Below are 144,179 nucleotides of genomic sequence, written 5' to 3' on the forward strand. Positions count from 1 at the left end.
CCCCCCCCCCCCGAATGGAGATGGTTGTGATGAAACATAGAAGCTGGACGACAATGTAATGGGGCACGCACCGGGAAGAGGGGTCTGGACAGGGTGAAAAGGCAATGTTTACAAGTTAGCGGGATGGGGGTGGGTTACACATCAAAGGGAGTTTAGATGTTCTGGTTTAACTATGTCATATATGATGATGCATACTTTTATGCATACGATGTAAGTGACACTGCTAATAAAAATTGTTTTATTTCAAAAAAGAGGCTGTGATTGAACAATCCTTTTATTTTGGACTGCTTTACTGTGTTGTTTGGGTCACTTCTTGGTCACATTCGCATCCATCTTAAGATCTTACGCTGCCCTCGCCCACATTACCACAAAAGGCGAAGGAGGTATATCTCCTAACTGTCCTTGTTTTACCTTTATGATTGCGTTTGGTTTTTGGTTTGTAGAAGTGTGAAGGCTGAGTGGGCCATTTTACCCCCTACTCATGCTTGCAGGGGTAAAATCCAATTAGTCACAGCTATACAAATGGCAGTTATTGCTATTATGGCACTGGCACTGACAAATGTGTACATTACGTGTTATGTTATAGTAACTGCCATTTGACTTCAGTGCGATGTTAGTACCTAGCAAATGACAGAAGACGTTGGACGGGCATATTGTGTTATAGGTAGCAAGTGGTGTAAGTTTACGGTGATATGAGGCCACTTTAGCACCCTGACCAATGATTACAATATCTTCCTACACAGAGAGCATATTCAGTATGCAAAAGCTGAAACTAATGGCTTTGCCAGACCGTGTTTACTACTCGGTTTTGCCGCTGCTGCTTTTTCACTGCAGCACATGCAGAAACCAGTGTCTGCGAGATCAGTAAAAGGCATCCAGAGAAAGCCTGTCGAATATAAATGTGCACCTGGGAAGCAAACGGCGTGATTTATACCGGAGGATAATATTTAAGAAATGTAAAAGGTAGGTATTGAGAGATAAAGCGGCAGGTGGATGCATCGTCGCTTGAATTCAAGTGCCTTTTGACTCAAGACATCCTGTTACCAATGGGAGGAGCGAAAGGCTTCCGCAGCATGTCGCCACGTGATATTATCAGGAGAATTCATTTGAATTCAAGCTAAAAGCCATCATCATAATGGCAGACCAATATTTTAAAATATGAAATTAACGATTTCCATTATTTGTCGATCCACGCATTAACAAACTGATTTGTTACAGTTCTATAGCGACCTCTACTGGATGCATAATATTGCATTTATAACTAACCAAAAAGGGATGCTTGTCTCATACCTGCATCCGCTCCACATAAAGACGAATCATTCAGAAAAAATTATTTTGTATAATAGAGTATGGTTGAGTATTTGCATAGTTCCATTTCAAAAGTGGCTACAACGGAAACATATGTGCTTACCAGCTTAATTTACATATAATATTGCATATAACGAATACAATAGAAAATCTTATTGCTGTATTTTATTTTAGCGACATTTTTAAGGTGCCTATACAACAAATGGTGTTTCAAGGCGCCACAAGACAAAAAGGTGGGTGGGCGGTACAAGGGAGAAAGATAACAACATCGGTCCTACTAGGCATTGTGACATTCGGATTGTGCAAGTGTAGTAACAAGAATTGTGAGAGTGAGGGGGTATGGGGAAGTGCCGGTCTATGCCCCTGAAAGCCTTGTGGAGGATGCAGAGGGTTTTGAACTTGATCCTAGCAGCAACAGGGAGCCAGTGAAGAGATTTTAGGGCTGGTGAGTTATATTCCCTGGACATGAGGCCAAGGATAAGTCTCGCAGTACAATTCTGGATTAGTTGAAAGGGGCAAAGGGAGGATAAAGGGAGATTGGGGAAGAGGCTGTTGCAGTAGTCCAGTCTAGAGAGAGCCAGAGCTCTGGAGCCATTGAGTTTCTGGGAAAGGTGAGGAAAGGGAGATTGCCTCTGAGACAGGTGCAGCTGATAGTGGGCCTTCTTGGCAAGGTCCGAGATGTGAGGAGAGAAGGAGAGAGAGGAGTCAAAGATGACACCAAGGTTTTTTGTCTCACAAGAGGGTGGGGGGAGGGAACCCATAGAAGGGGGCCAGAGGGTAGGAGGGAAGGAGGGAGCAGGGGTCCCAATGAGAAGTATCTCAGTCTTACTGGCATTAAGGCAGCAATCATTGGCAGCAAACCATGCCTGAATGGCAGACAGTCAGGGATGAGAGAGGAGAAAGAGGAAGCAGTAGAGGGAAGCTTGAATGAGAGCTGCATATCATCTGCATAACACTGGAAGTGAGGAGAGAACAAAGAGATCAGGCGTGCCAGAGGGGCAAGGTAGATGTTGAAGAGCCACGGCGAGAGGATAGAGCCTTGAGGGACGCCGCAGGTGAAGAGTGTGATAGAGGACAGAAAAGGGCCCAGTTGGGCCAGGGAAGGACGCTCGGGGAGGAATGAGGTCAACCATTCCAGTGCCAGGCCCGTGATTCCAACAGTGTCACAGAGCCGATTTATCAGGGTGGCATGATTGACTGTGACAAAGGCAGAGGAAAGATCCAGGAGGATAAGTATGGAAAGTTGGGATCGAGATTTGAGAGCAAGTCATCACAAGTGTTCAATAGATCAGTTTTTGTGCCTCTGGCTACTCGGAAGCCAGACTGGTGGTCGTAGAGACAACCAACAGATTCAGTGTGTTGGATCAGTTGGGAGATGACCAGCTTCTCCAGGGGTTTGCCTGGGAATGGGGTAGTGGAGATAGGGCGGTAGTTAGCTCGGCAGGAAGGGTTGGCAGAGGGCTTTTTAAGGAGAGGATGCCCAAGGGAGTGCTTGAGACGTAGCGGGAAGGAGTCAGTGGAGAAGGAGTGATTACAGAAATCAGCCACAGCTGGTGCAAGAGAGGCAATATTGTCCTTGATAGTTCTGGTGGAGCAGGGGAGCACCTGTTTGGAGGAGACTTTCATAGAGTGGACTTGTGTAGAGACCTCCTCCTGTACTATGGGCGAGAAAGAGGAGAGAATGAGGAAGAGGGAAGAGGGAGGAGGGCCAGAGGATGCCTCAGATCTGGGGAGGGAGGATAGAGTGGAGTAGAGGAGAGTGAGGACAGGAGTTTTGGTTAAGCAGTGGGAGGCCAGTGAAGTACAAAGGGTCAGGGATGGCAGGGGAGAATTGGAAACTGCAGTAGGATTGGTGAGTTTCTACAGATTTTAAACAGTTTTCCCATGTTGTTAGTGGCCCCAGAGATGCAGGCTTGGATATGAGCCCACTTATTTGAGCGGATGGAGGGTGTAGAGGAGCAGTCACATGCCTCTGCAGGAAATCCCGCCCCCCTACCTTCTATATGTTGGAAGCCTTAGATTGTTCCATGTTTGCCACCAGCAGTTGTGCCAATACCGCAGTGAATATTCGAAAGAAGGTACCCTCTGAGATAACCCTATCCAATGTATTCCCGAAGAGATGACAATCTGAGTGAGGAACTCCCTGAAGGAATATGAAAAGGAGCAAAAAGAGAAAATAGTGACATCACAAGAGACATGTGTGATGCCCCGAAGAATACTGGCTGAAGAGAATGCATGGATCTTACAGGAACTGATGACAAAGTTAGGAATCAAGTAAACTTTCATATGCGAGAAGACGTTTGCACGTGTGCGAAGTGCTGCAGAAAATCAACTGTTCAATAATTGTACAGATGCTGAAATGCAAGGTAGCTTAAGTCATTATAGAAGCTGGCTATATGTATTAAATAGATGGCAGGCACAGCCGCCATTATATAAGAGCAGGACAATGGTGTCATGAATTTAGTAAGCCAGGACCCATGGAAAGAAACGCAAGAATTGTGTTGCAGCAAGAATAAGCTGAGATTGTGGAAGTGCCTGGCATATCAAAACTGAAGCAGCCAAGGTTGGTTATCTATTCTTGAAAGCAGTGAATGTGCAAAGAATGGATCATCCCTTGTTAAGGTGCAAAGAAAGAACACCCAGGGTGCCAAGTTGTATTCATTTAAGACATTTAACTGCTGCAAATTGGACCAAATTGTGGCCAAGAATGGAAATAGAGTTGAGCTTGGAGTCCTAGAACAACAATAGTGACAGCCTGCACTCCCATATATTCCCAGAGACAAGCATACTTTGCAAGGCCACATTCAAAGACAATCTTCATGGCAGAAGGCATGGGTGATGAGAGCTGTTGGGCTAATTGGGTGAGGTAAAGTCAAGTCCACCTCCTGGCACCTGGGTCTGAGCTTACATGCTGCTAAGTGAACTGAATGTTCCAGTCATGACACAAGTGTGCCAATCAATTCTAGAGTGCCATATAATGAAGGGCCTTATAGTTTGAAGATCAATGATAAACTGTGTACTTAATAGTTTTGAAGAGGCCCTTTTTTTGGAGGTAGGCATAAGTTGGCCACTTGACAGTGGGCAGCCAATTAAAATTCTAGTCCCTGTAGAAGTATATTTAGATGTCTCCCTTAACCAATCCCAACACTTGATAGGTTTTATATTATTTGCCACATAGTATGAAGTCACCTCTGACATATCTTTTGCATATGAGGATGTTTTGATGAGAAAATCATTGAGAGGCTGAGCAAACGTCCGTTGATGTCCATGGTAACTCCTTGTTTTAGATCATTGTTAATAAAACAGTATATTTGGCATCTTCCTGAGTCGGTTCGGTTATTTGGACTCAGAGTTATCCTGCAACCCCATCCATTGCATGCACGTTTCTTAAGGGCCATAAGCTCAAGAGTCTGTATTGCCTTTGGAGAAAATGGCAGGCCAGTCCATCAGAGGATGTGCTTGATGCCCGCCACTTCCTCTCAGCCACTCTGCATTTACACTTCAGAGAGGTAAGGTCAGAATAATACCAGGTGTTGCGCTTGGAGGCAGGCTTCATATGAATCCTCGTGACAGGGACAAGGCTGTCAAGGGTGTTGGTGATAGAGAGGTGAAGAGTGGCAAGGGCAGAGTCAGTGTGGGAGTCTGTGCTGGAGTGGGCGGGTGAGTGAAAGTGGCGACAAAGGTTAGCAACTGACACTCGCTTCATTGGTCGAATGATGGAGAAGGATACTGGCAGTGCAAGCAGACGCTTAGCCGGGGGACCTAAGACATACAGGTGAGAGGACAAGATGGCATGGTCAGACCATGAGAGGGATGTAGTGAGAGGGTTGGAGATAGGGATGTCTTCCGAGGTGAGAGCATCCAAGGTATGTTCGGATTAGTGCGTCGGATGAATGGTGAGGGAAAAAAGTCACATATGCTGTGGAAGAGACCAGTGGCCGAATCAGGAGAGTCAAAGTGAATATTGAAGTCTCAGAGGAGGAGAAGCTTGGCGGTGGAGGAAAGAAGAGAAGAAGTAAGGTCAGACCACTCCAAGAGGAAAAGGAATATCGGACTAGGGGTCCTGTAGATGGTGGCGAGAATCAAAGAGAGGGTTGGAGAGACACCAAGCTTGCAGGCGAGGCATTCAAAAGAAGTGGGAATCAAAGTAGCAGGAACCCATTCAGGGAAGATCAAGGCCACTCCGCCTCCAGACCGGTTAGGCTTGGGCTTAGAGAGGATCTTGTAGCCATCAGGGAGGAGGGTGTCAAAAGCAGTGACAGAGCTGGCAGTGAACCACGTCTCAGTGAGAGTGAGAATGTCATGGTCAAAGTCTTCAAGAAGGAGACCGATATCAGAGGAGTGTTTAACAGCAGAGCGCGAGTTGAAGATAGCTACGGGAAGCTGGTTGCCGCATTTGATATTGATATGATATTGATATGACAATCCAATTTCCGATAATTTCAGAGAAATGTACATGATATTTTTTGAAAATATTTACTAACAATTCCTAGAACCTCTGCCACATTCTTCCACGAAATTGCATCTTCCACTGCTCTGGTGTGAGCGCAAACATTTCACAAAGATCATCAATTGTTTTGTATCAAAGTCTGTTTTCGAAGATTATACCAAGCCTTTAAGTGAGGTGAAAAAAGTGTGCCTCGCTATAATGTCACAAAAGGGACCTAATTACAAATATTAACTATACATTAAACCCAGGTCTTGGGGGCAGATATGACTGTTAATGGCCCACTGGCTGTAGCCTAGCATTGAGCAAGACAGAGCACAGTGAAAGCTCAGTCATTACCAGTCGTCTCAGCCTCAAACCCAAGAATGAATGTGATTAGCAAGCCTAGTAAACATCTGTGATGCTAATGGCATGTTTTAAATGGGAAATCGGCTTAGTGTGAGTCTCACGTGCATATATTTTCCTTTTAAAAATAACACATACGATGGCCTGTGCTGTAAATAGTAAAGGAAGTAAGTAATTTCACTGTTTATATGGCTGTGCTGAGAGTGAGCTGCTGGGCGAACAAGAGACTGGAGCAGCGAGAGGTAAGCAGATAAGTAGAGGCTGGTGGAGATTGGTGGTGCAGGAGCCTGGGGGCAAAGGAGTGGGAGAGAAGGGTGTATGGGGCCCTGGGCACTGACTGAGAAACTACATGGCAGACCTGCAAGAGAGGCACAGATGTCGGGGATGGGACACGGATGGTAATTGCCAGATTGGGTCTGCATTCCTGGCTGTGTTGTTCAGGTCACGTGAGCTGGGCACCGGGGAACTTCCGAGGTGAACAGAGAGCCGGGGGCACACACGGAACACGTCATGCCGCTTAGGGCATGGCGTGGTGTATGCAGGGAAATGAGAGGCCCCGCCTGCCAAAACAGGGCCAGAGGCTGAGAGCCATAATCATAGTGTGACCTCCATATTTATGCTACACGGCCGTATCCCCACGCCTCCTCCACACCTCACATTGGCAACGAGGCAGGTCGTACTACACGCAGACCCCACACAATAGCTAATCCCCCACACTAACGTGAGATGGGGGTTTAGATTCTATTAAAGACAAGGAGGCGATTATTATGCATTACAATCTTTACTCTGAAACCACAGCAGCAAAGAAAAAAACTTTTACAAACAAAAAAAGTTGAAAAGAACAGAACTAAATAGAGTTCAGTGTCAATGTAAGGGGAGCTTCCCAATCCATCATGGCGGACAGGTCATGCCCTGCAGGGGACCAATGAGCAGGGACCCTTCCTTATATAAGTCCATTACTCAGATCCCAACCCCTCTTTCTGTAGCTGACTTGAACCAGACGTCCACTGCACCGATCAGATGATAAACGATGAAGGCAAATCCAGCGAAGCTCTCGTACTACGCACTCCACAACTTGTAACTGTGAGCAACACTCCTGATCAGAACCTCAACCCGTAGCTGTAAAAAACAAGCAAGAAGGGTGGGTGGATGGGAAAAACAACAAACCAAAGAATGTTCTCTCTTGAACCATCTGTGCACATACGTGTCAAAACTGTCATATCATATTATATCCAGGGTGGGTGGGTGGGATAATAATCGCCTCCTTGTCTTTAATAGAATCTAAACCCCCATCTCACGTTAGTGTGGGGGATTAGCTATTCTATGACAAGACAGGAGGCTCATATTATGCAAGTTCAAAGCCCTTGCATCCCATTAGCACAACATAATCAATACAATAGACAATGTGATAAAATAATAGGAAAGAAATGTTTTAAATGCTTTCATTAAAGCAATCAGCTGACTGCAAGCGAATTGCCCAAGACTAGGCTGCCCCAATAACCAACTTAAAAGGCATAGCCAAATCCACTGTAAGAAAAACAGGAAGATGTGCTAATTCCAGCGACCCTACCAGCCACCAAACCAACTGGTTAAAAAGAAGGGGAAAACATTGAACAAAGCTATCCTATACTTAACAGGTTAGAAAAAACCCCTTCTGAAATAAGACGCATCCGTTGTCCAATCAAACCTTAAAACAGTCAAGCTCACACCCTCTTTGGGAACCTGGATAGCAAACCAAAGAAAAGAAGCACCCAGCTCTCCTGGAGATAAAGAAAGTACCCCATAGGGGTGAAAGTTTTGTAGGGCTCCCTCCCATGCGTTAAAGGAAGATATTGTAGTAGCAACAGAGCATGTCCCATAACTACACTGGGAAAACTAAGTGGGAGTAAAAGGTAATTTAATAATTTGTAAGAGGATGACCCATCCTGAGCGGAACAGAAAACAACATACTAACCCCCAATGTCTTAAGACATATGTGTATACTAAGGAAGGATGACTTCTGGAGACAGAAGCAGAATTGAAGAGAGAGAGGGGCCACACCTGAGAAGCTGAACCTGTCAACCGTCAACACGGAGACCCACAGACCTCCCGCGTTCGCTAAAAGGACACTGCTACCATGACAAAAGGCAGATATTTACCCACCTGACCCCTAAGAGGCCAAACAATGCAAGGAGAAAAATGTATTTTACAACCAATCGTTCCCATTATATTGATATGTAAACTCCTTTGTATATATGCCCGGTGCTTGAACCTTGTTTTCTCCTCTCCGGGTGATAAAACCCTAGAGGATCAAAAACTAACCGAAGGAGAACTCCTAAATTCCAAAGTCTTAGCAAGACTGAACTGCAAAGAACCGATCGCTAAGCAGTTAAACTGAAGTTGCATACCAGAAGAGGTCTAACCTCTATTTCATCCAATTTGAAGATCCCTGAAGCTCACAGCACCCTGAGCTGGCATCACATTGCAAAACAAACTCTTGTGAAAACCCAAAGGTCCACCTGCCCTGCAGGTGACCAGGAGAAACAAGCCATTAACTAAATATATATCCCAGCCCACTGGGAATCGCACTGACAGACACCTTCTGATAGTTAATGTAGAGACGCTGGAACGCATCGTGATAGAGGGTCATAATAATCAGATGGGAGATTAGTATCACTCCCAGACCCCACTATCCCACCGAGGGATATTGAGATTTCCCCAAAGGAGGGGGACCCTCCCCCCATATCCAAGGGAAACAACCTTGCAACCCCAGAAGAAGGCTACCCTGAGGACCATATTAAAGCTCTGCTGTACACCGCTAAGAGAAAACTAAATACACGCTTGTACTTTAACCAACCCTTGACCGTGGACGGGTCCCCCTTAGTTTATTGAAATATCAGGAATTAGCGCAAAGGAAAGTAACTGACAGGAGGGAAAAGCTCAGCGCGAGTATCATGATGCAATCTCCCCCAGGGATGGCAAAAAAAAGGAATGAGGGGGGAAAGAACTCTGGGATAATTATCAATGCCCCGTAAATGACAGGTTGTGCAATAAACCTGGGACCACAGACCCCTCAAACCCTGAGGTCCGAGTCTCTGAATCCGTGAGAGGCTGACTGGCCACTAAGGGAATCAGGGGAAGGAAAAACAAGCACTACAACGAACAGAGTGTGGTGTGAGGTGTTCACTTATCGATCTCAGCAGGATAAAAGACTGATTTAGACACTTCCCAATTAGGGACCTGTATCCATACGGTCAGCACGGATGTGAAAACCCCATATCCTCTGCACTGTAGAAAATAAAATATGTCTATATATATATAAATATATATATACCCAATGAAAGAGGTTAATCAACGCTCTAGAGGGTACCGAAGCCTGCTTGAACTCCACGAGCAGAGGAGAAATTGCAACACCTGTTAGACGGTTAGCTGAACCACAGGCCAAGCCTTGGGAGGAAATCCCTGGGCAGGCGCCCTAAAATCATTATTAGGCAACTCGTCTGTTAGATAGCATCAAGTGTTTCCAAACACCTCCTCCAAGTAGAACCTGGTTGCTGAACTTGCCATGCCACACAACGGAACAGTTCCTCTCGAGCTGACCCTGTCTCCACCAATAGTACCAATAGAATAATGAATGTCCAAAGGGACCAATAGTAAGGGAAACACATCCCCATAAAGAGAGCTTCAAGCCCTGCAGACCTCAATAGAGGCATAACGCAACCTGTTTTCTTCCTCATGTTAGGAGAAAATACTGCAGCTTAATAAGCACAGGTATAGGGTGGAGCAATTGATATCGGGAAAAACAAACCTAAGGAAAGGACTGAGTTGTCCTGAAACTAACCAAGGTAAAGGGCAACAGAATTTTAACTAAAAAGGCGAGGTGAACACCAGCGGCTAGAGAGGAAGTTACAACCTCCCACATGGGTCTGTATACAACAACCTCCACACACTCTTTTCTTTAAAGGACTTAATACATAAATAAATATATAAATAAATATATAACATGTCCAAGAAGAGGGGTACTCCCTCACAGGGTCTGGACCCCCAGCCCTTATAGAAGCTGATACTTACCGAGCTAGGCGGGCTACTGAGCATTCTAAAAATGCAAATGTGATCCAGTCATCACTTAAATCTAGTGGTTATCCAAAGTACACTGAGTAAGTGCGTCTCAACTGCTCACCCTAGCAGGGTGTGGCAACCAGCAGTACACGAGGGAGTTCCTCGCATTAGAAACCAGGCAAAGCCTGAAAACCAAGCAGGTTATGGCGTGCTTACAGAAAGACAATGACCTCTGCCATATGCAGCACTTAAACAAAGTTGCCAACCTTAAGGGAGGAAAATACTGAGCAAGTGCACCTCCAACTGCTCGCCCGAGCAGGGCGTGATAACCAGCAGTACACGAGGGGGTAACCTCGCATTACCACTCAGGCAGAACCGGAACCCGAGCCGGTTATGGCACAGCAACAGCCATATGCAGCACGCAACAAAGGTGCCTACTTTGAGCGAGGAATACACTGAGCACGTGTACCTCAAACTGACCACCACAGCAGGGTGTGGAACCAGCAGTATACGAGGGGCCACCTCGCAGCAAAAACACAGGTAAAACCTGCCACCGAGCAGGTGACGGTACCCCTCCAGGGAGAATAATGACATCTGCCCCCAGCCGCACGTAAACAAAAACTGCCAAGTTTAAGGGAGGAATACACTGAGCCAATATACCTGAAACCGCTCACCCCAGCAGGGTGTGGAAACCAGCAGTAGACAAGGGGTTAACCTCGCAATAGAACTCAGGCAGAATCTGAAACCGGAATAGGGTATCGCCCCTACAGTGAAGGCAAATCACCCAAGCCCTGAGTAGCACTGAAATAAATAAATAAAAAGCAGCAGAATGGCAGCGTATGAGGCTCTTCAATAGGCGAACTGGTGCAAATATAGGCTGAAAGTATCAATTAAAACACCACATAAAATAACTATTTTTAAATATATAAATATATAAATACACACATGTCAATACAAATAAATAAAGGTATAAATGCACATCCATATGTGTACACTGCCAATGGCGGCAGCGAACCCAGGTCCCTCTGCATGGAAACCTTTAACCTTCCCCTTTGAGCTATGACACCCATGCGCTGCAACAGAAGCCTTTCTGAACCATAAACACATAATATATATATATATACTAAAGAATAATAGCTCAAAACCAAGAAAACATGGCGTGTCAATGCAAGAGAGGGAACAGCAGCACGTAGTGGAAATGCTCATGAAAGAGCTCCAATAACGAAATGAGGGCCTAGGGAACTGCCTCCCAGCCTGGTCCTAGCATGCAAGCATCTCAATCCAAACGCGAGCCGCATCTAAAAGAAAAACACACGCGATGCGTTTTAATTTGACATTTATATACAGCGCTACGAACCCTCAGGTATCTTAGCGCCGGTGTGCGTGCTCATTTATCGAGCTTGGAAGGAGGGAAGGGTGAGTTTGGCCCCCGCCGGGATTCGAACCTGCGTCAGCAGGCTCTGCACCCAAGTCAAAGCGAGCGCTCTACTCGCTGCCATTACCATCCCTGTGAAACCCTGTGAAGGGAAAACGAATGTATTAGGAGCCGCATTAGAGACGTGACGTGACACCAAGCACGTGTGCAATGCGCTGCCTCCGGGGACTGGAGGCAGCCGTACACGGAAACCCAGCCTTCCCTAAAGGGGAAGAATGTCAATGAACACGTGGGCAATGCGCGGCGGCTCGAGGCCGCACCAAAATAAACAAACTTTCCTTTAGGGGAAGGAATGTTAAGCATTTTATAGGGACACGTGGTCCATGCGCGCTGGTTCCGGGGACAGGAGGCAGCCGCCTCAAGATAAACAAACTTCCCCTGAGGGGAAAAAATCCACGTGTCGCTGCCTGAGGTTTATGAGCAGGCGAAGCGACTGTAATTACCAGCGCTATAAATCAAATTCAATACATAAAGCAACAGAAAATAACATTCTAAACTCCATAAATTCCACACAAAGGTAAGAACTAGGAGGAGTAACTTAGCTGTGGATTTCAGCAGCAAAGAAAGAGGGGTTGGGATCTGAGTAATGGACTTATATAAGGAAGGGTCCCTGCTCATTGGTCCCCTGCAGGGCATGACCTGTCCGCCATGATGGATTGGGGAGCTCCCCTTACATTGACACTGAACTCTATTTAGTTCTGTTCTTTTCAACTTTTTTTGTTTGTAAAAGTTTTTTTCTTTGCTGCTGTGGTTTCAGAGTAAAGATTGTAATGCATAATATGAGCCTCCTGTCTTGTCATAGAATCAATACCTTGCCCCTCCACTTCGGCAGCTCCGCCGCAAGGCAGTGTCAGATGGCAGTTTGACAGGCCAGCGTTGCCAGTCACCCTCCATCAGCCGGCAGCGCCAGGGCTGAGAAGTGCTTGCTGATGGAGAAGCGGAGCTCAGAAAAGCGGTATAGAGCGGCTTCCCGCACCTGACATCAGTAACGCAGCACCTGATGACAGGCAAGGCTGCACAGGGCGCACGGAGGACAAACACACACAGAGAGCAGGCGACGGTGCGCACCGTAGCTGCCAACTCCACAGCAGTGAAGCCAGAGGCCAGCCCAAGCAGCCAGCAGGAACAACTTGGAACTGGCAACAAGTCAGGTGGCCGCACATAAAGGAAGGGGGAGAAAGGCACCTCTACACAGAAATAGCACATGAAATGCGTGTCCAAGCAGCAAAGAGAAAAAGAACACAGTGCAAGCAGACTATGGGCTTCGTGGATTTCCCTGCACTTCATGAAGGAATGGAAAATGGTCGCTGCAGATGCAAGTGTCTAGAAGAAGACTGCGAGGCATGTTTGTGTGGGGTCCATTATAGACTGGATGAGTCTGAGTGCACCCATGGAATGGGAGGCACCAGACTATCCTCCACCCATGAAATTGGCTTGGCACTGGTGGTTGTATCTGGTGTTTTCACAGAGCTGGCATCTGCAAAAGGACGGATGGAATCACCAGCTACGGCCTGAATGTCAACATTCATGTTGTGTGATTTTGCCAAGCGCACAGCCAGATATTCATCAACTCTAAGTTTCAACTCCTCCAACGCAACTTGAGAAAGGGAAGTGTCTGAGGACACGGTTAAGGGGGCATGGAGACAAAAGGAGACCGCCTTTTTCGCCATTAGGTCCTCACTAGACAATGGTGTAGAACTCTCTGCCCGCTGATTAGACTGGCCTACATGACTGTGAGGCAACTTGTCTGAGAAGGTGAAAGAGGTGACAAGGAGGGAAGAAAAAGTATCTTTCTTGTTCATAGGTGCCTGACTGGCCACTAGTTCGACGTCCTTTGATTGCTGGATGGAGTGCACAAGGTGACTAAGAGGTGAGAGGGGAGCACATGGCTGTACTGGGTCAAGCGACAGCAAAGCAGAAGGAGCAGGCCATTGGTGACACATAGGAGCCGTAGAGGGGGCTACTTGAGTGTGCATAGAGACATTTGGAGTGGCAGTAACTGAGTGATATGGAAGACTTTCCGAGGGCCTGAAAGAATGCATTGAGTGTACTTTTTGTGTGTTTAGCACCTGCCATGTTCTTTGTATTTTTTATGAAAGATTGTGGCAGGGCCGGTCTTTGCGTCAGGCAGCCCAAGCGGCTGCTTGACATCAGTCAGCCTCTAAGGGGTGCTGCACCAGCAGTCCACAGTGCCAGTGCTAGAATACACGTGTAACACGTTCGTTTCCTAATATTATAAAAATGAATGTGCCTGTTAATTTTTATAATGTTAGGAAACGAACGTGTTACACTTGTATTCTACTACTGGCACTGCTGCAGGCCTCAGCCATGGCAGTTTCTAGTCCATTTGTTGCCCAGGGCAAAACACTAGGGATGCGCCCCCCCGCACCCCATCCCAGGCGCTACTCCCACCGCACTCCGCACTTCACTCCCGCCGCACCCCGCGCTCCACTTCCGCCGCACCCCGCGCTCCACTCCCACCGCACCCTGCACGCCATTCCCAAACTACACTGTTAAGGAACTCCTACCCAAAGTCAAACAGTCCGTCACACAAGGAATGAATTGTCATTTGCAACAGTGGGCCACTTTTTCACTGGTGCCCAAGACAATTTTATGCCCCAGTCCAACTTAGGCTACAGATAATGAGTACTGGGCACACCAACCAAGAGACCATGAATATGGCACAGGATGCAGTATATACAACCAACAAAGAACACAAGATGCTGAAGGGGGTTTGGAGGCAACCTAAACCAAAAGGGCAATGACAAGGAGACACCTGAACCCAATAAACAATCACTTTAAGATTCTTTGAATGGGAATCAAGTGTATGCTTTGATACAGTAAAGACTTGACTGTTGTAAGGATACATGGACCAGGATTATTTATTTATTCATGCAATGTTTGTCAGGTACCTGTATATTTATTTATTTATGCAATGTGTGTCAGATACAGGTATCCGACAAACATTGCATAAATAAATAAATTATCCGTCTCCATGTACCCGACAAACATTGCATAAATAAATAAATAAACCGGTTTGTAGCTTAAAGAATATTTACTCAGCAACACTGGTCAAAACTATTATCCGCATAGTGAAGTAACTCATCACCAGTGCCATGTAAGTGGTTTAAAGTGTAATTGATATATAGTTTGGAAAAGAAGCAGCATGAAAGAAATAGCAGTGCTTTAAACTATTATTTTGGCCATTTTCTGGCCTTGCAGGGACGCACCATGGGCTCAAACGGGTCTCTGTTTGTACCGTATCGGGGCCCACGGTGCGTCCCTACAAGGCACGCCCACTCCCCACAGCCCACTGCACCTCCCCTCCCATCTCAATGCCAGCACGAAACCATTTAGTGACTAATGGGCCACAATTAGCAGTTTCCTGCCGGCATTGTGATGGAAGGGGCTGGTCTTAGCTGCAGGGGGACCTAAAGTGTTTTTATTGGTGTGCTTATGCCCCCACCCCAAGTGGTGCAAAAGTGGTCAGAGAGAGTGTTAGGGAGAATTCTCTCTTTAGGCTGAATTTCCTAACCTAGTGAGTCCCCGAGCAGCTTTGCTGGATTTCTGGAGTTTGTTATTTTCCTCCTGCCAAGAGTGAGACTCTTTTCCTCCTACTCTTGGACATGATTTATGGTATTCCTTTGACTGGTAATGTGTTTTATGGGCTATGGGGTCCTTTACTCCATAGGCTCTCATGCGTTTTTCCTATGTGTGTTACACAGCACCCTCCGTGCAGTAACACAGGGGTGTCACAATGACACCCCACCATAGACTCCACACCCTGGGACTGACTACTGTCTTCCAGGGCATGTAAAGTCACCATTGGCTTTACTAGTCCCAAATTATTAACAGAAACCAGTGCAAACCATCATATTGTGGACGTACTGGTCGGGGCAATTCGATTGCCCCGGGGTCTGTTAGTCGAGGGGGCACGTCTCCGTCCCCCCTGATCGAGTTTTGGCTGGTGGCAGTGGAAACTACTTTTTATATTCGATCGCAAATATTTTCCTATGGGATTTTCCCATTGTTCGAGGCTAGCAGCTTTCATTATTGAATTCTCATAGCCTCGAACATACCGCCGGTTTATTTAATTAATTAATATTAATTCTCCGGTTGGTATTTTTTGCCAAGACTCGATTCTAAAATGGCATTTGTGTTCTCTTCTGTGACTCCAACCCAAGTCGAGCCCTTTGTTCCACTTTTTGGCGGGCTTCTCCACAGAAGCCTCCAAAAGTGGTGCCACTCTGTCTGGGTAGCACAGAGGGTGTGGGAGGGGGTTTAGGCACCCTGGACTGAGTTACCATGGTAACTCAAGTGGCACTCTTGTGTGATTGGCCCAAGTGGTGAGCCGGCCGGCTCACCACGTGGCATGTTTGAGTGACAGCTAGGCTGAGTGAATGGGGGTTTTCTGCATAAAAGCAGGGCTTTGGGGACTGGAACTTCAGAAGTTGCCACAGGACCTGAGAATCCAACGAGGGAGAAGCCGACCTACCACGATGACACCACTGGTGGAGCCCTGCGGAACCTACTCACCACTTTCCGACGACAGAGAAGATCTCCGGGCTGGAGAGGCTTCTTCCCCTGACTGGTGGGCACAACCAGTTTACCTTTCTTTCTTCGCACCCCAGCCCGGTTTGTGGTCGAACTGCCCGTGCCAAGCACCCCGGCGGCTGGATAGCCACTCACCACTGAACCGCGAATCAACGGACCGCTCCTTGTACCTGAGAAACTCTGCGGATGGTTTCTTCCCTGGCAGTGCAACGGGCCCCTGTCTTCCTCCACGACGAGATCCTCTCTTCCCCCAGACGAAACACCGACTTGCACCCGCTGCCAGAAACAACTGCCCCCGCTAGAGCGTTCTCACCACTTTAAGGTACCGTGTCCGCCAGGCCTCCCTTTCTAAAGATTGCAACAAGGTAAAAATAACTCCTTAACCTTCTGGACTGGGCTGGCCGCCTTGACCCTCTAACTGGTCCCTTTTCTTTGATCCAACTTCTTTTTGAACCATTACAAGACTTTTGTGCACTGCAACCGTGTGACCTTGGACACATTTCGTTTGGATCCTCTGAAAGCGGATCCGGCCTACTAACTCTGAATTCACAGTTTTACTTTGCCTTCCTCTCTTGCTATGTTCTTGTAAAAGTGTTGGGATCTGTTTCAATTTGTTCTCTGCTTTTCTCTCCCTTTTTAAAAACGAACTATTAGAGTGCCATCTACGTTAAGCGCTCACTGCTGTCTGAAAATAAGTGGGGCTTTACTTAAGACTTGTCTAATATTCTTTTAAGGGAGTGTATATCTTTTAGTGACCGTGTTTTTGAATTGCTTACTATTAGTGCCTGTGCGTTTTTCTAGATGTGGTTTTAAATAAATAATTATATCTCTTTTACACCAAGCCCTGGTCAGTGTTTACTTGTTCTATTGTGTGCTCTTGACCTATTGTGAATACTCTGTATTCTTGAGGGAAGTCTAACTGCTCAGCCACAACTACCAAGTGAATCTGTGTGGTACAGACTGCTACCAAGTGGGTTTACTGCCAAACACCTGTAGTCCTAAATCTTTTGCAGTGGTCCCAGAGGGAACTGCACAGGTTTCTGCCTAACAGGGAGCCTCTGACTTCTGTAATGTCACGTAGTACTTTTCAACTATGTGACATTACAGTCGGAAGGGGCAGCGCCAGCACCTGACCTGCGGAACTTTCCCCATGTCAATGCGCCGTCCCACAAACTGGGGAATTCCATCCCCTCCACGGACTGGGGCAATTGCGTCCCCTGGGGCTACTGCACCCCAGGCAGTTGCCCACCTCACCCGGCCCAAGAAACGGGCCTGGCCTCGGCCCTCAGGCAGGGCAGGGCAATTGGCAAATAAATTAGCAACATTTGTTGCTTTATTACCTTCCCCCGGCCCCGGGTGGTGCCGGCGCTGCTGGTGCCGGCCAGGCCCATGGGCGCACGTGCGGTGTGCCCTCCTCCAGGCTATGGACGTGCACTGACACTGAAGTGTGGATCGATTGGGGCTGGCTGGTGTTGTCGGCCCCGGCCATTACAGAAAAGAGGAGCGAGTGGGTCACTAAATCCTAAAGTTGTTCCCATCACAAGCACACACTGCCAAGCAGCAGCAAAATCAGCAAATACAAACAGTTGCTGCATCCTGCCCTCGCTGATTGGCCTTGTTTCAAGAAACCCAGCAGTAACAACAGCCTGCTGAGGCAAGCACACTTCTTTCCTCCTGCTCCCGTCCTTGCAGGTGAGGCCTATTGCTGCATAGGCGTTTTATTTATTTTAAAATGGTATTGCGGAGATGACTGGGCCATCCAAGAACAGCCTCTGGAGGCCACAAAGCTAGACACTTTTGTCAAGGCTCAAGTAGTCATGAAAAAGGAAGCGAGCACTGGTGGTGGACTCTCCTCAGGAGATCAAAAGGCCGGTTCTCGGAAGACCTGGGCAGAGTGTCACCGTCAGCAGATCTTAAACAGTTGCAAGTTCCAGTGGGGTTGGATTGGTCGGTCCGTTGGCTGGGCCAAAATCACTTCGAGGGCGAGGCCCTGGGGGCCAGTACCATGCTTGGGGCGGATTGGGGGTTACTATGCCCCCCTAGGTCCCGCTCCCGAGCATATTGTTCGTCATTCCCTCTTTCCTGGGCATGCAATGCTGACTTTATTTTAGTGCAAGAGTTTCATACATTTCACTGTTCGCTCAGACTTGTCTTATACTCTTCTTTGTCATTGTGCTTCTTTTGTTTGGAATAGCAATCACGCTAGTCTAACGAGATAAACAAACACCTACACGAACGCGCCTTGTGAATGATGGTGTGAAGGATGGATGCAGGCGCTGGACCAAAAGCTGAGCGAAGTCTGCACAGCAGCTGGCTTGGGAAAGCGACTCAGCAACTACAGTAGAAACCGTCTCCGTGGACGGTTGGCCCTTCTTCCATATAATGCAAATACCCAGACTTGCAGGATGCATGCTTCACTTTCTTTGTTCCATTGGGGGCGACATGCTGTAGCATCAATTCATGGACTTTAAAATATCCTGCACGGTGCAGCTTCCGATCTCCTTTAACACAAACACTGGGAAATGGCCATGACTAGCTAACGCCACATTGATCAGAGCCAGGTCTCTAAAGAATGGTTGAAGTGTTGGGGAATCACCTGCTCACACTTTCTGTCGTGTGACCAACCAGTGCACAAAAGATGTTTCAGAGCGTGGGGCTCTTGATGCCACCCATTTCTGCATTTGATACACCAGCAGCTAAACACCCCTGGGGAGGCAGCTCCTTCTGCATAGTCCATTTCTCTCCAAAGCTCGAGACAATGTTCTTTACCACAATGGAGAATGTGAAAGAGCGCAGGGCTGCAAGGCTGGGGGGTAAGGGTGGAGGGCAAAGTGCACTACGCTTGGGGTACACTGGAGATGCTTCCCCTGATACCCGCAGTACTCCAACTCCCTTGAAATGAAATTCGTCTATGCACTGCACAATGTGCAAGGGCCGCTGTAATTTGCAAAAAATAAACTTAGCGAGTCCCAAGAAAAGGTCATCTTCCACCCTTTAAGAATTTGATTTTTGTTTTTATGTTGGGATGGTAGACATTGTTTTTCTTTGCGATCTTACAGCTTCATGGTGCTGTCGGGAGCTAAAATGAGTGATCACGAAGGAAACATTTAAGAATTTTGAGAGTTCACAAGCATGAGCGAAACAAACCCTAATACTCCAACTGCCATTTCTCTGCCACGGTAATGCACTGCAGTGTGTTTCAATGTAAAGTCCACATTGTAATGTCATAATTTTAGAATGCCACCTCTCCTCTCCAACATTAACATTGGGAGCTATGTTGAATTGTACATGCATGTTAACTCTCTGCATATGTTTAAAGTATACTTTACTACTCATATGGAGTAGTGATATTGTTTACGTGCGTCCCTCCTAAATATATTTAACTTCCCATGAATTATTTGATGCAATACATATTGCATAAATGCATGTATTTTAATGCTGAGATAGACGGGCTTGTACAGCTATTGGTGGGTATGTTGCTTGTGCTTGTTCTTGGAGGTTTGAGTAACACTGTTCAAGACCAGTTCATCACCTTTTAAGAGTGGCTAAATGTTTGAGGTCATACGAATGACATTAGTGTAGATCTGAAATTGTCGATTCTCTGACCTGAGTCACAGCAGCAAACTGGTAATTGTTACTAATATGAAGAGCAAAAGCAGACTAACATAACCAGGTTTGTTCAGGTTTGAGCCTCTTATTGCTGTTTTCTGAGGTTCATGAAATTCAGCAGATGCCAGCATTGACAATTTTATTAACTCATGGTCCCCACTCCCGCTGCTCAGCCCATGACACATGCATGAGATCACAGGTCGGGGGAGGGGGCGCCAACAATGCTTCCCGCCTGGGGTGATATCTGTTGAAAGACCGGCCCTGGATTGTGGTCTTTTTCTGGCAAACTTGGGGTTCCAGGCCTTAAGCGGTAACAAATTGCCTCACCCAGTACATAGCAATTCCTTGCATACAATGTCCCCAAAGTCAGAAGCAGCCTCGTTCGGGCCATTGAGAACGGGTTGAATAGCACAAGGCATTAAATTTGCTGAGTCCGACAAGGGAACATGCAGGTCAAATGGGCGAATTACGCCAGGAATTGTTGGTAGATAGCATGGAACATAAAAAAACAACATAGAGACGTGGAGCTATTTAACGATGTGATGACCAAACTCCTTCGAACAAATTCTGGACAGTCCTTCAACAACAGATCAAACACGTCAACTTATTAACCCCTTCCTGTAGTCCCCAGATCAAATACATTTAGTACTTTGAACAAATAGGTACTAAGTCACCACACAATAACCATTGCTCAAAAAAACAGTCACAATTTTATTTAATATAAATCACAAATACATATATGTAAATCTAAAAAGTGTAAAATTGTAAACATTTTCTAAAAACCATTTACAACATTCTTCATAAAATTCAAATATAAAAAAAACCTGTGTTGTGCTCAACCCTGTAACACCCTGCCTATACAAAACTAGATGATGTACAGTACTTTAATGGACATACTAATACCTAAAGAAAACACAATGCTCAGTAGAACATGGGTTCCTTTCAATTTTGGATACCTCATCTCAAACAAACCTTCATCTGAGTACATTTCTTCCCCATTCAATGCTACCCTGGGGTCAATTTCAACTCAATTTGTTATTTTGATGTATTGTTAATAACTCACAATACTCTTAATAGCCCAACATGTTTCGTTCAACAAATTTTAGTTCAACAAAAATGCTTTTGAACTTCATCAGGGGGACCATATGTACCCTTTAACCATATTTCTTATTCCATGGGTGTTTCAACACTATTCATCACACTTTCCGTGTGAGGTTCATTCAGTGCAATCTAATTATACTACAACCAATTCTTGACCTAGGGAAACAAAACAAGGGAAAAAAACAATAAACAACAGTCAGAAATACATATATTGCTGTTGTTCTACCTAACCAGCACCTCTGTTTGCCTAGCTATTGCTTACCGTGTCATTAATCGATATAGTCACTTAACAACGGTTTTGTAGGGGAGAGTCACGACACATATGTCAGACAACTCATAACCTGAAAAACACAAAAGGGGAAGAGAAACTCAAACGGTATCGAATCACAGCTGGAAGTAATCAACAATCCATCTAACTCCTCGTATCTTAGTATAAACTACTACAACCCGACCAATCACGTTTTCAAAACAACCTTCTGTTTATTCTTTTAAAAACCGGTGAATAAACACATGGCTTCGGTATCTGTGCTCACTCGATATCGTCTACCTCCTTGCCTGACTAGTAAAACACCAATGTATCATTATACACTAGATCTAACCACTCTGCCCACTTTGCAGTGCTGTGTACCATAATCTGAATACTAACACTTATCCCAATCTTTACCTCCTCTTTGTAGGAGTTAATTAGTCACTCCTAACCATCACGGACTGTTTGTCCTGCTGCCGTGCTTGGGTTTGACAACCTCCATGTTCCAATTATTTCAATCCAAACATGCCGCCCCTTTCAAGATGTCGACTGAATTCCTATAGTCTAAAAAGACAACCAGAAACACAGTCAATCAACATGGTAGTTGCGGTGTCCTCACCTCTTATACTGCCTCTTCCATGCCACCAGACTGAACGAAAATACACTTACCGATTTAGTGGTGTATGTTCCTCACGTCTCTCCCCTGTTAGCCGTGGCTCTCACTGTGAGTTCTAGTCAGCTGTTACTTACGCCCGTGTGAAATGTCACGTGAGCGCTTCCGTTCTAATGACGTGTGACTGCTCATGTGTTACTCGCGTCATCAGCACTTTTACTGCTTATTGCCTGGGCTTTGCGTGACTGTCACTAGTTAACGGGAACATGGAGAAAACCATCTTACTACCATATATTCTGGTAATTAACTATTTGTTACCTGGAGTTCGCCTCCCTGTTTCATGTTATCAATGACTGGTGTTGGACTGACTTCCTTCTTCTATTCAGGCTTCATATTCCAGTCGTGGATCTCACAAAATCGTGCTGGTTGTTTGAATTACAACAGCGTTTTTTATCTGATCAAGTACGTGGTTTTCAATCTGTCTGTACTCAACGCCTGGATAGACATCCTGTACCACATGGAATCGATCACCATCAGGCCTATAGGTACATATCGCTAGGAGACACTGACATTATCCTGACTGTCACCTAGTGTCTAGTTACACGTCCCAACTGTACTCGTGTACACAATACTCGTGCCACACGTACTTATATCCTATAATTAGTGGATGCACTGTCAGTGTTTCCAATTGACTAGTTCATTCAGTCCTTTAGTTGCAGAGTCAGTTAGAAAAATCAGCCATTGCTCCTTGTACTGTTGTTTCCTTAGATCAGCGTCAGTGTTATTTATTCTTTCCAATTGCCACAGGACAGTCCACTTCAGTTTTTCTAAATCATGACCCATTGTGGAAAAAAGACTTACCATTGGGGCCAGTATATTTTGGTTCTGAATACAACTTCTGTGCTCACCTATCCGTATGGTCACTTTCCGTTCTGTCATGCCTATGTAAATTTTCGGGCACGGGCACCATACTGCATAACATGCATGCATCGAATTGCAATTAGTGAACCTGGTTTGTTGCCACAGTTTGGGAAGTCCCACATCAACTTCTTTAGTTCTGCGGGCATATTTACAGTTCAGACATTTACCACACAGAGCATGCCCTACTGTTGTGGGTAGACCCCATGATTGTGTGATGCTCATTTGTTCTTTCGATTTAAGAGCAATGTCATTCTAAGTTAGCAATTCCTTCAGATTAGGCGCTCTCTTGTAGGCACATAATGGACTTTCCAATGGGCTCTCTCCACCTGTAATTATGTGCCATTTCTTTTTGATGATTTTAACAACTTCATTTGATCTTTCATTAAAAGTGCTCACAAATACTATAACATTCTTGTTTTGATTTTTGGGATGATATTCCAATAATGCTTCACGGTGATTATTACTCAACCTTTTGTATGCTATTTTGACAATTTTCCTGGGGTACTCCCTTGTTATCAGTTTAGTTTTCAAATGTTCAGCTTCTTTGTGAAAAGTGGAGTTCAGTGTACTGTTCCTTTTTAACCAGCGAAACTGCCCAAACGTCAAGTTTTCCCGTATATGCCTCAGATGGAAGCTGTTAAAACTCAACAAAGCGTTCTTATCAGTCATTTTATGAAAAGGTTTCACTTGTAATATTTTCTGAACTCAACCCAGATCGTGATGTCCAGAAAATAAATGTTCTCCGAACTGTGGGTGCATGTAAATTTTAAATATTGGTTCCGTTGGTTGATCCATTTAAAGAACTCCAAAAAGGAGCTCACCGTTTCTTCCCATATTATCAAAATATCATCAATAAATCTACATCATAAGGCTATTTTGGAAAAATATGGGTTCGTGGTTTGATAGATGTGTTGTATCTCAAAGTTTTCAACATAGAGGTTGGCTGCTGTTGGTGTCACTGGGGAGCTGGGGAGCCCATGGCCGTGCCATGAATCTGATGGTATAATTCATTATTGAACACGAAATAGTTTTCCGTAAGTGCCATTTCGACACACCAGAGAATAAAACTATTAGGTGTCATACCTGTGTTCCTCTTGGCAAGTAATACATTCTCAAGCACTTCTAATGTTTCATGTCGTGGTATACAAGTATATAATGCTACTACATCTAGGCTAACTAGCGGGTGAGTTTCAGAATCAAAAATCATGTGCTCAATGCAATTAATTACCTCTGTTGTATCTTGTATGTACGAAAACATATTCAAGACAAACGGTTTGAGAAACTTATCAGCAAATTTTGCTAGTGGTTCCAATAACGATCCTGTCCCAGAGACTATTGGGCATCCTGGGGGATTAAGCAATGACTTATGAATTTTAGGCAAGGTATAAAACTTAGGAACTGAAGGTCTGAGCACAATAAGATATTCGTATTCCTGTTTACAGATCCATTCTCTTCCAAATGCCTTCTCAACTTTATCTCTGATAAGACGGGAAAGTCTTTCAGTCGGGTCATCCTTTAACCTGCGGTAGTAAGAGCTATCGTCAAGTTGTCGTTTGCATTCTACAATATAGGCTTCCCTACTACAATATAGGCTTCCCTATCTTGGATGACCACTGCACCACCTTTGTCCGCCTTGCGTATAATGATACTGTGATTTCTTGCCAACGACGTCATTGCCTCCCTTTCTGCATTACTCAAATTTTGAAATTTGGAAGGAATGTTCGCCTTTTCCAAATTGTAAAGGTCATGCCATACTCTTTTAGCAAACACTATGGCCTCAGGAGTGTAACTCGCTACTGGAGGATCAAAATTGGATTTTTTCTTTAGCCCACTTTCATTCACAGTTTTTTCAAATTCTTTGTCCATAAAGAACTGTTTCAGGCGAATTTTAAGTAGTAATTGTTCAATCTCTATCCTAGTCAGGAATTTATCGTAATGTGTGGTAGGTACGAAACCTAATCCATGGTTCAAAACTGTCTTTTCAACGGGGCTAGGAGTGTAACTCGACAAATTTACTAATAAGGATGGTTGCTCCGAGTTCTGCGCTCTTCCGCTTCCCACTGGTTCCCTATCCCGCGCTCGTCCAAAAAAGATACTGTGGATGCAGAAGGTTGTAGTTGTAGGGGTCGTGGGCCTGAATTATATTGGTATTCCTACCGCCTCTTCTTTGTGGTTGTCTATTAGTATAGTTACCTCTCTGTTGTCAACCCCTGCTTCTTTAAGGTCTCTGGCCTTGTCCGCTTTGGAAGATCCCATCATTTGAACTGCCCGAGCTATATGATGTGTATACTTTTCTATTTTGTTTTTGTTGGCGTACCCTCTTTGTTGTTGGGCTCCTGGAGGTATATAGCCATCTTTTGTGTATTGATAGGCTCCTTCATGTGAAAAATGTATCAAATCCTTTTTCATCCGTGCAACCCTATCCTTAGTGCAGAAGCTTTTAAAATCCATCATTTCACGTGTAATCTCCTCTAGACGTTTTTTGTATGTGTCCAATGGTACCAGCTTTTTAATGGCTTCGTCCATTGTTTTGAGATCCCCTGTGATTTTTAATGTCATTTCTCTTGCCATATCAATTATCAGGATTACCCAATCCCTGCCACATTTTTTTGGCTTTATAGCTCCATCGTATGATGAACTCCTTATTGTCAAGAAATAAACGTGGTTCATTCCGTAAGATTAGTCGAGTAGGTAGGGTGCCTGACCGTAGGTATTCAATCATGATGGATCCATGTAGTTCAGTATGTATTAGTCTCTTTTTTATTTGCACCAGTTCATCCCAATTACTCAAAGTGACTGACAGTGGTCCTTCTCCTTCCTCAGAGAAGAACGATGCTTGAGTCAGTAGCTCCTCCACGTATTTTGCATCATAACTTTTTGTTTTATCCGCCGCCATTTTATTGTTGGTCCTACATGACCACTCAGATCAACAACAGACATTTTTATTGTTGTCCAGAATGTTTCCACCCGATTGTCACCGCTCTCGTTAACTGACTTTTTTTTGAGTTTCTCAATTTTATTGTATAAACCCTACTATTGCTGTCTCACGGGTTAACCCGCGCTTACCATAAAAAAACAACATAGAGACGTGGAGCTATTTAACGACGTGGTGACCAAACTCCTTCGAACTAATTCTGGACAGTCCTTCAACAACAGATCAAACACGTCAACTTGTTAACCCCTTACTGTAGTACCCAGATCAAATACATTTAGTACTTTGAACAAATAGGTACTAAGTCACCACCCAATAACCATTGCTCAAAAAAACAGTCACAATTTTATTTAATATAAATCACAAATACTCATATGTAAATCTAAAAAGTGTAAAATTGTAAAAAAATTCTAAAACCCTTTTACAACATTTTTCATAAAATTCAAATGGGGGGGCGTGGCCAACTGCCATGTAGGACAGACGTGTTCTATGCAGCTCTGTATAATACACTCACTGATCCGCCGCCAACTTCAGCTTTTTCGCATTTAGACCACAGAAAATAAAAACGACCGTGAACGTAAGCCTGGGGAACCCGAGGCCGAAGTCTGATACCGCTTCGATCCACCACGAACCCATCGCGCCGTGGAGAAAGAATAAGAAAATGGCGGCTGCGGAGGGATCCGTCTCTTTGCTGGAGCCTACCCACCAAACAGAGACCACGCAATCCTGCTGGCCCTGAGGCCCCCTCCAATCGAAGTGGAAGCGGGGACCTGGGACCAGGAGACTCGAACCAGGAGGAAGCAGCCCCTCCGAGCGGAGGCCGGACCGTAGGGGAGAGGAGCCGGAACAGAAGCCAACGGCAGTGGCTGCGGACAAGGAGCGCCGAAAGCGGAGAGCAGCCCGTGCTGGTCACCGAAGTGGTGGGGAGAGGAGCCGGAGTCGTCCTGACCCCGCCTTGACCACATAACGAGGCTCCCCTGGGGAGACCGCAACCCCGACCCGGCGCACCACAGAACCCCATGGCGTGGCCGTAGAGGAGGAGTGAGGAGGAGCGGTAGAGGCCCCCACGGACACGAGAGCGGCGTCGCCTCCGAGGGCCCTTTGGAGGAGGGACGCGCACTCCCTGTGACAGTGAGCGGCACTCCACTGGCCCAGAGAGGAGCCGCCGCAGCCTTCAGCACAGCCACCTGGCCTAGCGGGCGTTGGGGAGGACCGGCCCCGGGCGGCAACACCGAGAGAGCCTGCAGGGCGACCCACGGATCTGCGGTGAGGAGCAGGGAGGGGGGGGCCCATGGACACCACTGGCGCAGTGCATAAACACAATGTGCTGACCCCTGTAAGAGGATTCAATTCAACACTACAGCTAAGTCAACGCCTAGTCTATAATACTGAATGAAAACCCTTATTGATATATCTTTATGTCCAGTTCATGCGTTCTGGATGACTACCCCTATATAACACCCCTCTCTCAGAATCCCCCTGACCCCACTGAGCCAAGAAGTAGTTCTGTTTTGCAAGTTAAAAGGTTTATTTGATAATTTAAACAATATATATTATATCACGCTTTATAATAAATTAATAATTGGATATCACACTTAATCTGGTATGATAAAGATTAACAACGGAGAATCTGGCACTAGCACACTTCTTGATAATCACTAAGGAGTTGACATGAAATGGATAAGATAGCAACAATACTTTTATGGTTTCAAATGGATGCAATGTGGAATGAAATGCAGTAAAGAAAATAACTTGATAGGATTTCAGCAAAACAATGTAATCACTTTCTTGGACAATTCACCCCCCCCCTTTATGCAATGCAAGGAAATGGAAGGAAGGCACACAGTTCTCAGAAATGCAATCAAATGTGATTCAGTTCACCCCAGCAGCTTAGACTACAGACGTTGAAAACACAGGCCCAAATGCTTTTAAATGTGCTGGCAATGTAGAAAAAAATATGCTAAAATGCTTTTAATTCCCTCTAGGAGGTTCAGGGTGAGTGAAATCAAGTTAATATTAGTCCAGGCTCACTTTAGCAAGGACCTAGGGTGTAACTAGCAGGTTAAACGAATTTTTGGCAACTGAAAGGCAAGCAGCAGCAGATTTTTACACGTGGAGAAATTTGCAAATCGCGGTAAAATTCGCGAGTGCGTTTTTCACGATTACAGCAAAACTATAGGTTTATACGATTCCCAGCTTTCAGAGGAAAGTTACTGCAAGTCTCTAGCACAAACGGTCACGGAGATATGATCGATTAAATAAAGGTCGTTTTTCAGATTTGAAATTTTAAAGTTCAAAAAGACAAGTGCAGCTTGCAACTAGAAAATGACAAGTGACAGCTTTACAAATGACAGGTGACAGTTAGGAGGCAGTTCTACTTAGATTAAAATAGATTGAATTATATTATTTTAACTAAGAGATTGGTTCTGCACAGTCTTGCTAGGTACTCACACTATATTCTTGAATTAGAATGGGCCTCGCCATGGATCTGGTCAGGTTTTAGACTGGACTCTGGTCTCTGCACTTCACAGTGATCTGGGTCAGCTCTGCTCTGCCTCTGGTCTGGTCTGGGTCTCTGAAGGTGGATAGATTGAAGTCTCTAGGTTGGCTCTCTGAAGGTTGATGGAGGTAAAGTATGGATTTTTCCGGCAGAGCTTCCAGCTGCAAATGGATTTGAAGGTCCCTATCTGTCCTGTCTGTCTGCTTTTATGTGTTTTCAAAATGGGTGTGTGTGCAGCATCACTAGACCCTACCCCTCTCCACTTGTCATTGGCCCAATTCTCCCCTCTCCCATGATTGGGGAAGGAACTGTGAGTCAGAGTGATGCTGAAGGTTTTATGGGTCAGAGGATCCTCTCCTGTCAAATTGCACACAATCTATATTTGATAAAAAAAAAACATATTTGCAGAGGTACATATTGTTTTAAAATCATATGCACCCATCACATATCACAGGAGGTATACCCTGTCCAAATCTGCTCTTCCTGAGAGCTTGCATTCAGAAATGGCAATATTTTGCACTTTTTAACTGGTTTGCAATACCGGACATTACCCCAAATTTACACACATGTGCGCAAGGAGTATGGACATTAGTTGATGAAGTGTCAGATTTTTCACATGCACACATTTTGAGTAATATCCTCTTTTCCGCTAAAACCCCCCTGAACATGCCACCGGTTCTAAAAACCTCTTAAAATGTGGGCAGAAAAATCACAAGAATTATGGTATCATTTATAAAATTTTCACATGTCCGTACTATGAGTTATTCATCTTTTTAGAGTTATGTTCTGGCCCCAAAGGGGTGTGGTTTTCCTCCAGCACAAGGTTGAATTTCTGGTTTTTCCAGTTCTGCCAAGCCAGCTTGCTCTCACAGGCAGTGCCCCTCCTTTGTCCTTCCAGGAGGAAGCTACATTTACGACATCTGCAATAAACCATCTGCCTGGGTCAGGACAGGGCTTTGTTCAGAGCTCCTGTATTCTGTGGGGGCTCCCCTTAATTCAATTATCAGAGAGATGGCATATCCTTAGTGTGGCCAGCAAAAGGCAGATAGGCCTGGGAACACAGCTGTGACTCAAGTTTATCTCCTGATGGGGGGTAGTTGCCAGGCAGAATTCAGTTCCTTAAGCCGGGTTTCAGATAAAATGTCACTTTTTGTTACCCAGTTTAAGTCATGACAATGTGTACATATGCAGCTAGAATGCTGATTCTAAGATTAAAACTATGACATTTAAACAATTGAAACCTATGTGACACTCAAAGTAGGTCACTCAGTCAATTTAAACACTTAGATTTTTAGTGTCTTTCAGTCCAAATTTACTTAAACTGCTGAAATCCACAGCTCAGCCAGTCTTGTAATAAACCTTCAAGTCACTTCATTTACATTGGATCCACCTCTCAGTAAGTCTTTCTTTGGCTTGCTTTGGGTTCATTTATTCAGTTTTCTACAAAATCTGGTGGTTTTGAAACGCAGGCTTTTCGATAGTGGTGAGTACTGGTACTGCACCCCTTTTTGGGATTTAAGAAAATGAATTCCCAACAGTTATGGGTTTGCTTTTGGCAATCAGCATTGCCACTCCCAATGGTTTCAGACTACTGTGTGGGTAGTCCAATGGTGGTTTTAGGCAGTGTCCTTCTGTGCCCATAACATCGGCAAAAATGAGCGGCAGCCTATTTTTCATGCATTTCCCTGTGCATTTTCTGGGAAGCTCTGGCCATCATGATGTTTTCCATGTCAGTACTGCACAGTTTTGAGGTAGGGCTCGGATGCATGGGTAAATACATCCCACACCCCCCGGCCCTACCGCGAGCCCGCCTAGTGACAGCATACTGCGCCCTGCGTCGGCGTTGTGCCGCGGGGCCTGGAGAGCTCAGCGAGGCCGCCACAGAAGGCCTTAAACACCACCAGCCCCAGCCAAGCAGAGGTTGTGGGCCACGGACCTAAGTCCCGCACCCTGACTGGTCGTGAGGTGCGGCGGGGGGCAGAGGCATGGGGGTGAATGGGGCAGGGCCAACGACCATCACGGCCCCCACGCTGCACCAGTAAACCAACATCTCTTACAAAGGCCCCTGTTCATTAACACCTCCAAACTGTGATCGCACTCCGCACCTTGGGCGCAGGAGGCAAAGTGATACCCGGCGGCTTGCGGGATCGCAGCTAGACCGAAAACTGACACAGCGCATAGCCTGTACACTCTGGGTACTCGGATAGGACCGATACTGAAGCCCTCCCCCCCAACCTGAACTTAAGGAGCTCCTCTTGCAAGGTACATACTCCACTGAGGCCTTGTCTACCTCAAGCACCCCACTGCTCCCACCAACCTACACCTCGCCTGTCATAGGTGGAAGCGCAGGACGTAGACTGGCCCTAAACAGCCCTGGAAGCTGCGCCTCTGCGGGGCGAGCAGCCGCAACCGCCGCCAAGAAGCTTTTGAAAGACCCTGCGGGCCTGCCCACACCCAAGGCTAAGTCAACCAAAAGTGCCCGAAACCAACACAGACAGACCACAATGGAGTCCTTTACGGACACCGGGTCGCTCAGACCAGATGCTGGCACTGCCAACAAGGAGACATCGAGCGCGGAGACACCCGAACCGGCGAACTCGCAGCTATTAGAGGCCATTATGATGCTCCAAAAAACCATGGAAAATAAAATTGACGCTGTAGCCATTGATCTGAACCTACTGAGGCAGGATGTGCGCTCCACAGCCTGCAAAACAGAAGCTTTAGAAACCCAAGTACGAGACAACACCGAAGCAAAGACCCAACTCCAGAAAGAAGTTGACGCCCTAACACAGAAGGTGAAGAACCTGGAAGACAGAGGCGACGAGGCAGAAGGGAGGGCCCGTAGAAATAACATCAGAATCATTGGCCTGCCCGAGGGTATTGAAGGAAATGACCCCACGAACTATGTCGAAGACATCCTCATACATGAAATTGGAGCAGGGAAACTATCACAAGGCTTCACCATAGAGAGAGCCCACCGATCCCTCGCCAACGGCCACCCCCGGGAAACCCACCTAGACCCATCATAGCCAAAGTGCTTAACTACAAGGATAGAGAAATCATTTTAGCCTTCTCAAGACAGGGCGGCACCATACAACGTGATTCTGCGAAGATCGCCATTTATCCAGATTACACCTTACAAGTCCAAAGGAGCAGGGCCCAATTCAATCACATCAAAGCCAGACTGAAGAACGCAGGCCTGCGTTATATGCTACTATACCCGGCCAGACGGAAAATCCTGCACAACAACAGAGCCTACTTATTCGAAACCCCCGTGGAGGTCAGCGAATGGATGGACAGGGAGCAGGTCCCTGACCTTGAGCCGAAGCAGCGCAAACCTCAACAACCTAAATCATGAAGAACCCCCCCCCGTTCGCCTTCCCCAGGCAAAGCTCACTAGAGTAGTAGTACCACACTAGGAAAGCGGCGACAACGATGTAACAAGAGCCAATCCAGACACGAAACTCTGCATAGTTGTACCACCAGAAGTTGAACCACTCTTGCCCCCAGGAACCGTTTGGGTAGTTTACCCGCCCGTAGGGCACCAAGGGGCCTAGGCCTAATGGAGCATCAACGGGGAAGTCAGAACAGGGGAAACCTCGCTAGACGCGTTTTGTTAGCAGAAAAGTTAAAAGTTTACGTTTATAGGGAAGGGAACCCCATGCAGGGAACCCAGTTGAAGTTACACAGGGAACAGACCAAGACCACTAGCAGCAGAATCGATATAGGACGGCCCGGGACCCCCTGGGGACTAGATCATACCACTGGGCTGCCTTGCGAATCATCCATAGAGCCGCACTCGCTCTTAGACCATGGCTGACGACGTCAAAATAATGTCCTGGAATGTAAGGGGCCTAAACAGTTATGTGAAACGGCACAGAATCCACTCCTTCTTGAAACGCCATAAGGTAGGAGTCGCCCTGTTGCAAGAGACCCACCTGAACGCACCTAAACTAGCAGCGCTAGCGAAAGTCTGGAGAGGAACCTTGATAGGCTCCACGTACTCCACCTATGCACGGGGAGTCTTGATATGGATCGCACCTTCCATCCCCATCACCCTGACCCACACCAAAACTTACAATGAAGGGAGAATGGCCCTGATACAAGGCACCATAGAAGGAAGAGACCTCTGTCTGACCAGCACCTACGCTCCCAACCACGACGCCACCGTCTTCTTTCGCTCACTATACACCCGCCTGAGCCCGAATAGTGAAACCATAATAATATGGGGAGACGACCACAATTGCACCTTAGACCCCCACATGGACAGATCGGACAACAAGCATACCAACCCCTCCCCACCCGCCAAAATACTAAACTCCCTCACATACCAATTCGCCTTGAAAGACCTATGGAGAGTTCAACACCCCAATACCAGAGCCTATTCCTTCTATTCGCCTCCACATAAAGTCCACACCAGAATTGATCACCTATTCGTGAGCGAGGAACAGACGGCTCTGTTCAATGACATGCAATACTTTGCCAGGGTGCTGTCAGACCACTCTCCCTTGATTACCACATGGACACTAACAGCCCCCAGGCCCACAATCCCGACTTGGAAACTCAGAAGCGAGGCACTGCTAGACAACGCCTTCAATGAGCAAATCAGGCAAGGCACAACAGACTACTGGAAAACTAACACAGACAGCGTTCAACACATACGCACAGCATGGGAGGCGTACAAGGTCGTAATAAGGGGAGAAATGATTGCTGCTGCTAGGGAAGCCCAGAGACACACCACTGCCCTGCTTGCGCGTACTGAAACAGAGTTGAAAGTCCTGGAAGCAACGCTATCCCCTGACCCGGCCCATATGCACAAAATAATAGAGCTTAAACAATCTTGCCTAACACATTGGGAGACGCTAGGGAAACTGAGCTACGCATGTTCCACCCCAAGGAACCACGCCCTGGGGGATAAACCTGGGAAACTGCTTGCGTGGTTATACAAGCGCGAGACCCCCAGATCACCTATCTGCCAAATCAAGAGCAATGACGGCTCCAATGCCCACACTCAAACTGGGATTAACCTAGCGTTCAAAGAGTACTATCAGGCCCTATACTCAGACCCTACTCCTCCCACTGACACTGACATTGAAGATGTCCTCGACATCATTGAGTTGCCTCACTTAGACGAACACATGGCAGAGACACTGGATGGCCCCATTACCCCAGATGAGGTTATGGCAACTATCAGGTCTCTACCCTCAGGGAAGACACCAGGGCCTGACGGGCTTCCCGGGGAATTTTATAAAACTTACAAAGACATACTAGCACCATTACTATCCCAGGTATACAATGAGGCGTACGAGGAGGGCCGCCTCCCTGACTCCATGCGCGAGGCCACCATCATCCCCCTGCTAAAACCCAACAAAGACAGCACAGACTGCGGCTCATACAGGCCCTTGTCCATGCTAAACGTGGACTATAAAATACTAACGGCACTAATGGCATGGAGACTACAGGTCGTCATCCCACACCTGATCCACCTAGATCAAACCGGGTACATGCAAGGTCGATCCATCATGGAAAACCTGCGCAAACTGCATCACGTCATATATAGCACAGAGGGCGGGCCGGATATATGCGCCGTGGCGTCCATGGACGCCTCCAAAGCTTTCGACTCGGTCCGGTAGAAATTGCTCCACGCCACACTGGCCAAGATGGGAACCGGGCCAGCCTTCTTAAAGTGGGTCAAACTCACCAACACAGACCCCATGGCCAGGGTGCAAACTAATTACACATTCTCTGACAAATGGAACCTTTCCAGAGGGACCCGACAGGGTTGCCACCTTTCCCCCTTACTCTACATTTTAGCCATCGAGCCAATGGCAGCATACCTCAGGCAGGAGTACGGTGACGGGGGCATAACAATAAACGGGGTGACCCACCTAGTTTCCATGTACGCAGACGACATGCTTCTTTATCTTAAAGACCCCGAACACATAGTACCCTACATACTGGAGACATTGAGGGGGTTTCACAGATGCACAGGGATCCAAATCAACCACGACAAGTCTTGCCTGTACCCTTTAGCCGCCCTAAGCAACAGTAAGGTAGAACACCTCCCCGCACTAACCCTCAAATGGGAGCTCACCTTGTTTAAATACCTAGGCATCAAGATCCATCGTGAGCCCAGAACTGAACATGCGCTGAACACAGAGAACGCCAAAGTTGGCTTGATTAAATCGATGGACTTTTGGAGCAAATTGCCCCTTTCGGTGGCCGGCAGAGCGGGGCTCCTCAAAATGGTAGCATTGCCGAGACTACTGTATTTCTTCACCAATGTCCCGTACAACATCCCCCGGTAATACTTCAATGAGCTAAACAAACTCTGCAGAAAATTTCTATGGCACGAAGGAAGACATAGAGTCGCCTTAGATATAACGCAAAGACCGTACGACAAAGGAGGCCTCAAAATCCCCAATTTCAAATTCTATTATCTAGCAGGCCAGCTGAAACATGTGATCCAATGGATGGCCAATGACCCCACCTCGGACACACGCCTATTACGACCCACAGACCCCCAGACACTGCTTAGGGACTTACTCTTGATCAAGCCGGACGTAAAACAACAAAACCCATACCTAATCATGCTAGGCACCAGGATCTGGAGAAGAGCCTGCATGTCCGCCAAATTGGCCGACCGCTTCTCCCCCCAGATCCTGATAGCCGCTACTATGTCGACCAGACCAGAGGGCCAGAAGGCGATCAGGAACTTATGGGAACCCCTCGGCATCGCCACCCTGGGAGACCTAGTAGACGACCAAGGCATCCTATCGTTTATGGAACTGCAAGAGACTGCAGGAATGCCACCAGGCCAATTATTCCTGCATGGAGTGACAGTGAAAAACCTTATGAAACGTTGGCCCGAGATAGAGACCCTCAACACAGGGCATGAGGCCATTGAGAACCTGCTGAGCACAGCAGAAGGCGGTCATGAAACCTCGCGGCTCTATGAGATCATGCTCAACTGCGCCGCGCAACACGAACTTAAAAGCAAGGCAAAATGGGAAGAAGAACTCGGCACTTCGTTCGGAGACAAAGAGTGGGAGGCCATAACATATTACCACAAAAAGGTATCCAGGAAGGCCCGCTTCCAGCTCATTCAGTTCTACATCATCCACAGGGTTTACCTCACCCCGGACGTCATCTCCAGATTCAGTAGCACGGGCGCTGTGACTTGCCCTAAATGCCGCGAACCCTCAGCTGGAACGTCTCACATGTTCTGAGGTTGCCCGGCCATACATGCTTTCGGGACCCTAATCAACGAGAAAGTAGCCGAAGCAAACATTTTATTGGACGTGCAATCACCCAAGGCGTGTATTTTGGGCTCATACCCTAGGAGCAAGAAGAACACGCCCCTGAACAGGCTAAAGGACCTAATGTACATTTTGGCTAAAAGACGGATCGCGATGGCCTGGAAGAGCCCCGCAGCCCCCAACATTACGATGTGGTGGGCGGACCTACAAAGATGGTCTGCAGCTGAAACACGAGCATGGGAACTGGCGCAGCGACAACAAAGCATGGACACCTCTGATGACCTATTACAATGGGTGGCCCTCACAACGTCACTGTTCTATAGCACTGAAGACAGCTCCTCCAGAGAGGACCCGGACAGCCAGCATTGAACCCCGTCGTATTTGAACTGCAGCCCACCTGTATAGTTTTGGTCTAAAGGGGAGGGAGGGAAAGGGAGAGTTAATATAATCATGCAACTGCTTTGAAAATGATACTGTGTTTGTATTGTTTAATTGGAAAATTAAAAAAAAAAAAAATTAAAAAAAAGATGATGTACAGCACTTAAATGGACATACTAATACCTAAAGAAAACACAATGGTCAGTAGCTCATGGGTTCCTTTCTATTTCATCTCAAACATACCTTCATCTGAGTACATTTCCTCCCCATTCAATGCTACCCTGGGGTCAATTTCAACTCAATTTGTTACTTTGATGTATTGTTAATAACTCACAATACTCTTAATAGCCCAACATGTTTCATTCAACAAATTTTAGTTCAACAAAAATGCTTTTGAACTTCATCAGGGGGACCATATGTACTCTTTAACCATATTTCTTATTCCATGGGCGTTTCAAGACTATTCATCACACTCTCCATGTGAGGTTCATTCAGTACAATCTAATTATACTACAACCAATTCTTGACCTAGGGAAACAAAACAAGGGAAAAAAACAAGAAACAACAGTCAGAAATACATATATTGCTGTTGTTCTACCTAACCAGCACCTCTGTTTGCCTAGCTAAGACTTACCGTGTCATTAATCCATATAGTCACTTAACAACGGTTTTGTAGCGGAGAGTCACGACACATATATCAGACAACTCATAACTTGAAAAACACAAAAGGGGAAGAGAAACTCAAACAGTATCGAATCACAGCTGGAAGTAATCAACAATCCATCTCAATCCTCGTATCTTAGTATAAACTACTACAACCTGGCCGATCATGTTTTCAAAACAACATTCTTTTTATTCTTTTAAAAACCGGTGAATAAAAACATGGCTTCGTTATCTGTGCTCACTCAATATCGTCTACCTCCTTGCCTGACTAGTAAAACACCAATGTATCATTATGCACTAGATCTAACCACTCTGCCCACTTTGCAGTGCTGTGTACCATGATCTGAATACTAACACTTAGCCCAATCTTTACCTCCTCTTTGTAGGAGTTAATTAGTCACTCGTAACCATCACAGGCTATTTGTCTGGCCTCCGTGCTCGGGTTTGACAACCTCCATTTTCCAATTATTTCAAATAGCATGGAACGTCATCAGTGGCACATTCCTCAGCAATTGCCAGTGGTGGAATATCTTGGACATTTTGGTCATCAATACACAGAACCGATTGGAGCAAAAGATTGGATTGGGAGGTGTCATGCCTCCTGTAGCTCATTAAAGGCGAACTTTTGGAATGCAGCCATTTGACTAACTCAACAAACTGGGTGGTTTGATGGGTTAGTTTGGAATCAAGTAGTTCGAATAATTTGCACAAGCTAATGATAGTGGTATTAATGGCTGTTAAAGCAGGTTGGATCATTGATAAATGATGTAAGGAATTATCAGGCAGAGGTAATTTATGAGGTCTGGGAGTTGGAAGAACAAAAGACTGTAGCATTGGATTGGATTGCACTGAAGAAGAGTGGAAATAAACTGTCTGCAGGCCCTGGGAACACTCCTCCTCCATCAAAGAGATGGGCTACTCACACTGGCTAGCGTAGATGGATAAGCCAGAGGAGTCATGATTCAAGGAAGGTAAATTAATTGGAGAAAGGGGAACTCCTGACTCGGGTATCATGGTTCTTAGTGGATTCTAAAATGGTGGTGTCAGGGAGAGAGGCTGTGGGTTTACATGACCTAACGGCGTGCGAAATGAAGCATGAGAGCTACCGTTGACTAAGGGAGAGGGTGTGCGTCCACTGGGCATAGTGGACGGCGACCGTGATGGATCCAGCTGAACGGCCTCATTATGTTGTCAATTGAACGGGAATTTTGAGCCAAATCGATGCGAAGGACAGGTAGGTATGATTGTGATGGCTGAGTAAAATGTTGGAGAGGGAATTACAACACTGCCATTACTCAGGATTGAAAGCATGTTGGGAGCATTAACAGGCATATTTGAAGTGAATTTGTATGCCATGAACACCATTCAGGAACCAGAAAAAACAACCAGAAATACCTTGGGCCCAGAAGGGGGTGGCCAGCCACAAAAGCAAAGCAAAAGGGGAGAATGCGGCAAAGCCAAGCTCCACGGCTGCGCGGCTAAGCGGCAAAGCGGTACTCAACCGGTACTCCCACGAGTGCGCGTGCGCGCTTGTAATAAGGAAGTGAGCCGGCACCGTGAGAATTAGGGGCTGGTCCACAGCGGCCCCTGCAATGAAACAAAGCAAACAATCAGAATGTCAAGTGGGGCTGAGGGGGCTCTGGGGCTGTGACACACTTGTCGCTGGCTGGCTGTGACAGCAGGAGGGTTCTGAGTTGCAATGCACAATCTCCTTGAATGCAAAGTTAGAGGTCACAAAGTCCACAAAAGTCCAAAAATCCAGCAAAGCAGGAGTAGGAATCAGCAAAGGATCTCGCAGCAAAGCGGTACTCAACCGGTACTCCCACGAGTATGCTCACCTTTACATAAGGGAGAACCAAATATGTTGGGTACAATAGGTTCAATAGAACATTATTCACTAAGGTGTGCCCAACACTTTACCTCATTGGTCGTGATTTCCAAATAACTTAGATTTTAATAAATGAACAATAAAGGTTAGTGGAACTCTGTATCGTTTTACCGATTTACCTCATTTATTGGTAAGTATTGACTTGTTTCATATTTTTATATGCTCATCATTTAGCATTGCCACTTTCCTGGCATCCTTTTATCAACCAACATGTTTTACATGCATTATACGTGTAATTTTAAACAGATTCGATTTCTTTTGGTTGTAAACAAATTGAAAATGTACTAGTTCAGCACAAAATATCACGGAAACATTAATTATAACAAACTTAACACTAGCAGAGATACTGTTCCTCCACTATCACCACGTGTTGTGACTCCCACTAATCACCCAAGTGCACACGTATTACTGTTTTATTTCCTAATATAGGGTCCTAATTTTCGCCATCCCTAGTACAGAAAACTCTATAGTGTAAACACCTTTACATTAGGCAGATCCCAATAGGTTCAATAGAACATGTTTCACAAAGGTGTGCCCGACACTTCACTTCATTGATCGTGATTTCAAAATAACGTATATTTCAACAATAAATGTATCATTTTACCGATTTACCTCATGTGAGAAACTTGAAAGTGTCTCACCCACAAGCCCCCGGAGATCTGTCATGCAGGTGCTCAGGACAGGTCTATCGCTATTGGATCCAGTTCCTGGGAGTGGACCAGTGCGGGAGGATCTCCTGGATGAGGGGTCCTCGGGGAGTGGAAGTGGGACACCAACGGGATGTCGGAATTGAAACAATATTATGCCTCCTATCGCAGCAATTGTATGTGTATTGGCCTACGCCAAGTTGTCTAAAACATCATATGCAAACAAACTCCGCGGCAAGGTCTTGAAAGTAATGTAAGTCGCCATCTTGGATTAAGCCGCCATTTTAGGTTCTCTTGTTATGTGGAAGTCACCCTGAACATCAAAATGGAGGCCGAATGACATTCTGAGTAAGATTCTGGCCGTTGTGACCTCCGTACACACGAATAATTAATATGCCTCCAGGCCACTTGGTGGGGTCGTGAACTGAGACCTTGTCCTATTGCTGACCTATGTGTAAATGTACAACTATATCAGCGAAACTAATCAAAATGCATATATTATAGGATTGACCTGGCCAGGAACCCATAGGCCAGATCCCTAGAATGGTTAACCCGCGAGGGGGTTGGCCAAGGGCTGGACAAACAATATAAAAAGCCCAAGTATTCCATTGTACGGTCTCTCTTACTAATGCATCGAACCTTCGTTGAAGTTCGTTACGTTACTCTGAGAGCCGAATAGCTATCCGTTTGTCAATTGACTTTGGTAACTGTTGTAGCTTTTAAATAAAGCACTTGTATGTTCTTTGTAACCTGTGTTGGTGGTGTGTTTCTTTTGGGCTTCCCGGCCTCATATTATTTTTATGTTTTCACAGTTGGCGCCCGAACAGGGACCCTCAAGATTGATGCCGGACATTGAAGGTTGACGCAGACTATCGAACCGGGATCGGACGGTGTGATACTGTGGGCCCGACCGAACGAGACACGATACCTCGGCAGCGCTGCACGATCCGATCCTTGGACAATAGTCGTGTGGTCTGACACGGCATCTTGACGAGGGTCCATTTTTGAGGCGGGCAGATTTGTCAAAACGACCAAACACAAGGTAAAATTCGTTAGGTAAGTTCTTTGGTAAACCGTACGGTCCTCGTTGGGTTTGGTCAGGTGCAGTCGTGACCCGGCTCTTAATTTAACCCTGACAATTTGAATTTGGCGTATTGTATCTGCAGACACAATTATTGACCAGGTAACACCAATTTTTTGTGAAATGCCTGGGAAATTGTCTAGCTGCTTTAGGGCTCTGTTCCGCAGCGATCGACAATCTTTGGAATTTAGCCGCCCGGCACCACAGGAGGGGTCGCCGGCATGTACTATGTACTGTAAGTATGGCATTGGAAGTATAGTATTTAATGATATTTGGCACAGACAAACCAGACATGCCTCCGAATTTCAGTGGCCAATCAATGGTAGTTTTGAGATCCCCCGTATTGAATACCTAGAATCGGTCTTGCTAAAAAAGAAGGCCAGACCTGCAGCCTTTGATGTTTTGCAGAATTGGAAAAAAGAAGCATTGCAGCAGCTTAAAAGTAGGGATAAACATGCACGCCGTCATAAAACAAATGCCGAAAAGGCGTTGTTATATGATAAGGAAAAACATTCAGAGTCATTTAAAAATATGGATAGGGCTTTTTCACTCGGAATCCAGAAAATGTATCCCTCTAAAGATTTCCATGTTTCTGAAGAATTTATTGAAAAATTGTTAAACGAACGCAGGCCTGGTGCCTCTGCGTCGCCTCCGTATGATCCTCTCCCGGGTGCTCTGCCCATTCCTGCTGTTGTTCCTGCTGTTATTCCTATTCCCCCTGTTCAACCTATTGTTCCTATTCCTCTAGTTGTTGTTCCTCCACCTATCGCACCACCCCTTTCTCCTGCGCCGATAGTTGCACCCTTATTGAATTTGCCTGCACCTCCGCTCCCGAGTGGTTCTGTATTGACTAAAGTTGATCAGGGTGCGGGGTCAAAGATTGACACTCGTAATACTGTTTCTGCAGATAAGAAATGAGAATTATTTGCATGGGCTAAGCACTGTATGGAGAAAGGTGATCAAGTTAATGTTTTTTCCACATTATCAAATTTGAACAGTTTTCCCGAGAAAAATGTTTTTATCGAAGGTTTGGGGACTCATTTATGTGTGATGTGGGGTAGATTACAAAATTCGGATCTCCCACAAGGGGTGAGGGATCTAAATGCTTTAGCACTTTCGAGGGACACAGAGGAGAAAGTACATGGTCATGTTGAAAGATTGTTTGAGTATAGGAGGAACTTTGAGAAATCACGAGATGAGGATGATGAAGACGACAGTATGTATGTGCAGAAACGGTTCCTTCCTTGTCGTAGATCGGCACCTGAGGAAGTACGAATTTGTACCAAAGATGCGATTCGATGGATCTCGGATTCATCGATACCGCCAGATGAAGTATATGACACGTATAGTCAGTATACAGTAGAAATGCAAAGGAAGGTGATTCAGGTAATGGTACAGTACCTGCAGGAAGAATGTGTAAGGAAGAAGGTTAGTTGTCCTGTAGAGTTATTGGGAATTTGTAAAAGGGCTTTTTCGCCCGACACTTCTTCGACTGCCTTAGCGCTCGACCTGGCTCTGTTGCTTAGTAAGCGGTCAGAGTTACCTACATCTCAGTTGCCTATGAGAGAGGTTCCTCCAACATTTGTCCTAAAGGTTGAGATTCCTGCTAACGCTGGGACTGGTGCACCCGCTGTGGATATCCCTGCGCATTATGTATCGCAATTTGTTCACGTCCCGTTTTCACAACAGGAAGTGAACACTATTAGACAATCAATTCCCGATATCAGGAAAAACCCGACAAGGTTTTACAAAGAGATAGAGTCTGTTTTGCAGTCCTCTGTGTTCACCTTAAGTGATATTGACTTGCTATTCCCTGTACTCCTACCCGTAGATTTATGGAAGCAGGTTCGGACAATAGACGATGTGCCAGGGTTGGGAGATACGTGGGCTAACATGACCAGGTTTGATGGGGAAAGACCAGCTGGTGAGAAACCACCTCAAGTAATACTTACTTTGCCTGATAGAATTGTCACAAAATTAAAAACTAAAATTCCAGAGAAAAGAATTATTTGGGACAAGCTTACGGCCTGTGTTCAAGGAAAAACTGAAGGCGCCACCGAATTCTTTAATAGATTCGAACAGGTATTTTCTGACTTCAGTGGACAGGACTTGGGTACAGAGTCTGGGAAAAGGTTGTTTGTGGACAAATTTGTACGTGGATTGTTGCCCGACATCCAGTCACAGATTATGTCCTCTGAGAGCGCTTGGCAGGCGAAATCTCAATCTGAAGTTTTGCACATGGCTCAGTATTATGAGAACCGTGTTAATAATGAAAAGGAGAAAATAGAGAAGAGGAAAGGAGATCTGAAGACTAAAGTATTGTTACAACAAATTGTTAGAAATCCCAGAGGAGGTACGACACAGACCAGAGGTCAGTATGTCCCAAAAGGAAACGCTCCTTTGGGTTCTGTGAATATTAATCAATGTACCTATTGCCGCCAGGAAGGTCATTGGCGAGCACAGTGACCCGTCCTTCGACAAAGGTCAAACAATGCGTTTGGGAGTATGGGTAGACGACCTAGAAGTCGCCCTGGAGCAGGGGGCCCTGATAGAGGTCAGTTTTCACAAGATCCTCAGCAACCTTTTTCACAGGAAAATCAGACTTCGAGTGTGGACGCAAGAAACATATTTGATCACCCTTCTGCTGCCTACCTTTCTGAAGAGCTTCCTTCCGACGACATTTTATTTTGTTAGGACTGCCCGAAGCAGGGTTTGGAACCTTCACCTATTCCCGTTAATCAGAAAGGTCCCTACGTTGAATTATTAGTGGGGAATAGGAAACACCAGTTTTTGATAGACACTGGAGCACAGAAGTGCTCCATTGATCATTACTGGGTTCCAAACATTCCACTGTCAGGGCAAACAAATGTTTCTGTAGGGTTTTCTGGTATACCAATTGTTTGTCCGGTTTCTTCACCGGTGTCTGTTTCTTTGGGTCCCTTTACGGGCCATTGTCCCTTCCTTCTGACTTCGAACTGTGGAGAGAATTTGCTGGGGTTAAATCTGTTGAAGAAATTGAATGCAGTAATTCATTGTTCCTCTGATGGAGTACGACTGACGGTTTCACCACAGCAACTTCCCAATTCTCAGTTTCTGATTCGACCATTGCCTCCTGAGTTTAGCGTTGTTCCGGAATGGTTATGGGCAGTTGACGACAATGATGTCGGGGTACTACAGATTGTGCCCCTTAAAATAGTTTTGAAACATGGAGTTAAATTACCATGCATTCCGCAGTATAAAATATCAGTTGAGGGCGAGCGTGCTTTGAAGTGCATTGTCTCCGATTTTGTGCACCGAGGGGTGATTGAGGAGATTGCAGGTAGTTTATGTAACAGCCCGATTTTACCTGTATACAAGAAAGGCGACAATGCAATCCCATACCGTTTTATAATTGATCTTCGTGCTATTAACAAAGTTGTCGCCCCGCAATTTCCAATTGTGCCTGATGTAACAACGATACTAACAATGATCCCTGCTACAGCTACGTATTTTAGTGTTGTGGACCTAAAGAATGCTTTCTTTAGTATTCCTATACACAAGGAGAGTAGATATTTGTTTGCGTTCACCTTGGGGGGACGTTCATTCACATTTACTCGGGCACCTCAAGGGTATACTGAAAGTCCAAGCATTTATAGTAGAGCTTTGAAAGAGCAGCTTGACATCCTTGAATTGCCACCTACTTGTACACTACTTCAGTATGTCGATGATTTGCTTTTGGCTGCAGATTCTGAAAGTGCTTGTAAAGATGGCACCGTATTGTTACTTATTCATCTGGCCGAAAACGGTCATAAAGCTTCGCTCAAGAAATTTCAATATTGTTGCCAGGAGGTCGCCTATTTAGGTTACCTCCTGTCAAAGGAGGGGAGAAGATTGACACCTGAAAGAATAAAACACATTTCTGGCATGTCTGTTCCAAATACGCAGAAGGAAGTCAGAGCCTTAATAGGTATGGCTTCTTACTGTAGGTTGTGGATCCCAAACTTTTCACTAGTGATAAAACCGATGTTGGCTTTGACGAAGAAGGGCATTTCTCTGCCACTGCCATGGAAATCGGAACATCAACGATCATTTGAGCTTCTCAAAACCGCGTTATGCTGTGCACCGGTTCTGGGTACTCCAAATTATGATAAGGCCTTTGTGTTGTTTGTGCATGAATGTGATGGATGTGCTTTGGCTGTGTTAACACAGGAACACGGAGGGAAGAATAGGCCGTGCGGCTACTACTCCTCCGCCCTTGATCCTGTCGCATGCGCTTTGCCAAGATGTTTGCGAGCTGTCGCTGCTGCTGCCGCGTCTGTAAAACAGAGTGAGGGAATGGTCCTAGGCCATGATTTAATTTTGATGGTACCTCACTTTGTAGATGTCCTATTGAATAAAACCCAAACACAACACCTCACCTCTGCACGCCTAACAAGGTATGAATTAATTCTGTTTGCCCCTCACATTCAAATTAAGAGGTGTTGTGTTCTTAATCCGGCTGAACTTCTACCTTTCCCGCAAAATACTGTTTGCGGTGACGAAGAATTACATGACTGCCTGTGTACCACTGAACAGGAAACAAAGGGCAAGATAGATCTTATAGATACTCCTTTGGACAATCCAGAAGGGGAGCTGTTTTGTGATGGCTCCTGCTTCAAACTTCCAGATGGTACATCTACAGCTGCTTACGCACTTACTACGTTGAGTATGGTTGTTGAAACTAAGAGAATTTTGTATAACTCTGCGCAGGCCGCAGAGATTATAGCGTTGACCCGAGCTTGTGAACCCTCCGGAGGGCGTATAGTAAACATATATACTGATAGCCAGTACGCCTTTGGGGTGACTCACAACTTTGGGAGGCTCTGGTCGGAAAGAGGGTTCCTAACCTCACATGGGACCAAGATTCAGCATGGTCCCTTGATAGTGCAATTGCACTCGGCACTCTCACTCCCTAGGCAGTTAGCGATCATGAAATGTGCAGCACATCGTAAGGTCATAGATGATGTGGGAAAAGGGAATGCTTTCACTGACCAGATAGCCAGGCAAACGGCCACAGACCTTAGCACAGACATGTATACTCTAAGGGAAATAAAAGATGCCTATGTAATGGATGAGGGTATTGGGTCTGTGCGAGATATTCAAACTGATGCCACAATAGAAGAGTCTAAAAGGTGGGCCGAAGGAATGGGGAAACTGGATGATGATGGGTGTTGGGTGGATACATCTGAAGGAAAATGGTTGCTCCCTGATTCATATGTGCTGGCAATGTTTACGATGGCACACAGTCCTACGCATGTGTGTGCTCAGCAGATCACGAAAATGTTAGAACAAGTCTGGGTGAATGATAAAATTTTGAAGACTGCACAGCGACATGTTCAGAATTGTATTATTTGCTTACAGCACAATGTGGGGAAGGGGACAGTAACTCCAAGGGGAAGCTTTGGGCCCCCTTCTGTTCCCTTCGAGGTCATCCACTTTGATTTTATTGAGATGGAACGGTGTAACAATCTAAAATATGTTCTTGTGATTATTTGTGCTTTTAGTAAATGGGTCGAGGCTTTCCCCGTTAAAGATGCTACTGCCATGACCACTGCAAAGACTATGGTAAAATAATTCTTTCCACGATTTGGGCTTCCAAGGGTAATTTGGTCGGACAATGGTCCCCATTTTGTTGCAGCAGTAATTTTGCAGATATGCACAGCGTTACACATTGAAAAACGATTTCACTCATCTAGACATCCTCAAAGTGCTGGGTTGGTAGAGAGACATAACGGTATCTTAAAGAATAAGCTTGCAAAAACATGTGCCGACACCAAATTGAAATGGCCAGATGCCTTTACCTATTGTATTATTAGCCATGCGTACCACACCTCAAACTAAGACCGGGCTTTCTCCATTTGAGGTAGTGATGGGGAGACCTGCTAACATTTGGGGTCTTCCGAAGCCTAAAGCCCTGAGGGAGGTAGAAAATGTATTGCTTGTAGACTACTGCAACCAGTTGAGTAAAAACCTGTATTTCATTTATCATCAGGTCCAATCAGGCCCAGGACACGATATTCAGCCTGGAAGTTGGGTCCTAGTGAAGGCCTACAAAAGGTCTTCCTGTCTCGCTCCTCACTGGAGGGGACCCTACCAGGTGCTGTTGGTCACTCGGACAGCAGTGCGGGTGGCTGGGAAAAAACACTGGATCCACGCAACGCATGTCAAGAAACTTCCTCACCCGATGCCACACGTTACAGAAGAAGCAGAACCCCTCGCTGATGCTACAATCTCTGATCTTGGAGTAGCAAACAGCGCTGCAAGTGCGTCGGAGAATTTCTCTGAGCCCGTGGAGCTTGGGGAACAGTCCATTTCGTCTCCGCACTCTTTGGAAAAGTCACTTCCAGAAAACACTGTTTCAAGTTCTGCGACTTCCGTCGCCTCCGATACGTCGCTTCCCTCAGGAAGTGACAACGCCTTGTTTCCGGATCAAACAGTTTTGGGTACCACCAGGTACGAACTTCGACGAAGAAAATAGAACTACGGCACGGGTCTTTCCGTGCATTTGAAAAGAAGAAGTGATTGAAAGTTTTCTCTTGTAAAAGAAAGTTCCTTTTGAACAAAAGGAAAAAAAAAGGGATTCTGCTGGCTAGGGTTGGGAAGGACTAAGAAGTCGCGCAAGTACAAATTCCTAGCCAGGTCAATCCTATAATATATGCATTTTGATTAGTTTCGCTGATATAGTTGTACATTTACGTAGTGTCGCCAGCAACGAACATTGGGGTCGTCGATTGAGAAACTGCAATGCCTGCCACCTCCACCGCTGCTCCCCGCACTGGACTTGTAAATAAGGGGGTGACCAACTCGGACAACGAACAATGTGCCTGGTCAGCAATAGGACAAGGTCTCAGTTCGCGACCCCAACAAGTGGCCTGCAGGCATATTAATTATTCGTGTGTACGGAGGTCACAACGGCCAGAATCTTACTCAGAATGTCATTCGGCCTCCATTTTGATGTTCAGGGTGACTTCCACATAACAAGAGAACCTAAAATGGCGGCTTAATCCCAAGATGGCGACTTACATTACTTTCTCTAAGGTCGAGACCTTGCTGCGGAGTTTCTTCGCATATGATGTTTTAGACAACTTGGCGTAGGCCAATACACATACAATTGCCGCGATAGGAGGCATAATATTGTTTCAATTCCGACAGACCCTCCTTTTGGCCTATGCCAAGTGCTAATATCATTTCTAATACTTTTACAAATAACTCCATGCATTGTCGTCTATACATCCTGAATCATTATCTGTAATGTCTATAGCCATTAGGTCATTCATCAGAACCTCTTGTAACAAAACTCTTTAGATGCTGTATCTGGGGCATACATTTTGTGCCCTACTGTGCCCACCGCTTGAGCACAACACCCCCCTAGCATTGCACATATACTAGGTAGACATTGGAAACAGCAACAAAGGAATAGCAGGATTCCCAAAATAACCAGGATAACAGAAAGCACCTTCCACCCCCAGGATCGTAGAGAATCCCAGAGCCAGGCGCTAATATTCCAATCTCCCACAGGAACATGCACTTCAGAACTAAGGATGTGCAAGTTCTGTATTGCTTTGAAAATTGTCGGCGAGGAATCTGGTACGAAAACACAACAAGCGGACCCCACTAATTTGCATACTCCACCACGTTCTGCCAGAATGACATCTAATGCCATCCGATTTTGGAGTGCTACCAATCTTATTGCCTTTTGTTCTAGTGTCATATTGTAGAGTATATCCGTGGTCCGGTTGATGGTTCTCTCCAGTACTCTTGCTAGTCCCCTAATGTTTTCAGAGTTTGCTATCTGACCCCAGAAGGGCACAACTGATTTTGCTATATCTCCCAATACTTGCCCAGGGGTATCTCCGTTCTCGTCCCGCCGTGGGCGAGCCTTAGAAACCTCCAATGTACTAGCTACAAATACCCCAGTTAACAGGATTCCTAAATAACAGGTTCCCTGCCAATCCTTGGGCAACCAGGGAAATGCTGAACTACCACAAACGAAATAAACAGGCCCCCCTACATACAGAGGCCTGTTCTCTCCAGTCAAATTTACAATGTTTATACAACCTTCAAAATCTGCCATTTCTTCATACACAAAAGGGGACTGAATCAGGGCTATGATTAATTGAGTAGGAAGGAGGCACGGCGTCCTTATTGCCTATCGGAGCCATTTTAAAGGAAATTAGAGTTTGAAAAGGAAGAGATAGTTTATCAGACGGCCTAATAGAAGCAACATTAGGTTTACTTCTATTTGCAAAAGGCGAGCATCCCAGGGGAGTCAATTCACGTTTCTCAAAATCATTTAAATTAGTTCCATCAAAGTTCCCTGAGAAACTATCATTCCAACGTCCAAAGAATAGTGCTCTAAGAGAGGCATAGCAAGCAGTCGTTAAAGGTAAAGGGTGAATATACCATCCTAGCCCCTTGTTCCCATGTTGCGGTAAATGAGTGCAAATCCAACAATTACTCTTATTAAAAATGGAGTGTGTTGCATTCATTACTATCATTAAGGTGTTATTATGATACTTTCGTCTATGCTGGGAGTCTCTAGGTGACAGAGTGTGAAGGTGTACAGAGGGAGTCAAAGCAGTAGGTACAATCTCAATTGGCAGTAGAGGTTTTAGAGGGTACGTTTCTTTGAAGTACCAAAGTCCCACAGCAGTAATTACACAAATTCCAATTATTATTAACACAAGGCAGCAATACGTTTTCGGGGCCCAGGCACATTGTTCGTTATCCGAGTTGGTCACCCCCTTATTTACAAGTCCAGTGCGGGGAGCAGCGGTGGAGGTGGCAGGCATTGCAGTTTCTCATTCGACGACCCCAATGTTCGTTGCTGGCGACACTACGTAAATGTACAACTATATCAGCGAAACTAATCAAAATGCATATATTATAGGATTGACCTAGCTAGGAACCCATAGGCCCGATCCCTAGAATGGTTAACCCGCGAGGGGGTTGGCCAAGGGCTGGACAAACAATATAAAAAGCCCAAGTATTCCAATGTACGGTCTCTCTTACTAATGCATCGAACCTTCGTTGAAGTTCGTTACATTACTCTGAGAGCCGAATAGCTATCCGTTTGTCAATTGACTTTGGTAACTGTTGTAGCTTTTAAATAAAGCACTTGTATGTTCTTTGTAACCTGTGTTGGTGTGTTTCTTTTGGGCTTCCCGGCCTCATATTATTTTTATGTTTTCACAGGGAGAGACGCGGTACCCCCTCGCCTATAACTCCTTTTCCCCATCCTACACCATACGATGCTCAGATGTTCTACCCCACCCCCACCCTTTTCACAGGAGGAGGCACAGAGGAGGAAAGGTGCCAGAGAATAAGGAGAGGATTTGGAGGTCAGAGTGTCTGGGAGGAGCAAAGAGACCAGCGTTCTCGAAGGTCTCTGATACTACCCCATGAAAGAACTGTACAGTGAAAGGTACACCCTGACAAGAGGGGGAACTGTTTGTTTGAGACCAAAGGGGCCTAGGGAAGGGATCCCTAAGAGGCCCACAAGACTGTGCCAGTCTGGTAACAACAGTGTTGGTAAACCTACTGCTGTTACCGGACTGGCACAGTACGACTCTGTGGTCGGGTGCTGTCCAGTCCCCCAGGGTCAGACGTGGCGAGCGGAACAGCACCGGCCCGCAGAGTTTCAACTGTGCCAGTGTTTCCGTGGTCCCCAGGGACTCAATAGGAATGGGGATTTACAATTTACTGGCGCCCGAGTTCCCGGAACGCTGGGGTTGTAATCCCCTAGTGTTACCGGCAAGCGAGGTGCCAGTAAATATTGCAAGTCCGACGGCAATCCACCGGTAGCACCGGCAGGGTTACTGCTGGACTTGTAATGAGGCCCATTGTTTAACTTTGTGAAGCGAGGGCTAGACTTGTGGAAGGGAACCCTGAGAGGCCTAACAGGAACTGTGTCTTTTGGTTTGCAACTGGAAGGATCGAAGCTTGGGGAAGGGAACCCCAAGACACCCAGAGACATTGTGAACTCTATTGACTTACTGCAAGAGCCCTATGTGGCAGGTTCCAAGGGCAACCCTTTTGAGTTGAACACTTTTGAACTGGCAGAACTACACCTATTGGTAAAACTACCTGAAACCAGCTGTGGTTTACATTTCCTTTTTGAGTCACCATTTTTCTTTTAAGAAGATCCTCTATCACATTTGGTTTAAGAGTGAGGGCAAGCATAGGTTTGGACACAGACAAACTTTGTTTTTGGATTTACAGATATCGACATCCCTTAGAAGCCTCAGTTGAGGGACCAATCCCCTTAGAGTTGGGGCCAGCTAGGCATTACACCAACCCCACAAAGTTTGATACCATGCCTATCTCACACTAGCTAGTCATATGTCAAGCCTCACACAGCAAGCAGTGTATCGTCTGCCGTAGCAGCAGACTTCTTGCCGCACCACTCGTTTCAAACCGGGACTGTCACCACCTGTGGGTGCATAATGGTATGGCGTCCACCGTAGGTTACAACGTGTCACACGCGTCCGTCATCTCGTGGCATCCGCCATATTGATAATGTGTGTAAATAGCACCATCTTGGAAGGGAGCCTATAGTAATGTGCTCAAAGGAATTTAGCCTCAAACACCTCTGAAACACCATTCCAGCGCTCGTCTCATGGGTACAATTCAACAAGTGGATTTGGGGCATAACGTTAGGCAGACTTGAAGGAAGGATCTGACGGACAAATCAACTAATAACAGTTGTCCAATGCAGATCCTCATTTAGGCCAAACGCATGATTTCTCAATCTGAAAATCTAGGCCTGCTCCAATTTATAGAGACGGGCAGTCGTGGAGAAATTAAACCTATTAGGTTTGGCCTGATCCAAGACCAAGATGAACCAGCTAAAGTCATCGACCCCATGGTTCATCATTTGAAAATGCTGTACCAATAGGGCAGACATTGTCCCATTGCGGAACCTACTCCTATGCTCATTTATCCCGGTAGATACTTTCCTTGTAGTGATCCCAACGTATAACATAGCTCAGCTGCACTTTATCACATAAATTACATTGGCAGAATTGCAATAAGTAAAGTTCTTAATTATCCACCTAAAATCGCCCTGACAGAATTCTGTAGTTTTTTAAGTAAGGCAACAGACATTACAATTCCCACAGGGGTGATGTCCACTGATAGGATTTCTCTCTGACTCCCAAGATGCCTCAATGGTATTCTGAGCTATGTTAGTCTACTCAGATACAAATTGAGAGTGAACCAATCATTTTGTCTCCCAAGATGCCTCAATGGTATTCTGAGCTAAGTTAGTCTACTCAGATACAAATTGAGAGTGAACCAATCATTTTGTCTTTCCTTAATGCAAACAAGGACAGTCTGTTAGTGCAGCCGGTGGCTGTCACCAAGCCCCAGAATTTCTACACAAACTTTTTATTTGTATTTGTGTGTCTCCAAAATGTAGTAACACATACTAGCTGATCAGAGTTCTTATTGTCTCTTCTCTGAGTTAGTAGGACCTCTCTACTGGTGAACCTTGCTCGTCTGGCTGCACGTTTCACAATCTTATGAGGATAGCCCCTCTCTGAAAGTCTATTGGCTAATATTAGTGCTTGGCTCTCAAAATCTTCTTTGAACGTGCAATTCCTCGGTAAACGTAGGAATTGCCCATAGGGTAGATTGCGACATGAGCACCTTAGGGTGTTGACCAGAGTACAATAAAAGTGTATTACAATCAGTACTCTTCCTATAAAAATGTGTATACAAATTGCCATCATAATGGGTAATGACCAGATCCAAAAGGAAATAGACTCCTGATCTGCATGACATGTAAATTACAAATTAGTATTGCGAAGATTCAACCTAAGTAAGAGTTCATCTAATTAGTCATTAGTCCCTGTCCATACAAAGAAAATGTTGTGATTTATGAATTAGTCCTGTGTATGGATGCAAATGCGTGCGAGTGGGTAGCCATGCCTGCGGCTTGTGTGCACTGAAGTGCTGCTTGACTACATACCTTAAGGCTCAGATTAGCGCTTAGCCTTTGGTGTGGCTGAGTGTTCTGAGTCGTCCAGTCTGCTCCAAGAATAGTACTTAACCTCTGTAGAATATACTGTGGAGGCACAGACTCTAACCAGACCTAGGAGCCTTGAGGTACGTGAGAGAGAGGGAAGTTCTTCAAGTTGCTGTAGGGGAATAACCAGGTTTTGAGGGCCTTTCTGAAGAAGAGGTAATCCTAATTTCAGCAGATGTGTACTGTTAAGGAGTTCCAGATAGAGGGAGCTTTGATGGAGAAACGGATCCTCCCGTTCTGGTGGAGTTCTAAGGGGGGATCACAGGGAGGAGTATAGAACCAGATCTGAGGTTTCTGGAGTGTTGGTGGCGTGGGAGCTTGTCCTGGAGGAATTCTGGGCCAGTATTATGGAGGGTGTGGTGTGTGTGAGATGCACATGCCTTAAAAGTCACCCGTCAACTGGTAGGAAGCCATTGTAGTACTCTAAGGGCAGGGGTGATGTGTAAATTGGGTGAGAGAGCAAGGAGGTGTCTGGCTGCACAGTTTTTGGATTTGTTGGAGTTTCCTGAGCTGATACACTGGAGTGCCTAGATAGAGGGAGTTAGCATAGTCTAAGTTGGAGAGGATGATAGCAAGGATTGCAGAGATTCTGTGTGGGTAGGAGAAATTAGGGAATATTCACATGTGGATGCGTAGGTGGAAGTGACAAGTTCTGGACACAGAGTTAATGTGGTGAGAGAGTAATGAGTCTTAGTCCAGTGTGCATCAAAGATTCTTTACAGAGGTGGATGCTGCAGTTGCAGTTCCTAGTGAGTGTTCCCAGGGGGTCAGTTGGGGAAGGAGAGATGTTTTACAGCATATTAGGATTTCTGTTTTTCCAGGGTTGAGGAGGAGGTGGTTAGCTGTGACCATACACCACCCTAGACATGCCACCATCACCACAATCACACTGTTTACTCATTTCTACTAGCAAAATGGTGTCCGGCACGTGATGACGTCCAATACCACTGTGATGCCATCATGCTCACAAATTGCTGGAACCATTTTTTCCATTTAAACCGACTCTCTGGACACAGAGATCTGCAGCAGATCCTCCCTGATAAACAGAGAAGTCGGATAAAGCAGAATAGCAAGGTAAGCACCTTATTTCAAGGAACCAGGCCCAAGTGCAATCAGACTGGGCCAACTTTCATGTGTAACAACTAAAAGTTACCATAGACTAAAAGGGTTTACCACACTTACCCCTCCTTTTGCAGTGTCTATTTAGGACATCAGGAAGTGAGAATATAAAGTGGGAGAAGACCTTGAAAGCAATCACGGTATGTATACCAATTGATGCTGAAAATTGAAAACCTATATTTTCAGATATCCCAGCAAGCATCCAATGACAACACACTTTGCACCACAGGTTATCCAAGACCAACCCAAGCCAGCACCCTTGACCTCGAGGTATACCACCTGTACACAGCCTATTAAAGGTCATGAAGCTTACACAGGAGGCACGCATTTAAAGACAGGTAACATAGACAACTGCACACCTTGTGATGATATTTAGTAAATATCTGCCTATGTTCAACACTTACAGAATGTATATTGTTATTCTTATTGAATTGGGTCCCTGAAGATGGTCCACGAGACCGAAATGCATTGGACACCACTATGATGCTTATGTCTCCAGAATAAATGCTTCTTTTTATGAAAACCAATCGAAGACTAAGAACGAGTCTTTCTACTGTATATTTGTGAAAATCACAGAAATGGAATATCAGCTATGTATATGTAAAACAAATTTACCACTCATTCATGTGAACTATTCACACCAGGTCCTTCCAGATGACAGGGCTTTTTCAAACCATGTTATTTTCAGTCCATCATCCACTGGTCGATTTCAGAGAGGCAAGAGGCAAGGTCAGGGCGGGGGGGAGCGGCCAACGACTTGGGGATCTTGAAAATGATCTGGGTATCATCCACATAGTTATAGCAGGGAAGGTTTTGATGCTTATAATGAGGCCCATAGTATTCATAGAAGCAATTAAATGTTAAGCTGGGAGACAGTGGTCCTCATTACGAATGTGGCGGAAAGGCAACAACGGTGCCGTTGTTACCTCTCCGCCACATTATGAGTTCTGCTTGCCGGTGCCGGACTGCACATGTGATCTGACCAGGCATACAGACCGGCACCCGCAAGCAGAACTCGTGATTGCACCGGCACCGTTATTAACGGTGCCGGTGCAACCATGCTCCCGGCCCCCATTCTGCCTATGGGTCAGAATGGGGATCAGGAGGCCGGCCATACCAGCACCAGCGAATGGATAATTACCAACCCATTCATCTCGTAATGGGCCGGTAATGACCCATTCGCGGGTGCCGGGCCGGTAGCGAGTTTGGCGGTAGTGGCTACCGCCAAACTCGTAATGAGTCCCAGTGCCTAAGACCATCGCTCTCCTTGCTAATGAGGGCAGCTTACCTAAATTAATAACTAGCCATCCACTCTGACCTACCCAACTAGTCAGAATTTTAACCCTCCTCAAAACCCTCTTAATATAAAACCATATTCTGCAGTCAACTACAAGGGGCGTAATTGTGATCTACCCTGATCCTCACTGACCCCCCTTTTAACACAAATGACGTACATCAAATGTGTAACCTATAAACAGTGTTAATTCTTACCAATAGATGTATGGCAACAATATAAGCATATTGCAGCATAAAAGAGCTGCAAAAGCACCAGGGTCTGATAGAATACCACCAGACTTGTTTTTAAATATGACCCTTGTTTTCGGCATGTTATTTTCTTTATTATTTTTAACAGAATGCCAGAAATTAATATTTTCTCAAATACGTGGAAGGGTGTGTTATGTGCCCGGATATATGTTCCTCCTGTCTGGTACTTAATGGATTTGCACGTTACAAATTAAATTCAAAATTCTTCTCAATCCTGTTCCCACCAGCCACCTCCCGCAGTACAAGACAAAATTTGTTGTCTATGGTATTATTTGCGTATGTAAGAAAATGTATATAGGGAGCACTAAAAGAGATTTGAGAATCAGAATACGCGAGCATCTGGCAAAAATTGGCAGCCAGGACCCATCGATCCAAATAGCCGAACGTTGGCAGAAGGTGCACCAACTGCACAATAAATCGGAGATCAGATTTATTGGTCTACAACAAGTAACTCTGAAAAAAAGAGGTGGGGATAGGTTAAAAGTACCGAGGCATGCTGAAGCACGAGCAATTTGTTATTTCAATTCGACAATCACAGGTCTTAACAGTGACAGTGAAATGGTGTCATTCCTGTAGTGTCAGCCCATTGTAACATAGCGTTTTAGTCTCTGATCACCTTTAGCACCTAATAGGTTAATAGGTATCATTACCTTGCCTGAAGTTTCACATAACAGGTGCACTGTTAGTACTCTTATTGTAATGTACCTATACACAGATATTTCCGCAATTATTTCCAGATCTAGGTTCAACACTCTTTAATAATACTGTATGTCCTGTTTGGGTGTGAGCAAGTGTTAGGATATCAATTTAATGTGGATTTTTATTATTATTTTTGTCTCTTAGAATGAACTTTATATTTTGCTCAAGAAATTACATTTTTGAATTTGCACCAATTGGTTTGTAAAATCATAGCATTTGAAATATTCAACTCAGGGTAGCTACTTCAGCAAACCCGGCCGGTAATGCATTTATTGTCGGCTCTAGGGACCATTTAATAATGGCGGCGTCCATTTCCAAGATGGATGATAGTTAATGACGCTCGAAATGCGGTGGACGTTACTGCAACGTGCCGCTCAATGCGGATCACCATGGCGGCGTTACTCACGTTTCCATGGTCACCGTGTGCAACACAGCTATCAAGATGGCGTACGCAGACGCCAATGTACCTTTGCCGACGCGTGTGATTTTCTGCTTGCAGGAATCGGGTAAGCTTAGGAGGCTCCAGATTCAGATTACTCGTATTTTACCGGTTTATGCTGCTTAGTATCCAAACGCTGTTGTTATGTATTCAAAAGTAGGGCCACACGGGCTCAGGATTCGTTATGTGTAAAGACACTTCATTAGCTTGGTTGTTGTCTTTGACTACTTTTAACACGCTTAAAGAGGGATGCATGTCACAGTGCACGGACGCATTTGGAATTGGGCCACTCTAAACATGATATTGGTTTTTTAGACCACGGCATGATGGTATCCAAGACTATGTTCAAATTATCTATGGTATGCCCTGCACACCCAAGTCCACGGATAGTGTTACACAATTGTTACTTACTTTACCCAGAGACAATACAATACTTAACACGCATTCATATATGGAAAGAACTTTTTGTTGTGTATTTTTACTTTAAGAATGAGTATCTAGTTTATATTCATACCACTACAAACCTGATTTCACCTTTACTTAATTTCAGACTTTATTTTGGGGATTTTACCCCGTTACTACTACAGGGACATCAGTCCTATGGATTTATTACATGAAACTACGGGTAAGGATACCTGATTGATTATGTTTTGGGATAACATACGGGTCAGTTGATCAGTATGGACTAGTCACTACCACCCATAAAATAATGATTCATTTTTCGACTTTTTCTCTTTTGTTTTCTCTCTTTATGTTTTGATTTTTTGAAACAATATACATTTATGATGTGTGTCTTTTTCTACACCCTTGAATCCTCCCTTTCACCAATCTTTGTTTCTCTGTCTACTTGTTACACTTTTATCACCATGACGTATATATTCGTATTGCGGCATGATGGAATAATGCCCGCGCAATATGATTTCAAAATTATTTGCATGCTGATGTTATGTTTTTTGTGTTAATTATACGCAATTATGATAATACTATAAAATATACTTGTGGTGACTTGCTGTGGAATATTATGTAGCCCAGATTTGGAAAAGGCTCAGCAGAGCCGAAACATGTTATCGTACATGGGCTTCTCATTCAATGTGTGAGTATGCAATATTATTAAATATACGCACATCTTGATGGCGCTGAGTCCTGCATTCTCTTCTGTTGTACACTGTTTATGGTGACGGTTAGGCTTTTTTACCATCTGGATACAGTGACCCGCGACATCCCTGAACTTACCTTATGACTTCAAAGATACGGCATTATATTGCCAACCAAAATCGATATTAATTCAAGGGATTGCAAGATGTCGCCCTTCAGAGCAACTTGTACTAAAGCCACTCTCTTCAGAATTATGTATAGTCTGTTTGTGACTGCACCCTGCTCACTGATGGGGCAAAGTTGGGATTTCTCTTGTCCCTCCTTCAGGCCAAGAAACACATGGTGGGTGGTGGTACCCGGCCACCAAGACCTCTGTATTCCACAACCACAGGCACAGGTAGGGGGCTTTGTCATAGTGCACATTCTTTCTTACCTGCAACCCTGTTTTTCTGACTGCAACCTCTGAGTCGACATTCTAGTTATTTCTGAGGCTGCATCCCCGCCCCCTTTTTCTGAGCTTAATCTTCTGCTCTTGTGGAGCACTGAATACAACCCCCAGCTGTGGGGTGAGTACTTGAACATTTCATGTCAATCTCTGGTAAGGCTATGGGCATTTGGTAACAATACTGACAGGAATGTAAAAAAAAGTCATGATACCCTGCTAAGTAACACAGTACATGACTGCCAACGGTCATAGGTTTTTTCTGCTATTTTACATTATACATTTTACTCAAATTGATGATTATTCAAGCGATAACGTTATAGGGATATTGCAAGTCTTCTTCTTCGTCTTCTAAATTATCGAAAGCGTGGGCGGACCCACGCAGGCGCTTCCCCATCCTAAAGGATGATGCGCACCTAATATTGCAAGTCATGGAGGTGGTCAGTGACCAAGCAGAGGAACTAGGCCGAAGGCCGCCTCTTTCCTAAGGTCCCGGACCTCCTAGGTGATTTACATTACGTTTACGTACACTGGGTGATATTTTGTTACTTATATAACACATGGTCACACACTGTCATCCCCTTTAATACCTGGATCCTCCAGCTGCGGATGCATATAATCTATGTTGAATCTGTTTGGGTTAAAAAAAAATAAATAAAAATAATGTGCATATTCTAATGTGGTGCAGAAAAATATTTTCAGAAGTTTAATAATATGCATCTAAAAAAGGTTTTCTTTTTGTACTTGGAAATAAGCAAAAAACATGCAGATTCTTGCTCTTGTGTGTTAAACCCCAGCAGCTCGCAAAATAAACATACCACCATAAACAGTTCCTTTTGAGTTAATGGCTATAAAGTGTCACAGAAAACTATTTTACAAGAAAGGAATTTGTAAAGCTTGTCAGGCTTTAGTTAAGTGCTGCAGTGGCAGCTGGGGGTCTGCGCTGTGCTGGATCAGGCAGCAGGCATTGTGAAGTCACAACTGAAGCGTAATAGTTGAGTACAGAGCACTGCCAGAAGTGATGTCATTTCTTTATTACAGGTCAATGGTGATGTCATAACTAGCCTGTAATAAGAACATTATTTACAGGCCTTTACACTGGTATTGTAGAACACCATGAATTATACATGTATAATTGATATTAAACCAAGTATTACCTTGTGCTGTATCAATTGGATACTAAGAATTGTTTCTAAAAAAAAAAAAAGCGAAAATATATATTCATTGCTGCTACTGTACTAGTGTGACTAAGTTTGATTCTAAAGTATGTGGATAAACAAACAACATACCAAGAATCCTCGAACATACCCAATCGCCCCTCTACTGAATCACCCGTGCCTAATGGACACAACGAAATGATTTTTCTATTGGACACTGAGGCACCATGAATCGCTGTTAGAAGACACTGAGCGCCATCTAGTGGGTATAGGGAGAAAGCGCGTTGAAATATCTGGTTTGGATGCGCTGTGGAAAGCAATATTTTATGGTTCTTCTTCAATGGCAATGCTTCGAAATGTAATTAACTAATTGCATAGTTTTTGTGCAACATGCATTGTTTGTAAAGCTTAGAATAACTCATGAAAAATACACCACAGTAGAAAGAACGAAATTAATGCATTTGCTTAAAACAAAGGTAATGAAAGTTCAAGATGCAGCATTCATGTGGTGTTATTTAATAAAAAATAATGCTGCATTAATGAAGTGAAAAGAGATATATCGAAGTTCATAAATATCCGAATTTTCTATTTGGCACAACAACTTGACAAAGGCAGCAGTTTAAGGTGCCCAAAATATATCTTCGCAAAAGTGAGCAAACGGTGGAAATGGTAACACTAGATTGTTTCATAATGAGTTGGTAAGGCAGAGCTCGAGGGTGTTGGGGGCACCTAGTGTACCCTACATATTATCATGTTCATCTACAATGTATGTTTCCGTTTTTTAAAAGATAGAGCTTTGTAGAAAAAAAATATTTTTTACATTAAAGTTTTGGCGCCAATTTTGATATTTTTGCAGTCTTTATTTTTACTTTCTTTATTATTGATTTCAATACTTTTAATGTAAAACATAGCGTTTGACCTCTTAGTTTTTACCTGTTCATTTTAACGCTAGGGTATTTTTCAAGGGATTCTTTTTAATGTAGTAGTAAGTAGTAGTTTGTCATTTACATAGCACCTTTATCCCATTAGTATGGCCTCAATGTGCTTGTGGGTGTGAATGCCCTCGAGGGACCAGAATCCATTGTATGAAAATTTTAAGAAAGAATAGAAGGCGTGTGTGCATTAGGCCGAGGTAGGGAGTTGGGTGGGCTGGCCATGCCCCAGTAAGCTATGTTGGGTTCAATAGGTTCAATAGAACATTATTCACAAAGGTGTGCCCAACACTTTACCTCATTGGTCGTGATTTCCAAATAACTTATATTGCAATAAATGACAAATAAAGGTTTCTGGAACTCTATCGTTTTACCGATTTACCTCATTTATTGGTAATTTTTCACTTGCTTCATATTTTTATATGCTCTTAATTTAGCATTGCCACTTTCCCGACATCCTTTTTATCAACCAACATGTTTTACATGCATTATGCATTATACATGTAATTTTAAACAGATTCGATTTCTTTTGGTTGTAAACATATTGAACATTTACTAGTTCAGCAGAAAATATCATGGAAACATTCATTAAAACAAACTGAACACTAGCAGAGGAACTGTTCCTCCACTGTCACCACGTGTTGTGACTCCCACTAATCACCCAAGTGCACACGTATCAGTGTTTTATTTCCTAATATAGGGTCCTGATTTTCGCCGTCCCTAGTACAGAAAACTCTGTAGTGTAAACACCTTTACATAAGGCAGATCCCAATAGGTTTAATAGAACATGTTTCACAAAGGTGTGCCCAACACTTTACTTCATTGCTCGTGATTTCAAAATAACTTATATTTCAACAATAAATGAAAAATAAGTTTCAGGATCTCTGTATCATTATACTGATTTACCTCATGTGTGAGAAACTTGAAAGTGTCTCACCCTCTAGCCCCCGGAGATCTGTCATCCACGTGGCCAGGACACGGCCGTTGCAATTGGATCCAGTTCCTGGGGGTGGACCAGTGCGGGAGGATCTCCTGGATGAGGGGTCCTCTGGGAGTGGAAATGGGACACATACAGGTGAGACGCGGTACCCCCTTCCCTATTACTCGTTTTCCCCATCCTACACCATGCGATATTCAGAAGTTCTACCCCCCCCCTTCCCTTTTCACAGGAGGAGGCACAGAGGAGGAAAGGTGCCAGAGAATAAGGAGAGGATTTGGAGGTCAGAGTGTTTGTGTCTGGGAGGAGCAAAGAGCCCAGCGTTCTCGAAGGTCTCTGATACTACCCCCATGAAAGAACTGTACAGTGAAAGGTATACCCTGACAAGAGGAGGAACCGTTTGTTTGAGATCAGAGGGGCCTAGGCTTGGGGAAGGGAACCCTAAGAGGCCCACAAGACTGTGCCGGTCAGGTAACAACGGAGCTGGTAAGCTTACTGTTGTTATCGGACCGGCACAGTACGACTCTGCGGTCAGGTGCTGTCCCGCCCCTGAGGGTCAGACCTGGCGGGTGGAACAGCACCGGCATGCAGAGTTTCACGGAAGCACCAGTACATTATGAACGGTGCCAGTGTTTCCGTGGTCCCCATTCCCATTGAGTCCTATGGGACTCAATGGGAATGGGGATTTACCATTTGCCAGCGCTTGACTTGGTAATCCCCTGGTGTTACCGGCAAGCCAGGTGCCGGTTAATATTGCAAGTGCGGTGGCAACCCACCGGTAGCACTGGCAGGGTTACCACCGGACTTGTAATGAGGCCCATTGTTTAACTTTGTGAAGAGAGGGCTAGACTTGGGGAAGGGAACCCTGAGAGGCCTAACAGGAACTGGGTATTTTTGTTTGCAACCCAAGAGACCCAGAGACATTGTGAACTCTATTGACTTACTGCAAGAGCCCTACGTGGCAGGTTCCAAGGGCAACCCTTTTGAGTTGAACTCTTTTGAACTGGCAGAACTACACCTGTTGGTAAGACTACCTGAAACCAGATGTGGTTTACATTTCCTTTTTGAGTCACCATTTTTCTTTTAAGAAGATCCTCTATCACATTTGGTTTAAGAGTGAGGGCAAGCATAGGTTTGGACACAGATGAACTTTGTTTTTGGGCTTACAAGTCTTTCTACTATATATTTGTGAAAATCACAGAAATTGAATATCACCTATGTATATGTAAAACAAATTTACCACTCATTCATGTGAACTATTCACGCCAGGTCCTTCCAGATGACAGGGCTTTTTCAAACCCTGTTATTTTCAGTTCTAGCCATCATCCACTGGTCGATTTCAGAGAGGCAAGAGGCAACGTAAGGGCGGGGGGACGGGTGGCCGGCCAACGTCTTGGGGATCTTGAAAATGATCTGGGTATCATCCACATCGTTATAGCAGGGAAGGTTTTGAGAGCGGATGAGTTCCAGGTGGGGGCTAAGGTACAGAATGAAGAGGAGAGGGGACAGGAGGCTCCATGTAGGACCCCTTTGGGAAAGGAGTGAGAGGGGGAGGAGAAAGGGGGAATGAGCATGATTTGCGAGTGCTTGCAGAGGGGGGAGGTGATCCATTTAAGAGCAGAGTCTCTGATGCCTAGAGAGTGGAGTCTATCTGTGAGTATGGTGTGGTCAATAGTGTCAAAGGCAGCAGATAGGTCAAGGAGTCTGCTGTTCTTTTTAAATCATCCCAAATGGACACAAGAGAGGATTCTGTTCCTCAGTTTGGCAATGAAGTGGGTGTTTGAGATAGGGCGGTGGTTGGAGGGAATGAAGGGGTCGAAAGAGGGTTTTCTGAGAAGGGGCTTGATGTAGGAAGTTTCGAAAGCTTCCAGGAAGGTGCCAGAAGAAAGAGAATGGTTAATTATGGACTGTGTAACATTGCCTGCACAGGTGGTAGATAGAATGTTCTTCAGGTGCAAGAGTAGAAAGGGATCTCCAGGGGAGCTGTAGGGGTGGGTTTGTGCTAGAATTTTCAGGAACTCAGAGTGGGAAATAGAAGTGAAAGAGGAGAGTCACAGCTTCAAAAAGCTCCTGCGAGATCCAACAGTGGTCCAGCTGATATCCGTTAATACTGAACGGATGTAAGAAATAAGCAGTGCAGGTTCTGTGGAACACGCTGCAGCATTGGTGACTGAGACCAGGGGTCATACTTGGCATCCAGCGCCACTGATAAGCCAAAGACCAGCGGATGCGCAGCACCCAAGATGACAGCCGATACCAGTGTGGGGGACTGTTGAGGACGGTCGCCAGTGGCTGTTGTGAGCATCGGGACTCCGAGATGGATCACCCTGCTAGAAAGTCGCTGCAGAGGAGGGTGAGCTGGAGCTTCACACCGAAGCAATCTAGATATTGGGTACGGCAGAAGTTGTCGGCCGGGAGGCAGGTGCTCGCACCTGGAAAAAGGTGACTGCGCCAAGGCGTTAGTAGATTAAAAAGTGGGCGAGGAGGTAAGCGCAGCTGCTGATAATGGGAAGGTTGCAGCCTCACTAAAACGACGCTGGTTATAACGAGAAGCTCCACGCAAAGACACAGCAAATGTCTGACAAGCGCCCACTGCATCGGACAAGGGTGTAAGCGGCCAGTACTGGGGAGTGGGCACATACTTCATATCGGCACAAGATAGTAAACAGGCGGAGGCCTCCAGAAGCGCTGCCCCGACTACAAGATTGGAGTGGTGTGGAGAGGTGAAGATCTCATGCACTAGATACAGTAGTTGGGGAGACTGGGGTGCCCTCCTGACCGAACCTTCGCCACTCTTGGCAGCAAGGGCTGGGTGGTCGAGCCTCCTGGGCATGCACATGAGCTGGCCTCCGAGAGCCGGGTGCAGGGAGGGGAGCTGAGGTGCAACATGTCCGCTTGGTGGAAATACCCTTGTGAACAGCAGCTGGAGGCACACACCGGAGAGAAGACGACCAACCTCTATGTGTGCCATGACACAACAAAGCATGCCCGATGTACGCACCGGCCTCTCAGACAACAGCGCAAAGGATGTCACCCTTGAGAAGATATATCTCTGAGCTGTTTGGGACAACAAGACAGTGACAGCCGGGATATCTGGAGTTCTTGCGGCAGACACGGAAACAGAGGAGGCATCATAGTGAGCAAGTGCACTGGACTGGGTTCTACTTTTAGACCGGCAGCTGGTATTTTTGGTTGGAAGACACTCTTGCTAGCACAGTCCACCATTAGGTTGGAGCCAATCACAGCTGGTGCGACTACCCTTTGCCAGCATATATGCCAGGGAAACTGAATAAGGGGAAGGGTAAACAGATGATGATGGTGGCATATGCGAGGAAAGATGACAAAGCTCCCCATGACATAGGACCGAATATTATCGGGGCACAAATGACCCCCGCTGAAACCCTCCAAGAGGCAGAGCCGATCCTGGCAGCGATTGCTGCATTGAAAGCCCCCCTGGAGTACAAAATTGACTCATTCTTGTAGATGTGAGCCTCTTAAGGCAAGATGTCTGCACATTTGCAGAGAGACTAGGGAGTGCTGAATTGCAAGTGCTTTAGAGTAAAGTGAACATTGAGACTGCCCAGTCTGATGTGGCGCAGCTGTCAGAAAAAGTGAGGCACCTGTAATGCATAGCCGAAGACGCAGAAGGAGAAGTGAGGAGGAATAACCTGCAAATTCTTGGCTTGCCTGATGGGGAGGAAAGATCAGATCCAACTACATATGTTGAGAACCTGTTCGTAGATAGAGGCCGGAAAGCTCACAATGGGCTTCACAGTCGAATGCGCACATCTGTCACTCAGCAAAAGACCACCACCTGGGGCCCCACCACTGCCCATAATAGCCAGAATTATGAATTACAAAGACTGAGAACGTTTATTAGCTTTCTCCCGAGATAGGGGGACCATCCGCAGGGCATCCTCCAAGTTGGCTATTTTCCCAGATTATACGCTGCAAGTGCAAAGAAGTAGGGCACAATTTGGAATCATTAAAGAAAGACTATGCCATGACAACATGAAGTACATATTGATTTACCCTTCCATACCTACTGTCCTCCATAATGGCAAGGCACACTTCTTTGAAGCCAAGATTGAAGCACAAGACTGGATGGATAAAGTGGGAATAGCACCCGTACCAGACAGATGGAATAACTGATCTATTATGGATGAATGAATGCTGTCGAAGCAGTGAAAACTCAGAATGCGCATGAAGACACATATATCCGCAAGAAGTAGGAGCTGAACTCAACTCAACTCACCTGTCCTAAAGTGGGAATAGTCTGTGCTGCTGACTTGAAGCTTGGCTGCATCTACCCCCGCATTGACAGTTTATTAGGAGTGCCAGTTAGAAGGTACTTACTGCTGTACGCCCCTAGCGCAGGGAGGGTGGGGGCGGTGGAAGTGGTTAGGCCTGAACATGCCTGTAGCAATTGGGTCTTCTTTTTGTGGTTCGGGGAAGAACCGGTTGTACTCCCCAGTGGTTCTTACTGTTGTTGGTTGGGTTTGTTTTACGGACTGTCTAGATGACATCCTGGGGAGTGTACCGAGGGCAATTTGGGTGAGGTTCACGGTGTGGAACAGAAGGGTGGGAATGGGACGCGAGCAGAGTGTGCATTTCCTAGGGAATGCTGGGCTTGTTGGGAACTAGTTGGGTCGATAGGTGGGAATTTCGGCTAGCAGAGTTATAATAGTGACTTGGAATGTTAGAAGCCTAAATGGTTACATTAAAAGACTAAGAGTACATGCCTACCTGTGTAGGAAGAAAATTGATATAGCACTATTGAAGGAAACCCACCTTACTTCAGAGAGGCGGAATACACTGGCAAGGAAATGGGGTGGGAAGTTGGTGGGATCAACCTATTCTGCATTCGCAAGAGGGGTCTTGATCTGGATAGCACCCACTGTCCACTTCAGAACGCTAGAGGTGAAACATGATGATGAGGGGAGGATGGTATTAATACAGGGATATTTGGAGAACTGTGCGGTGTGCATTGTTAATATATATGCACCTAATCATGATGCGGGCACCTTCTTAGGCTCACTATACCCACGACTGACACCACACAGGGAGGCCTTCTGGATTTGGGGAGATTTAAATTGCACGTTTAACCTCTCCATTGACAGGTCAGACAGGAAATATAGGAAACTGGCCCCACCAGAAAATACATTATCGTGTCTACTGGGACATCTGTGGCATATAGATATATGGAGGTCTGAGCATGTGAGGGCGTGAGGTTATTCCCACTACTCAGCCCCCCACGCTGTGCATACACGTATTGACTAAATTCACTGGGGCAGAAACAGCTGGGAATTTAGGTCCACCGAGTATCTGCTGAGGGTGCTGTCAGACCACCTCCCCTGGTTACAATGCAGTGGGAAACTAAATACAGACCTCCAATCCTGACCTGGTGATTACGAGCTGAAGCATTACAGGATGATACATTTAGTGAATGTCTAGCTGAGGGGATAGACAGTTTCTTTGAATCAAACACAGGCAGTGTTGATAGTAAGAGTGTATTGTGGGAGGCGTTTAAGATGGTGGTGCTGGCAGAGGTAATAGGGAAAATGTGCGGTATCAGGAAGGATCTGTTGGAGGACGTTGCAGCCGCGGAAACTGACATAGCTGAAACAGAACAGAAGCACATTGAGAAAGGGGGGATGAGAGCCACAGAGAGGAGAAAAAGGAAAGTATCTGCTCCATCAAAGATGAGGGTGGGAAGATGAGTAGAGCGCAAACTGAGATACATGCAGTATTTGCTGATTTCTACAAAGCTCCATATCGCCTAGAGGAGGTAGGAAAGTATAATGAAGTAGATGAGGCCTTGACCCAGATTGAGTTGCCACGCTTAGATTTTGAGGAGGGAGAGCTGCTATATTCCCCGCTTTCTTTGGAAGAAATATGGGCAACCATCAAAGCACTTCCCACTGGTAAGACACTGGGAGCTGATGGGCTGCCTGGTGAGTTCTATAAAGAATACCCAGAAGCGCTAGTGTCTAAACTGCTAGAATTATTCCAGGAGGCTTTCGAGCGCGGTGCATTGCCAAGCAGCTTGCGGGAATCCGTTACCATACTGGTCCTAAAACCAGGGAAACCTCCTACCCAGAGTGGCTATTATAGACCTCTTTCTATGATAAATGTGGATGGTAAATTCCTAACTGCTACTTTGGCTAACCGCCTCCAGAAGGTGATAGGTAAACTGGTACACCAGGATCAGACGGGATATGTCCCAGGTAGAGATACGTCCTGGAACTTGAGGAGGCTACATCACCTTATAGACTACACCAATTCGTTAGATGAAAGTTGCTGCAGTGGCCTCTCTAGACGCCGTCGAAGCATTCGACTCTGTTAAGTGAACTGGCTATATGCAGTGCTGGAATGATTTGTTATAGGACCGAGCTTCCTGTGGTGGGTGCGGCTGATCTATTTGATGCCAACCGCTAGGGTACGGACAGGAAAATGCATCTCTGGCAGTTGGGTACTACGCGGTACTAGACAGAGATGCCCCCTGTGCTCATGTTATTCATGTTGGCCTTGGAACCACTGGACATGTTCCTGGGGGGGAATATGCTGATGCGGGTATCATGGTGGGGGATGCAAAGCATATTATATAGCTATATGCGGATGACATGCTGCTATACCTTAGAGAGCCAGAGGATAACCTCCTTTATGTGTTGGACGTACATGACAGGTATACACGGCTCTCAGTGATACAGATCAGCAGAGAGAAATCCTGCCTGTTTCCGCTGGGCAATTTATGAGACCAGGAAGTGGGACAACTGCCCGTTCTGGGACTCAAATGACGTTACGGTATTAAGGAGTAAATGTCCGGCACAAGCTTGCAGATGCGCACGAAGACAACACGCAGGCGGTAATGGTTGGCCTAAGTAGGACTCTGCAGTTCTGGATGAAACTACCATTATCAATGACGGGCATAACGGCCCTGATAAAAAGGGTGTCTCTTCCCTGCAGATTGCATCATCTAGTGAACATACCATACGATATACCTGACCAGTTCTTCCAGAGGGGGGACAGTGCTATCAGGGAATTCCTATGGGCGGGAAAAAGGAATAGGATTGCACTGCACACACTGCAGCGAGATTATGTTCATAACCTGGAGCTCTATCATATTTCGGGACAGCTGGAGTTCGTTGTGGATTGGTTAGCAGATGACGTCTTGCTGGACATGCAGTTATTACAACTCTGGTAGGTTCCCCTTTATTTGAAAGAGATACTGTGGGTGGAGGAAGCAAGATCAATACAAGAGCTGCATTTACTAACAGACGGCAGGAAGATGTGGAAAAGGGCATGGAAATGTATAGGTACAGAGATACCCTACTCCCAACATATCCCCCTAGCAGCAATGATAGGTGGGAGCTGCAAAATGTTGAGGGCCATTCGGACGCGCTGGGAGGATAAGGGTGTAGCCACGGTTGGGGATTTAATGCAGGAAGGACGGTTGAGGAACTTTGGTACACTGACCCATGCAGGTGGGATTCACAAGGGGCAATTTCTGTTACATATGCATTTACTCCAGAAAACGTTGCAGAGATGGCCAGAAGTGCGGAATGGAATCAAAAACGACACCACATTAGAGGTGTTCTATGACATGTCGGGAGTACTGTGATCTCTAGACTGCATGACTTGCTGCTGTGTCTGTGCGACAACAAAGAATTGAGAGCGTGAGAGGGATGGGAGACGGAGCTAGACCGAATGTTTACCGGCGCGGAATAGACCAGGCTTCTACTTTACACTAGGCAAGTCTCGAGGAATGCGAGGTTTAAGCTTATGCAACTGTATCCAACGCACTGCACGTGCATGACCCCACATAGGATGTCATTGATTCCTGGCGCGGATAGGAAGCATTGTCCTAGATGCAGGGGGCAGGACTGTTGCACATGTTCTGGACAGGTCCAGTGACCCAAACATGTTGGACCTCTATTGTAGATAAGGTGGCTCTTGGCGGTATTAAGATTAAGATGCATGATTGGCTGCCGGGGGCCTGTTTGCTGGGTATGTTTCCTCGAAAAAAGTAGAGGTGATAGAGAGAGCACAAAACACCCAATGAAAATGAAAGATTTGATTTGTATGCTCGCAAAACGTAAGCTCGCCGTGGCTTGTAAGGCAGCAGCAGGTCCTAGTATGAATGCATGGTGTGGGGACCTGAAACGATGGGCTGTTGCAGAGACAGCAGCGTGGTATGGTGCGCAGCACAGAGGTCTGCGAGAAGCTAATGGGGATGTAGAGTCCTGGAACATGCTTACACAGGTCATCTTTAACACAAACCCGGATATGGGAAGCATAGGGCACAACATTTAACTCTAGGGCGGGACCCTGGGCAACGATTGCAGTTATTGCAAATATGGACCTCCCCAGTGGAAGTGACATTATGCTGCAAAGCAGCACCGAAACACACGAGGCATGGGGATATCAGGAAGGTTATGTAAATGTGAATATGGAAAATAGATGTATGGTCTGGACTATTATACGAGGGCCCAACTCTCCCACAAGACTGATCACCCCATATCACTGGGATTCTTATTGGCCCATCTATACCATCCTAAGAACGGACAGCTTGCACATGGCATGAGAGCCCACACACCCATGGCCATCTGTGTGGTTATCAGACTCTATATGAAGTAACGTGAATGTCAACAGGATTGTAAACTCATCGGGATGTGGTGGGAGAGGGGTGGGGGAGGGAAAAGAACTCTGTCTGATTTGTTTCTTGTGTAAAATCAATACAAAGGTCTATTCTTTTTTTTTTTAAAGGGAAAGATGAGAGGCCCGGAAGGCAAAATGGGTAGAGGAGGGGTGGGGCTAGGTAGCGGAGGAGAAGAGGGGGGATGGACAAAGCTAGTTTGGAGATGATGGAACAGTGTCTATCAATAGCGATGGTGTGAAAGTGATCAGAAAGGGCACTACAGAGTGATTGTAAATGAGGGGAGGGAGGAGTTGAACAGCGTGGAGTCTAGAATTCTGCGATGATTCTGTGGAGTTCCCTGCTAAGAATACGGGAGTTGGAGATTCGTTTTTTTTTTTATTTCAGTCCGGTAGGACCTGGTCAGTCTTGCATCAGAGGTTTTGTTTAGAAGCGTATACTTAGGGTGAGTGCCAATGTGGGAATAGACTTGAATTTGCGTATGATTAGACAGAAAATAATAGGCAGGGTGTACTGGACATCGGTTAAAATGTATAAATAGAAACTACAAACAGATGATTTATGCTGGGGGTGTGGAAATGAAAGGGGTACCCTATTGCACCTCCTCTGGAACTGCTCAAGAGTTCAAAGTTTCTGGAATAAGGTAATTGATAGAGTTGAAATTATTTTAAATATAGTTTTACAGAGATCAGCAGAAAATGTAATCTTAGTCCTACACCGGGATAGCTCTATACAATACAATAATTGGATAGACAAGTCTATGTTAATGGCAATGAGATTGATCCTCCGGGTCTGGAAAACTAGGAAGAAGCCTTCAGTGGAAGACTGGTTAGTTGATTTGCAAACTTTATCGAATTATGAAAAACTCTCATTCAAGGCAAAAGAAAAAGAGGAAGAGTACACTCTAATACGGTGGTCATTCAATGCCTTATACAACTAAATATATATGATGTGAATAATAATGAGAAGTGGGCTACTTTCTCCCTTTCGTGTTTTTTGTTTTTTTTTTTTTTGCTCTCTCGCTCTCTCTTCTCTTCTCTTTCTACTTCTTCTTCTTTGTCCTCTTTATTGGGTGGCTTATTTTGGTGTTGTCTGAGAGATGTTCTGTATTTGTGTCTGTGTCCTAAAATAAATTCTGTTTTTATCTTTTGTAATTTACTCTTCTACTGCTTGCATAAATTGAAAGTTTCTTAGTATGCCTAGGGCGGTGGATTTGATTGCAATGTTTATTTATTGATATGCAACTAACAAAATGTTCCTGAATTGTTCATTTATGGTTTTGCTAAACACCTCTGTATTGTACTGTTATGAAATGTGTTTGTTGGCATACTAATAAAAAGATATTTAAAAAATAAAAGTGTTGGGTTGGTCCCCCAAGTCTGCTCCAGGCGATCGTTGAGAGTTTTAAGGGATTTGAGGGGGCATGTACCACTAGAAGCATTGTAACAATGCCTTGCAATGAAATGCATCTTGTAACTAAATTTATAAATGTGTTTATCTGTAATCTTTTGGAAAACCTGATGGCAAATAATGAATTAATGAAAAACATGAGCTGAATTAAATACTACTTTAAAAACGTAATGGCCCATGCTTAATCTTTCCAGAATTAATTGTATAGGCCAAGTCACCAGAAGAGGTTCCTGTGAAATATTTGTCAAGGAAAACACATTTTAAACAAGAACATTGTTACTTTTATAGAGGCATAAGAAATTCTACAAAATATTTGCTCACGTCAACAACTCTCTTACAGCCTGGCCATCCTTGCTAACGGTGTAATTCACCTCTTCATGCTGGTTTAGTTCACTTCATGATGTGTACGCCACAGATGAACTAATGAAGAAATATTGTGTACAAAACAAAATGACATGAAAGTACATTTTCTCAAGGACACAAAAAAATTACATTAAGCTAGAAAATGTACATTTACATAATAAAGGTTATATTAGATCAGCTTTTAAAACAAAGTAGATCAACTAAAGTGTGAATTGTGGCTCAAGAAGGGGCCACCCCAATCCTCGATTGTCCTTTGCATGCATAATCGGGTCACAATTGCCACTGCAGCTCCTCTATACTAAACACAGAGGTATGCAGAGTGACCCAATGGGAAGACCCACTAACTGAAAAAACACCAGGCTAAACATATCTCCATTCCGCAAACATCCCGTGGTCTGCAATTACTGAACTGGCATAACAGAATATATTCAAGCTACCATGGTGTAACAATCATGCAGGTGAAGAAACTGAGGTGGTTGCAATTTGACTTACTCCTAGAAGTCATATCCAACCACACACCTTCTAGTGCCATGATTCACGTTCTGTCACTGAGTTACTGAGCTCCGACGCCGCATTTGCTTTAGGCTCCTTTGAGCTACCACGCACCCAGCCACATGCGCCCCGAGTCTGACCCTGTTAACAGAACCCTCACTTCGTGCCCTGCCAAGCCTGATTCATCCTGACCTGAAGAATACCTTATGACGGCACCTTGCCGCCACATTTGCCCTCCAACTCTGCACCTACGAGCTCCCTTCCAAGTCCCAGGACCCGTACACAAGAGAGACACAATCCACGGCCCGGAAGAAGGCACTACAAATTGGACCCGAAATATCTAAGGACTTTGCCCATCTCCAGCTAGTCCGCAATACACCTAGAGAACCCAACCCCGGCATAGACCTAGGATTCGTCACTATTTGACTGCAGCCAGACCCTAATTAGGGCTTTTTTGAAGAAACACATTTTTGAAAAATCCTTTTTTCATGTTATACTATTTGTTGAAATCTGCATTTGTTTGTGTTCTTAAACTTGTCAAATAATGTTTTGCACTGCTCTCCGTTTGAACGACTATGTCCTCAATTGTGGGGCTGTGAGTTTATGTTTATCTCATATGATGTTTATTGTATAAAAGACGCAAGCTAAATAGCAGTAATTGGTACACACTACCATAATTTTTTACAATTGCCACTCAAAAATAAGGAATAAAGCCAATGGCATAGCCAATGGAATAAGGCTATTTTCCTAATACATGTGTTATAGTCTACTTTACTTCGCCTGTAACTTTGTTTACCTGATCTCAGACTGTGGATGGGTCTGAATGGCGATTTATTTATGCCAAACACTTAAAATATAATTGGGGAAAAAAAGTAATACTTCATACAAAACTAAAAGTATGATCAACTGATTGATGGTGGGACCCCCTTCCCCGCCCTATGTTAAACTCCATGTTCAGCCCTTGGTCCTGCCAATCAGGGCTTTCGCTTTTGTTACATTATTCATGCTGTGTAGGCCACAGATTAACTAATGAAGAAATACTGTGTAAAAAAATGTACATTTACATAGTAAAGGTTATAGTAGATCAGGTTTTAAAACAAAGTAGATCAACTAAAGTGCGGATTGTGGCTCAAGAAGGGGCCTGCCCAATCCTCAATTCTCCTTTGCATGAATAATCGGGTCACAATTGCCACTGCTGCACCTCTATACTAAGCACAGAGGTATGCAGAGTGACCCAATGGGAAGACCTTCTAACTGAAAAAAACACTAGGCTAAAAATACCTCCATTCCGCTGACATCCTGTGGTGTGCAATTACTGAACTGGCACAACAGAGTCTATGCAAGCTACCAGGGCATAGCAATCATGAAGGTGAAGAAACTGAGGTTGTTGCAATTTGACTTACTCCTAGAAGTCATATTCAACCTGCCGTTGAAAACCCAGCCTCCGCAAAACCCAATGCCAAGCAGCGTGAGTCTGCAAATTAGAAGGCTAAAGTTATCTCTGGAACGAGAATGCCATTATTGGCTGCCATGATGAGCCTTACACGTGGCTGGAGAATGGAAGCTATCTTGAAAGAGAACTTACAGGATGTGAAAAAAGAATAGGAGTTTGCAGAATAGTTTTTACAGTAGGGATTTATGACAGAGACGTCATTTGGGGGTCGCCAGAGGTCGCAAGAGCGACCGCTGGCGATTGGCCAGCGACCCCTGTCAATCTCTTGCGACCTCTGGCTGTTGACCAATCAGAGGAGGATGGGGCGTGGCCACAGCGTGCTACGACGCTTGTCCTCCATTTTGATTATTGATGCATGTGCGCTCCGAAAAGCGTGCTTCTCCTCCAGTTTGTTTGTGTCCAGGCAGGCTGCAGGCATCCACCACGATCTGACCACCCACCCCCTAGTGCCCCACTGAAGAAGGCCAGGCAAGCGCGGCAGGCCAGTGACTACTTCAACGAGGCTCAGGCTGCAGGCAGGTGAGTGAGTTGACCTTTGGTCCGTGGTCACCGCCTTCGCCGACGGTCACGGCTACAGCACCAAATTCATTTTTACTAAAGTTACAAATATGTGCCGCCGCCGGCAGCTTAACCACATTGCAAGCCGCCTCTGGCACATATTTGCAACGTTAGTAAAATGAATTCGGTGCTGCAGCTGTCCGTCGGCTTTGGCACCAAATTCATTTTACTAATGTTGCAAATATGTGCCGGCGGCGGCTTGTTAAGCTGCCGGCGGAGGCACATATTTGCAACGTTAGTAAAATGAATTCAGTGTCGCGGCCGACGGCAGCACCAAATTCATTTTACTTACGTTGCAAATTATTTGCAACGTTAGTAAAATGAATTTGGTGCCAAAGCCGACGGCAGCACCAAATTCATTTTACTAACATTGCAAATATGTGCCGGGCTGAGTCACGCAGGACGCAGCACCTGTTTGGTTTACCAACTGTCACAGTTGCCCAAGTCTTGCATCCAGTTAAATAAAAATAAGATGCTGGAATATGTTACTGGATGATTTAAAAACAATTGAAGTGGCTGAAGGCAACAGTGTTTTGCATTTTCCAAAATATTTATTGTCACTTGCTGAATGACTCAGAATTGGTTACGCCAGCTATGCTGTTGGTGGTTTATTCATGCTTTCAAGTTGAAACCATTAAAACGGATAATATTAGAATAAAAATGTTGACTTGGCTTCAGTTTGTTAAAAGTTCTTTTTATTGGCATTTCAACAATACAAAGCAGTTTGCACAACTTTGGCTCTGAAAATATATTGCTGCACGTGCGGATTGCATCATTTAGGCTCGCCGTCTAAGCAGTAAGCCTACTTCACATCCTTGCTGCATGCTGGCACTTCCCTCCAAGTCTATCTTACGCCTTGAAAAACACATTACGCTCAGCTGTGCTGCTCTCCCTTCTCCGCTAAACCCCAATTTATAAACAAATAACAAACTATGCCCGCATCTCCCGTGTCCCACCCACCCTCCATCTATCTGTCTCCCCCTCCACCAACTCTGTTTTCGCCTTCACTTTGTCCTTTTATGGCAGAGGCACAACATACATTACCATAATGTCTTCAGCCTCTGATATGCTTATTACTTCTTGACCTCTGCCCTTGCCTATATAGACTGCTTCTTCTACCCACAATTTCCACTGGGTCGCCCTACACATCTTTCTGCCTGCGAGCATTGACCCCTCTAGCCACACTCAGCCCTCAGCCACAATGAAAAATGGCACGTGACTCCCAATTATTAAGGAGCTGGTTGTCTGCTACATTCTCCTGTTAGTAAATCCCTGTACTCCAGGCCCGCTGAGGATTTATTTAGTAATCTTTGCCTCATCCCTTATGTTATCCTTTATTAAAACATGTTTTGCCTGTGCTAGACAAATCAAGGCCCATTTTATTGTAAGGATTGTGGGTAACCTAATGTCTGAGCTATGGCAAATGCGGATGAGAGCATCCCTTTGTTTTCTTTGTATTTTTGTGCATTTATTTTATTAAGACTTTTTATTTAGTGAAAAACAAATACAGTTAAGTGGAAAATACTGCCAGCACTGATTTACCACCACCAGGACATAGGAAAGCCTAAACATTCCTTTATATGTTCTAACTTTTGACTTTTAATGGAATTTAGATTGTAATCATTGTATTTGTTCATACAGGTTAAATGATGACCATATGATACATGAATGAATAAGTAAATAAATAAACATTCCATTGATCACTATATCTAGAAATACTAAGGGGGGGTCTCATGGTCACTTTCCAGTGTTTCAGAATCTCAATTATTTCCACCATAAAGCTCGGTAGCACCACATCTTGTGTAAATGGGCATTTTCACAGTCAAATGACATCACTTCTCATGGGGGTGTGGTCAAATGACATCACTTCCTGTAGGGGTGTGGTCAAAGGACATCACTTCCTGTGACGTCACCCTTGGCTCTGCTGATTCAGGATGCAAAGAAGAAGACCTTAAAATACTCAACAACAAATTCAAAGTACACAAGTTGTCTTTGATTGAAATATTTTTGAAAACTATTTTATTTAACTTTATTAAGAGTGTCTTCAGAGAGTTTCCAACCTATAAAATCATTCATTTACTAGAACTTCATTTACTAGAACTTTTAAGTTAACTAATTCTACTAAGTAACTAACTAATTCTAGCTAACTAATTAACCAACTAATTAACTTGCGCTCTGAAACACTTGTGTACAAACGCGATAGAAATAAAATATCAATTCAATTCATTCAATTCAACAGACATGCAAAATAAGATGGGGTAAAAGAGTGTCATAGTCTTTAGTCTTGAAAGAATGTATTCAGGGCCTGCCTGACTGAGTTAGTGCAAAGTGAATAATGATAATTCAAAGTAGTAATCAATTGAATTAACGTTGTGCTGTTGTCTTGCCCAAAGTAAATTATTGCATGTTCATTTACTTCAACAAAATTACTTTGATGGGTAAATTATATATGAATTTTAAAGATTATGGGGATAGGTGAAGTGGGGTTTGGGGTGGTATTGTCGAGGAAGTGAGGTTATACGCGGAGGCCATTTAAAAAAAAATCAGAAAAATTAGGTAATTCAAAATCATTTGGTCGAAGTAAATTACCACATAGTAATTTACTTCGGCAAAACAACATAGAGCAGAATTAACATGGGTGAGATTAAGAGGGCCTTATCACCTCCTACTCGTAGGGTGCTGATTTCTTCTCTCTCTCAGCAATGTCCTTACTCCTTCTCTGGTCCTGATCCTCCTTGATGCCAGGCCACGTGCCTGTTCTTTCTCCCACTATTGACTTAGCCCCTTCTAATAGGTTCTATGTCATTATTTTGATTGTGTAGGTTGCCTCACCAAAAGACAGACTTTTCTGGGCCGATTTTAGGCCACCTAAAAAAATCTAAATAATGACATAGTTTCACCTCGCACACCCAACCCCCCCCCGCCACCTCTTACACGATTTAGTTCAAATCAGGGGATTTCACCCACCGAATCCCCGCCCCTGCCATCTCGCTCCCTTCCCAACACCCCCACCACCAAAACGTACACAAACACACACACGAACACCCAACCCACACACAAACAAACGCATATCCACTTACCCGTTCTCCCTCCTGGCCGCTACTAGGACCTAGCGTGCGTCGCAGGGGCTGACAGTTCAATTTAGAAAGACTGCCCTGTGCAGTCACAAAGCAGTTTTTCTAAATCATTTTTTTCTGGTCTTTTTAAAAAGGTCTCTTGACCTACGACCTTCCCTGCTTTGGACTAAGCATGTCCTCATATAGCTTCCTGCTCTTGCTAACAACCACCTCGCTAACCTGCTGCACTTTGCCTACCACCCCCTGATGACTTCCACTAACCATCTCCTGATGACATCACCAACCTTCTAATAACTTTCACCTACCACCTCCTGGGGACTTCAACTAAACTCCTGATAACTTTCACCTCCTGACGGCTCTACTCCCTGTCTTATCTCCAGCTCCTTCACTCTTCCATGGCTCTCTCCAAACTCCTTCCATAGTCTCATTCCTCAATGACCAACTTCCTTGAAACTCCTAGCACACCCTCCTTCTCCAAATATTCATGATTCTCTGCAGGTTGATGGATGAGGTTGGCCTTGGCGGGAAAGGCTAGCCAACTTAATTAGTACTGGTGAAAACCCTAAGGAATTAGAATGTCAGAGTCTGACAATGCCTAAAAGTGACTCTGAGAAAGAGAGAAAGTAGCAGCTAAAGACAGACCCAATTGTGTCTTCCTGACAACAACCCAGACTGAGGGAGAGGGGGAGCAATATGATTTCAGAAGAACCAAATACAGGGCCATGGAAAGGCCTGGATATATAGTGAAAGGTGAAGTAATGGCCAAAGTAGTCATCATCTGAGGGGCTTGGGAGGAGCCAAAGGAGAAAGACTGTGAGACCTAAGAACCTAACAAGGCAAAGGCATCTGTGAAACCAGGAAGTCTAGAGTGGGCGCTAGACTGTGATTGTCCAGTGGAGGGGCCTTTACCAGGAAGAACTGTTTTTTTTTGTTTCAGTACAATATGGACAGACCTTCGAAAACAGAATTCATGGACTTTATGTTGGCCATGCCTTGAAGAGTCTTATATTTAAGCTTAGGGTAGGCAGGAGGCTAAAGACTTAACAAGAAGGGGGTTTGGATTTTTGTATTTGTATTTTGTATTTATTGAGCTTTATAAAGCCAAGTTGTGTGCTCAGTCAACCACAGGTATGTGGCAGTACTCTGTGCAGGTGTTTGTTTTCTTTGTCTTCATTTAATCCAGTTTCAAGGTTCTTTCTACATGCAACTAGCAAGCCTGGAAGCATCGGTTGCTCAGCATTCCATCGCATTTCCCTGGTGACTGGAGCCAACTGGGAGCTAAAAGCTGTGAACCAGCGTGAAGCGGTTTTGGGTGCGACCACAAAAAGTAAGTATTGTTTCCTCCTCCCTTGGTTACTCAGACAGATATGTATTCTCTACGAAGCCTTTCTAAGGTTTCAGATAAAAAAATTGCAGAAGAGATGTTTGAAATGGAAAGGAATCTTCCATAGTCCCCATCTCCATGTGAGAAAGTAAACGTGACTGTTAGGCAGAATCCTGTGCAGTGCCCTTAGGGACCACTACACACGATTAAGACCACAGGTGGTAATACAAGTTTTACTTTTGGTATAAGCCTGTACTACTAAGTTATAGTGGTAGCAGTAGCAGAGCAGCCAGGCTTATCTCAAGAGTATAACCGAAAGTGTGGAGTCACAAACAAAGTACTTGTGCGCTATTTATCACTACTCAATCCGTGAAGAATAGTATCAATCTAAAGGGTGTTAGCAGCAGTCCAATACCCACCAACCCATCCACATAGGCTGGCGTTAGATTAACAGTAGTATATTGAGACGGGTAGGATTGCGCTTCACACCATTATTTAATGGTGTGAAGCGCAATCCTACCCGTCTCAATATACTACTGTTATCTCAAGAGTATATGAGCAGTAGCAGAGATTACACAAAGGGACCACAATTACTGTGACTCAAGCAAACACTGACTCAAGGTTTCAGGAAAAAATGTAAGTACATTTATTTTTAAACCATCAGTTATAAACACAACACTTCTATTAACCTTTAAACAAAACCACACGTTAAATATACTACAACTAACCAATTCACTTTGTACAGTATGTCTCAAGGTAAGTACCCTGTGTTTGAATGAACCGGTGTTATGAACAAAACACGATACCGCGGATACGGTTGCGATCACTTTTTGACAGTTCAGTCTACTAAATAAAAGCATATCCGTGACATGAAATGCTACCGGGGCAAAAACACACTTAGCACCTGAGATACCCAGAGGGAGTTGGAGGCAAAAATCACAGGCAATATTTAGGTTAGGCAGACATTATCGAGAAACACTCAGAAACAGGAGTTCAAAAGTCAAAGGGCCGGAGCCAGGGTTAAGTGACACCGGAGACCTGTTGCCGAAGATCACACCGTTAGACAGTTCACGATTCAGCGTAGCCCAAAAGTACTTTGATATTGTCAATGTTCGGAAGTAAAAGTTATAAGAAGGAGGGAAGGCAAGGACGAGCCTTGAGGATGAAGAAAAGGGATTCACCCAGTTTCCTTGAGCAAAACACAATACCTTATTCCAATGGTGCAACTGGTGCCCTGTGAGTTGTTCCTGTTGGTTTCCCGCAGACCTTCGATTCCTGGAGCTTCGTTGTGAAGGAGGATGTCTGAAGGGGGTCTTCACCACACAGGGATGAAGCCGGCAGCAGCGACAACGAATAAAAGGTGTGCTCCTTAAAAACAGCAGAGGCTCGGCAGGCGGCTCTCCGGACCACTACAGCAGTGTGCAGTGATTTCGACCACGACGGAGACCTCTGTCTGAAGAATATGAGCTGGTTATCCCCACCAGGCTCAAGGGAAGAAAACTCCGGACTGGATCTTCTCTTAGTCGTCGAAGGGTAGATAGCTCAGGACTGCAGCATGGCTTCACCGGGACGGGGTAGTTGCAGCAGCCGTCGTTCTCTCCGCTTCTCTTGGGTTCCTTGTAGTTCCAGAGGCGACTCTGACTTCTAGCCCAAGAGACCTGCCTTTTATGTGCAAAACCCCCATTCACACAGCCTGGCTGTCAATCACGCAGCAGGTGGGTTGTCAAGCCGGGACAACCACCTCAGCCAATCATGGCAAAGTGCGACTTGGGTTTCCTAGGATACCCTGTGCAGGGGGTGACTACACCGCTTCCCCACATTCAGTCTACCTAGACACCCAAGCGCCAAGAGCAGGGTTTCTCTGCAGAAGCCTGCCAAAAGACGCTGAACAAAGAAGCAAACCTAGTTTGCCGCGCAAAGTAAAGCACAAGAAGGACTTTAACAAAAATAAGTGGCGAATAAACCCAACCGGAGCCAAAAGAAAGACGATTTGGTCAAGCTGGTTTATGCTTAAGGCTGTTAAAATAGCCAAAGTATTACCACGTTTATCTAATATAATCGCGGTAGAAAAGTTAGGGTAGAGACCACTGCCACCAACCAAGTCTAAATGTTAAAAGAGCGAAACAATGCTCAGGGAGGTACAGACAGAAAAGGGGTACAGATTAGCCCTTTCCAGTACTCCATGTAAGATGGGGTGTACTGGGTCTGTGGTAAAAGTGACTATGTAAAGTAAATGGCAACTTTACCTTTCTCTGGGGGACAGTAGTCAGCCCCAGCAAAATGGAGTTAGAGGGCAGTCTAAAAGAGAACCCTGGGTTACTGCACTGAGGGTGCTGTGTAACCCATACAAGAACAGGGGCATCTGGAGTGGTGTGCTCCAGTGCCCAAGAGCACACAATGAGTAAAAACACATAGGCCAGAACACATGTAAGAGTGAAAAAGGATGTACACTCTTACCAGGTGGAAAAAATAAACTCCAGAAATCCAGCAAAGCTGCTGGGGGACTCACTAGTTGAGGGAAATTAGCCATAGAAGGAGAATTCTCCCTAACAGTGACTTTGTCCCAGCCAATGGTGCAATGTTTGAAGATGGGGGTGGGTCCTGTACATATCCGCATTCCATTCAATGACAGTTCTGCAAGGGGATTAGACTTGAATTTGAATAACTCACTTAGGATTGATGGGAGCACAGATCTACTGTTGGGTAATAACAGGGACACTTCTGATATGGATGAGGTATGCGCCTCTCAGTATCGGTTATTGTCCTTGGAGAGTGAAGAGGAACTTTTGGAGTCCGATATGTTTCCTCTTTCATGTCTACCCCACCCTAAAAAAAGTAAACATGTATTGAGTAATCTGACCTCGCCAAATCATGACTCATGTTTCGTTGGGAGGGATGCATTGAAACCTGAGAATGCTGAGAAAGCTTTAATAGCTGTGAAGTATGTGTTGTCATCATTCGTCTTGTTGTATGAAGGTATTAAAAGTGAGGTGCAAGCTCAAAATATTGTTCTGGGACAAATTCAGAGGCGTCTGGAAGCAGCTCCTAATGAGGAGATTTTAAAATCTTTATTGTCAATGAAAGTGGGTCCACAAACACAAGAAAGGTCGGACCTGACCCAAGGGGTATTGATGCTTCTAAAATTTGGGTCAAAGTCAATTTTGTTCCCAAAATAGGGACTGTATGACAGACATAACAAATGATAATTTACCCAGACTGAATAAGATTAAGAGGCACTCACTTATAGCGGAAAATATGTCAACCTTGGGAAAAATGCAGGGGTGTTTGCCATCTGAACCTCAAAAGCATGGAACGGATGAGTTGCCTAGTGACATTGGAGTACAGATTCCTACAGGAGGTCATGATCCGTTGATTGAGATAGCAGCCCCATTGGGCAAAGGGTTAAAGGCCCTACAAAAACACAATCATACTGATACATTACAAACTAAAAAATCAAATAATCTGCCTTCATCAAACATGAATAAAAATCATCTAAAGCTTTTTTCTGAATATTTCGATTAAGGAGGTGGTGGCGAATATGGGGGCAGTAGTTAAAAAACCTGTCTCTAAATCCGTACCAGCTCAAGGAATTATGAGCAAGGCAAAAACAGAAATGACAGTCATATATGACAGCTTTTCAAAAGGGGATGGTACAATGGCATTGCTTGTCGTGATCACCAAATCACGGACATAGGGGTGTTTGAGGACTTGGCACTTATGAAAACAAGTTCTGGAAAAAAGAGACGGGAAGTGGAGGCACTACTGTCTATTGATCAGGGAAAATGTGAAAAAGCTACCTACCCACTGATTGTTGGTGTTTTTTCGCATGGCACTACATCCAGGTTTAGCTTGGAGTCCCTTAGAATGGGAATCAGCGACTCCCCCTTTGGTTAAGGAGAAAGGGGAAATTAGATGTGGTATGATTGCTGTGGAAAGTGCTCCTAAACCTGCTTTAGTAAACAGTTTGGTTTCAGCAGCAGGATCTAGACATGCTTCTAGTAGAATGGAGCATGATAGAGCTAGGTCACCATTCGTAATAGCTCCAGTGATTAGTAGGTTTATAAACGGTAGTTCACGTTTAATTTAAGGTACCAATATGAGTGGGAAAGTTAGGGAACTCAATATTTTGGTGGATAAGGACAGGAAAGGGAGTCAGGATAAAGGGGCTTTCGTAAAAGATGTTGAGGTTTTGTATACAAACCTTAACACAAATGTTAGCTTGGCAGATCTTTCGATGAAAAACACTATTGGTAGTAGAAGTACACAAAATCTAAGCTGTCAAATAGAACAAACACCAATGTTAGGTCAGATACAAGGGGAAGAGAGGAAGGTTCTTGGTGGTTTGGAAACAGAATCGACCGGTTTGAGAAACAGAGCATTTTGTGGTTTTAGGGAGGATGCTGAACAAATAAAGGGAAATGTTAGGAACTTGTCCTTTGTGATTTTGGTTCTACACAAAGAAAAGAAGGAGGGTCTCGTTCAGAGCATTTCTCTGATTTGGATAATAGGGCACACTCCTTTTTTGAGATGTTGTGTGTACAATAAAAAAATCAAAAATCCCAAAACACTTTTCAGAGGTCAACAGTTGAATTGCAAGCCTTACCGTCTATTAAGGGGAGCGCAGAGTAATTATATTAGTCTGGGAAATTAGAATTGGGAAAAAGGAACCCAAAAGTGTGGTTTGAAGTTAAGTAATTCACTATCTAGGGCTGTCACAATTCAACACTCAGCAAATCGTAAATTTGAGATCAGGAGTAAATTTGAAGATGAAGGCCAGTTTGCTCTAAATCAGACTACTCTCATGTCCGTCTGCTCAGAAATCCCAAATAAGTCTGGTATAAATAGTAAGGAGATATAGAGCATGGAATTCCATGAATTACCCTGCACAATTTCCATGATGATGCATGTTAGCTCTAATTTGGTGGTAGAGGTGATAAGAATTGAAATTCCTGAATTAAGGAGGTTGGGTTTTGTGGTGAAAGAAATTATATCCAACACTGTTGAAGATTTGGGTCTCATGAAAAGGGACAGCAGGATAAAGGTGTGCTTCCAAAATGAAAAACTGGAAACAAAGGGAGACGAGAGGGGATATTACCACACAGAAGAGAACATGTTGATGATTGGTCTTGGCTGGCGGGTGCTTTAGCTATGGGGGAGACTGCAAATAAGAGGCATAGACATCTCTAGCCCCAAAAGGTTTCACACTTTTGTCATGGAGCTCAAGAGGACATAGTTCCTTTTTTCACAATGAAGAGCTAATCAAATTTGTGTCATGACATAGTTTGTCTTCAGGAACATTGGCTGATGAACCAACCCAGCCTGGATGGTTATACAACTTGTTATCTCCCCGCCAGTAAGGGTATTCGGGGGAGACTGATGGGTGGTGTGTTGTGCCCCTTTGGAATGGGGATTGGTCTCCATGGCATGCAAACTGTTGAGTTAGGTAAATGCTGGCTGGCCACTGAGTTGAGTATACTCAGAGAAAGTGTTATAAATTATTTCCTACTACTCAACATCTATTGGCATGAAGGTTATTTCACTCTTAATTATATGTTAATAAAACTTGAAAAATGTGTTGTCGATTGTTAGGCAGAATACTGTGCAGTTCCCTTAGGGAGCACTACAGAAGATTAAGACTATAGGTATATGCAATAAATCCCCTTTGGTATCAGTCTGTACCACAAAGATTTAGTTGGTAGCTGTGGCTAAGCAGTCAGACTTATCTCAAGAAGGAGATGAGCAGTATTCAGGGTTTACACATTAGGACTACAATACTATGGAACAAGGAATCACTGACCAAAGCTTTGTATCAAAAAGAATATATATTTTTATTTTACACACTCTGATGTTCAGACACAAATCACTATTATAAAAGCAAGTTAAATCAGTCAAGAAAAGTATACACAATTCCCTATTTAAATTGTAGACAGTTTGAGCAAGAGTGAAAACTGAGCAAAACGACACTGTGAAAACCAAGCAGAAATGGCACTCTAACAATTTCTCAAAAGGGAGGGAAAGGACAGGTTATACAGGGTTATACTCTTAAACACACCAGCAACACTTCCCAAGAAAATTGTGAATAAGTTAGGTAAGGAAGTACTTTAACATATGCAATACTTAGGTGAAAACCGAGCAAAATGGCACTTAACAAGTTTAAAAAGAGGGAAGGAAAAGGTGGTTATAAGAGTTAGGTGCACCAACACATTTCTAGTTGAGAATCAATCTAGAGAAGGCAGTTGTAACAGATTTAGCCGGAGTCAATGGGCCTGTGCCAGAGTCAGTGGTACAGGGCAATGTGCCCAGGATCAAAATGTTCTAGTAGCTGCAGTCAAGTCTTTGGTTAATGATTTGAAAAGGCGGTTGCAGAAGGTGAAAGATAGTGTTAGATGAAAGGGCAGCCAACCCAGTAGGTAAGACAAGGATTTAAAACACCTTTAGCAGTAACCAATGAAACGGGAGGCCTGGCGGAACAATGTACCTTAAAAGTAGAAGAGGCTCCGACGTTGGCAGTCATTCCTGGCAGTTCCTGCAGTTCGGTAGGTCCAGCAGAGGAAGAGAGGCTCTCGTGATGGCGGAAGGTTCCAGTTACTGCACTGGCCATGGATGAAACCAGCCGCGGTGCTGCCAAAATGAATAAAAGGTACGCTCCTTTAAATCGCGGTCCGGGTGAACGGTTGCCTGGCTATCCGGTCTCCTAGTGCTTGGCACTGGCGATTCGACCAAGGCAGGTCCGGGAAGGCGATTGGCGAACTGGTTGGTCCCACCAGCTCAAGGGAAGAAGACCCTTTCAGTGGAAGATCTTCTCAAGTTGTTGGAGAAAAGTGGTGAGGATCTGCAGCAGGGCTTCACCGGTGGTTCAGTTGTTGCAGATGTCTTCAGCTTCTCTCCTCTTCGGTTTCCTAGTTCCAGTGGCGACGTCTTGTCCTCCAGTCCTCAGGACCCTGCTTTTATGCAGCAAGACCCCCAGTCATACTGCCTAGCTGTCACTCACACAGTGGGGTGGCTCTCCTGGCGGGAGAACCCCCCAGCCTATCGGGGCAGAGTGCGAATTGCGTTGGGTAGGCACCCCTGTCCAGGGTGCCTATTCCCCCTCCCACACATCCTGTCTACTCCAGACTCAGTGGCGCAGAGAGGAGGGCTTCTGTGCAGAAGCCCGCCAAAAGGATGAACAAAGGATCCCCGAACTGGGTTAGGACTATAGAGAAAGACACGAGAAAGAAATTAAATCAAAGTTCTGGCAATAAAAACCTACCGGAGTAAAGTTAATATTAAAATAAACCGGCGGTATGTTAGAGGCTGTCAGTAAAAGTGGTAGCCTCGAACAATGGGAAATTCCCATAGGAAAATATTTGCGGTTGAATATTTATGGTAGAAACCACTGCCACCAGCCAGGAACTTTTAAGAGAGGGACTTTACGGTACCCATCGAAAATGAACACTAGGGAAAAACTATTAACCCTTTCCAGTACTTCCATATTAAGATGGGTTGTACTGGTTTTGTTCATAAGGATGACTAGTAAAGTCAAAGGGGACTGTACATGCCCTGGGAGACAGTAGTCAGCGCCAGGGTATGGAGTCTATGTTTGGGGGTCACTACGACACCCCTGTGGTACTGCACAGAGGGTGCTGTGTATCACACATGTAAAAAGATTAATCCTATGAGGGTGAGAAAAATCCCATAGACCATAGCACACAAGATAGCCTAAAACACACACTAGCAATCGTTCTAAGAGTGGGAAAAAAGGGTCTCACTCTTAGCAGGAGTAAAAAATAAACCCCTCAAATCCAGCAAAGCTGCTGGGGGACTCTATAGGTAAGGGAAATTAGCCATAGAAGAGAATTCTCCCTAACATTGATTGGTCTGAGAAAAAGGTGTAGGGCGAAGATGATTGTTCTGGGTGACCTGAATTCTAAATGATCCGAACTGGAGAAAGGGCAGATGCTATTTGTGGGTAATGTTAATGTTAAAGGTATTTGTACCATGCACCGTCACCACCGGAGTGGTCCCCAGGGGCACTGGTGGATCTGAAAAAGGTGTGGGTGTGGGGTGGTTAGTAGGGTTTAGTGGGAATAGGAAAGTGAGAGTTGTAATGTCCTGTTGGGCGCTTCCTTCGGTTTGCACCGTTCGCTGAGCTTGAGTGCAGTTTTTGGCATGATTGCGTCTCCCTGTGTGCTGTTGTGTCAGGGTGTGATATTGTTGGTCTGTTGGTGCAGTGTGGTGAAGTGCGTGCAGATTGGTGTGCAGAGATGTGGTTGTGTGAGTTTGTGTGTGGGAAGTGTATGCGGAAATTGAGGTTTTAGAGTTACATTTGCTTGTTGTTCTTACCTCTTTGACTCTGCATCCCTGCAATCAACTTCCACGACCATCCTGTGTGCTTGGCACTGCATTCCATCCGCCTAATTGGCAGGCATGTCTAGGAGTCGCAGCTTTCCTCTGTGTTACTCTAGTGGAATGTCTACCTGGCTGAGGTTGGCATCATCCTGGCCCCGGATTGGCGATGTTACAGTTTGGGGCTCCCGTCATTCCCTGCCTGTCCCTTGGGGTTCCTACCTACCTAACTTTCCTTTGCAGACTAGCTATATGTGGGCATGGGTTGTTGGGATATCCTCCCACTGCCTGGGGTTAGGGGAGATTAAGTTAGGGTCATGGGCTACTCATTTGGATTCTAGTTTCCTGATCGGGTCCATACTTACTAGTCGTTTCCTTCTGGTTCTGGGGCAAAGAGCCAAGATTTGAGTAGTTTTCTGAATTCCAAATAATCCCTTGTGTTGCGTATGAATTTTGATAGTTTGTTCCATGTTATTGCTGCCAGGTGAGAAAATGCTGATACTCAGAGTTTCTTTTTATTGTAAGGTTTTGGTTCTAAGCGAATGACGTTGCTTGATCTCAGTGCTCTTGTCTAATAGTAAGGGGTTATTTTCTCTTTTAGGAACTCTGCTCGTTGGCAGTGGATTGTTCTGTGTGTTATGCATATTGTTTTGAACTTTATTCACTGTTGTATTGGTAGCCAGTGTAGCATTTTCTGCGCTGGGGTAACAGGGTCAGACTGGGACAAGAAATAGGCCCGGACACCCAAAGAAAAGGGGTCCACCCCTCGCCTCAGAAAAGTGGCCCACCCCTCGCCTCACGACCCTTGACCTCTGATGACATCACTGGAAGTGGTGTCATTTGACCCCACCCCAAAGTGACATCCCAGGAAGCGATGAAACACGACCTTTCACACCTTGACAAAACAGCATCAAATAGCATTGTTCCTAAGTACATTGCGAAAAATATGGTTATGATTTCACTAATTTGATACACATTTCATACAAGAATGGATCACCATATGTATCATTAATATCTGTGTGTATAGATCCATATTGTCAAATTACTGTGAAAAAGCAGACGTCCCAGGCCAAATGATAATATGTTATTGTATAGCACTTATGCTTAAGCTCTTTTTTCTAGAACAAATATGCATACAATATCACCCAACCTGTGTTGGTACTCATTTATCGACCTAAGAAGTATGAAAGGCTGAGATGGCCTTGCTGGAATTCGAACCTGCAGATCACACACACATCGCAGCAGTGAGTGCTCAACCCACTGAGCTATAATATAGGCTATAGTAAACTGAGCAATTATTCAGTAGTGGATACCATTAAACAGGTAACTGAGATTTAACAGCAGACCAGTTAAGTTCATCTGCAGGTCTGGTGCAAAGTTGGCCGCATGTCAAGCTTGCATGCAGCTACTTTCAGGCTTCAGAGGTTGGCAAAATAGGGAAATCAGCACACTAACAGGACATCCCATACTCTGAGCACTCTTTACCTCATACATGCAATCAAACATCCTGAACAGTATGCCAGTGAGATGGGAAAGATAGACAAATCACAACAAAGCATTCATTGTGGCACAATGAAGCCAATGGCCACTTGATGTGCTATCGTCAAATATTTGTACACTGTACAGAAGCTTTTAGGCACAAGGATTTTGTCAAGTGACCGAGGACACACACCGAAATGGAATGTCTTGTGATGATCGTAACAGAGACAACGGCAGAAATAAAACATGCTATTACTGCAACTTGCGAAAGGCAAAATACATAATCTGAAATTGGATGCTCCAGGGGGCTGTCACTGTGCCCCCTGGAGTGGCGGCACAGTGACAGCCGGTTTCCTGGCGGCAGCCCCGACCCCTCAACTTTGCATGCTGCAGCAGCATGTGAATGATGTGTTACCTTGCTTTGATGAATTATGCCGTTGCAGGTATTTCTTTTCTCCAAGAATATATATATATTTTTTCAAATTCTTTTTTTTCTTCGCATTTTTTTCTTTTTTTTCCAAACCGGCCCAGGCATGGCCAGACACCAGCCCCCACTTCCCAGGGACGATTTTGGCCCGGCCACGGGCCGAAAGGCAGAGGGGCCAATCCAACCCTGTGGGGTAATGAGTTCTCTACATGGTAGTACGAGCAGATTTCTGGCCACAGCATTTTGGATGCGCTGAAGTTTCTTTAATAGTCGTTCTGGCATTCCTTGGTATAGGCTGTTGGCATAGTCTATTGTGAACATGGTGAGTGTTTTGTGGCTGAAAGAGAGGAATATATGGTCCTTTTTACTGCCTGTAAGTAGAAGAAACATTTATTGATTATGGCGTGTACTTGTGACGTAATCGTTATTTTGTTGTCCATCAGACTCCCAGTTTTTTTTACTATCGTCGATGGAGTCGGTGCTGTTCCTAATTTCGTCGGCCATGGGATGTAGTGATTGTTTTCACTGCTTTTGAATATGATCATTATTTCTGTTTTGCCCGGGTTAGAGTTTGAGGTTGTTAGTGTTCATCCAGCTGTAGAGTTCGTGTAGGCAGTGTTCCAGGAGTGCCATTCCTTCCTGTGTATCTTGTAATTTGTAGACAATGTGTTTGGCATCAGCATAGTTGTAGCATGTGAGGCCGTGTTTTATAATGAGCTTGACTAGTAGCGCCCAGTATATGTTGAAGATCAATGGGGATAAAGAGGATGCTTGCTGGAATCCACAGGTGGATCCTCTAGGAGTTGATTTAAAAGGGTGTATTAATACCATTTCTGTTCTGTTTGGTAGGAAGGATATAATCCATAGTAGGGCTAGATTGGTAAGTCCTGTTTCTTCCAATCCCGTGATAAGGATGTCATGGTTCACTGTGTCAAATGATGAGGAGAGATCCAGTAGTATTAGAGCTGTGTTTTTGTCTGTCTGCATTGGTCTTCAGATCATCCCAGTGCCATTTCTGTTCCTCGGATTGGTCTGAAGCCTACTTGAGCTTCATCCAGCAGTAGGTGTTCTTCTCTGTATTCTTGTGTTATTCTATAGGCGTATGTTTCTAGCAGTTTCGCTGGGCACGGGATGTTTGAGATAGGTCTGTAGTTCGAGAGGTCCACTATGTTTCCTGCTGTGTTCTTGAGGAGTGGCTTGATGTATGCCAATTTGAATGATCTTGGTACTCTCCCTCTTGAGAGTGATTGGTTGAAAAGGTTTCTGTAGTATTCCATTGGTGTTCCTTGTGTGAGGATTGATTTGTGTATATCAGGGGGCAGGGATATATGGGGGAGCCAGCTTTGTTGCTGTTGCTTACCAGCTTGACGAATGTTTCTGCTGATATTTGGGTGAAGCTTTGGAGTTTGTTCTGGCGATCCTTGGGTGGTTGGGTAGGTTGCATGTTGTAGTTGCTTGGTCTGCTTTGTAAGATCTGTTGGATAGTGCTGATTTTGTCTTTGAAGTGCTCTGCTAGGTTGTGGCATAATTTCAGTGAAGGTATTGGTGTGTTGTTGCATCCGGGGGAGGAGGGGTTTCTCATTTTCTCAGTTCTTTTTCTGTGTTGGTGTCTTTGGTGATTCTATTGTCGTAGTATTTCTTTTTGGCCTTATGGATTTCCTTGTTGTATGAGTGGAATTGTTGTTGTTGTAGGTCGTTATTTTTCCTCCATTCTAGCTCAAGCTTACTGTTTTTTCTTTTGATGGTGCTGAGTAGAGGGGTGAACCATTTTGCTGTTGCTCTTTTGCACGATGGGCTGAAACGTTTTTTCCTTGGCGATCTTGTCTATTGTTCTGGAGATCCATTTGTGAAGTAGTTCTGTTTTCTGACAAGGTCCTCTTCATCCAGAGTCATTGCCGGTGGTTTGTTTATTTCGAGAAGTTCTAGTAGGTTTCTATTTTTTATGGGCCTCCATTTTTTTTTCATGATAGTCGGCAGTTTATAGGGTTGTTTGATTTTTATTGTGGCTAGTGTGATTACGAAGGGGATGATGAGGTGGTCGCTCCAGAGGATCTGTATTGGTGGCAATGTGATGATGAGGTTTTTGTTGGAAAATATTGCATCTAGTGTATGTCCCTCTGCGTGAGTTGCCCCTTTGATTAGCTGAAGTAGTTTCATTGTTTTGAGTTGTTTGGCTAGTGATTTTTGTGAGCTAGCTGATTCTTCGTCAAACCTGATATTGAAGTCTTCAAAGATTATCATGTTTTGCTGTTCTATGGCAAGGTTGGTTATGGCATCAGTGAAGGCGCCTACAAAGGTTGCATCGTATGCCCGTGGTCTGTATACCAGGATGAATTTGAGGTTTGTTTTTGGGTTTGCTGTCAGGCGAAGGATTAAGGATTCGCAGTTTTCAATGATTAGCCGTTCTTCAGTTTCAATTTTCTGGTGTTCTTTGTATGCTATCGCCAGTCCTCCTCCTCTTTTGTTTCTTCGGTTTGCTTGTGAGCACTTGAAGTTGTCGGGGAGGCAGTTATGGAGTGTAATTGTGTAGTTGTCGTCTAGCCATGTTTCGGTTATGAATAAGATGTCAATGCCTCCATCTCACAGGAGGTCGTAAATCTCTGTGGCATGCTTGGACATTGATCTGGCATTGATTAATTTGCAATGAATTTGTTTTACGTGGTTGTGTTTGTTTTCAATCCTTTTTTTGTCTTGTGGTTGTTTAGTTGGGGTCCTTCTGTGTTGTTGTAGATCGGTTGGTGATCTGTGCAGTCTGCTTCATTATTAAGACAGTCCGTTAGGTTGATGGTTGGGTTGTTGAATTCTTCCGCTTCACTGTCTTCTATGTTTTGATGAGGTTGCTGGCGGTGCCCTTGTGTTTTTGTGATGTACGGAGTGAGGGCTTTGGTTTCGTACCTTTCTCTTCTAGGGACGTTTTTTTTTTTTCCTGGTTCTAGTTGGTTGTCAGCGTATCTGGATCTGTCGGTGGCATTGGAGTGTTGAGGTGTTGCGGTTGTTGCATGGTATGGTGTAAGATATAGGGATTTTTCTCTTCTCACAATGCTTATTCTGTTGGCTGTGGTGTTTGTTGGGGTTTCTACTGTAGGAGGATGAGGGTGTGGATCTGTTTGGTTTGTTCTCTGTCGGCGTCCAACTCTGTGTCGGGGTATTTTTTGGTCCTTGTTGGTAGGGTGGTTATGGTATTGAAGTTGTTGATGTTGCAGGGTCAGTAACCCGCCTGTAGGGTTTTCAGTGATTTGGAAGTTTTCGAATCTTGTTCTCTTGCGATGTGAGAGCTGGATGTCCTTTATGGGTCGTTGTCCAATTAGTGGGTTAGGTTCTGGTGTTCCTCTAGCTATGGGTGGGCATTCTAGGTGGGGTGCTAGGGGATGCCATGCGATGCGGGAGGGTAGTGCAGTCGGAAATGTGAAGTAGACGACGGGTTCTTAGTTAACCTTAGGCAGTGACCTGGTTATTATTTCCTTTTTTCAGTTGTAGATGGGTGTTCCTGGGTACAGGGAGGGCCTACAATTCACAGAGGGCAGGCCGTGGGGGAGAACATGTGTAGGTGTGAGATTCCTAGATGGTGTGAGGGAGATCTTGGGTTTTTGGAAACAGTATATATAAGTTATATGATATGATATGGCATTTATTACGCGCCTATACACAAGTGTTTCAAGGCGTGACGAGGCAAGGGAGGGGGAACAAGGGGGAAGACAGAACAACAATCCTACTAGGACAGGTGTCATTCAGATCGCACAAGTGCAGGGGAGGGGGAAAGGGAAAAGTGCGTGGGGGAAGGGAGAGGGGAAAGTGCAGTACATGGGATAATTGAATAAATAAGATAAATCAAAACGGCCACTGGTGGCAGTGCAAGGTAAGTGCAGATATAAGTGCTGGTAGGGGGACTGTAGGGATACAGAAAACAGTCCCCCAGTGCAAGAGGTGCCAATGAGGCACTGCAGGAGGGCAACTGGCAGGGCCCGAGAATCAGAAAGGGTGGCCAGGTAACCAGTGCGGTTTCTGCCAGGAGTTCAGCAGGGGAGAAGGGGGTAGAAAGCAGAGGCAAAGAGGAAGGTTTTGAGGTGCTTCCGGAACCGGAGATGGTTCTCCTCAAGTTTTAGGGAGGCAGGAAGGCTGTTCCAGAGGAAGGCCCCTGCCGAAGAGAGCGATCTACCACCAACTTGTTGCTTCGAGAAGCGACTGACCCTGAGGGAGTTGGATGCAGATGAGCAAAGAGCTCGAGAAGGAAGATATTTAGGAAGAGAGAGTTGCAAGTATTGCGGCCCAGGCCCCAGAAGGCGTTGTGGACAATGCTGAGGGTTTTAAACTTAATCCTCGCAGCCACTGGGAGCCAGTACAGAGATATCAGTCCTGGAGAGATACGATCCCTGGGCTTGAGGTCAAGGACATGTCTCGCAGTCCTGTTCTAGGTAAGTTGCAGAGGGCGGAGATTTAGATAGAGGCTGTTACAATAGTCCAGCTTAGAGAGAACCAGGGTTCTGGAGACAGTGAGCTTCTGGGGGAAGGTGAGGAAAGGAAGAATACCTCTGAGGAGGTGCAGCTAGAAGTGTGACTTCTTAGAGACGTCAGAGATGTGAGGAGAGAAGGAAAGTGTGGAGTCGAAGATAACTCTGAGGTTTTAGCCTTGCAGGTGAAAGCAGGAAGAGGGCCAAGGGAGGCCGGCCGGAGAGCTGCAGGGAAGGAGGGAGTGGGTGTGCTGATGAGTAGAATATCAGTCTTACTGGCATTAAGGCAGAGGACATTGGAAGCACACCACTCCTGGATGGCAGACAGACAGCCAGAGATGAGGGAAGGAGAGGAAGAGGCCGAGGGTAGCTTGAAAATGAGCTGGGTATCATCCGCATAGCACTGGAATTTGGGGCAGAGAGCGGCGATGCGGTGGGCAAGGAGTGCCAGGTATTGGTTGAACAGCCAGGGAGAGAGGTTAGACCCCTGGGGGACACCACAGGAAGAGACAAAGATATTGGAGAGGAAGGGCCCAAGTTGGACCTGGGAGGGTCGGTCGAAGTTGAAATTACATCTAGATTTTGGATTCCTGGATATTGGTAGAAAAGGCCTAGGTTTCACATGATGGTAGACACTGAGAAAACACACCTACACTTAAGATTCCTGGATAGTGGGTGGAAGACCCTGGTTTCAGAAAGTGGCAGATATAAAAAACCTAAATTTGAGATTCCTAAATAGTGGGTGAAAGGCCCTGGTTTGAGAACTGGCAGATACAAACACACCTACATTTGCGGTTTCACAAAAGGCAGGTTTAAGCAGACAAAATGGCAGGTATAAACACACCTAAATTTGAGATTCCTAGATAGTGGAAGAAAGTACTATGGAAAGCTCCAACACATCTACCTGAGATTTAGAATGGAAGCGTGTGAACAGGTATGTGCATATCCACAAAATTACCAAGGTAAACGAGTTTAACCACCCTAAACAGGCACAACTCTGAGCCAGTGTGCCCAGAATCAAAACTGTAGAGATGTTTCATTAGCGTTGACAACAAGCCTATGAACCCCATGCTACCTTTTCTGCGCTCCCCTGTCACCATGCAGCCGAAAATGTACGTGCCAGCAGCTCTTCTAACAAAAGAAAAAGAAATCGAAAGGAATTAATATAGTTTTACGGGTAAACTGGAAACGGGTGTGAAAAGAGGGATTGGCAAAATTGGTAGATGAAGCAGCATAAGGCATCCCTCCTCCGAGTGTGTTATTCCAGGCTCCTTTATATCTCAATTGAAACCACATTTTATATTATATCCTAGAACAACCCAACGTTTTACCTACACACCAACTTATAGGGTTAAGGAAGCAACACCAATTTTAAGGCATAAGTAGGTGAGACCATGGCACCGAAAAGAGCTGCATAGCAAAGGCTCATAAATGTGCAACATCAAACAGTTAATTCTAGGACAATCTTTAGAAGCTGGGTCGGTGGAGTGCTCTGAACAGAAGCAGCAGACTTCAGGTCTCATGCGCAAGCCAATACATTGTGGACACACTCCAGACTTTGCACCTACTGTGGCATGCATCTTGTATATGTATTACGTGTAATATGTGAAAAAATGTCACCTGCTACACAGACCTAACTTCTATTATGCATTTAGTTATGAAAACATTCTCCCTTTCTCGAGAATTCATCAATTCGTTTCACATGCTGGTAAAGGACAGGAAATGGGGGGATGTATTTAGTTCCATCCCAGTATCCACTTGCTAAAACATGTTTTTTTTTAGAAAGATTAACAGTTGATAAAGCAGCTTTCATTCGCCTGCCCATGGTGGCCACTGCCTTTAGGTTTATTAAGTGATGATACCATGGAGCAACTTCAATCCCTTGGTCTATCCGATATGACATGCTGGCAGATGACAAATCAGACCACAAAGCTTGCAATCAGCTCTCAGGTAAGAAAGTGTGTACTATATGAATTTGGAGAGTTGGCATCTGCAAGAAAAGAACGTATTCGTGGCTTATACGTTTATGCAAGTGTACAGTTTGCAGGTTCATTCACATTTTCATACAATATTTTTAGTTATAGGAATCGACAATGTTATTGCTGCCCACATTGTTGATTGCACCTCTATACTGAGAAGGGTGTTCTAGCTCTGCTCCCACATGTCCGTTTTGCCAACACTGACAGCATGTCGCATAGGGGTTAGACCTTTATCTGCAACTCCCAACAAAAGGAAATGTGAAAGGTGAAACTGAACAGGTTGCATTCCATCCAAATGTGAAAGTTGCAGAGAGGGTAAAATGGCTGAGACGTTTTGGTGATTTAGGTCTCCTAAAGCTAAATGGAACGGTGGAAGGAGATATCCTGGGTAAACCCACTTGGAAGCGAAGGGCAAGTAGTTCAACCTTAGATTATATCTTTGTTGATGTAGAACTTTATGGGAAATGTAAACGTTTAGAGGTAATAGCAACCCCACTGAGTGACCATAGTTTTTTGAGTTGTTAATGGATTTGTACCTTGTCGCAATACTACACTGAACCTACGAAGACTGTGGCACGTCATCGACCAAACCAATACTTGCACTGAGCATTATGCAGTGGCATTATTAGACGCTGTCAAAGCTTTTGACTCAGTATATTGGGGGTGGATAACAGCAGCATTACAGAGTTTTGGGTTTGGAGAGAATTGTATACACTGGGTGAAACTTTTATACATTTCTCCAGCAGCTAGACTGAGATCTGGCAGACAGAAATCGAGAGAGTGACCAATACAAAGGAGTACACAGCGGGGATGACCCCTTTCACCTATGCTCTATATATTAGCATTGGAGCCTGTGGCAGTATACTTAAGGCAGAAATATCTAGAGATGTGTATTAACATTGATGGATTCACACATCTTATTTCGTTGTATGCAGACAATGTATTGCTTTACCTCTGCGAACCACTCCATAACTTGCTGATTGTGTTGGGTGTTCTGGGCGACTTTGCCAGATTATCCGGGATCTCCTTCAATAAGCAGAAATCTTGTTTGTTCCCACTGGCGGGACTGCGCAGTGAGGGTGAAGCACCTTTACCGGACTGGGGATTGAAATGGGAGACACATACTTTTAAATATTTGGGGATACAAATTGTACATACACCCAGGGATATGCATAGTCTTAACACATGTAGGGTGGTGGAGGGTGTTAAGAAGTCAATAACGTTTTGGGCTCAGTTGGCCCTCTCTCTTATGGGTAGCGTTGCTATCACTAAAATGATTATCCTCCCTAGATTTTTGTAAGGTTTTACAAATGTCCATTTTTATATAGAGGCTGCAGCACAGATTGGCGCTTAATGTTCTATCTCTGCCCTATCAGGAGGATGAAGTACCATTCCCATAACTGGAACTTTACTATTTGACTGCCGAGTTAAGCTTTATGGTAAAATGGCTGTCAGACAAATTCACGTCTAAACACAAGCTACTTCACACATTTGGGAGACCCTGTGGCTCCCAACTAGTCAAACTGACCCTCATCCCCTGATCCTATGATTAGGCAGACAGATCTGGTGCAGAGCATTAAAGGTACTACTACTCCTGCAATGTCCAGATTTTGGCAGATACATGCGATAATCTAAATGATTTAAGTGCTATTAGGTGCTGCGATAAGGCAGGCATAACCATTTGGGGTGACATGTATGAAAATGTACTATTCAGAGAGTTGGCTAGTCTCATACAATGGGAGGGACTTCCTAAAAGTCAATTTTATATATGAAGGTGGCAGGGGTCGCCAGACGTAACTGGAATGAGTGGCCTGCTGTGCCGCAGGAGAACGCCTTTTTACTTTAATGTATGCATTGGAAGATGGTTTGAGACCTGTATTCAGATTATATAAATGTATTTATTTATTTATTTATTACATTTGTTATACGCCCAAACCCAGGGGTATCACGGCGTAGTTAGACATCTTGATTATGATTCAACAGTTAAAACATATATCTATTACAACAAATTCAAGAACAAACTACATAGTGTGAATTATTTACAAGCATAGGTTGATATGTACATCATACAGTATTCATAATGTTATTTACATATTTTAAGGGTTCTTGCCTAGAACTGGTTGGACAACCAAGTTTTTAGGAGTTTTTTGAATTGCTGGAATGATTCTTCATTTTTTTATGCTTACAGGTAGGGCATTCCAGTGTTTAGGGGCCATGACTTGGAAACTGCTTGCCCCGGCTCTGGAACTTTTGAAACGCAGGATTGTAAGGAATGCATTGTTATTCGCTCTAAGCATTCTATTGGATTCTTTTTTGCTTATTGAATTGTTGATGTAGATGGGAGCTTTCCTAGCGAGGCATTTATGGGTCACACACAAGGATTTAAATATGATTCTGGCCTTGATGGGTAACCACTGGTTCTCCCTTCTGATATTGGAGATATGGTCTGATTTATTTATTTTTGTTAGCCCAAGGGCTGCTCATAACACTTTATTTTGCATGAGTTGTAGTTTGCTTAAGTTGGTATTGGATGTCCCTAATAGGAGTACATTGCAATAGTCCAGTTTAGATAATATTAATGCCCTGGCTAAAGTGATGCAGCTTGTGGATGAGAGAAATTGGCGACTTAGGGCAATTAACTTCGATGTATAGGACTTGGATGAGAATAGAGCCTTTACATGTTTTGTCATTGTTAAGTTAGCGTCTAGACATACTCCTAAAGTTTTTACTTGTTTTGAGACTGGAATCAGGGTGCCGTCTATGTTGATAGTGGTATAGTCTGAACGTAGGGTGTTAATTTTGAATTGGGAGCCCACAATGAGAATCTCAGTTTTCTCATTGTTGAGGCATAGACTGTTCAGGGCCATCCAGTTTTGTATTATTGCGTATATTTTATTGATGATCATGGTGTCATGGTCATCATTTCCTGTGATTGGAATGAGGTTCTGGGTGTCATCTGCAACGTTAGAGTAGATGACACCCATAGCATCCAGGGCAGAAAACAGAAGCTTGGTATAGGCCTTTCATAGGGTAGGGGAGAGACATGATCCTTAAGGAACCCCAATGGGGACTGGTATGGGATCTGCAGCCTCTTTGCCGATGGACACTCTAGACGTGCATTCGGCTAGAAAAGACCTCACTGAAAGGGGGGCCTCTTTAGAGAAGTTAAAGTCGTTCGCCAGTGTAGCACATAGTTTATCGAGGTCCACTAGATTGAAAGCTGCTGACGGATCAAACAGCAGCAATATACAGAGTTTACCAGTGTCCCTGATGGTGTCCATCTGAATTTTCAGGTCAAGGAGTGCTGTTTCGGTGCTGCGGTTAGGCCTAAAGTATGATTGTCTAGCTCCCAAGAGCTGGTTTTGTTCTAGATGAGCTTGAATTTGGGTGTATGCTATTTTGTCAATGATCTTGAGCAGAAAAGGAAACGTAGTTATCGGTCGGTAATTTGTTGGAATAGATTTTTTCAGAAGGGGGTTTACCCATGCTTCTTTTATACTTGCTGGCACTTTCTTCGTATTGAACAAGGCATTTACGAAGTTGGTGATAATGGGAGTGAGAGTAGGGGCAGATAGTTTAACTAAATGTGCTGAGAAGTTGTCCCCTTTACAGTTGGAGGCTTTTAGTTTGGAGATGGAGTCTTGAGTAACGGGAGAGAAACGGAACAATGGCCCTCATTACGACCCTGGCGGAAATTGAAAAACGATGGCGGAAATGCAATACCGCCATCGAATAGCGCTCGGTGCGACTATGACCCGTCACCGCAAAGTACGAAGCCATTAGCGACACCGTAGTGAACGCCAACGCTAACTGCACCAAGCACGCGCGCGCCATGCCAAACCGCAAACACCACCATGGTGCAACGGTACGCCAATTCCGACCCTAGCGGACATGTACCTAACGCCATCAGGCACGGCGTAATGTACCATTCCGCCATGGCGAGAAGTACGGCATCGCGAATCAACCGTAAACGGCCCCACTGAGTGCCTGTACACCGCTCCCTGCCCACAAAGTACAACTCCCCGTAGGTGCAATGAAGCCACAATGCAACCATTGAAATGTACAAGTCACCCATGCATGCCAACGAACAAAAGAAACACAAGAGGGGCCAATGGGAGCTGCAGGGCACAGATGGCACGAATACAGAAGCCATCCCAATGGACATGACCACAGTCCCCCACCAAGAAACGCACGCAAACACAGGCACCTGTGACCAGCAATATTCCGAAAACCACATCATTCCACCAGTCCACCTGGCTGACCGGCATCTGTTACACAAAACCCAATCCCCCGCCCCTGAGCATGACAACATTCAAACTGGCATATTGGCAGCCCCCATCCCTGACCTCACTGGGCTTCGTAGGCAAACGCGCACAGCACAGTACCACGCAACTAAACCCCGAAGCTGGAACCCAATGCAGATCTCCTCACAATACATCGCCCCCCAAATAGGCATATGCCACATCACTTGCAAAGAAAAACGCTACACGGGCCAAATCAGAATAGAAATTTCATGCACATCAAAATCACCAAGCCCATACAGCCATCAGGCCATGAACTCCAAAACACTAATCACCATTGTGGGCTGCTTCCGCAAGAAATGACCAGCCACTACCTGTGTGTCGCCCTGTTCCCCCATGGTACACAGAGCCACATTCACGTACGAAAAGGCAACATGGAAGCGCACAGAACCGCAGGGCCGTCCCAATGGGGAGGCACTAGTCCAGCTGAAAGGCCGAAATGTTGCTCCGAGCCACCAGTACTGCGTAAGGGCATGTGGCCCATTGGCGATCGTCCCATAAGATCGTAATGCTGCTCCACTGATTAACACGAAGCAGCAGGTGTCGGGAGTAAAATCCATCTGCAGGAGTGGCATACAGATGGCAGTGGCAAAAGGGGAGGAGATACCTGTCAACCAAAAGAAAAGAAAAAGAACAGAATGGCCATCAGAACTACATACCAACAACTCACTTCAATGATCACACGAAATCCACAGCCATATGCATGCTAGCCCACTCCAAAGGAACATCACCACCCCAAAACCACTTGCGACTCATAACCATCTATATCGAGGTGCAAACACCATCACAAACGAGTGTCTGAGGGCGCCTCGAGACAGGGAGGGCTCAACAAGGCCAGATGGACGATGGTCCCACTATGGCAGCCCTGCATCACATAGCGTAGGGGAGGCGGATAGATCCCAAGAAGCCCTGTACATGGCAAACTCTGTATCAAATCACCTGCCCATGCATCCATCCATCATTCCCTCATCCCGGGATCAAAATGCCTGAATAATTACTCACATAACATTAGAAACATCCATTGAGTCTGTGCGTTATGCAGCCTGCTAAATCCACAGTGCCCCAGCCCGTAATTCCAGTGTTGTGAAGTAACATGTATTTGGGAACGGACGGCCTCATCGCCCACGTAGCTATTGCGCATCCCAAACTATTCATATCAATCATTGCTCCCTCGCCATGGGCCCTGTCTCAAGGACATAGAACAATAGAACGTTACATTTGCAGTCAGACCTGTGGGCATCTCCTCGCCGCTAGCTGGAAACCGAAAGCGCCGCCCTTCGAATTCCTCATTTGCAACATCACGTCGAAAAGGCATCTGTGGCCGTTTGAAATCACTAATTATTCCATCGAGTGCGGCTGTGTGTGAAAATGGCAACTGCCTTCACCCACGAATGGGACGCCCCGCCCGTCGTTGCAACTCGGTACAGTGATGCATGAGGGCCCACCGTCACTCGAGTACTACGTCCCACTGACCCCTCACAAGTCTGTTCGCGACTGCACAGATAGTATGTGAAACAATGGGACCACAGCAGAATGAACATATCAACCAATCTTACACGGCCATCGGGTACAAATACATGATTGCAATAGCAAGATACAATTCCCCGAATTGCAGCGTTGTGCGCGGGACGTGCTCGGCCAAAGGGGAGAGCAGTTTGCACAGGTGGAATCAATCACCACAGGTGGAGGCCATACAGCCTGAAAACACATAAATTGCACAGCCAGTCTCCTCCCACAACCACACCGAAATGCTACCGGCAGGACTCGCGATGTTGGCCCTGGGGGACCTGATAGCACTGCAAGTGCTCCGACTCCAAGAAGTAGACGAACACCAACTACAACCAGCCGCACGGAGGAGACGCAGGAGGAGGAGGAGGCTAAGGCAGGGCCAGCAAGGCCCACCAGCACAGCCACTACCACCACGCAGGCAGCCCGCAATTCCACGCCTCCGAGCACATCCGTTCAACCTCACTGATGAGCAGATCCACACCCTCTACCGTCTGGACCGGGACACCATAGCCGCCATTGTGGACATGACACAGGCTGACCTTGTCAGCATGATAGATAGCCCAACCGCCATCCCACCCCTACTGAAGGTGGTGTCTGTACTCCACTTCCTGGCCACAGGCACCTACCAGCACACAGTCGGACAGTTGCATGGCATTTCTCAGCCACTGTTCTCACGGACACTATTGCAAGTGCTCGATGCCCTCCTGAGGCACGCAGACGACTACATCTCTCTACCACGCTCGGAGCAGGAAATAACCAACACAAAAGTGGGATTCCATGCACTTGCCGGCATACCGGGTTGCATTGGTGCCATCGACTGCACCCATGTTGAATTGGTCGTCCCACATGCCATGGAGGCCCAGTACCGCAACCGAAAACAATTTCATTCCCTGAATGTACAGATGGTGTGTGACTCCAACAGGATCATTACACATTGTTGTGCCCGATTCCCTGGATCAACCCATGATTCTATGGTCTTGAGGAACTCTACAATACCACGCTACATGGAGCGACACGCAGGGAACAGATCCTGGCTACTCGGTGAGTCTCATTACATGCATGATGATGTGGGGTATGTGAATTGTCAATGACCTGCCAGGAAGGGGGGGGGGGTGTGCGTACGTATCAATGGCATTCCACATCATACGTTTCTCGTCCACATACAGGTGATGCTGGATATCCACTGAAGAGATGGCTCCTCACACCAGTCCGGAACCCACGGGACCAGCATGAGGAGGACTACAACCATGCCCACTCACGTACCCGTGTAGTCATTGAACAGGCATTCGGCCTACTGAAGACCCGTTTCCGCTGCCTCAGCAGGTCTGGCGGGGCACTCCTGTACCGCCATGAGAAGGTTGCAAAGATGGTGATGGCATGTGTCATGCTCCACAACATGTGCGTACGTAGAAATGTGCCCATGCCCCCTGACGCTGAACTGCAAGCACCTGATGATGGTCATGATGAGGGTGGGGATGTGGCAGCACCTCATGGAGTCTGCGAGGCACCGGAGGCCCGTGACATTCGTCAGCATCTCATTGATGTATGCTTCTAGCACTCACGCCTGGTGGCTGATACATGGACACGGGACTCGTGGCACTGCGTGTGTCTGGGACATGCACAATATGGACTGTACGCCTATGATGGCCTAGTACACAAAGATCAATGTCCACACTTCTCATTGGTTGATCGTGCACTTTTTATGGCATATGTGATATCATGTTGAACACCCTATCGACCCGCCACCCAAGTGAGCCCAACACACCCCCTCCACCCTCCTACCTCCCCCCCGAACACCAGTGTCCAAAGATGCTCATTGTCAGTGGGCTGTCGCTATTGCATGCCCCCTCTGCGGGTATCAGGGGCACCCCTGCCTGTGGAGCGCAGGTTCCTTCCAGATCTACGTTGGGGGCTGCCCTGGACGGAACTTGCAACGGATGATGTGTCTGCCTGCTCACGTCCATGCATGTCCCTAAGGGTTTGCGAGAGCTCAGTGAGCACACGGCGCACTGCGGCAAGTTCGGCACATACGTCTTTGGACGTCGCATGCAGTTCCCCCCTCAGGCTCTCGGTGCTTCTCTCAATTTGTGCCCTTAGCGTCTCTGTACCTCTCTCCATTTCTGCCCTAAGTGTCTCAGTTGATGTTTCTATGTCTGCCTTAGTGCCCCCACATTCATCGGCATGGTCCTTGAGGAGTGTGGCCAGTTGCTGCTGTTGTTCGATCAACTGGTCGAGGGACTGTTGCCTCTGCTGGGCCATGGCCATTTGCGGGGGTGTCACAGAGGGGCTGTTGTCCTCATGTTGCCTTGCCACAGGGCTTGTGGGGGATGGCCAGTCGTCGTCTTGTGGGTGCCCCTGCGTGGTATCCTCATGTTGTACGGGATGGGACAGACAGGGGGATTGGGACAGGTCATGGATGGATCTGACTTCGGCATCCCCGTTTTCTGTGTCCGAGCATGCTGCCATCAATGGGGTGTCACCTATGGTGCTGCTGCCACCAGAGGCAGTGCCTTCTGTGGCATCCATTGGGGGGACCTGTGGTGGTGGTGTTGTGGGCATGCTGGCTGCTGGGGTGCCTGTTGATGTTCCCTCCTCTGTGCTGCCACCTGATTTGTGCTGCTGCCGTGTCTTGATGCGTGCAGCTGAGGTGGAGGGTCTCTGGCCGTTGGTCTTGGCCCTCTTTGCAGGTGTGCTGGTAGGGGTGTCCTGTAGCTCGTCGTTTGGATCGGACCCTGTGGTGGAGTAAAGGAGGGCGAGGGTTATTGATGGGTCAGTGGGAATTGGAATGGCATTGTATCACATGCATTGGGGTGGTACCTGAGGGTGATTTGGGTCGGGGTCTTGGAGGTGCTTTGATTTGTGTGTGGAGTGAGGGTGCAGTTGTTTGGCAGCCTGCAGTTAGGGTGTGCCTGCTGCACGTGTAGTGCGTGTATTAGGGGTTTTTAATTATTTATGTATTTATTGTGGGTTTTGACGTGCGCTTTCAGGCCGATGTGTGTGGACGTTCTCCTGGACATGTGTTTCTGTTGCACTATGTGGACGCATGGTACTTCACATGGATGGACTGTGTGGATTTGGCATTGTTTTATCTGGCCCACCTACCTGAATCTTCGGATGTCTGCACTCCTTTCTCCATCCCTCCGACTCCCTCTATGCTCTCCATTCCGATGGTGGAGGCACAGATTTCTTCCCAGGGGGTCAACTTGATGGGTGATTCAGGACCTCCCCCGGTGGCTGTGGCAATGTTGCGGTTGGCAGAGAGTATGCTGCGGACGCGTATCCGCAGGTCGTCCCATCGCTTGCGGCATTGCTGTGGGGTGCGGGGTGCGGTCCCCACCGCACTTACCCGCTGTGCCACCAGAGCCCATATGGCCTTCTTGTTTGCAAGTGCCGTCCTGGTCATTTGCGTGGAGAAGACGACGGCAGCATTCTCCTGGAGGGTCTCTGTTAGCACGGTGAGTTCCTCACGGGAGAAGTGGACCTGCCGCTTGCGGTCGCACGCTTTCTTCGCTACTTTTCCCATTTTTCTTGGTTTCGCTAGGGTGGTTGACGGGTTGGGGTGTGTTTCAGGGTAGTGATTTTAGTGGTTGTGTGGTTTTAGTGTTTTTATAGGTGTACGCCGGGATGTTTCCCGTTCCGGGCCCATGTTTTAACTTCCGTTTCCGTATATTTCCAGGCACCGTACTTTCCGGTAGGCGCACACTGCGGTGACCGCTAAGAGGGGTGGCGGTATTGCACCTAGGGCGCCGTACGGCGGCGGTGTGGGCCGTTTTGGGGTCATTTCCGCCATCGCGGACTTTGCACTTCCGCCGTGGCGTGGTGCTCGTGCCCGATGGGTCGGAATGGGCCGCACTTTGCTCCTTCGTGCAATGGCGGAAACGCTATTTACGCTGTGGCGCTCCGGTCAGTCGCTTTCCGCAAGGGTCGTAATGAGGGCCAATGTGTTTGTTTTCTTATCCGTTGAGTTAAACGAGGAGTCAGGCATATTTTTGTCAGCTAGAATTTTCCCTTTGGTGACAATTTTCTTTTGTAATAGTTCCATTTTTGAGGTTAACGCATTTTGGATGATGGTGCACCATTCTTTGCTGGAGTTGGCTGAGGTGGTGGCTGGAGTTGGGTTTTCCAGTTCTCTTAGGATGGTAAAGAGCTCCTTAGAGTTGGAGGTGGCGTTATTGATACGAGTGTTATGTGCGTTAGCTTTATGAGTTATGATTGCTGCTTTATAGATTTTATTGGCAGTAGTAAATTCATTAGTTGAATCTGTTGTGGGAGATTTTTTGTGGATATGTTTGAGAGATCTTTTAGTCCGCCTGAGCTAGACTAGTTCTTCATTAAACCAGAAACGTGTGTTTGACGACACGTCGACTTTTAGTTGTGATGGGTACCACTGATTTAATGGTAGTTGTAAGGCACTTGTGGTACAAGTCTGCAAGGAGACAAAGATTATCTCTTGAGACAGGGTGAGTATTGGGGAGAGGTTTTTGGCTGTTAATTTACTGATGTTTCTTGTTTCAATTGTGTCCATTGTTGTAGTTTTGGGGGTACGAGGCTTATTACTGATGATGGTAAAATTGATGCAATGGTGAAAGGTCCAGTCAAGGGGAAGAATTAACTCAATTGTAACCTGAGAGTTGAGTATCCAATCGAGTATTCTTCCCTTGATATGGGTGGGTACCTTCAATAATTGTGTGAAATTCACGTCTTGGAGTGCAGCATGGAAATATTCTGCTTTACTATCCTGCTTATCATTGAATCCTAAGTTAATATCTCCTAGTATGATGCATCGAGTATTAGGTTTGATGTGAGGTGCTAATAGGAGCGGGATATCTAGGTCCGGGTGGGAGGTGGTGTTGGATGATCTATAAATTACCAGAATATTTGTTGTAGTTTTAGGGTTGGGAGAGTATTTAGCTAGGAGAAGTTCGTAACCTGGTATCTCTTCAAGGTGGCAGGATCTGATTTGCATATTGGTTTTAGCTATTAGGGCCCCTCCACCTGCTTGTACATTAGGTCTGTCTGTCCTGATGATGTTGTAGTCTGGTGGAATGGCAAGGGCTAGTAGAGGGCCATATGCTTGGTGTAACCAAGTTTCAGTAACTACAAAAAGGTCTAGTTGTTGTTCAATGAGAAGGTCGTGGATTTCAATAGCATGGGCTCTGAGTGAACAAGCATTTAAGAGAGCTCCTTTGAGATTGGGAAGTGGCTCTATGGGATGTGGTGAGGTAGTGGTCGGTAACTGTGCTTCTGTAGGGCTGAGGTGTTGTTCAGCGGCAGCTATGATGGTAGCTTTATAGTGTTTGTAGTTAGTGAGGGGGTTGTGCTTTGGCTGTGTCAATTTAGTAGGTGACACGTTGTGGGCGTGCATGGTGCGAGATCTTAGGCGCTGTAGTCTTGTAATACCCGTGATAGGGTAGTAGGGACTAGTGACCGTAGTAGTGGGTTTTATGGTGGTCCTAAGTGAGCTGGTCGTGGGCTCTGAGATGTTGGGGAGGCTTGTATTATTAGGGTTACTGTTATGATCCTGGATGGCTGGGAACGGTAGTGTAGTGGGTAGGAATGGAGTAGGACAGGGGATAGGATGGTGCCTAATGCAGCCAGTTCTGGATAAGCCATTACTGTGTGTGAGAAACTAGCTCCCTGTACACTGTATGCTATCTTCTACTATGCAGAAAGGAATCATAGTGGCTAGTAGTAGGAAACTTAGCATAGTCGTATAATCGTAAATACTTATTGGATGGAGCTAGTGTCAAACCCACCAAACTGAAAGCTCAATGGGAGGTGAGTTTTGGCTTAGAAATGACAGACAAGCAATGGGAATTGGCGCTGAGTTTTGTCAAGAATGTGTATCGTAACGCTAGGTTCAGGTTAATTCAAATAAATGTACTACATCGCACATACTTGACACCTAGCAGAGTAGCAAAATGTAAAGCTTGTGCGTCTTCCACCTGTTATGCTCACCTGGTATCCACAGCGACGCCACCTAGCCCTGGTTGTATGATTTGCACTCTCGAACCCTCTCCCGGTCCCTTGGTAAGGCCTCTCGTTAAAGATGGGTCTGCAATATATGAGAGCTGGATTCAATACCAGATTGTCTTTACGTTTTCCCACCTCCCTTGGCCTCAACTCCTTCCTCCCCCTTGGGCCTTCTCCTCACCTTTATATTGTAAAAGGTGGATTCTCCATTCTGCTCCTCGTGGCAGGGGCGCGTAGATGTGCGGGGCGAGCAGAGACCAAGTTACTTCACTGGTGCAAGCCCCCCTTTTGGGAATCCAGGCCTGCTGAGACTCAGTAGGTTTGCTGCTTTACAGTCTTTATATGCAGTTCTTATGTTCCTCTTAGGTCGAATAATAATGTCTTGCTTCTTTCCTTTTAGGTATGGAAAGGTATTTGGTGTTGTCATGCAGTTTGAATATGAGCATGGGCCAGTAGACGAAAGTGCGGTGTGCGCGATGCGCTGTTACGCCTTTTATATTGCTAACCTGTGTCTTTTCTCTGCTTGCAGGTTGCGATGTTCCTCGCCGAGCACCGTAATGTTCCAGCAATGATACTGACCAGCAGATGACTACCTAGGTTAGAATTGTGTGGCTTTCTTCATTCGGGAGGAAACGTGAGTAAACGCTTACTAATGCTGTCTTTCTTTCCCCTCTTTCCGGGTTATGGTATTCCAGGATGCATGCAGTGCCGGATGATGGAGTTCGTACCTTCAGGTGAGTGGAACTGAAGTCAGCGATGCATTGAAGACAGGACACTGTTCCAGGTAAGTTTTGTGGTGTTCTTTCTCTCTCTCCAGGTCCTTGGTTTCAGGTAAGCTGGCATCAAAGAACTGGACACGGTAAGCGTTCTGCTGCCCACAGCAGAATAACGCAAAGCATGTTCTGCTGTTTGGGTGTGGTTTAAATAGTCTCAGGTAAAGTAGTCCAGGTAAAATAGTCCTAGGCCTGCCACACCCAAAGTAGTCCAGGTAAAGTAGTCCCAGGTTCTGCCACACCCAAAAGACTAGACCGCATAGCTCAGTTCCTTGTAACTGAGCTATGTGTGTGCCTCCATGTTGGCTGAACACCCCCCCCCCCCCAAGTTAAATTGTCTCAAGTAAATAGTCCCATTCTAATGTTGGTCTTCATGATGGTTATGAGCCTGGCGCCAAAGGTGCAAGGACTGACTCCAAGAGAGTCTTGGATGAGGTTTTAAGGCCTTTTACCTGGCCCTAAGTGGAAGGCTGACTTGCCAGTGAGGGCCAGGGGCAAGGGTCATGGCAGCACTCCCCCCCAAGGCCCCTCTCACGGTGGCACTTCTGCCTGGTCCTGGTTTGGCTGGGTAATTCTGATGGAACTTTTTAATTAAGCGAGGTGCATGGATGTATTCACTAGATTCCCATGATCTGTCTTGAGGGCTGTATCCCTTCCAATCAACTAAGTAGTATAGTTTGGATCTGGTGTATTTTGAGTCTAGGATATCCTTTACTTCAAACTCTGGTTCTCCATCAACTAATACTGGTTTTGGTGGTGTTGTAACCCGAGTACTGGGTTGTACCGGTTTCAGGAGTGATACGTGAAACACAGGATGAATCTGCATAGTGAGTGGTAGGGCTAATTTAACTGCCACTGGATTTATTATGGATTCAATAGAATAAGGTCCCAGATATCGGGGACGAAAGGTCTGAGTCCCTTTTATGGGCACATATTTTGATGCTAACCAGACCATGTCTCCAGTTTCATAGTCAGGGCCTTTACTACGATGTTGGTCAGCAAATTTCTTTTGTCTGTTCTTGGCTTGGAGTAAATGTTCTGCTGCTTCTTTGAAGGCCTGGGAAATAGTGGTATGTAGGGTTTTAACTGCTGGCATTTCCAAAGGGGTTGGGAGATCCAATTCTGAAGTACATGGATGTCTACCATATATAGTGTAGTAAGGGGTTTGTCCAGTGCTGGTGTGTAATTAATTATTATAGGCATATTCAGCTATCCATAACAAGTCCTTCCAATTTCTGTCCACTTGATGTAACATGCAACGTACGTACTGCTCAAGGGTTTGGTTTGTTCTTTCTGTTTGGCCATCTGTTTGAGGATGGTGACTTGTGGATAGTCGAATGTCAATTTGGGCCATTAAACAGCATTTCCTCCAGAAGTTGGATACAAACTGACTACCTCGATCTGAGATCAAGACCGATGGAAAGCCATGTAGCCGTACGATTTCCTCCAGGAATACTTTTGCTTAATTGGATGCATTTGGAAGACCCTTAAAAGGAATAAAGTGTGCCATTTTAGAGAACAAGTCTACAACTACTAAGTGTTGTTGAATCCTTGACTGGGAGGTAGATCTGTAATGAAATCAAGGGACAGTGTGTGCCATGGTGCAGGAGGAATTTCCAATGGTTGGAGAAGACCAGCTGGTTTCTGCTTTTGGGACTTGTTTTGTGCACACACACCGCAAGATTGGATAAATTGTATGATGCCTTTACGCCATGTGGGCCACCAATAGTTTCAGTTTACTTTAGCTAGAGTTTTCGCAATTCCAGGATGACCTTCAGTCAGGGAGTTGTGATAACCCGAAATAACCTGATCTTGTAAATCTTTACTTGGCTAGTATAGACGGTTCCTAAAATATGGTAACTGGTCTTTAATGGTGTAATGTTCTCCTTGAGTACACCACTCTTGTGAGAAAGTGGGATCCATTAAGGGTTGGATCTTGTTTTGGAGTTCACCCTGTGTCAATGTAGTTGTAAGACCCAGGAGTTTGTCTTCTGAAATGATGGCTACTGGATCTGGAGTTATGTATACCTTTTCATCAACACCCATGCAGGACAAGGCGTCAGCCTTTCCATTTCGGACTCCTGGCCAGTAGGTGATCACATAGTCATATTCTGTGAAGAAAAGAGCCCACTGCAGTTGGCGGGATGATTGAGCCTTTGCTGTTTTTAGGTATTGCAGGTTTCAGTGATCAGTTATGACCGTGACAGTATGTCTAGCACCAAGGAGATAGTGTCGCAATGCCTTGAAAGCTAATTTTATAGCCAAGAGTTCTTTGTCTGTGATAGCATAGTTGAGTTCGGGAGGTGAGAATTTTCGTGACCAGAAGGCCACAGGGTGTAACTGGCCAGTTCCTGGGTACCTTTGTGAGAGAACAGCTCCCATAGCCATGCTAGAGGCATCTGTTTCAACTATACAAGGAAAGACTGGGCAAGGATGCCGTAGAACTGGAGAAGAAGTGAATTTTTTCTTAAGTTCTTGAAAGGCCTTCTCTGCTTCTTCGGTCCAATGGAACTTTTTATTATTTTTTCGCAATAGTGATGAAATTGGATGCACTATTTGGGAAAAATCTGGGATGATTCGGCGGTAAAGGTTTGCAAATCTCAACATACTCTGGATTCCTTTAAATGAAGTTGGTGACAGGCAGTTAAGAATGGCATCTACCTTGTGTCTATCCATTCTGATACTTTTTGGTGTGAGGATAAAACCGAGGAACTCCACTTCGGTGACATGAAAAGAGCATTTTTTGAGTTTAGCATGCAGTTTATGTTGGCAGAGTTTAGTGAGGACGGAGCGGACATGCCTGACATGGTCCTCTTTTGTAGCAGAATACACTAAGATGTCATCAATGTAAACCAGGGCGCAAACATCGATTAACTCCTGCAAAATATCATCATAAAGTACTGGAATGCAGCAGGAGCGTTGCAAAGTCCAAAAGGCATTACCTGGTATTCATACAAGCCGTATTTGGTACGAAAGGCGGTTTTCTATTCATCCCCTTTCTTCACTAGAACAAGATGGTACGCCCCCCTAAGGTCCAGTTTGGTATAGATTTGGATTTGGGCATCTTTGACTTGATCCAATAATTCGGGAATAAGGGGCAGCGGATAACATTTTTTTACTGTGATCTGGTTTAATGCGCGATTTTTGATGCAAGTCCTCAAATCTCCTTCCTTCTTTGGTTACGAAGAATAAGGGACTGGCTGCCGGTGATTTAGATGGGCCGATAAATCCATTTGCCAGGTACTGATTAAGATAAGATTTCGAATGGAGGTTTTCTGGTTCAGTAAGTGCATAGATTCGACCACAAGGAATTTGCATACCAGGTATGAGGTCGATCTGACAATCGTAGGGCCTGTGCGGTGGTAGAGTATTGGCTTGTTCTTTCTGGAACACGTCTTGAAAATATTGGTATTCATATGGTGGAGTACTAATCACACCTAGTACAATCACCGCCATACTGGGAGTAGCAGATGTACATAAGTCTGTTTTCCCCTTTTCTTGGTAATAACAGGTGCGAGCACAATCATTGGAAAAGGCCAACTTCTTGGCATGCCAATCTAGTAGAGGGTTGTGAGCTACCAACCATGGCATCCCTAAGATTAGTCGAAATTGAGGAGCTTTGATGAGATCCAATGCAATAGATTCTTGGTGTTCATCCTGGCACAGTAGGGTTAGTGCTGCTCTACATTGGATTACTAGTCGACTTAGAGCACAAAGGAAGCCCCATCTCTGCTGCCAGATCTTGGTCTACATAATTCCCAACTGCTCTGCTATCTATGTATGCTTTGACTGCATGCATCCGAGACGGTTGTTGGTGATTGATCAAAATTACTGGTAATGCAATGTGTGAGGTCTGTGGCTCATCCTTCTTACTTGACAAGTGGACCTCTACGCTTGCCAGGCTTGGTAGTTTTCCGACTCCTTGTTATTATCTTCCTTCTCTGTGGCTCCAACAGTTCTCCTTGGTGGTTTCACTGGACATTCTTTGAGGAAGTGGCCTGGTTTTCCGCAAAATAAGCATAATTGCTGTTGCCTTCTCTTGTCTCTTTCAGTTTTAGTTAAAGAGGGCTGTACACCTCCAATTTGCATGGGTTCTACCATGTTTTACAATGTACGTGGAGCATTATCCTTTGACCGGACGTACACAGCTCAAGTGTCTAACCTTATCCGGTCTGTTTTTCTGCGTAGTCTGTGATCTAATTGCACCACAAGGTTGATGAATTCTCCACAGTCTTTAGGTGGGTTAAACACTTGAGCAAGGACATCCTTTAGTTCCCCTCGTAGACCCCGATGAAATAGTGTGGTCCTTTTTTCCTCAGGCCACCCAGCTTCAACGACTAGTCTGTTAAATGTTGCTAAATATGTAAGCAAGTCTTGACTTCCTTGACAGAGTGACAAAGGTTTGTTGTATAATGCTTGGCCTTGGGTATGACAAGCAAAGAGTTTTTCCATTTCCATCTGGAAACCCCCAAGGTCATATAACAACGGGTTAGCCTGATTTACCAAGGGTACCGACCAATCCGCAGCACTACCACTCAGATATGACAAGCCTGTTTTGAACAACACCAAGGGTGTCTCAGAGATTCTTGCTGAGCCCGTGGGGCCTGGGGAGACTGCTGCTTTGTCTTTGAATTCTTCCTCCGATCTTTCTGCACCCTTGAGCAATCTTGCTTCTGTTTCACGACTTCCATCAGGAAGCAACGACACTCTGTTCGCAGATCAAACCGTACCTGGAGTCTTGAGGTACGATCTGCGTCCATGGCCCTAGAGTTACAGCACAGCACGGCTGTGCCCACAAGAAAACACTGTTGAGCTAGTCCCTTGCCATCTCTCACTGAAACATAAGTAAGTGGCCGGGACCGGCAAAGTTACCTTCAAGCAAGAAAAGCCACATGGTCAGGAGATCACCAACGAATGAACTGAAAGAGTCTGATGGAGAAACTTTTAAAACAGATTTTGGGGAACAATGCCCTTCTCTAATTCTACTCATACGGAGCAAGCTATCAGTCTTGTGGCTAACAAAGACATTGAGCATCAAAAATCATGGTCCTTGAGGACTTATTGTTTTCTTTTGATAATGTTAACTGGTCTAACAGTTGTAGTTGCGCTTGGGTTTTGGTATATTGAGGGGGTGCGTCCACTTGAGACTTTGTTACCAACCAAAATTGTTCCTACTATGTCTTCACCTTTCGTGCATCTGCACACTCTACCTTCTAGGGATTCCCAACATAGACAGAGTTACCACAATAATACTCTTCTATTAATTATGAATGCGACCCATGCGATTTTAAAAAGAACAAATTGTTGGATATGTTCGCATTTGCCACAGCACGGGGAAAAAGAGTTGGGCTGGTATATTCATTCTCTTGCTTTGACTACTGTATGCTACGCCTCTCTAAGGGCACTATTATTTGGTCATTGGAATGATAGCATCTCTGGGAACTTCGATGGGACTAATTTGAGTGAATTTGAAAGACGAGTCCTGACGCCTCTGGGATGTTCCCTTTTTGCGAATAGGTGCAAACTCGATGTTGCTTCTATTAGGCCTTCCGATAGACTTTGTAGACCTTTCCAATCATTGATTTCTTTCGAGATAGCTCCCGTAGGCAACCGGGATGCCATGCCTCCTTCTTACACTATCAATCATAGCCCCAAATCTGTTTCCTTCTGCATACAAAGGGATGGTTCTCAGTCAATGGGTACTTTTGAAGGTTGTACCAATATTGCGAATCTGACTAGTGAGGACAGACCTTTGTATGTAGGTGATCCAGTTTATTTTGTCTGTGGTGATGACGCTTATCCTTGGCTACCTAGTGATTGGCAGGGTACTTGTTATTTGGGTATCTTGCTACCAGGTGTATTTGTAGCAAGAACCTCTGAGGTCTCTAGAGCTCGTCCAAGGCGAGACGAGAATGGTGATACTCCTTCGCAGGTCATGGGTGATGTAGCAAAATCCTTTGTGCAATTTTGGGGACAGATCATGAACTCAGAGGATATTAGGAGACTGGCAAGAGTGTTGGAGAGAACCATCAACAGAACCACCTATATACTATACAATATGACGTTGGAACAAAAAGCAATTTGATTAGTGGCTCTACAGAACAGGATGGTGTTAGACATCATCCTAGCTGAGCGTGGTGGAGTATGTAAATTGGTGGGATCTGCTTGTTGTGTTTTTGTGCCTGACTCCTCCCCTACCATATTCAAGGCTATACAAAATCTGCAAGTCCTAAGTACAGAAGTACATGTTCCCGAGGGAAGTTGGGATCTTAGTGCTTGGTTCTGGGACTTTTTTTGGTATTGGGGATGTAAGCTCTTTTCAGTCTTAGTGACAATCCTTGGTATTCTATTGTTCTGTTGTTGTTGCATACAATGTCTTCCTGCCATATGTTGAATGCTAGGAGGATGTTGTGCGCGAACTGTAGGTACATTAGGACCAAACATACATGAACCTGAGAAAATGACTAATGTTTTTGTAATGAAGGATATCACTATCCAGGATCTTTAAGGCGATTGATATTTCTGAAGAATGTGACTCCGGATGTACGGACATTGAGACATGTGGTTTTGAGTAAAGAAAATGGTTGAGTAAAGCTCATGGCTTAGGCCAAAAGGAGAGTTTGTTAAACCATAATCATATAGTGCCTCCTTATTATGAATATTGGCCTAAGCCCATTCGCGTTACGCAGAAAACCGCATTCGGAAAGTTCCGATTATGGGTTAACTTTGCTGCCACTTTAAGACTCATCCGCCATTTTGATTTCAACTCATGTTCCATGTTCTAAAATGGTGCACTGTGTTTTCGACTTGCAATCGAGCCGAACGACCTTTGAGTTTTGTTAATGTTTAGGTTGACCGAGCGCTGACTGTTTACCTTATGCAAAGAAACCTTGCGCTTCATACGAACTGTCATTTAAGTGTTGTCTGCGCTCACAAGCCTCATCCTCGTATAAACACTGAAACAATGGATGGTAAACTTCGATCGTATGCTTTAGCTGAACTTCATTGTAGCGACTCTTGGAATAAGGCTTACCGTGGATCCGAGAACCAACAACACCATTGTATTTTCATGGACTTGTAAACTTGTTTAATCCTTTGTATAATATTGTAACATCTGTCATGTGAACTAGGCACAAACTCTAGCCCGCGAATAATTAACTTGGAGAGAGGCTGGACAATATTGCTAAAATAGTATAACTATGTCTGTGTTTAAATGTCCAGCACTCTCACTCCTCACTGTGGGCCTGATCACGACTTTGGCGGTAACCCTTAAATCCGGCGATCGCTCTATTACCGCCGGATTTAAGGGTCTGCCAAATCAGGACTTCGGCAGATTTCGCCCTAGCTCTGAGCTGGGGGGAAATCCGCCGAGAATTTTCCCCATTGAGCCCAATGGGGTATGGGGCATTCCCAAATGGGCTCAATAGGGAATGGGGAATTACATTACCGTCGAACTCGTGATCCGGCGCTATTAGCACCCGGGGAGTTCGGCGGTAGGGCTAATACCTCCGGCGGTAATACCGCTGGCGTTACCGCCAAAGTCGTGATCAGGCCCTGTGCCTGCTGGTACACACTGCGAGGTGTTGAGAGCCAGATAGCTATCTGTTTTGCTTTGTAAACTGTACAGTAATAAAAAATACTTGGATCTTTTCAGTCTGTGATTAGTGGTACTAATCCTCGATATTTCTTTGGTCTTTCATGGGGGCATGATATTGCAGCTAGTTTTGAGGCCTGGAAAGTCCTTAATGAAACTCTCTTCCATCCATCGGATAATAAACCACCCTGAACATTTTTTTTTGTTTCATTTTTTTTATCTGCTCTTGTTTGAATCTTTGTCATTGAGTACATAATGGCCCTGGGACCCTGTACAGGTATGGCTGCCATGGAGCAACTAATTGCCCACATCTGATCTTCTGCATTTATCTGTAACAACCAGCAACATTTTGCCCTGGACTTGCAAGCCCTAGTTACTTGTTGGAAATCTTTCAGTTTATGTATATTGGTTTAAAACGCTCAATGCTGAATGTAATGTTTAACGAACTGCCAAACTATACGTTGATTACTTAAAGTGTAACTGGGAAATGAAGCTGCAACCATTTTATCAATAAACAAATTTCAAAATGAAGTTGTTTTTTGAGTTGTGCATTGTGGCTACAATATGAAAACAATGTTTCGTTTTATGCTGCTAAAATGATAAATAATGTGAAAGGAAACAGATTGGGGTGGAATGAAAAGAACATTAAGCAATATAATACCAAACTTGAAGTTTTATTGGAACAACTGAATTTAGAGAAAAAAAAGATGCTTTACTGTAGATAATTTCGAAGTCACACTGAAGGAGAATGTGGCAAATCTTTCTACATGGGGGCGGGCGTCTGGGAGGGTAAAAGTAAGTGCTCCAAACACTCATCAGTATGACACGCTGGTAGTAATGAAGAAAAGGGAATTAAGAACAGCTATTAGATCTATTAAGAAGTTGGGTCTTTATGAATGTAAGGAAGAAGAATTGATTTTGAAAGCTAGAGTAAAATATAAATGCTGGTCTATGCAGCAGCGAGCTAGACTAAAGCAGTCTGATGCAGAAGGAATGTGTCAGACTTTGAAATCTAAAAGTGTGGGTTTTTGGAAAATCATAAATATCTTGGGACAAAAGAATCAGTTACATCAAGTAAATGCAGTATTAGAGGAAGATTGGTTGAGTATCTGACATCTTTACATGCCCACGACCCGACAGCGGCTGTTGATTTTGGGGAGCCTGTGGCCTCGAGATTGGATAGGTTTCGTTTCAGTATCGACTTTTCTCCCCAAACAGTTTTGATGCCAGCTAATAATCTAGTAGCTAATAATCTAAGATAGTAATTCGAAGGCACCTGTTGTCCAGCAGACTGTTTAAAGACAATCCCAGTAAGTGGGCGATAGTCCTGTCCCTTTTGTTTAAGGACATTATAGAGACGGGACTCTCACTTACCTCTTGGATTTACTCATACATTGTTCCAATTTATAAACAGAGGCCTCGAAATGATCTAGGAACTATAGGCCTATTTCCATAATTGATGCTGATAGCAAAATCTATGCAGCTATTTTGCGGGAATAACTCGAGTTTTGGGCGCTACAATCAGGAAGGTTGCAAAAGTGGCAGGTTGGATTCAGAAAGTACCATGGAACTATGATTAATGGTTTGCTTCTGAGACGCTTGAAAGAGATGGTAGTAGATGGCACTTATAAAGTAATTCATGTAGCATCAACAGTAAGACGGAATAGGCTTTGGTGGAAGCTAAATAAATGGGGGATTCCTCCAGGTTTACTAAAATGTATTATGTAGTTATATGAAACCACGCTTATTCGGGTGAGATTGGAAAATTCTGGTACTCTATCCTCTGAAATATCTGCAAAAAATGGGTTAAGGCAAGGATGTATGTTAGCACCCACGCTATTTAGAGGGTAATTCATAGAAATTCGCACAAAAATGGCACACCGGCTGGCTCCCAGTGTCCCCGTGCGATACACTGCGCCAGCCGCGTGCGAAAAAATCTTTTTCATCACACAGCGTATTCATGGATTTTAGCCTCTGAAACCAGCCGTGGCGCAGAGTGGCGCAGCGACCCTGCAGCAGCGCCAGTTACGCCCCCAAGAACGCCCTCGCGCAAGGAAAAGCCTTCACAATCCCCAAATCATCGCAAAGGGCTGCGCTAACCCTGGACCAGTTCACAGGGCTGGCAAACAGCAAACGCCAAGCGGGGAACGTGTATTTCAGTGGTTCGCGGGAAGTCCCACACGCAATTGTCCTGGGTACGTGTACATCAGGGGTGCGTGGGAAGTAACACACGCTATTCCATCAGTGCACGTGTATTCCAGGGGTGCGCGGGAAGTATCACACGCAAAAGCAGCAGGGTACGTGTATTTCCGGGGTGCGCGGGAAGTATGACACGCGATTCCATCAGGGTACGTGTGTTCCAGGGGTGCGTGGGAAGTATCACACGCAAAAGCAGCATGGTACGTGTATTTCAGGGGAGCGCAGGAAGTATCACACGCGATTCCATCAGGGTACGTGTATTCCAGGGGTGCGTGGGGAGCACCAGACGTGAATTGCAGGTGTGGGTCCTCCCAGGTGTTCCCTCTACACCCTCCACGGCCCATGCAGGTGGCCCACACCACAGGGGCCTACCCTGCACATGTCCCGCAGGCAATCCATCCACCATGGCCATGCCCCCCAGCTAACCCACATGTCACCTTGCACTACTGCCCACCAACGCATGTCCCCCTGCACCCCCAGCCACCAGGGGCAGCCTCCACCAGGCCCCCACTCAAGTCCCCTATCACCCCCACCCCCCAGCAGTGCAGGGGCAGCCTCCACCAGGCCCCCACTCATGTCTCGCTCCACCCCCACCCCCCAGCAGTGTAGGGGCAGCCTCCACCAGGCCCCCACTCATGTCTCCCACAACCCCCACCCCCAGCCACCAGGGGCAGCCTCCACCAGCCCCCCACTCATGTCTCCCACCACCCCCAGCCACCAGGGGCAGCCTCCACCAGGCCCCCACTCATGTCTCCCACCACCCCCACCCCCCAGCCACCAGGGGCATCCTCCACCAGGCCCCCACTCAAGTCCCCTATCACCCCCACCCCCCGGCAGTGCAGGGGCAGCCTCCACCAGGCCCCCACTCATGTCTCCCACCACCCCCACCCCCCAGCAGTGTAGGGGCAGCCTCCACCAGGTCCCCACTCATGTCTCCCACCACCCCCACCCCCCAGCAGTGTAGGGGCAGCCTCCACCAGGCCCCCACTCATGTCTCCCACCACCCCCACCCCCAGCCACCAGGGGCAGCCTCCACCAGGCCCCCACTCATGTCTCCCACCACCCCCACCCCCCAGCAGTGCAGGGGCAGCCTCCACCAGGCCCCCACTCATGTCTCCCACCACCCCCACCCCCCAGCAGTGTAGGGGCAGCCTCCACCAGGCCCCCACTCATGTCTCCCACCACCCCCACCCCCCAGCAGTGCAGGGGCAGTCTCCACCAGGCCCCCACTCATGTCTCCCACCACCCCCACCCCCCAGCAGTGCAGGGGCAGCCTCCACCAGGCCCCCATTCATGTCTCCCACCACCCCCACCCCCCATCCACCAGGGGCATCCTCCACCAGGCCCCCACTCAAGTCCCCTATCACCCCCAGCCCCCAGCAGTGCAGGGGCAGCCTCCACCAGGCCCCCACTCATGTCTCCCACCACCCCCACCCCCCAGCAGTGCAGGGGCAGCCTCCACCAGGCCCCCACTCAAGTCCCCTATCACCCCAACCCCCCAGCAGTGCAGGGGCAGCCTCCACCAGGCCCCCACTCATGTCTCCCACCACCCCCACCTCCCCAGCAGTGAAGGGGCAGCCTCCACCAGGCCCCCACTCATGTCTCCCACCACCCCCACCCCCCTGCAGTGCAGGGGCAGCCTCCACCAGGCCCCCACTCATGTCTCCCACCACCCCCACACCCCAGACACCAGGGGCAGCCTCCACCAGGCCCCCACTCATGTCTCCCACCACCCCCACCCCCCAGCAGTGTAGGGGCAGCCTCCACCAGGCCCCCACTCATGTCTCCCACCACCCCCACCCCCCAGCAGTGCAGGGGCAGCCTCCACCAGGCCCCCACTCATGTATCCCACCAACCCCACCCCCCAGCAGTGTAGGGGCAGCCTCCACCAGGCCCCCACTCATGTTTCCCACCACCCCCACCCCCCAGCCACCAGGGGCATCCTCCACCAGGCCCCCACTCAAGTCCCCTATCACCCCCACCCCCAGCAGTGCAGGGGCAGCCTCCGCCAGGCCCCCACTCATGTCTCCCACCACCCCCACTCCCCAGCCACCAGGGGCATCCTCCACCAGGCCACCACTCAAGTCCCCTATCACCCCCACCCCTCAGCAGTGTAGGGGCAGCCTCCACCAGGCCCCCACTCATGTCTCCCACCACCCCCACCCCCCAGCAGTGTAGGGGCAGCCTCCACCAGGCCCCCACTCATGTCTCCCACCACCCCCACCCCCCAGCCACCAGGGGCAGCCTCCACCAGGCCCCCACTCAAGTCCCCTATCACCCCCACCCCCCAGCAGTGCAGGGGAAGCCTCCACCAGGCCCCCACTCATGTCTCCCACCACCCCCACCCCCCAGCCACCAGGGGCAGCTTCCACCAGGCCCCCACTCATGTCTCCCACCACCCCACCCCCCAGCAGTACAGGGGCAGCCTCCACCAGGCCCCCACTCATGTCTCCCACCACCCCCACCCCCCAGCCACCAGGGGCATCCTCCACCAGGCCCCCACTCATGTCTCCCACCACCCCCACCCCCCAGCAGTGCAGGGGCAGCCTCCACCAGGCCCCCACTCATGTCTCCCACCACCCCCACCCCCCAGCCACCAGGGGCATCCTCCACCAGGCCCCCACTCTTGTCTCCCACCACCCCCACCCCCCAGCAGTGCAGGGACAGCCTCCACCAGGCCCCCACTCATGTCTCCCACCACCCCCACCCCCCAGCAGTGCAGGGGCAGCCTCCACCAGGCCCCCACTCATGTCTCCCACCGCCCCCACCCCCCAGCCACCAGTGGCAGCCTCCACCAGGACCCCACTCAAGTCCCCTATCACCCCCACCCCCCAGCAGTGCAGGGGCAGCCTCCACCAGGCCCCCACTCATGTCCCCCAGCCAACATGTCATCACAATCTAGATCCCTGGCCCCTATGGTCAGCCTCCAAATGCCAAACACCCACCCGAGTATTGCATCCACCCACTTAGAAATGGCAATAACATGATACAACCCCATTTGCAAATTTGGAAATGAACACATGTCCCTCACATACACCCAATGGGTGTCAGTGAATCTCAAAACCCATATCATGATATGCATGAAACCAATGAGATGATACTACACATTGAAGTTTGAACAAAAAATATGTATTAAAAGAAACATAAATTGAATCAAAAATAAACAAACAGAAATGGGAATTCAAAAAAATAAAAAGCAGCATGTCCGTGAAATAATGCAAAACCAAAAATCATAATCCAAAGGAATGGTGTCCAAAGTCACAGTCCACAAAAGAAAATCCAATGGAAAATTATAATTGAAAGCCATTGCTCCAGGGGTAAATTGTAAAAAAAAAGTGAAAATCCAACAGTCAACTATATACAGATAAACAAGCCAGGGTCCATGATCCCAACAGAAGAAATGAAACCTATCTAATAACACTACCAAATTAAAAAAAACTATATACAAAAATGTGGCCCATTGTCCAAAAGGTCCAAAAAAAATGCAAAACCAAAGGAAACCTAACACTAACTACAGAACTATTTACAAGGGCAGCGGGCTAGTCCGACGGCTCACTTTTGGATGTCCCGGGCCAGGGCATCATCGAACTTCTGCTCAATGTCCCGGAGGCGGTCCTCCTCCATGGCCCAGAGGATCCGCAGGGCCGTCGACGTGTCCACCTCCAACCCCCGCCTCAGGGCCCTCCGCATGGAGTTCTCCGCCCTGACCATCGTGAGCCGTGCCTCTTCCGCCCGCTGCCGCTCCACATCTATGGCGTGGCCCAACCGCTGCCACACGGAAGACACTTTCTGTCCTGGGTCCTCCTGCCCTCCGGCCGATGCCTGCCCCTCCGATGTCGAAGGCCCTGAGCCATCATGGCTCCCACCACGTTGCTGCTGCTGCTGTGCCTCTGCCCGTGCACTGCCTCCTGCTGCCTCACGTCCTTCGCTGGCTGGGGTGCAGTCGTTGATGTGGCCACCCCTGCTGGACGTCCGACTCCCGACTGTGGCAGGGATGCCTCCTCCACCAGCCTGGCCGCACCGTCAGAGGCAGCTCCACAGGGCACCCAGGTGACTGATGGGTGGTAAAATGGCACGGAGGACGACTGGCGCATAGGGGGTTCAGTTAAGGAGGGGGTCACAGCAAGCCCCATCAAACGGAGGAATCCGGCCTGGGTGACCTGTCCCAGTAGGCCGACGCGGTCAACGAGCCATTCGAGATGACGTGCAGTCTCCTCATGAAAAGACTGGAGGTCACCTCGCATGGCCCGTTGACGCAACGCCACACCAGTCAGGACAGGCTCAACCCGGACCCGGATAGCCACGTCCGCAGGCAGAGGAAGGCCAGTTGTCGTGAGCTCATCCCCTGCCTGAAAACGGGTCTGGACGTAGGCATCCCTGCTGGTGCAAGATGATGCAGGGACAGGATCAGGGACAAGATTGCACACAGGCACCTCCGCGGCGGCCTGTGCTACCTCCTGTCCCTGGTCCTGCACTGCACCACTAGCACCAGTGGAATCCCCACCTCCAGACCCCGTCTCTGTTGCTTGCACGGTCTCCTCCTCCACCAAACCCCCCACCAACCTGGATGACTCCGTGCCATCTTCCCCCGTTGGGCCCTGTGGGGTCCCAGCTGCCCCTTCTGCTGCCGAGGAGTCCAACTCTGACCTCCGCCTCTTGGACCTCCCCCCGGCAGCTGCGGCCTGGGACACGGCACCAGACTCCTCACTCCCCGACGAGATCACAACCTGGGAGGGGAGCCGGGCCTTGCGTCTCCGGCTGGCAGTGGGATCCCCGCCGCTGTGCTCCACAGCACCTTCTCCGCCCTCTTCATCAGTTGACGCTGCAGACAGGGAGAAATTAAACACAGGCATCAGGGCACTGTACAATGGACACATACACACATGACAGTTGTACATGAGTGGCATTGGCAAACCTCAGACATGCCATCACAATCCCCAACACACATGTCATTTCAACTTGCACACATGAGCCATACCACAGCCATATCGCAACTGCCAGCACCATCCATACACATACAACAGCATGAGCAGGCAAATGGGAGCCAGACATCACATGCAACACAGGGAGTGCACTACACATGTACACACACCACCACACTTGCATGCATGTGTACACCTCTGCCAAGTGTCGCAGTGTTCAGATGGGCATCCATGTCACATCTGCCAATCAGGCTTCCACATCCCGCTGTCACATGCATCCATGTTGCATCACTGTTGCACCCTTGTCAAATACACACACATGCACATGTACACAGTGCTGATACATGCAGCTGAAAACAACATACATGCATGACATCACGAACATGCCTACTTACATACACATTCATCCAAACATGTGTGCCCACACAACTGCATTTGGCATGCAAGCCTACACACACAAGCACCATCCATGTCTCACACATGACAGCCCTCGCATGTGTTAGCCTCACGGCCCTGTACACCCCCACCCATGCTCGACCCCATACAAACAGATGTGCAACCTGCACACTACTGAAACATCACCACACGCACAGCTTACAATCAGGATGCATGTACACTTACTGCTCGACTCCAGACGGGTCTGCCTCTCAAGGACCTGGACGTGGAGCGCTGGGGATATGCGTTCCAGGACCCTCATCTGATTTTCTGACAAGTGGCCCCGGCTCCCCTTAGCATCCGCTGCCTTCAAGAGGCGCCGGGCCTTGTTCAGGGTCCTGGACCTGAAGTCCTCCCAGCGCTTCTTGACATGTTGGAAGTCGTGGACTGCCACCCCCTCTGCGTTGATGGCAGTCACGATGTCCGTCCAGATCCGAGTCCGTCCTTCCTTGTCGGCGCGGGAACTTCCGAAGAGGGCATCATACTGCCCCAGGACTTGCTCCACCAGGACACCAACTTCCCTGGCACTGAAGCTGGTGCCCCTCTGCCTCTCTGGCTGGGGCTTGTCAGTGGTGCCAGATGTTGCAGTGCCCGACATGACAATCCCAGAGGCAGGAGTGGGTGGGCAACTGGGTCCTGGGGCTGGGCTGTGGAGCGATGGAATCCCAGTCAGGAGTCTTCGGTTCCAGCAGGGGTGGTCACAGCAACAGCACCCCTGGCTGATGTGCAGGCAGCAAATGGCAGGGCACGTGGGCAGCAGGCAGTCAGGCAGCAGCAGATGGCAGGTGGGAGCGTGCTCGGGGCTCTGGGGGGCAGTAAATCGGCTTTCTGGGCAGGAGCGTGGTCTTCCGTGTGCTTACGCGTGGCCAGCTTGATACAGAGTGATTTGGCACGTGAAAATCCTGCACGTCTGCGTGTAATTCGAGGAAAGGCCCTTAGCGCGTAAGCACGTCTGCACGCATACGCAATTTCATTGGCCCAAAGGGCCCCATGCGCGCAGCTGTGACGTCACGCGCATGGCCGTTGAGAATGGCGCGTGTAAAAATAAAGAGATACACGTCCGAGTGTCAAAGCGTGTAATTGGTGGAAATGGCCTCATCGCGTATGCGCGTCTGTGACGTGTGTATAAAAGGTACGTGTAGAACGCCATTTCCTTGTACGTGCTTTTCGTGGAGAGCGAGTGGGTGAAATCTGTACTACTTGTCGGTTCACACGCGATTTACTTCACAGCGTTTCCAGTTCGTACTCCCTGACAGCTTTTTTTCTTTTCCTCTTTTTCCTGGGCCTGTTTCCTGAAACAGCGTTCCTTCTACTGTTGTCCTGTCTCCTCAGACAGCGTACAATTCTTCTTTTGGCCGGGGTGTTGCCAACGCGCACACGCGCATATTTTTCACGCTTTTGTTCCTGGCAGACGGTGAGTCGCGCACGTATTTAACATCTGTGCTTGCCTCGTGTGTCGCGTACCCCTTCAGAGGTCATTCTAGGCTGCGTGTGACACGCATACGTTCATTCTTGTGTTTCTGGGTGCCACAGCGTAGTGCAGGTTTATTTTTCCATGCACGTGGTCTAGAAGGGGTTGTGTGCACCTAACTTCCCTTTTTTGGGGTGCCTGTGCGTTGCGTGACCTGTCATCTTTCCCCAGGGGTGACATACAGCCTTGCTAGAGCACTAGGGTACGATTACCATCTGGTACCCAACCCCTTTTACCCCCAATTGCCCAGGACAATAGTTCACAGCGACTATCATACGCACAATAACATCAGTGCCATGGCTGGGAGGCGAACAAGCCGAAAGGGTGGCAAAGGTGGCCGAGCCCCAAGTGGTGGCCGTGGTGGATCCAGTAGGGGACGTGGCCGTGACTTGCAGGGTGCCCCTAGCCCCCCATGTGTGGGGGAGCAGTCAGGGACACCCATGCCCCCCCCCCTCGTTGAGGTTACCGTGGCTGACACCATCCATGCTCAGCCCTTGTTGGACCAGCCCACTGTGGAACCAGACCTGGCACAGGGTGACTCCATGGCTGACTTCCAGGTCAGCAGGTCTAGGCCACGTGCGCCGGTGAACGTTGGTGTCATCAGGCCACGTGGATCAGGGGCAGCTAGGTCATATGCTGCCCCGCGTAGGCAGGCTGGGGAGGCTGCAGGGGCAGCTGCGGCTCCATCCACCCCACCTCGCACACACCCAGCCAGGACAATGTCGGTCCAAGTCCATCATGCTGACATTCCCCCTGACACCATCACACTTGAGCTAATGCCTGCACCAACTCCCATGCTGAGTGTGCAATCCCACACTCCTAGTACTGAGTCCACCGGGGCTCCTGCCCCTAGTGTCCAGAGCAGCGTAGGACACTCAGGATCCCCACCACCTTCCAAGCGGAAGAGGAAGAGTGCTCGTCCAGTAGAGGCTGATGCCCCAGACACGGCTACACAGTCCGGCCCGTCATGGAAGCCTAGCTTCAATGAGGCCGAACTGAATGCACTTGTAGAGTACGTGTCCGCACATGACTGCGAAATGGTGATTGTTGCAGGATCCAAGACCACACCTGCACAACGTCAGGCACACTGGCAGACCATTGCGGACATCATAAGTGCCGTTGGAATCGTGAGGCGCACAGCTACTGAATGCTACAAGCGCTGGAATGACCTGAAGCGCAGGGCAAAGAATAAGCTGGCCTCAAGTCATGCCGCAACTCTAGTGACTGGAGGTGGGTCTCCAGCAGACGACATGGAACTCACTCCACATGAGCAGGTTGCTGGGACCTACGTCATGGAGGAACAGATCCAAGGCGTGGGAGAACTGGCAGATTACGAGGCATTGTCCGGTGTGTGCACATGCATGTGTGTGTCAACCATGTGCATGGTGTGTGTGGGAGGGCTTCTGTTTGGGTGCCAGGGGAGGGTGTGTGTGCCTGAGTGGTTTGGGTCACCCATCTGCCTCTTGCTATACATTCTTCGCACCAGCATTTGGGTATAGCAGCATCCCTTCTGCCAACATTAGACATCCAGCCCAACACCACGCCAGTTGCCCTTGGAGTGTCATCTTGCCACAGCATTGTTGCTCATTTACCTCTATTTATTCAGGCAGATTGTTTGCATACCACCACTTTTACTCTGGATTTCTCAGTCCTATTGTCACATGTCTGACATGGCTATGGTACAGTGGGCTGGCTTTGTTTCCTGCACATGATTTGTTTAGACATGTCCCTGTGCTATAGGGCCATTTTGGACTAGCAGCTCCAGGTAAAACATTAGAACCATTTAAATGGAATAATCAATTTCAATAGCAAACTGGACTGAATGAACAATTGGTGACCTCCTCTCGCTCTTCACTTCATGGCTAGGGTACATGCCATCTGTGTGATGGCATGTGTATTTGACCTGCCAATCACTGGCCAATGTGTGATGCCACTGCTAGGCAGCATGCATCAAATGTGTTCATCTTCCATCTTGGTGTCATCAATGTGTGCCATCTGCCTACCCTTGACACGCAGTGACGGTGCATGCATGGGAGGGTTTTAGTCATGTGGGATATGTGTCAATCAAATACTGTTTCTGTAGTCTCTCAGCCCTAATTGTGTGCCATAGTGCTAATGCCTGTTTCCATTTGTTTTCTTTTATGTCTTTGCAGGGGATGATGCACTTGATACTGCTGGGGTTGTGGAGATGGTGCAGACCTAGGAGGGGTCTGAGGGCCGACCGACCACCAGTGAGGGACGTGGTGTGGTGGTGGGTGAGAACCCACAACTGCTGCAGGTCGTGCTCTCAAGGGGTGTCTCTGGCTGCACCTCCCCCGAGCTGTATTCAGGTGTCGATTCGGATGATGAGACCTATGTGCCATCGCAGGTGAGTGTTCCTGGGAGGGATTCTGTTCTGTCCGACCCACCTGCACCCGGGTTAGAACCCTCAATGGGGATGTCAGTGTTGGCAGGTACGCCTTTGGTGGTTACGGATGCAGGGTCACACTCTGCGACATCTGATCCTGTTCCTGGGCCAGCAGATCAGAGGGGGAATGCAGTCATGCAGCCTCAGGCAGTGCCGGCACAGCAAGGCGCAGTTAGCCTTGCCCCAGACAAGTGTGGTGCCCGCCGACGTGGTGGTCGTCAGCCACCTGGCAATACCGCATGGGAGCAATCCATATACGGTATGGCAACCCAACAGGCAGCATCATCAGAGATGATGGCTCAGGCCATGGATAGGGTGGCCATTTCCATTGTCCCCCCCGAAAGGCTGATGGAGCGACTACAGCAGGCAACAGAATCCATCTGCCAGTCACACAGGGAGGACATGTTGGCGTCCGACAGGGACAGGCGGGCGGCACTGGCGACTCTGCAGGAAGCCATTTCCATAGAGTCCCAGGGCCACAGGGAAGCCCTGAGGGTGGAACTCCTTCACCTCAGGACGACTCTTGTTGAGCTTGAGGCTTCAACAAACAGAAGGACAGAACAGCAGCTGGAGCGTCTCACATATACGCTCTCAGCTGAGATGCAGGCAACTAGGGCGGAGGTCCGGGCATCCCGTGAGTTGTTGCATGGGGACCTCCGCACAATTTTCCTCCAGAACAAGACCTACCACACCCGCATGCTTGCAGCCATGGAGGAACAGCCTAGGGCTTTGCGTGGGCTGCCTCCCATAGTGCCACCACCTCCTGATGCAGCTGCAGAGGGTGAGGAGAGCGACAGCAGTGATTCTCCCACAATAGGGTAGCCGTGTAAGCCATGAGCCCATGGAGGTGTTTTTTTTTTCGCAAGATCCACACAGGTGGGTTTTGGTGTGCACCCTGTCCTCGGACCTCCTGGGTGGCCTCCCCCACCCCCCGGGCCCATTAATGGCCATTTTTGATTTTTTTTTTTTGGGACAGTGTGTTGCCTTGTGTGGCTCCCGTGTGCATATGCTGCATTGTGGCTGGGCACATGCAGGCTTGTAATGATTTTGGTTCAGATGCTTGGGTTTTTGTGACACACACCCCTCCTGCTTCCCGTTTCCATGGGCTTGCAAAGGGTGTGCCCAAGTGAAATTGACGTACATGGTGACATTGGACTCCCATTCGATGTGTGGGCAGTCTGTAGTCAATACTGTGTATACATTCATAGTGTATATTGTTGTTGTATTGTACACTGCATGGTGTATTGATATGTGCCTCTCCATCCATCTCATCCTCCAAATTTGCAGGTCCATTTCTCATGTCTTCACAAGGCGGTCCACCTTGGAACTGGAGTCCCTGTTGTAAGCAGTGCACCTACACTCTTGCGTGGCGCTAACACTGTATACTTGGAAGTGTTTGAAGTGCTGGCATCATCAGGTAGTGAGGCTAGCAAATTTTTAAGTCGGTTATGTCATGTTTAAGGTAGGTTGGAGGTTGTGTAGGTGATTGGTATTCTTGGTAAGTATTTGGTAATGTGTGTTGTAGGTCCTGCATTACTGTGAACATTTCATGTGTGGCCTTGTTTCCATTAGGCACACTGTAGCTGGTGACACTTAGGGCATGTTGTGTGGATTAATTTGTTTGCTCTCACATTGCATGACATGCCATGGTGTGTTGTGTGGCCGTGCCGGGGAGGGGTTGGGTGACATGGCACTGTTTTCATGTAGTATTTTGGAAGTGGGTATTAATTTCTGCAGCATGGAAGTGTGTCTTTTGATGACACTGCATTGGTGGTGTTTGTGTAGGTAGGGATGCACACATTGTGACACTTCCACATGAACAATCTCAGGCTGCTATGGTTCTGACAGTTGGCTGTCCCTTTGTTGAACATAATTGTCAGGTCGAGCCATCATTGCTTATCAGATGGTATGTGCCAGGGCTGGGTGCACTCCACAGGGGTGTGATTTCTATGTGAAGTAATTAGCCACCAGCTGCGTACGGGCTGCCTCACCCCGTGCCCTCTCCCATCCCATGCGCAGCGGGCGTGCATGTGGTTGGGGATGTGGGGGCACCACCATGTCCACAGCCAGGCCCCGGCGTGTTGCAACATTGTGCAGGACACATGCTGCCACTATGATCCTGCACACTACTGGGGGCGCATATAACAGCTGCCCGCCAGAACGGTCAAGGGTGCGAAAGCGTGAATTGAGCACTCCGAATGTGCGCTCCACTATGCCCCGGGTTGCAATATGGGCTGTGTTGTATCTTACCTCTGGAGGCGTGATGGGGTTCCGAATTGGCGTCATCATGTGGGTGCTCAGAGGGTAGGCACTGTCCCCTGGTGAGGAGGTGATGGGTATCATTAGTGGGGTAGTGACATAACTCTGCATCTGACATGCATGCATATGCAGTGGCATTCATACTCACCAAGCAGCCATGTATCGCCATGCCACCCAGCTTCTAGGTCCCGGCTTAGGGTAGACATTAGGTAAATTAAGCTGTCGTGGGTGGACCCTGGATAGTTGGCATATACTGAGGTGATGATTCCCTTGGCATTACATACTACCTGCACGTTGATGGAATGCCAGTGCTTGCGGTTCCTATAGATGTGCTCAGATGCCCTGGGGGGACGTAGTGCCACATGGGTGCAGTCAATGGCACCTAGCACTTTGGGGAATTCTGCCACACCGTAGAAATCGAGGGCGGCAGCCTGCCTTTCTGCAGGTGTCCTGGGCAGGTATATGTGCCTACGGACTGATGGGCGTGCAGTGATGATGTTCAAGACCTGGTGTAGGCAGCGTGACTGCGTGGCCTGTGACACCCCACCCACTATGGCACTTGTCCGCTGAAATGATCCTGTGGCCAGGAAGTGCAGTACATTGAGGACCTTCTCCAGGGGGCTGAGTGCTTGGGAGCACAGGGTGGGTGATGTGAGGTCATCCTCCCACTCACTGATCAGGTCCAGTATTATGTGTGGTGGGAACCTGTACCTCCCATACACATGGTCATCAGGCATCCCAAAAAGGCTGGTTCTGGGAGTGAAAATTCGGGCCCTCACTATCCTCCTCCTCCTCCTTTGGTAACCCACGGCCACTGCTGCTAGTAACGGTATATTCATCCTGGCGTCTGAGCTTGTTTGTTGTTTGCATGCACTTTTATGCTGCGCGGGTCGACGTACGCCAGTAGGCGAACGTGTTTCAGGATTGGACCATTTATTTTTCGGCGCGTTGTAGGCGAACGTGTGAATCTTCCCGGCCACCCCAGGAATACACGTAACACGCTCTCCCAGGCCCATTCGCGAGTGAATATTCCCGCCCACCCCTGTAATACACGTACCCCACTCTCACAGGCCCAGTCGCGTGTGGAAGTTCACGCGCACACTGAAATACACGTACCCAGGGCAATCGCGTGTGGAACTTCCCGCGCACCCCGGAGTACACGTACCCAGGCCAATCGCGTGAGGAAACTTCCCGCGCACCCCGGAGTACACGTACCCAGGCAAATCGCACTGCTGGGGGTGGGGGTGGTTGGAGACATGAGTGGGGGCCTGGTGGAGGCTGCCCCTGGTGGCTGGGGGGTGGGGGTGCAGGGAGACATGAGTGGGGGCCTGGTGGAGGCTACCTCTGCACTGCTGGGGGTGGGGGTGGTGGGAGACATGAGTGGGGGCCTGGTGGAGGCTGCCCCTGGTGGCTGGGGGTGCAGGGAGACATGGGTGGGGGCCTGGTGGAGGCTGCCCCTGCACTGCTGGGGGGTGGGGGTGGTGGGAGACATGAGTGGGGGCATGGTGGAGGCTGTCCCTGCACGGGTGGGGGTGGTGGGAGACATGAGTGGGGGCCTGGTGGAGGCTGCCCCTGGTGGTTGGGGGTGGGGGTGCAGGGAGACATGAGTGGGGGCCTGGTGGAGGCTGCCCCTGGTGGCTGGGGGGTGGGGGTGCAGGGGGACATGAGTGGGGGCCTGGTGGAGGCTGTCCCTGCACTGCTGGGGGGTGGGGGTGGTGGTAGACATGAGTGGGGGCCTGGTGGAGGCTGCCCCTGCTGGCTGGGGGTGGTGGGAGACATGAGTGGAGGCCTGGTGGAGGGTGCCCCTGGTGGCTGGGGGGTGGGGGTGGTGGGAGACATGAGTGGGGGCCTGGTGGAGGCTGCCCCTGCACTGCTGGGGGTTGAGGGTGGTGGGAGACATGAGTGGGGGCCTGGTGGAGGCTGCCTCTGCACTGCCGGGTGGTGGGGGTGGTGGGAGACATGAGTGGGGGCCTGGTGGAGGCTGCCCCTGCACTGCTGGGGGTGGGGGTACAGGGAGACATGGGTGGGGGCCCGGTGGAGGGTTCCCCTGGATGCTGGGGGTTGGGGGTGGTGGGAGACATGATTGGGGGCCTGGTGGAGGCTGCCCCTGGTGGCTGGGGGGTGGGGGTGCAGGGAGACATGAGTGGGGGCCTGGTGGAGGCTGCCCCTGCACTGCTGGGGGGTGGGGGTGGTGGGAGACATGTGTGGGGGCCTGGTGGAGGCTGCCCCTGGTGGCTGGGGGGTGGGGGTGGTGGGAGACATGAGTGGGGGCCTGGTGGAGGCTGCCCCTGCACTGCTGGGGGGTGAGGGTGGTGGGAGACATGGGTGGGGGCCTAGTGGAGGCTGCCCCTGCACTGCTGGGTGGTGGGGGTGCTGGGAGACATGTGTTTGTGATCAGTAGTGCAAGGTGACATGTGGGTTGGCTGGGGGTCATGGCCATGGTGGATGGGTTGCCTGTGGGACATGAGCAGGGGTGCAGAGTAGTCCCCTGTGGTGTGGGCTGCCTGCAGGGGCCGTGGAGGGTGTAGTGGGAACACCTGGGAGGACCCACACAGCCAAATCACGTGTAGCATTCCCCGGCACCACCGAAATACACGTACCCTGCTGAAATTGTGTGTGAATCTTCCCGCGCACCTCGGAATACACGTACCCAGGCCAATCGCATGTGGAACTTCCCGCGCACCCGAAGTACACGTACCCAGGCCAATCGCGTGTGGTACTTCCCGCGCACCCGAAGTACACGTACCCAGGCCAATCGCGTGTGGTACTTCCCGCGCATCCCGAAGTACACGTACCCAGGCCAATCGCGTGTGGTACTTCCCGCGCATCCCGAAGTACACGTACCCAGGACAATCGCGTGTGGAACTTCCCACGCACCCCGAAACACACGTACCCAGGCCAATCGCGTGTGGAACTTCCCGCGCACCCCGAAAAACACACGCACCCAGGCTAATCGCGTGTGGAATTTCCCGTGCACCCCGTAGTATACGTACCCAGGCCAGTCGCGTGTGGAACTTCCCGCGCACCCAGGGACACACGCACACGCTTTTTTTCACACAGCGGGTGTCCGTGTTTGTCGGTACCCCTTTGCACCTCATTTGTCCTAGAGGGCCACTGTATGGATCATTCATCATGGCTGTATATGGGTGCTTTTTGTTATCGCACATTTTGACGCACATTTTTTTCATGCGCAGGGACGCTACCGCCTGCTTTCTTGTGGCGTACTTGTTTGGCCCTGTGCGCATCTTTGACCGTGCGCTGGTTTGCCCTATTCGATTCCATGAATACGTGTTGTAGGCGAGCGTGTGGGCGTTCTGCGCACTTGCCTCCTGTACTTCCCCCGTGACGCCCATATTTTCACACGTTGTTCCCCATTCCGAGTGTTATGCCCCGTGTTCCGCCTACTTTTGTGATGTGCGCCGCACTATGTGCGATTTCGCAGTGGCCGTGGCGCACGCTGTTGGATGACCTTTTCAGCGCACATCCAATGTTTTTCTCGCGCACGGACTTCCATGAATCGATGTGCGCTGGTTTCCCTGCGATTTTCGCACTTGCACTGCGATTTTCGCACTTTTACTGCGATTCGCACGTTTTGGCACCTCTGCGCGGGAATTTTTCGGCGCACATTAATTCCATGAATCGACCCCCAAATCTTTATGTTTCTGATGTAGGTGAGGATATTAAGCTAGAAAGGTTTGCTGCCCCTAGGTAAGCACATTTGAGACCAACATGGTTTGCTTGTGCTGACGATTTTGCCCTTTTGCACACTACTGTAGTGGGTTTACCACGCCTATTGAACGCTTTTCAATGTTATGCGAGTAACAAACATTTAAAAGAAAATGGTTAAAAAAAAAGATGTTATCGTTTAATAAGAAAAAGGGAGTTTGAAAGGGCAATTGGAATTTAGGTAAGAATACCCCTGGAGAAAGTGAATACAATGATGTATCTTGGATTTTATATACTAGTACTCCAGGCAAAGAAAGTATGTTTAACTTTCTTATGGATAAGGCTAAAAGAATCATGAGTCAAATGAAGCTTATTACAAATAAATTTTGCAAATTTACATTGATTCAACTGGTAACGTATTATAATACAGTAGCAATTCCAAAACTAACATATGGGGCGAAAATCTACGCTCTATGGGTTTTGTCCTTAATGCAAAAAATAGAGGGAAGAATTTGGAGTGGAGTTTTGGGTATTCCGGACACAGTACCTAGTTTGGCAATTCTATATGAATTGTTAGATGGAAACAGCTATCACTCTACTATAAAGCCCTCGCAGGACAAGGCCACGGTGTTGAGAGACGCAGGTGCACAGGAGACGCTGCCCGATTATACATAGCATGCTTCGCTATGTCCACGCTTCAGTGCCTATAAGAATCGAGGTTCGGACCCTCTGCAGCAAAGCCTTGCAGGATAAGGCTGCAGTGTTGAGTGACGCAGGTGTTTGGGGGTGATGGGGCAGTGGCACAGATTGTCAGCGCAGACAACCTCACCCTCCTGTCTGCAGATGCAAGGTAAGAAGGAGCGGGGAGAGTCAGCTTCGCTACACCCCACGCAACCCCCCTGACCTTGTGCCTCTTCGCACTCATACATACGCGTTCTACCCCTGCAGCCTTCCCTCGGACTCCCTGCACAAGCTTGCATCTTCCCTTCTTACGTTCGCTCCCTCACACCTTAGGCTGCGTGCGCTCCCTCACATATTCAGGCCATGTGCGCTCCCTTGCTTCTCTAGCCTTGTGAGCTCCCTCACAACGTACGTCCCCGCATCCAGCTCACGTGCATGTGCTTCCTCGCAACGTGAGCTCCCTTGCTTCTCTAGCCTTGTGCGCTCCCTTGCATCGTTGGTACCTTCTTTGATCTATTGTCTACTGTTTTTGACTTTGTGTTGTGCTCCACTGCATTACATCTTCTAGGCTCCTGTTGTGGACACTCTTTCCATCCTCTCTTCCTCTACCTCTTCTTCCTCTGCCTCTATCACTCCTGGCCCATCTGAAGCCATCTCTCCTCCTCCTTTCGCCTCCCTTCCCATGTTCACCCATGACGATGTTTCTAGACAAGTCCGATCTATGAAAGTCTCGCCAAAGCAGGTTCTGCCCTGCTCATCCAGAACCATCAAGGATCACATCAACACCCTTGCCCCAGCCTTTGCCGATGTCTGTAATCATTCCTTTGCCACTGGAACTTACCCCTCCCCTTTAAGCACTCCCTTGTGAGCCCCCTTCTAAAGAAGCCCTCAGCTGACCCTCCCTCTCCGGCTAACTATCGTGCTCTCCATCACTCATTTCCTGAAAAGAATCTTGGAAAAGCTGGCCATCTGGCAGCTTAATCTGTATATTGAATTTGTTGGTTGCCTCCACGACCCCCAGTCTGGCTTCAGAGCTGCCAGAAGCACATAATCTGCTCTCCTGAACACCAGTGAAGACCTGCTCTCCAATCTTGATTCTAATCTCCCTACTGTCCTCATTTTTGTCGAACTATTCTCTGCTTTTGACATGGTCAACCAACTCTCTTTGGCGAGTTGTTAGATGCAGCAGAGATGTGGGCTTGGATGTAGGCTCTCTTCTTAGAGAGGACAGAGAGTCTGAACTGCCTTTGAAGCAGGCGGCAGGCCAGTTTGTCTGGGGCTGTGCGCAATGCCCTCCACTTCCTCTCCGCCGCCCTACACTTGCGTTTAAAGGCGGCAAGGTCGGAATCATACCAAGAGTTGCACTTGGAATTGGGCTTCAAGCGGATCCTCATGACAGGGGCAAGGACATCCAGAGTTTTAGAGATAGAGAGATGAAGGTTAGAGAGGGCTGTGTCGGGGTGTGAGTCAGCCAGAGGTGCAGGAGGAGGAGAAAAAGTAGCGGCAAAATCCTCAACTGGCACATGCTTCATGGGTCAGATGACCGAAAAGGTACGTGGAAGTGCTGGAGTCAGCTTGACCTGTGGTGAAAAGAGAGAGAGGTGGGAAGAAATGAGAAAGTGATCACTCCAAGAGATAGGAGTCGAGAGAGGGTTAGAGTTGTGGAGGTCTGAGGAGATCAGAACATCTAGGGTGTGCCCTGCAGAGTGAGTCGAGCCAGAGGGCAGAATAGAGAGAGAGAGAGAGAGAGAATCGCACAGGTTGCGAAAGAGTCGTGGTAGCATTCAGGTGGATGTTCAAGTCTCTGAGGAGGAGAAGTTGAGGGATAGAGGCAAGGAGCGAGCAGGAGAGGTCAGCCCACTCAAAGAGGAAGAGGGTGACCTGGCCAGGTGGCCTGTAGATAGTGGCCACAGTGAGAGAGAGGTCAGGAGAGATAGAGAGCCTGCATAATAGGAACTCAAAGGATGAGTAGTGCTGCATTGGAATCATAGAAGCAGCGATCCACTCCAGGAAAATCAAGGCTACACCTTGTAAGGAAGGCTTGGTATCAAAGTAAGACAGACGCAAGTGATCACAGTTCAAGGGTGTTTATTAAACTGTACAATGAGTGAGATGAAGACCTAATTTAAAACTAAATCTAAGATGGAAGCAAGCTACGACCCTTAAATAATAATACTGTCCTGGTGGAGTCTAGTCAAAATAAAAAGAGCCTTTACTAAAAAGAAACTATTGCGAACCCTTACTGCTATGCTACAAAATAGTGTGGGATAATATTCACAAGAAAAGAAAGAGGTTTCACAAAATGATAAATCAGGATGTTATGGCCGGGGTCTCCATTCCCCACATTTCTTTGCACGAGACAAGGTGGGATTCTTGAGCACAGCACGCTCCTGGGCTTCTCTGGCACAAGCTTACAGTTCCTTTTCTCTATATCAGGACCTTCTATTCCCAAGTCCTTTCTCATGCACAGTCTCTTGCTTCAAATGGTCTGATATGCTAAAACAACAAAACAAAACATTCCTTCTATTAATCTTCACGTCAGGTGATTACCCTTCACCCTCGGCTACCCCGCAGCCGGGCTCTGATCCGTCTCTCAGTTGTCAACAACCCTCAGTCGGGCTCAGATCAACCACTCATTGTGGACATCCCTCAGTTGGGTTCATACTTGTTATCACAATGTACTTCACTTAACTTCTTCACATAGTGGGTTTCACTTCCCTATGCTTTTCTCTTGACAATCCTCCGTCGGGCTCAATACCGCCTTTCAACCATCTCTTGATTTACAATATTCACAATTCTTACTGTCTTTTGAGACAATCGCACAATGTTCACTTTAGGTCCCCCTCATCCAGGCTCAGACCTGCCAAAGAACTTTGCCAATTTTAAACAGAAACTTACGAAGGGCGATCACGTCTCACTGGGTCACTCTGTTGGCCTATGGAAAGTGCAGGTTCACAAAATGACAGTTCGTACAGCGTTCCCCTCAGCCGGGCGCAAAAGCCTGTTTCAACTCCCTCAGTCAGATTCACAGTTTCACAATCATCAAAACCATCTGCACTATGTCAAGGACTTTCGATTGTACAAGGGGTTTCACTTGATCCTTGTATGACCACCTTCACACCTCACACCAGACTTCCCTAAGGCCTCTTGGTATTTGTAGTGTTCATATTTTTCTCAGTTCCCATTCTCTTTGTGTAGGAGAGGGGTACAAGCTAGAGTCCTTTGAAAGAGCGCCCGCGTGGCGCCGGACCACTCTATCTCTGGTATCAAGTTCGTACACAACAAAAGACCTCTGTCTATTAATCTTCTTAATATTGCCACTGCAACCTTGAGTCTAACATAGTCCATTCTCCTATCAGTTTCTTCCTACTCACCGGCTGTGCTGTACTCATTTCTCTTGCCGCTGGAGTCAAGGACGGTATCACGATGGTAACGACATCTCCCCGCCCTGGCTATCAGTGCGGGAGAGTTCCAAGTACCGCTGACATCCGTCACACAATTTGCTAGCTGCGATTCACGGTCTTATTGTTCCTTTTTCAGAGGCGTCGCAGGTCTGGGTTCAAAAGGGCAAGGGCAACTGCCTCCTTGTCATCCTTTCAGGTCTTGCCACCTTTCTTCTCCACTTGAAATGCCGTCCTGGAATAACTGCTTCCTCGTGCATTTGGCCTTGCTCAGAGTGTGCTCTCATGCTCTGCCTTTTATCCCAATGAGAAAGGAAATGGCGGTCAGGTGTGTGTAGTTGGCGTCAATTGTCTGACTCTGCCTGACCTTTGTGTTGAGACATGTCACGTAAACGTTTCGGGTTTTAGCCCGTTGTTGCTCACGGTGTGAGAAATAGTTTGTGTTGTAAAGGGGGGGGTAGAGTATCTAAATATCCTACTTGGCAGGATGGGAAAAGGGTGTTATAAGGAAGGGGATACCACATCTCACCCTTCGGTGTCGCACCTCCACTCCACGAGGACCCCTCATCCAGGTGATCCTCTGTCACTGGTCCACCCTCAGGAACTGGATTCAATAGCGATGACCGTGTCCTGGCCACCTGGGTGACAGGTCCCCAGGACAAGTGAGTGAGACACCTTCAGGTTTCTCACAACCTCTACTGGGATGGTTGGTTCTGGGTTTGAAGAGGCTCATGTAGCCATCGGAAAGGAGAGTGTCGAAACTCATGGCAGAGTTTGCCATGAACCAAGTCTAGATGAGACCAAGTACATCCAAATCAAGCTCTTCCAGGAGATGGCAAATGCATGATTGGTCTAGTATAGTTAATGGATTTCATGGACAGAAAAGTATGAGTCATCTGAAGCATGAGCACAAAACACTGGGTAATCTGGCAACGCACTGGAGGCTTTTTCCCCTGTGTGAAATTTAGGACTGATTTCACTAGGATTAGGTGGAATCTGTATATTGAAATGTTATAAGCTGAGCCCAGATGAAGTTACTGCTTGCCGGTTCTGAGAAGTTTGGGAAACTTTGTTACATCTGGTTGTACACTGTCCTAAATTAGATTTGGCGTGACAGACGTTTTTTTCTACATTTTCAGAAAGAACAAAAGGCCTCATTACGAGTCCGGCGGTAACCGTGCCGGAAATTCCGGCAGGTTACCGCCGGACTCGTATTACCATTCTGCCTCCGTGATTGCCGGAATCACCGAGGTATTACAACCCCGGTGACCCGGTAATTCCGGAGGCGGAATTCTGTTAATCCCCATTCCCATGGAGTCCCATAGGACTCCATGGGAATGGGGAAGTGGAAACACTGGCACCATGCTGTAATGATGCCAGTGTTTCCATGTACGCCTGCAGGTGGGTGGTGTTAAACCCGCGACACCTCCCACCTGCAGGACTCTTAATCACCCGGTCCGGAAAGAAAGGTGGTGGTGGATTTACCACCACCGCTCTTTCCGGACCGGCTGACTCGCAATGAGGCCCAAAGTATATTAACCCAGGGTGTGTTTGGAAGTGGTGTTTGAATGGAGAGAATATCTCTCTATCTTTAGCCATTGTTGGTTTTTTAAACAGGTTGAATTTGATTGTGTAAGGAAATGAATTGTGAAACTGTGTTTCTCACCTTTTTTTGTGATGGAATATGTGATGAATTTGTTTATATGTATTTTTTTTTATGTGTTTTGTTTTTATATTTTGTATTGTTAGGGCCAACTTTGTTTGGCCAATAAACAATAAAAAAAACAATAGGGACATACCTTTGAAAACAGGATTCATGGACTTTTGGTTTGCCATGCCTTGAAGCGTCTTATGTTTAGACCAAATCCCCCTCATCCTCACCTGTATCTTCAGAGGTAGATCCCTGTGGTCTGTTCTTCTTTCTCCAGTCTTTGTTTTGTTTTCCTGAAGAGGTACAGCCTCCCACAGAAAGAAGCCACTCTGCCACCTTGGTAAATAGGACGGGCAAAGGACCCCCTTCTGAGAGTGCCACCGAGAGGAAAAAGCTTAAAGCTGAAAAAACCTCTCTAAGAATCCAAGAGATATGACGATTCGCCAGCGGTGTCTTGTTGTCATAGTCACTGGTCCAATGGGGCCAAGGACACTGACATCGTGCCATCAGGGGAATTGGACAAAGGGCCACAATCACAGGGGGCCCGGGTGGACACAGTCCTGGTGCCTTTGGCGCCAGGCTCATGAAAGTCAGTAAACAGGAACACTTTATTTTGTGTAAAAATGCTTTTACTCTGGAGCTTCATTTTTCTGAAGCAACTCCACATTGATCGGGTGTGGCCTCCCTGAGTAACTGTGCACGTGCTAACTCAGGGAGTGGCAAGGTGTGGCAGGCAAGCCAGATCTGATGGGCGTGGCCTCACGAACTCGGCTATATAAGCTGCTCCCATCCAAAGGCCAACGCTTCGCGTTAATCTGCATTCTCAGGCAGCGTTACGCTCACCGCCGCCTGGGATAAAGCAGACTTACCTTGGGAATCCAGTCTCCTGCCTACGCGCTTGCATCCTGGAACCAGCATTCACCTGCATTCTTCACTCGACGAACCTGAGGCCCATTCTTCCATCATTTTCATCGTCCGGAATGCAGGAATCCTGCTCTTGACACCGCAGCACAACGCATTCTTCATCTCCGAAGGCAGACCCTGTAAAAGGATGAAAGACAAGGTTAGACATAACGAACATTCAGTTTAAGGTCGCACTTGCACAAATCATCGCGCTCATCCTTAAACACCCACTGCTGCCGGTCCACCGCGGGAGCATTCCCTTCTCATCCGACGCTGCCTCGTGCTCCATTGCTCTGCTGGGCCGCAAATCACACCTATTTGGGAGAAAGCAGAGATAGACATTAATAACGAGCGGACAGCGGGTTGGGGAAAGAACAAGACAAATACTTCACGACAAACGAAGGTTAACGAGAAAGGGGAGACAAAGAGAAAACTGAAAGACACTTACCAGAGAGGCGTGGAATAGTCGCCGCTGGACTGGACAACCACGTGTGAAGGGCCAGTGAAGGAACTCGGTCCTCATCATAAAAGCGCCCCTGCCAAAAGTAGCAGGACAGAGAGCCTGCCATTAAGAATCAGCAGGTGAGCTTTAATGGGTTGATGCATGCTCACGGAAACCACGCTATGGGAAGAAGGGTTTGAGAGGGGAATCAGTCACAGGCAGGCAAACCCACGTCCTCTCATATCTACGCAGGAGCAGTGCTACAGTTCACCGCAGCCCACAGCCTATTTGCATAGGAAGAAAGTAGGCAGATGGGATCTATTTCCTAGGAGGGCTGCAACCATACCCCAATGCCCCAGCAGATACTAGGTGAGCGTAACATTTGTAGAGTTGGATCCAGTCCAGAAGATCAAGGAAGATACCAGCAAGAGATCCTCTCAAAGAGTAGAAGTGTCCAATAGCAGGAGTCCCGGTGGAAAACAGGAAGGACAGACGTCAAAGGCACACTTTCTCCACAGACACCGGCTGGGAAGTAGTGGAACAGCTGACCAGAGGGGTGCCACCAGGAGAGGGTGCAGGTAGCCTAGTAAAGCCGAAACAGAAGGGCGGAACTCCACAGTAAGCGGCCAAAGGCAGGAGCAGGCTGCACCGCAAGGACGGACAGAAAGAAGGAGCCCCACGATAAGCGGTCAAGAGGGAATTGAAAGCAGCAGAAAGAGCCGAGGGAGGCGGAGATGCAAGAAAGAGAGAGATAAACAGGGGAGAAAAGTGGAAGAGAGAGCGGAACGGGAAGAAGGGGTGATACCGGAGTGAAGGTAAACAAGGCAGATGGGAAGACCAAGCAAGAGGGAGAGAGCAGGGCGAGACCCGTAGAAGGATTTCCAAGCAAAAACAATGAAACAGCAGGAGGAAATAGAAGCTTACAGTACCGTGTTAACCCAGAGACAAAAACTAAGGGGTTGCAATGCGCCAGACCGAAGAACGGGGCGTGGCTAAATACGGAAACAGGAAAGTAAACAGGAAAGGCTAGAATGAGCAACCAGGACGGAAAAGGGAAGAAAGTGGCACACTCTAATGGCAGCGTTATTGCCAGGAGCTCCATAGCTGCCAAGAGGGCATGCGACGGTAGCGCATGACAGTATGCCCCTACTCAAGGGCGCTCCACCTGGATTGCCAGGAAACCGGCGGTGGAATCACTGAACCAACCTGGGGGCATGGAGGTAAGCCACGGGCTCCCAAGAGTGTTCAGAATGGGGAGAGCCTCTCCAATGTACCAAATATTCAAGGCAACCCTTCCTGTATCTGGAATCCTCGATAGCTGCCACCTCATATTCCTCCGGGGTGTTGTCAGTGACAGCTTGAGGCTTCGGTAAGGGTCGATGGTATTTGTCTTCATGGTATTCTTTGAGTAACAAGGAATGGAACACAGGATGGATACGTCTCATGTGGCTGGGCAATCGCAGACGGTGAGCTACCGGGTTGATCCGATCTAGGATACTAAAAGGTCCCAGGTATCTTGGAGACAATTTGGAAGGTCTGACCCAGTGAGGCGGGAATCTGGTAGAGAGCCAGATCTTGGTTCCCTTTGCCCACAAGGGAGATGGCAGATGTTGTGGATTAACTTGGGAACCGTACCTGCGTTGGCTATTTTGTAAGCCCTCCTTAGTTATCTTTTGGGGAGAACAGCGTCAACAGAGGGTACCAAGGAGGCTAGGGCCTTCAGAGAAGACAAGAAACGAGGGTAAAATCCATAGAAACAATAAAAAGGACTCAGCTTAGTGGCGCTATGTCTGGAGTTATTATAGGAAAACTCAGCGGTGGGCAGCAAAGCAACCCAGTTGTCTTGTTGGGTATTGACATAGCAGCGTAGGTACTATTCTAATGAGGCATTCAGACACTCGGTCTGACCGTTTGTTTGAGGGTGGTACCCTGAGGACAACACTTGTTCTATTCCTAACCTTCTGCAAAGCCCCTTCCAGAAGGGTGAGGTATACTGACTTCCCCGGTCGGATATTATCTTTTTCGGCAGTCCATCGAGAATGAAGACGTTTCTGGTGAATACCGAAGAAATCTCAGCAGCGGTGGGGAGCCCCGGCAGGGGAGAAAAGTGAGCCATTTTGGTGAAGGTATCCACTGTCACCATAATGCAGGAACAGCCCTCCGACGGCAGACACTCCATGATAAAATCTGTGGTGAGGACACTCCAAGGCCTGGCTGGTGGAGGATCTTGCTGCATTAAGCCTGCCAGTCTTTGCAGGCTATATTTAGCGGGGCAACAGATGGGGCAGGCATGGACGTAATTGTCGACGTCCTTGGAAAGACTGGGCCACCAGAATTGTCTCCTGAGCAGTTCTGTGGTGTTCAGAACACCTCCATGACCGGCTACCCGGTCGTCATGACACCATTTAAGAGCTTAAAGCCTAGAACTGTGGTCAGGTAGAAACAAGCGGTGATTGATGTAACATAAACCATCTTTTGTGCGCATGATGTCCTGGGGCTTTATCTTGGGCGGTGAAGGCAACCGAGATGTGGCATCTCTCAACCCTTTAAGAAAGGAGGACACTTGGCTTATGATCCTTTTCCTAGGTAACATCAGATCTGGTCGGTGTTCCAGGGAGAGACCAGGGAAGGGTATCCTGGACAATGCGTCTGTGATGCTGGAAATGCATTGGAGGGAGAGGGCCTCCCTGTCCTTGTCCTGTAGTCCTTTTTCATTTGTATTCTGTATTGTTTTCTGCCCAGGAGTGCATGTGGGACTCCTGGCAGTGCAGCTCTTCCTGTTTTTGGTTTGGTGTACAGACCCATGGGATACCCTTATGACACCCATGGGTGGGGGTACAACCCTGTGCCCCTAGTGTATGTGTTTGGGCACCTGTGTGTGGCCCACAGAGCAGGGTATGGGCTGGTGACTGTATGTTGTGGGTACACCCTGTGGGTGGGACCTGGGTGAATGGAGTGTGTGACCAATATGCACTTCTTGTTGTGGATGTCTGGTTTCTGGTGTTTGACACAATGACTGAGACAGTCCTGCCCGAAACTGGTATGAATGCAGTGTGTAGGGTTGAATGGCTGGGTACTTGTCCCAATACACATTCCTTGTTGTGAGTGTCTGAGAGGGAGGAGTACGGCCTGAATGCACTGTATGCATGATTGATATGATATGATATGGTATTTGTAACGCGCCTATACACAAGTGTTTCAAGGCGCGACGAGGCAGGGAGGGAGGGAAACAAGGGGAAGACAGACAAACGATCCTACTAGGCCAGGTGTCATTCAGATCGCGCAAGTGCAGAGGTAAGGGGAAAAGGAGAAAGTGCAGGGGGAGGAGGTGGGGGGGAAAGTGCAGTACAAGGTAAGTAGCGTAAAAAAAAAAAAAATAATAATAATAATAATAATAAATAAAAAGGGCCAGCTGGTGGCAAGTGCGAGGTAAGTGCAGAGCAAGTGCTGGGAAGGGGGCTGTAGGGATACAGTGACAGTCCCACAGTGCAGGGGGAGCCAGGGAGGCAGTGCAGGTGGAGAGTGGCTGGGCCCTGGACCGAGGTCGCTGAGAGTGGCCCAGATGCAGGTTTAGTGCAGAATTCAGTGGGGAGTTAAGCAGGTTTAGCAGGGGAGAGGGAGAGAGAAGGCAGAAGCGAAGAGGGAGGTTTTGAGGTGCTTCCGGAACCGGAGATGGTTCTCCTCAAGTTTCAGGGAGGCAGGAAGGCTGTTCCAGAGGGAGGCCCCTGCTGCGGAGAGAGATCTACCCCCAGCTCGTTGCTTCGAGAAGCGGCTGACCATGAGGGAGTTGGAGACAGATGAGCGAAGGGCTCGTGAAGGAAGATATTTAGGAAGAGAGAGTTGAAGGTATTTAGGCCCCAGGCCCCAGAAGGCCTTGTGGACAATGCAGAGGGTTTTGAACTTAATCCTCGCAGCCACTGGGAGCCAATGAAGAGATTTCAGTCCTGGAGAGATACGGTCCCTGGGCTTGAGGCCAAGGACAAGTCTCGCAGTTCTGTTCTGGATAAGTTGCAGAGGGCGGAGAGTGGAGGCAGGCAGATTAAGATAGAGGCTGTTACAGTAGTCCAGCCTTGAGAGAACCAGGCTCAGGAGACAGTGAGCTTCTGGGGGAAGGAGAGGAAGGGAAGAATACCTCTGAGGAGGTGCAGCTGGTAGTGTGACTTCTTAGAGACGTCAGATATATGAGGAGAGAAGGAGAGTGTGGAGTCGAAGATGACACCGAGGTTTTTAGCCTTGCAGGTAGGGGCAGGAAGGGGGCCAAGGGAGGCCGGCCAGAGAGCTGCAGGGAAGGAGGGAGTGGGTGTGCCGATGAGTAGAATCTCAGTCTTACTGGCGTTAAGGCAGAGGTCATTGGCGACACACCATTCCTGGATAGCAGACAGACAGTCGGAGATGAGGGAAGGAGAGGAGGAGGCCGAGGGTAGCCTGAAAATGAGCTGGGTATCGTCCGCATAGCACTGGAAGTAGGGGAAGAGAGCGGCGATGCGGTGGGCAAGGAGTGCCAGATACTGGTTGAAAAGCCAGGGAGAGAGGTTGGATCCCTGGGGGACACCACAGGTGGAGAAAAAGATGTCAGAGAGGAAGGAGCCCATTTGGACCTGGGAGGGTCGACCGGAAAGGAAAGAGGTCAGCCATGCCAGAGCCTGACCAGTGATACCCAGGTTATCACGGAGACGGTTGAGCAGGATGGCATGGTTGACAGTGTCAAAGGCAGAGGAGAGATCGAGCAGAATGAGAACACAGGGAGTGTTGGAATCGAGGTTCAGGAGCAGGTCCTCACGGATGTTCAGGAGAGCAGTTTCCGTGCTTCTGGCCGCTCTGAAGCCGGATTGATGGTCATGAAGATTACCAACAGATTCAGCATGGAGGTTAAGCTGGGAGATGGCCAGTTTCTCCAGGAGCTTGCCCAGGAAGGGAGTAATGGAGATTGGGCGATAGTTGGCCGGGCAGGAGGGGTCGGAAGAGGGTTTCTTGAGGAGGGGGTGCACAAGGGAGTGCTTGAGGGGGGGATGGGAAGACTCCAGAGGCTGACTGACTGCTGAATGCCCTTCTGAGTGATTGGTTGCCCGAGTGTGACCCAGCAGAATGAATGAGAGATCAACTAGTATATTTGGGGGCCTCTCACTGCTAGAAATCGTTCAGAAGCTAAAGTTGAAACTGACGCTTAATCTCGAAGCCGAGCCTGAAGAAGAAGGTGTCATGACCACTGCCCCTGGCCCTG

Source organism: Ambystoma mexicanum, chromosome 6q, assembly GCF_040938575.1.
Source record: "Ambystoma mexicanum isolate Mex_15411 chromosome 6q, UKY_AmexF1_1, whole genome shotgun sequence".
NCBI classification, from domain to species: Eukaryota; Metazoa; Chordata; class Amphibia; order Caudata; family Ambystomatidae; genus Ambystoma; species Ambystoma mexicanum.